At 38.9% G+C, this 144,179-nt stretch overlaps 1 protein-coding gene across 3 annotated transcripts; it reads left to right on the top strand.

Moving 5' to 3' along the window:
* Nucleotides 1-6,443: 6,443 nt before the first annotated feature.
* Nucleotides 6,444-99,638, top strand: LOC136871979 (2',5'-phosphodiesterase 12). Of its 3 annotated transcripts, none has more exons than XM_067145751.2 (9): nt 6,444-6,668; nt 6,770-7,537; nt 26,244-26,383; nt 37,844-38,009; nt 47,187-47,319; nt 67,982-68,137; nt 78,648-78,768; nt 82,506-82,657; nt 99,424-99,637. In XM_067145751.2, exons 2-9 carry the CDS (start codon nt 6,828-6,830, stop codon nt 99,538-99,540), a joined length of 1,695 nt encoding a protein of 564 aa, XP_067001852.2. In that variant the 5' UTR covers nt 6,444-6,668; nt 6,770-6,827; the 3' UTR covers nt 99,541-99,637. The 3 variants fall into 3 exon arrangements, with proteins under 3 accessions (XP_067001852.2, XP_067001854.2, XP_067001851.2); XM_067145753.2 differs by having other exon boundaries at nt 6,444-6,657; XM_067145750.2 differs by having other exon boundaries at nt 6,444-7,537; nt 99,424-99,638.
* Nucleotides 99,639-144,179: the final 44,541 nt, after the last annotated feature.

A 144,179-nucleotide genomic window follows, 5' to 3' on the forward strand; every position in this document is an offset into this window, starting at 1 on the left:
TTGTGTGGCTTTGTTTTGCAGACGTAGATTATACAGAACCAAAACACGTTCATTTATTTGTACAGGAACAAAAAATGAACAAAAAATACGCACACGTTTACGATTGACTGTCCCAAAGAGGTACAGTGGTCCAAAACCGAAAGTCACTGCACTTGAATGCAACAAACTGAAACTTACAGTTAACACTTTTCAGTAGTCTGTGTTCGCACCTCTGGATCGTAGCACAGCAGCACACCGGTGTGGTATGCTTCTGATAAGACTCCGGATTGCATCCTGGGGAACGGCTTCCCATCTTCAAATAATGCTCCTGTCAGTTCCTAGCGTGTGCGGGGTTGCCTGTAGGTGATTCTGGATACGCCTACCAAGTTGATTCCACAGATACTAGATAAAATTGCGGGCGGGGCTGCATGCGGGCCAGTCCATTACTCGAATTCCAACAGCTGCAAGGAAGTCCCTGGTGGCCCTAGCAGAATCTGCAGTGGCTCCATCATGCACTAATGTAAAATGTTGTCCAATATTGTCTGCGATCGGTAGTAGATGACTACGAGGTCACTTTTATGGTTCAAAGAAATTCCTCCCCAAACCATTACTAATCCGCCACTCTAAGCGACTGTTTCCTGCACGTTGCAAGGCAAATTTCGTTCTCCTTGACGTCGCCAGACACGAGTACGACCATCGGACCCAGAAAGCTGGAATCTGGGTTCATCGGCAAAGAATACTGGTGTACAGCGTCGGAGCTGCCAGTTGACATTCTGTTGTGCAAACTGCCGACGGCATCTTCGGTGATGAGGGGTAAACCGGACCACTTTAAGTGGTCTCCGAGAATTGAGCTGACCTTCCCCTAGTCTATTGCGAACTGTATGTGTACTGACAACAGTCCCATGTGCATTAATTAGCTCACCTCGTAGGTTCCTGGCTGTACTGCGCGATTTCGGAGGGCCAGTAAACGAAGAAATCGGTCCTCAGAAGGTGCTTACTTTTTCGTTTTCTTCCTGAATCAGGTCACCATTTGACATTGTGTAGCTCTTGATATCGCTGCCACAACCTGCAGATGACTGATTGAGGCACTCCGAGCCGCTCTGTCACGTAGCGCTGCGTTCGTCCTTCTTGCAAGAGAGTTACTGCACGCATTGCTTTTCTGATGATAAATGCCTTCCAATGTCCTGAGCTCTATCATGCCTGTGCTGCTTACCAATACGACAGTTCACACAGCAGTAACAGATTATGTCGTACGTCACGAACCACTCTTGTTTAGGGTGAGGTCACAACGATAACTGCTACAACTGGAGGGTTATGTACTTGGCTTCAATATTCCACCACATTAATGTCACTAAGGGATAAATAAAACAATCAAGCAGAGCACCATGGATGTGAAATAGCATATATGTACGCTAGTTCACAGCAAAGTTGTGATTTTTTTGTGAGCAGTGTATATAGGATCGGTCAATAGCAATACAGGCCATTTTGCATCCTGAATCTAAAATATCTGCTACTATATATCTTGCTGGAATCCTAAAAGCCGAGTTTCACTGGAATAAACTTTCCTAAACACGAACTGCCTTCTATTAAAACAAACATGTATAATATAATCAGAAATGATGCTTTCCTAAAGATTACATGCAACACGTCAAACTGACTGGCATGAAATTTTGGCTTTATGTTTCTCAACACAGGGGCTACTATATCACCTCTCTCAAATAAATACAGTAATCTAAAAGTACTTCAGATATGGTACTATATCTCGACCCATTGTCTTTAGTATATACTCTTGATATCTTATCTATCCCAGCTGCATTTCCAGCTTTCAACTTTTGCATCGTTTTATAAATGTCTTATCGAAGTAAATCTCAATATTTCGCCAGTATTAGTCGCCTTCTCTATCAGGACATTATATTTACATACAACTACCTTTACATATTGCTGACTGAATATTTCTGCCTTCTGGAAGCCCTCGCTCATACACTCGACTTGTCCATTATTGATTCCTGGAATGCTCTTCCTGGAACCTGTTTCTGCTTTATATTATCTATATATATCCTTCCATTGCTTCCCAAAATTCATACGGCTGTCAGTTACACTGACTGACAGAGCAAATGCAACACCAAGGAGGAGTGGTTCGAAAGGGATGAAAGTTGGGAAAAAAACAGAGATGGCACGGACGAATAATTGATGTTTATTTCAAACCGATATGCAGGTTACACAATGCGCACGGCATCGACTCAGTAGGATGTAGGACCACCGCGAGCGGCGATGCACGCAGAAACACGTCGAGGTACAGAGTCAATAAGAGTGCGGATGGTGTCCTGAGGGATGGTTCTCCATTCTCTGTCAACCATTTGCCACAGTTGGTCGTCCGTACGAGGCTGGGGCAGAGTTTGCAAACGGCGTCCAATGAGATCCCACACGTGTTCGATTGGTGAGAGATCCGGAGAGTACGCTGGCCACGGAAGCATCTGTACACCTCGTAGAGCCTGTTGGGAGATGCGAGCAGTGTGTGGGCGGGCATTATCCTGCTGAAACAGAGAATTGGGCAGCCCCTGAAGGTACGGGAGTGCCACCGGCCGCAGCACATGCTGCACGTAGCGGTGGGCATTTAACGTGCCTTGAATACGCACTAGAGGTGACGGGGAATCATACGCAATAGCGCCCCAAACCATGATGCCGCGTTGTCTAGCGGTAGGGCGCTCCACAGTTACTGCCGGATTTGACCTTTCTCCACGCCGACGCCACACTCGTCTGCGGTGACTATCACTGACAGAACAGAAGCGTGACTCATCGGAGAACACGACGTTCCGCCATTCCCTCATCCAAGTCGCTCTAGCCCGGCACCATGCCAGGCGTGCACGTCTATGCTGTGGAGTGAATGGTAGTCTTCTGAGCGGACGCCGGGAGTGCAGGCCTCCTTCAACCAATCGACGGGACGGGAAATTGTTCTGGTCGATATTGGAACAGCCAGGGTGTCTTGCACATGCTGAAGAATGGCGGTTGACGTGGCGTGCGGGGCTGCCACCGCTTGGCGGCGGATGCGCCGATCCTCGCGTGCTGACGTCACTCGGGCTGCGCCTGGACCCCTCGCACGTGCCACATGTCCCTGCGCCAACCATCTTCGCCACAGGCGCTGCACCGTGGACACATCCCTATGGGTATCGGCTGCGATTTGACGAAGCGACCAACCTGCCCTTCTCAGCCCGATCACCATACCCCTCGTAAAGTCGTCTGTCTGCTGGAAATGCCTCCGTTGACGGCGGCCTGGCATTCTTAGCTATACACGTGTCCTGTGGCACACGACAAAACGTTCTACAATGACTGTCGGCGGAGAAATCACGGTACGAAGTGGGCCATTCGCCAACGCCGTGTCCCATTTATCGTTCGCTACGTGCGCAGCACAGCGGCGCATTTCACATCATGAGCATACCTCAGTGACGTCAGTCTACCCTGCAATTGGCATAAAGTTCTGACCACTCCTTCTTGGTGTTGCATTTGCTCCGTCAGTCAGTGTATATTTGTCATCGTGTTATACTGAACCCATAATTCTACCATGATGAATATTGCAGCTAAATATTATAGCTACAAATACAACTACAAGCGTAACCATAACTCGTTATTGCAAGCATGTCACCCTCTGAGAGTGGGACGAGCACCAACAGAATTCACCGCGGGTAGCGAGGTATCCGTTCGTACAATGTCGGGATAGTTCGGCTGATTTCGAGTATTAAATAATTAACAATCTATAATAAACCTTCATAACGATAGATTTTGGCAATATCAGTAATCAAGGAATAAAGAATTGAAATGTGTAACAAATATTAAATGCTGATAGAATCCGCAGGGTGGAAATGAATGTAATTAAGCCTGGAGAAAAGTTGGTTTCTGTATCGGCATATTAACAGCGTGTGCCAAGGTCAAGCCCTTAAAAAGCCCGCGAAGTCGCCTACATTAAATTAATTAATTATGCCCGTTGCAAGTATGGGAAAAATATGTAAACAACACCATTGTGAATTGGAATTTTGTTTGAATTTTTGGAGTGAATTTCAGGAAAATTTGTCCAACGGTTATGAAATTATAAATATAAATATTTAAATATAAATATATCCCCCATGGACATCGCACCCACTCTCTTTGAAAGTTCGGAAGGAAGAACCCCCGCCGCGCATCTCTAAGAAGAGGTTCTTTAATTTCTCCTCAAAATAACTTGTGATATGTATTAATTTAGTTGGTTCGAGTTAAAATATTTAGTGGAATTGACATAGAATTCCTGAACTTCTGTAGACGAAAACCGCGAAGGCAAAGATTTTTTCATTAAAGTACTGTGTGTTTCGCAGTCAGTGAAGCGAAACATAAGCGGGTCCAGATAAGCTTTGGGTCCCTATCAAGTAGCCATCTGGCGGTAGTTGAAAGCGAAGGGAGTTCTCACAGGCAGTTGATTTCCTCTGAGGAAACGGAGGAGGCTTATATACAGTGGTCGTCCAGAATATTCTCTAATCGTGTGATTTATATCACAAAGGGTCTAGAATCGGTGTAACAACAATTGTTATTAATGTATAAGAAGATAATATATTCTCCAGTCACGTGTGGTTCAATCTGAGACGAACTGGCTAAAATATAGCTGGGATCCCTAGGATGACATCATTAACCGGTCTGTCTAAATTGTATATAATGTAGTAGCTAGATTGCAATTTCTTGCCCCGGGTTGTTGCGTGTGCTGAATAAGTATTTTATAATGTTCAGGCGAAGTGTCTATTGTTCATGTCAGGCTGCGAAACTCTTAAATGCGTTTGACATTTTGTTAAGAAACGGTAAAATGCGAAGTTTAAATGTCGTATTAAAAATCAATGAAATATTGTTCAGGCTGATAAATGTTATAAATATGATAACGATAAAATAGTCGTGGTGTGCGGAATAAAGTCTAATAATAATAATAATAATAATAATAATAATAATAATAATAATAATAATAATAATAATAATAATAATAATAATAATAATAATAATAATAATAATAATTACGTCGGGATATTTTTTTTCTATGTTAAAATATGTATTCAACAGTAATGTCGAATGAGATTTGCTATTTTACGAAATCCAGTGAAGTCTGATAAAGTTAACATTTACTTTTGGGAAGCATAAATTTGTGACACCGTGTATTTGTGATACAGAAAATCACAGTATGCTATTTTTGTTCTTGAGGTCGGAAAGATGTAATGAAGTAAATTGAGAGATTCCTATAACGTTGTTTATCGTGGGATTACGTATAGGCCTACTTCATTTGCGTGGTTATATATTATTTTCGTAACTCATCAAAAGCTTAAGATGGGGAAGTGGGGATTATATTTGTTTGTGGTGGTGGTTTATTCTGCATAGCCGACTCCAGTGGAGGCCAAGGTGAAAGCACGGGATCTATCCGTGTATGCTGATGTCTAGTGAACTTCGTCTTGTGTTTCGTGTAATTTTTCACGCATTGGTTCGAGTATATATAACAAGATAAGTGATAGAATAAGCATACGTAGAGCCTATTATTGAAATAAAGTGGTGGTATGGAAATGTGAGGTTTGGCTGTAGCCAATTAGAAATATCTGATTCGATCAAGATGTTATTGGGCTCAATATGGAAGTAATAAACAAGATAGACTCACTTTTATCATGTGAATTTTGTGTGTGGGCATTTTGAGATGACAGGGGTAAAATGCTGTACATTTCTGGGTATACAGTAAGGACAATATCCAGAAGGATAAGCTGTGACACTAATTTACGTCTCCTGCAGAGTAATGAAACAGGTGCTCCCTATTTTGAAGAACTTCAGAGGTGGGTTAGTAGTGCCATCACATTGTGTTGTGTGTGTCTGCAGAACAGTTGTATACGAAGACTACCTGGATTGTAAAAATTATAAAGAATTTCTGTTCTCTCTATCCTGAGCTGCTTTAGGAAGAGATGACAATCAACAGTTCTGGTTTGAACGCCGTTATTGTGGGCGTGACAATAATGGTGCGATAGATTGTTTAATGTCTACATTTTCCGATGTCGTGTTAAATAAGTGCTGAAAGCAGATGAAGAACATGAGTTATGTCAGCAATGAGGATAAAAACACTAAGCGGAGGAAGCTATCAGCGCTCCACAATAATCGAGCTTGTGAATAGAGGCCTACTGTTCTTAAAGTGTTTTGTTTTTATTCATGTAAAATGTGTATTTCTAACTTCAGTGAATGCATTTACTGATGTGTGTGTTTCTTCGTACCATTTTTCGAAGAGTGTACGTTTATCATAATCATCGTGTTGGTCTGAATGTAGTGAATATCGGTGGTCATCATTCAAAATCGGATACGCCCCCTTTTTCTGAGACTCCGCTTGACAGATAGATACAGCGTTGCCAAGCGTACCATCCGACTTTAACTGTAGATGCCTCTGTTATTCTGTTTATGTCTCTTTGGTTTACGGTAGTTGGCGACACTGATCTTGAAGTTATCCCTGTCTGGTTGTTTGTCTGTGTTTTCAGTGCTGGGTGCTGTAAAATACTTCATTTTCAGACATGAACACTTGGAAATGTTATTACATTGGTGTGATTATGATAGATGGGGTTTAAATACTGTGGATTTCAGGATTTGAAAGTGATTTTTAATTATTTTTTTATTTGACCTCGTGTGTGCGTGTACTGTTGTGCTGTGGTACGTTTGAGGTTAGGTTGTGATAATATTCATTAAGTTATGCTTATACTGTCAGTCATTTCAAGTTATTAGTGAATGCAATCGTACAAATGAGGATTTTTCGATTTTTTAGGATTGGAATTTCTCGTCTTACAACTACCGGTCGGCATTTTCAGCAAACACGTTTAATCATGGAGAAAGCGTATGTACGACGATTGGAGGATTCTGTTGATTTCCACCTGTCATTTCATTTTCAACATGAAGTGTACGGAATTAACCGGCAGTTTAATTTTAACAGACAATTGTCAGAGAATGTAAAGGAACTCTTGAGTCGTATACAGACGAGCATTGACAAGTCTCTGACAAAATATAAGAAGAAATTAAAGAAACAGAAAAGTGAACAGACCTTAGATGATAGCTGTGAAATTCCAGTCATTTTGATGCGGGATGGCGAACCTGTTCCCGGAGATACTGAATGTCGAGATGTTCTCTTTGGTGAAGGTAGATTATGTCTACGTATTTTTACTACGGAATTTGTTGTTGTTCTTAACGCCCCATGGATAAACATGATTACTTTGCCTACAAGTATAATGGTTGGCTTTCCGGTGTCGCCTAATAGATTTGAAACAGTATTCACTTTAAAAGACTGCTCTCTTTTTACTTGGTATCGAGGAGATAATAAGAATGAAGATTCTTGGTTTGAAGTAGGCTCTGGCTTCTATTACACACCTACTGTGAATGATCTTGGTTATCACCTCAAGGTAACTTGTGTTCCTGGAAATAAAGATAAGAAGGGACTGCCAGCAGATGCCGTCTCCAAAAATAGCGTAGAAGCTGGTCCTGGACAGTGTCCCTTTGAATTAAGACATTTGTTTACTGCTGAAAGGATTCATTGGCCAAGGTATTGTATTACAGATTTTGCTAAAAATAAGTTTAAAGTTTATTGTGGTGTACTTACTATACACTAGAACCCCGTTTATCTGAAATAAAGGGGGCGGAGCCACTTTGGTTGATGCATTTTTTCGGATGACACATGGTAAATATTTTCTGAAGTTAGATGTCGAAATAAAAATGCATAAACTCTATTAAGCAAAGGTGCGTACTGTATATTAACATTAAAATATTTACATAATATCACTCATTGTATAAAATTAGTGATTTTCTTCTGAATTTTCTTGGTGCAGTGCTGTCGTGCAGCTATGTCGGGCCACCGTTTAATCAACCATACATCAGCTGGTGTAGTAGATTCATTGCTTTGTTCAATAAAGTGCAAAGCAATCTAAAATAATGAAACAATTTTTTGCCACTACTGAACTGAATACTGTATACAGTCATTTTATTACAGTATTGTAATTAAAGCGTGTGGTACTGTATTTTAATAAAAATTCAAAATCAATCTTACCTCCAATGCATTAAATCCATCATCTGCTGTAACTTCGTTCTCAGAACTGCTATTGTCTAGGGTAGAGTCGTCTTCGTAATCTTCATGACGAATAATACGGTAATAATAATAATAATAATAATAATCATCATTCCTGCTTGTTCAAGAAGAAATGTATCATGGAACGAACTAGAGGGTAAGAAACTGTTTTGTTTTATGCTACACGTGCATTCTGCCATAAGTCATAATATATAAATGGGGTTTGTCTAGTAGCTCTCAGCACATATAGCAAGACAAGTACTAATATCTATGGCTAAGAACGAGAGGGTAAAAACAAAATATTAAAATACAATTTTGCAAGAGTCGGGTTTCGGTTAAGCGAAGTTCGGTTTAACATTTTAACATGTTTAACATTTAATAAGCGGGGTTCTACTGTATTTGTTAATGTTATGGGCTAAATACCAATGATATTTCATGAATTTTAGGGAGGAGCCAGGCTGTGGGTTGAAATGGTGTTGACTTTCGTACTAGTGGTCTTACAAAATTGATTGACCTACTCTTATAATTGATTACAGTACATGCATGTCTGAAATGTTATTTTTTCTGTTTTGAGAATTCTTGCTGGATAAAAGTTGACACTGCACCACCCAAAGTTTGTAACATTATAAGGAAGTGAAAATAATGCAAATCATCTTACTTGGAATTCTTTTTAGAGGAGAGAGGTGTTCATTGCGATGTCTAAGAACTCACCATCCTGCCCCCAGAAGTACATTTACTTTTATAACCTAATAAAGAGCAGCATCCGCCATCCTCCATGGCTAAAGTATCTACTTGCATTTCTATAGGTGAACATGAACAGATTGTGACATTATTGCCATCAATGCTGATAACTGGAAACCCCGGCTGAGTAAAAGCACAAACAAAAAACACCCTGAAATTGGAAAGTAAGCCGTGACTTTCATGCAACTGCACTAAATCATTCACCTTCGCGTCATAATCACGTACAAAACCTCTTATATTAATTACACATCCACCGCAGGCAGCCATTTGATACATCATCAATCAAGAACAATCAACTACGAAGTGATATTTGTGGGGATGTGTCAAATCAAATGCATTGCACTCGCCCGCATACAATAAAATTTCATAAATAATCAATCAACAACAATAGACAACAAAGTGATATTTGTGGGGACGTGTCAAATTGAATGCACTGCACTCACTCACATAGAATGTTCTCCTATCTCTTATGCAAAATAAAATAGGTTCTTAAGTCTTTAGGCTTTTTCAATCGTGAAATTACCAGCATTTCACCCCAGTGTAGCATTGTGCTCATCAGTTGGAATGCTACACCTTTCCAAGACACTGGCACTAGTGCGTCATTGATACACCACTGCAAGCCTCCTATGTAGGACAATGCAGTGACGGTCCGCTAGGGGAAGCATGTATAAATGTATAAACTTGTATAAATGCCTGCCTTTGGTCTATATACAGTATATATATATATATATAAAATATAAAAAAGGCTCTTATTGCCCTACAAAATGCTAGAGACCTGAAAGCTGCTTTGCGGCCCTAACCTTGGGGCTTACACCCCGTCCCCCCCAGACCCCCTTTGCTTGGTCACAGTCCAATTGTTTTTTCACTAACCGGACCTAACCAACCCAAACCAATGGTTTTTACACTAGCTGGACCTAACCAATCCAGACCAGTTGCTTTCTCACTGACTTGAAATATAAATTAATTCAGCTTTTCCACACTGTTCAGTATAGAATGTGCTGCTTTACCTGTACAGAAAGAAAAAACCTAAAAGTCGCTTCACAGATTACAAAGAGGGCTTACGCTCCAGTCCCCCTTTCTTTGGTCACAGTCCAATATCACTAGTCTTAGTTCCCAAATGAACAAGTTGGCAGCATTGTTAGACCGCCTGAGCACATACTTGCGTCCTCAGTGAGAAGACTGCGAGAAGTAAACAAACGAGTCATTCTGCATGCAGCTGAATGTGGTGAGTATTGGGTAGCGTGGCGTCAACTATTGATCTCTTGCTGTATGCAACGTGTAATCTCCTCCACGTTTATTTGAATTTGTACTGTTTATGTGTATTGAATGTATTTTTTCATACAGGTGCTGATAAGTATTTATTTTACCTCTTTGTTTTTTAGTAGTATCCCTATGGTGCAGCTCTAGGATGAGGGAATGAGAGAGTAGAGATGGAGGCTTGGTGCATGGTGATGCTCCGTTGTTGTTTGTTCACAAGAGTGCCCATAGGAGCGTTGTTAGTTCACCAGAGTGCTGATAGGGAGCATCGTTAGGTGTTACCAACTGTTCAAGGTTCTTGATTCCAGCATTTGGCAGGGAAAAAGGGACACCTCGTAGGCGATCTTCTTTATTGGTTTGCGCACGTCGAAGATAGTCACAAAAAAACCATTTGTCTAACATGTCAGGGGTGTTCATCAGAAAGGATAGCTGCCTCTAGAATGTCAGCCTCCGGATTCCAAGAAAGCGGGTTCAAACCGGCAAAGGTAGTTGGATTTTTGAAGGGTGGCATTTGTTTACCCAACAATATTCATTAAAACTCTGTAGGCCTAGAGTAAAATGGAACGTCGAAATTGACGAACAGACAGCCAGATGGCATCAAATTAAAATGTCTGCACATGGTAGCTGAGGCCATACAATAATAATAATTGTTATTATTACAGGGTACCGATTGTCTGGTATAACAGGGAAATACAAATGCAGAAAATATACACAGAAATTACAGGGAAATTACTTGTCATATCAAAATTAAGCTTTCGATCTAGGTCTGGATCCGAACAGAATGATTGAACAAGACTGTTATGTAGACACTACGCGAGTCATACACAGTGAGTAGTACTTTGAGAAAGAGACAAATAGAGTGAGCTCACGTGGTAGTGAAGGAGAGTGAAACAGATAGACATATTTGCACTAATTGTTCACAGGTGGCAGTACAAAAGGCATGCGACTTATTTAGTATTGCATTAGTTCAAGTGTGGTGTTGCTTACAATTCACTGTTAATGATAATTGATAACATAATTCCAGGTCCTTAGTTTGATAGTAAAGTTAAATGTTCGTAACTCTCCCACATTAATTTGTAATTGCCTTGTTCTCATTAAACCAAAACTTGAATTATAATAATACACACCTCTAAAAATGATTTTCACCACTTGAAGTTTCAGGATTCTAGGTTGCTGATGACCCCAGGGAATGTATGGGATGCATATACACGCTTTATGTCAAGAATAACACAATTGATATACTGTAAAGAAAAACTGTCATGCGCAACACAAACACTATTCTTCGGCAACGTACATCCGCCTATCGAACATGGAAATCTGATTCTGCCTCTCAGTATGGTGTTGCTCCACCCCGTGCAGTGAAAGATATTTGGACCTGTCGTGGCACACTGTCCACAAGGCGCTTGAGGCTGTCCTGGTCAATCCTGTCTCACTCTTTGACAGCAGCCCTCTGGCCAGGTGAGAGGTGGATTCATTCGTTGTGCTGCCTCTTACAGCATATCCCAGGCACGTTCAGTGGGATTCATGTCCAGAGACACCGCAGGCCAGTCTATCCAATGGATGTAGGCCTCCCTGATGAAGAGGTTCACAAGATTGGAGCAGTTCAGGCGCGCTTTATCATCTTGCAGAATGAATTTATCGCCGAAATGTTGTCAGTATTATTGAACAACGGGCCCGAGAATTCTATTCTGGTATTGTGTATCAGCCATATTGCTCTCTATGACAAAGATTGGTGTCCGACATCTATTCATCATGATGGATCTGCCTCTCAGATGGGCATGTGGGATGGCGTACAGGACGTGCCTGGCGTTACCTTGCTTTCTCCAAACCCTCCAATGATTATCCAGTATTTGACACATTTGGTACTCATCCGTGAACAGAACCTGCTGCCATTCTTCCAGAGTCCAGTCCAAGTGCTCCCTTGCCCATCTGTACCTGGCACCACAGTTTTGGGGTGTACGTGTTCACCAAGGAACTCTTGGGTGTAGATGGTCCCTGTGGAGACTATTTCTGATTGTCTGCATAGACACAGCCCTACCTATTGCCTGCCATAAGGCATTATGCAGTTCTGTTAGAGTGTCTCTAGGGTTCCTGCGAGGCAGGATTCGCACGTAATGGTTTTCAGCTGCTGTTGTTGACCATGTACAACCATTGCAAGGAAGATCTTCAACATTTTGTATCACAATATAGCGGCTTTAACTTATGTCCTGACAACATAGCTATGGTGTACTCCAACCAGGCCAGTAATTGACCTCGCAGAGAGGTCTTGCTGACGCAGTGTCACTGTGCGCATAGAGTCAAGAGCAGTAATGACTCGTTGAGACATGTCTGTATACTACACAGGACCCAAAATAATGTGCTCTTGTCATGTTGGATCTACAGGTGACAGTAACAGCAGACTCTTCTGGACACCGAGCTCGATAGCTGCAGTCGCTTAAGTGCATCCAGTATCCAGTATTCGGGAGATAGTAGGTTCGAGCCCCACTGTCGGCAGCCCTGAAAATGGTTTTCCGTGGTTTCCCATTTTCACACCAGGCAAATGCTGGGGCTGTACCTTAATTAAGGCCACGGCCGCTTCCTTCCCACTCCTAGCCCTTTCCTGTCCCATCGTCGCCGTAAGACCTGTCTGTGTCGGTGCGACGTAAAACAAGTAATAATAAAAAAAATAACTCTTCTGGACTGTTTTGAGACTGCGTGTATTACCTCCACGTCTACTAACAGGTACCATTACACGTCATTCAGATGTCTGTCTGTCGTGCAGCAATTCTTAGAGTGAACATCCTTCACAGACATAAAAAATACAGGTGGAAGTTACCCATGTCATTTACACAACGTAGAAGTGCTAACTATTATGGACTGCCTATAATTATTACGGATTTTGCCTCCCTATTAAGGAGAAATTATTATGGAAAAGACAGCGAGTTGGTCATGCGGTTAGCAGCTGTGAACTTGCATATTGGGGATAGTGGATTCGAACCCCACTGTTGGCAGCCCTGAAGATGGTTTTTCATGGTTTCCCATTTTCACATGAGGCAAATGCTGGGGTTGTACCTTAATTAAGGCCATGGGCGCTTCCCACTCCTAGCCATAACTAAAATTCTGTTGTTTTACTTAGGATAGGCTTAACTACATTTCAGAATTGTAGCTTAACTATTCTTATTAGACTATCTTGCTTGCCTTCTCTGTTTGCAAATAATAATAATAATAATAATAATAATAATTTGTCCATAACTATATGTATTTAGTGTATTTGTACGTTTCTATACTTAGCCTCTTATTCATTCTTATTTATAATCAGTATAGGGCCTAACTGTAATGTAGTTATTATAACAGTTTATTTCCTGAATGCATTATGCTCATGAAATCTTTGCATAGTGTACATTATTTCCCATGTCTGATGTATAAGCCTATACCTACTTTCATTCATAGAATGAGCTATTTTACTTCTGTTGTTGTTTCCATATTATTTCACATTTCTTTGAAGATATAAAAAGTAACTGAGAGAGGCAGGTGTAAGGAATATAGGTGTGAGTTGAAACTAAGGAGGATGAGGAAAAAAATAGCGAGTTTGAGGGAGGTAATCAGACTTTTAATGGAGGACAGGTATAAAGATAGATCTCATTCAATGTACGGGATATGGCTGGTAGGCGAGAGGGAGGAGAAGGAAGGGTAGATGTTGTGGAAGACAGGTGGACTAATGTCTTAAGGTCAATGACAATGACGGTTAAGGGTTTTCCTCAGGGAGTAGGGCCAGCAGAGGTATTTGCGAGGAATCGGTATTTATTACTGTAGGTAGATCAGCAGAAAGAAGATGGAGATTTATTTATTTATTAATGTACCCATAACAGGGTATATCCCCAATTACAATGGATGGTACAAAATACATTCAATATATAAATGGTACCTATATATACAGAAGAATATATAACAATAAAAGAAAACCAACACTGCCAAGACTAAATTAAGAATAATTTCAATATATTTTCAATAAAACATATCAAATATCAAAATTAAAGGAGAACAGCGAATTAGCAGAGAAAAAGAGGAAAATAATCATAAGAATAGTAAAAACAGATGCATTGGCAAAAAAATAGTGGAATTATATACGTCATATTTCAGTGCTGAATTAATTTCCTTCAATAAATTATTCATTTTGATGTAAATATTGTTTTAAAATTTTTGAAAATAAAGGAAGTGATAAAGCCAAATCTATTATCTGATGTCCAAAGATATTCTGTCATATACTCCACACATATTTACAACTGGTGAGTTTTTATGATACGAGGTGCTTGAGAAGGGGCAGTAAAATGTTTGTCTCAAACATAGAAGTTGATTCTTTTAAGAAACTATTGGTTATCTAATATTTCATTAACTGTCTTGTAAAGAAATATCTGTTGAGTTGATGTTCGTGTACTGAGCTGCATTAAACCAAAGTCATGTAGTAGAGTTCTCTAAGAAATTCTATAATGATAAGATGTTCAGTTATATTTCTTAAAATACAAATACATTTGAACCTGACTTATACGTATATCAAGGAGAAGAGAAAAAACTACTTGTAACTCAGAATTACTTAGAAATTAGACTTACACAATACATCACATATTTACTGAAAAACTAATGGAATAGACCTACATGTGCAAATCCTTGCAGATAATAAATACATTAAGACAGAAAATGTTACTTTGAACTTGGTCCAGCCTTAAAGAAATCAGATAGTTTGGCTTGTTTCACTTTTCTTGCAGTAAGAGTATAAACCTCATTTTGCAATCTTTTCGCACTGATGTAACACCTACACATATCAATTGCACTTAACACTTTACTCAGTTCAGGTGTTTCAAGATTCAAGTCGTTACCTCCATATCCATCACTGTCACTATCGCTTGTAGCTGGTCCATCACCACTGCATTGTTGGCATACATCAGCAATAATTTCTTCCAGTAGTTCACATACACCCAGATTATCATCAAAATGCACAAAAGTATCGAATTCTACTCCCTCCGATAACCATCATTAGAGGCGGACTCTTCTAGTAAGACACCAGCTTTGCGGAAGCAGTTGCTGATTGTGGAGGACGACACCTGCTTCCAGGCAGCCGAAATAAAGTCCATGGCCTGTAGCAAATTAATGGAGAGAGTTTCATTTCCTGCATCACTCAGTGTTATTAAATGTTGAACCAGCATTTTTCTATAATGCACTTTGAAATATGCAATGATGCTCAAATCAAGCAGTTGTAGAACACTGGTACAGTTCGGAGGGAAAAATTCCACTTGGACATTCTCCAGAACGATTTGAGGTGGATGTGCTGCACATCGATCCATAAGAAGAAGGATCTTCTTCTGTTTCGTTTTCATTTTAATGTCCAGTTTTTCCAACCACTGTTCCATTAGAAGCATAACCATCCAAGAATTTCTGTTGGATTCACATTCCGTAGATTTTGTTTTTGCACCCTTAAAACACCCCGGATTCTTCGATTTTTCCTGTCACAAGTGGAGGAAGTTTGTCAGATATATCTGCATTGGTAGCGGGAAGCACTGTTACACGAATTTTACTATTCTTCCCTCCATGGCATGAGTCACCTTTTTCAGGAAGGAGATTGTAGAATAGGCCAGTCTCATCACAATTGTAGATGTTTGGAGGCTGATCATTGGCTCATCGCTTACGATACCCGGCAGAACCTCTTCTTTTCAGTGTTTCACTATCACGTCATCCAAAGCTTTTAAGTCACCGCAAATTGTTCTCCCTGTGATTCCATGACGATCTTTAAATCCTTGCAACCATCCTGATGAAGCCTTGAAATCAGCAGTGATACTCATCATTTTAGCTAAATCTATTGCCTTTGCCTCCAGCATGTAGCCACTAATTGGTAGAGCTGCAGCCCGCTTTTGCTGGAACCATGTGAAAAGTGCTTTCTCCAAATCTACGTACCTTCCTTCTTGCTGACGGCTGCGCTTTGCTAATTTTGAACCCAGTTTTAAGAAATCCAAAATTCTGTTTCTTTTACTGATGACTGTATATGGCGTGGTATAAGCATTCCCTAAGTCCGAAGCAATTTAATTTTTTGTTTTGTGTGGATTGGCGTCCACTTCTCGTACAAATTTTACTTTCTCATCTAGCGTATAACTTTTCCTTTTTCTGTTCTCAACGGCTAATCAAAAGCAACTGAAGGAGAAAACTACTGTTCAACAGTAAACACCAGATACCGGCACCGTGGACATTTTACTTCTCCGTTGTTCCCACGAAAGAAATTCTCTTATTCAAACAAATTTACTGTAATTTCTTTTGTTTCTGCACTGAAACTGCCCACTTTGCTTGTAAAGTATCTTAATCTTTGGAGGCTTTGTGAAGGTCAAAAACGACGAAGGTAGAGGAGGAGCGAGATAGAGAGTGAAGGGGATTAGCTCGGTTGGCCTTTGTTAAGCCGCCAGTAAGTAAGGGTCAACAATGTCACTCGGCGAAACTCTTTGTGTTCTGTTTCAGCACCGAAACCCAACTGCTCTACTTCTCTACTTGAACGTCGAGAAATCTCAGTAGCTGTTGCCACGCAGAAAATTCTCAAGCTGAAGACACCATCCTACCTTTATAATGCATTTAAACCTATGGAGTCGGTTCATAACAGAGATAATAGGTTTACAAAAACCACCCTTCAAATTCCCCTTCATCGTACCACTAGATTTAACAAATCCTTTGTTTGCACTGCATCACGTATCTTTAACGTCTTTAATCTTCCCCGTTTCGCAAATAACACTAACTGTACACAACTAAAGCAGTTCTTAACATCTATCTTTCTGGAGGAGTACGCAAGAGGCTGAGATCAGGCATTCTTGTGTCGAACAATCAGAAATATGTATATTTCGAAGAAAATTGTTTCTCTGCCTTAGGTTTATATTCTTTAAATCCATGTAGTCCAAAATAACAGAAGGGCTTAAGGACTTAATTTCTTACTTATTATATATTGTATGTCTTAACCTTACTGGATTTGGTATCTGTATTTTCATTTTTTTTTATTTTCATGTTTAGTTTAATACTTTAATATTATACAAATGTAGTTACTGTGATCATAAATCTGTATTGTATTATAAGAAGACGCTACATAAAGGGGCTTTTCAGTCTCAGTGGCATGTAAATCATGATCAATAAATTCAATTCAATTCCCCCTACGCTGACAAAGAGGAAACTTCGTAAATACAGTAGTTTCTTTTAAAAACGCATGTGGTCATTACAGTTACACAAAACTCAGTTATATTTCACTGACACTTAATACATATAACAGCAAATTACGTATAAACGGATTACGTATAAATAAGGTTTAATTAACATGCTTTTAAATTATATTTTGCCGGGACCTAAAGGAAATTATGTACAAATACAAATTACGCAGAACAGAGTTACGTATAAAGCAGGTTCAACTGTATTGCAAAGTGTTACAGAGCAGGGGCAGGGCAAGAGGAAAGGGAAAGGTAGAACAGAGGATAGAAAGAGGGAGGTGGAACAGGGTAGTGAGAGGGAGAAAAGGGAGGAGGAAGTGAGTTCTGCTGGTGTCAGGGAAGTTAAGGGAGAACAGGAGTGGAGGGGGTGTAATGAGGGTGGTGTTGAGGCTCTGGTTATGGGTGACTCAGTTACTCAGTTATCAGGCATGTGGGGAAAGTATGTGGATGAAGGGGAACCAGGGTAGAACGTTATCCAGGAATTAAGTTAAGGCCGATGTTGAGGAAAATAGAAGGGAGGGAGGAGGGTGGGGGGGTAATTTTCCACATTGGTATCAATAACATAAGGCAAGGAGGAATAGATAATAACATAGTTTGGGATCTGGTTATGGCAACATGGAAGAAGTTTAAGGAAGCAGAGATTATTATTAAAGGGATACTGTGTAGGAGGGATACTGAATGCAGGGTGATTAGGGGTTTAAATGAGTCTATGGAATGGGTATGTGGAAGATTGGAGGTGCGATTTGTAGATCCTAATGGGTGGGTAGCAGATAGGGATCAATGCTCAGATGGCCTTCACTAAAACTGCAATGGTTTAGAAGAGTTGTAGGGAGGTACAATCAGGGAAACTGGGTGGACCAGGGAGCGGTGATGACAGTATAGGAAGTATGAATTCAAGTAAGGCTGACAAAATTGTTAGTGTTAAACTGTAGAAGTATTGTAAATGAAGGAATGGAATTAAGTAATTTGATAGATTATATTTATCAGGCACTAGCTGATGTACCCGTGCTTCGCTACGGGATTCTCAGAAAGACTAACTTTGTGGTTTTCCTAACTGAAATCAACATAGGTCATTACAAAAACGTTAGTATGAATGTAGCGATTAAAAGCAATGCTATCATATCAAATACTCGATCAAATGGAAAGCCGCACGTTTTATCACTTTTAACGAACAGTGCTGCTGTTAGATTGCGGTGCCAATCTAATAGTCCAAAGTTCCAGAGCTGGGATGACCAGGTCGCAGATTGCCATGAACACTCATCTGCCAATATTCCGCTAAATATGCACACTGTTCATTCCAGTCAGTGCCTCAGAGTAGGGATTGAATAGCCCGAATGCTATGATGATCCAGTGTGTTACGTACCAGTAGTATCAGAAAATTTATAAACCAGGGGAATGGCATGCTAAAGAAGAACGTTATCTAACTCCCCAGTTACTTCCCATCAATATTCAGGCAGGCTGTTACACTCTGTACGACTGGGCGAGTTGACCGTGTGGTTAACGGTGCGCAGCTGTGAGCTTGCATCCGAGAGATAGTGGATTCGAACCCCATTGTCGGAACCCCCTACACCAGTCAAATGCTGGGCCTGTACCTTAATTAAGGCCTAAGGCACTCCTAGCCCTTTCCTATCCCAACGTCGCTATGTCGGTGCGACGTAAATCAAATAAAAAGTACTCTGTACGCAGCAGTAATCCTATCTACCGGAGATGATGGGCAACAGAAGACACAAAGCACATCACGACAAACAATGGTCAATGTAATGTTGTTGTTGATCAATGTTATGAGCTTTCTATATTGTAGGCCTACACATTTAGTTTTCTTTCGACTCTGTGATTTGTAAAATATTTTATACCGTAAACTGTAATTTCTTATTCTCCGACTTTACACACTGATTTTCATAAAATACTGTTTACCCATTTTCTCGTTACTCGGCGCTGATATGGACTTACTGTAGTAACAAAAATCCAAATTCATGAATATCTTTGTGATCATAGCCAGTACGGTAACAATGTATACGACATGAATAATAGGAAATTTAATACTGTATAACCTTAGTTATGTAGCATTCATCTATTACACCTCTAATAAGAAATATTTGAGAATTACATTTTAGGCCTTCCCCTAAACTACCATTTCACTCAGCGTGAATAAAATAATTTACAGCCTAGACTATAGCGACTTATTTCCTGACTTTTCATATCGATTTTCATCAAGATAGGACTACTAATAACAACAATATTTGAGAATTAAATTTTAGGCCTTCCCCTAAACTACCATTTTTCTCAGCGTGAATTCAATTATTGACAGCCTAGATTGTAGCAATTTATTCCCCAACTTTGCATACCCATTTTCTTTAAAATACGACCACTAATAACATGAATAGTTGAGAATTGAATTTTAGGCCTTCCCCTAAACTACCATTTCACTCAGCGTGAGTAAAATGTTTTATAGCCTAGATTGTAGAGGCTCATCCCCCGACTTCACATACCGATTTTCATTAGACCACTAATAACATAAATAGTTGAGAATTCAATTTTAGGCCTTCCCCTAAACTACCATTTCACTCAGCGTGAGTAAAATGATTTATAGCCTAGATTGTAGAGGCTTATCCCCTGACTTCACATACTGATTTTCATTAAATTCTCTTCAACCGTTTTCTCGTGATGCGTGTACATACATACAGGCAAACAGACAGACAGAAATTACGGAAAAGTAAAAAGTGCATTTTCTTGTTACTATGGACATGACCGATACAGAAATACCATTATTTTCAAATTCTGAGCAATGTACAGACAAAACTCTTATTTTATATATATAGATTGTAATAGGAATTGAATCATGGCTGAGAAGTGATATGTAGCGTATTTTTCAAGTAAGTACCATTTTGAAATTCCGCCGCTGCAACGCTGCATTCGGTGTCCCGCACATGCACACTGTGTACCTAGATCTGTTGACGAGTCACAGAAGCCATTGCAGCAACAATTGATTGTGTATACATTTGTTTGTGCGTATTGAGGATCCCGCCGACTGTGAAATACGCGCTGTTATTTGTTTTCTTTGTGCTAAAGGCATGTAAACAGTTGAAATTCGTCAGATTTGTGAAGTGTATAGACAAGACATTATGGGTAACAGCTTTCAAAGATGGCCAAAAGAATGTTCATGGAGAGGAACGGAGTAGGCAACCCTCAGTAATCACTAATGAGTTGGTGCAGAAAGTCAACAACTAAGTGAGAGCGAACAGACGCTTCATGATTTCTGCGTTATCAGAGGAGTTCCCTCTAGTTTCAAGGAGTGTTAACTACGACATTGTTACCAAAAAAACAAAAAAAAAAAAACCCTCATGGCACAACATCCCGAAAGGGCCATGGCCCACCAAGCAACTGCTGCTCAGCCCAAAGGCCTGCAGATTATGAGGTCTCATGTGGTCAGCACGACGAATCCTCTCAAGCGTTATTCTTGGCTTCCTAGACCGGGGCCGCCATCTCACCGTCAGATGGCTCCTCAATTGTAATGACATTGTTAGAGAACGTTTAAATTGTCGACAATTGTGCTTCCGATGGGTACCAAAAATGTTGACCAAGGCGCATAAAACCGAATATTTAGGCAGCCCCTTGACTTTTCTTGAGCGTTACTGAGGGTGATGATTTTTTTAAGCCAAATTGTCACAGGCGATGAAACATGGGTGGCCTACGTTACACGAAAAGTAAGACAATCCAGTTGAATGGCGGCTTTCAAAAGCCCAAGAAAATGAATAAGCAGATGATTTCAGCCTGGAAAATCATGTGTACCTTGTTTTGAACAGGGTGATCATGCTTGTTGTTTAAAGGGGGCTAACATCTAGGTCATCAGTACCTAATGGTACGAAATGAGACAAAATGTAATGACAATTTAAAGGTCCAAAATTCATCCACTGACCAGAATTCAAAATGTGATGATGAAAATGAATGGGTGAATATGAATTTTAAATAATCAGCGGATCCAACTCAATACCGAAAGTTAAAAATAATTCCAAAATCAATCCACTGACTAGAATTCAAAAAGACGACGATAAAGAATGATTACGGACTTAAACCAATCAGTGGATCCAACCCACAATGCGATGGGGTTGTTGTTTGTTAATTTTTTTGTCTTGTGGTGACACAGTAAATTCCGAAACATATTGTGAAACCTTATAAAAACTGCGTCATGCAATTCAAAACAAAAGGCATGGCATGCTGAGTAGAATGATCGTTTTGCTGCATGACGTCAGACCACATGCGGCCCATCGATTTCAAGATCTCATTGCATCATTTGGCTGGGAACGATTTCATCATCCTCCATACAGCACCGATCTAGCGTCCAGTGACTACCCTGTGTTTCTGCACCTGAAGATGCATCGTGGAGGTAAGTGTGTTGCAGTGGCTGTCAAGTCAGGCGGCAACCTTCTATGATGATGGAACACAAAAGCTTGTTGTTCGATGTGATAAGTGCCTTAATGTTGCTGGCAGTTATGTGGAAAAGTAGGTAAAAGTGTGGTCTTTCATGTAAAAATAAAATTTTGTACGAAAAGTTTACTTATTTTGTTGACATATCAAAATGGTACTTACTTGAAAGTACGCCTTGTATATTGGATGCAGAAATTTTCTCATGGAAGTGGAGTGTTTATCGTAGAGACAGGTTAGGAACGATAGGAGGGGAGTGTTTATACCGCTGAAAGAAGATTCTCTGATGCTGTTGCAGAATTATTTGTTAAGATAATCAGCTATGCGGGGAAAGATGGAGAAAGGAACTTTATTTTAGTAGATGATCTGAACCTGCCAAATGTTAACTGGGAAGAGAATGCGAATGACTGAAAGCATAACCGACAAATAGTGAATAAGTTATTACGGGAAGGACAGCTGAATCAGAAAGTGATGGAACCAACTGGAGGGAAAAATATTCTAGAAGTTGTGCTGATAAAACCAGATGATCCCTATAGGGAAACTGAATTGATATATGGTAGGGAAAGAGCAAAATTTCTAGCCCTCACTGATTGGGGAGCTCCTAGGCGACCCGGAGGGAATGGCCAGCCTTTTAGTCTATGGTTCTCTTTGCCTTCGCAAAGGTGCAGTGAGAAAATTCTGTCTCTAAGCGAGCACGGAATATTCTACTAGATGGGGGCTCTGTTTCTTGTCAGCCATTGCCTCACACTGTTGACATCCACACCTGTTCTCTTAGGATCTGTTGGTGACGCAAAGTTTTCTAGTATATGTAACTACATTGAATTTTGGAGCAGCTGGCACCATGTTAATAAAATGCACCCATTGGTAGTGAGTGTTCAGCAGACGTTCAATCAATCATTTATCACTAATCTGCATTTAGGACTTTCACCTAGGTGGCAGATTCCTTATGTATTGTTTACCTAATCTTTTCCTTAACAGTTTCAAAGAACTTGGAAATTTGTCGAACATCCTCCTTGGTAAATTATTCCAATCCCTAATTCCTCCTACAAATAAATATTTGCCCCAAGTCCTCTTGAATTCCAACTTTATCTTATCTTTTCTACTTTTAAAAATTTCATTTAAGCTCATCTTGTCTACTAATATCATTGCACACCATCTCTGTGTTGACAACTCAGTACACATCGCTTAGTCTAGCAACTTATCTCCCTACTCGTAAGTCCTCCCAGCCCAAACATACCAGCTCTGCCATAACCCGCTTCAGTATTTCTTGGAAGGGATTAGTAAGTCTGATTGGGGAGCTCCCAGGCGACCCGGAGGGAATTGCCAGCCTTTTAGTCTATTGTTCTCTTTGCCTTCGCAAAGGTGCAGTGAGAAAGTTCTGTCTCTAAGCGAGCACGGAATATTCTACTACCCACCATCAGGATACAAAAGAGGCTAGCCACAAAGAGCAAGTCAGTGTTGGAGTTTGATAACTGGACTGCGGCGGCAGTGCTGACTGCCGTCAGTGTCACGCCAATGTCAGAGTATCGTCATATGGAGTGGGAGTACTATGAGTGTACTGACTGGAGTACTTTCTGTGTACTGGTGTGTAGTGAGTGACTGGAGCTTGACGGCAGTAGTACTGGTTGTCTTCTGTCCCGCCGGAGTCAGAATACCATCACGAACACAGAAGAGTACTGCCTTGGGAGTACTGTGTGTGTAATACCAAGGACTGTGAACCATCATGTGAAACAGCTGAGGAGAGTAGAATTGGAGCAGTGTTAACTGTTGTTACTGTGAGGAGTATTGTAACACTGACTGGTACTGTTGAGTTGTTGATGTTTTGTGACTGCTGTTCAGTTATCACTGTTGCTTAGTTCACCGTGTTTGGACTTGAGAGTGGTGGACTTTTTCTGGAGTTGATCAAAGGAACAGTCATTAGCTGATGAAAGGAACAGTCATTGTATGTTGTGGGGGTCAGCAGCACTGTGTTCAAACCTGTCTGTGGAACTGTTGTGTGTGAAGGAGCGGAGCTTGTGAGTGAAAATGAAAGGTAGGCTGTCAGTACGGATTATATCCTGTTCAGGTAAAGACTACACAGCTGGAGCCCTGCTGTGAGAAACTTGTAAATAGACAGCAGTTAGTGGGTGTGTATGTGATTTTTTGGGGGGGCCATCATAGAATGAAATTAGAGCAATAAAACAGTGTTTTATCTGTAACAATATCAATTAAATGTAATTTGTTATGCTATTTTAGTGTGTGATAGATCAGAATGGACAAATACCTTCAACAGGAAGTAGGGAAAAAATCCAATACATCTCAGTTATCAGTATCTATATAAAGTTGTAGGAGGTCCATTGTCTGTAATTTCGTTTGTTTTGCCAATTTTTCAGATCTTTATCCGTTTTAGGTCAACTCAGGACTGAATCGGTGGTTTCTGTTTTTCGTGTCTGTTTGTCTGTTCCACCATCACGGCGAAACGGCTGGATAGATCTCGACCAAACATCATATTTAGAGCATACTCATCCCGGGGAAGGTTTTGATATGCATAGCATTTTAAAATCTTTGAATAGATAGGGGTTTTATAGGAAAACTAGAATGTTTTTCCTCCATTTTCTCTTATACTATTGATTTTCTGTAAATTCCGTGGACTGTATGTGAGATGTCTCATGTTCATAATTTACTTTACTCTTCAAATGACGGAGAAAATTACTATTGCCATTTTCGTTATCATTACTGTAAATTCGTAGCTTTTCCTTGGGTAGATAGCAAGAACGATGTCAATCGGCCATTCTGCGGGATATTGGTGGAATATTGTTGGAGGTTATAACCATCCTCGAATAGCTTAAGTAATAACACCATTAGTCATCTTCTTATCTGTTTACCTAAGAATCCCTGCGCCTAAATTTATCCTCTGTTACCGCTTTCTTATATCCATAACTCATACCATCATCATTTATTGAGGGGCATTTCATTTTCCAATACATCCACTTGGTATTTACATATTTGTCCTATCCGGCTGTCCTCAGTTATAATACTATTTTCTATTAATTTCAACTTTCTTAACTGTATTATTTTCTTCCTTATGTACTCTGTATGTATGCAAGTGCTAATCCCAAAACTGTACATTCTTTTCTTGAGGAAATATTCCAAGCTGTGCAAATGTATAACTTTTGGCCCCGGAAAATGTCAAAATATCGAAAATGCAATTTTAATGACGGTGCAGATCTTCGTTTTGGGATAATTGATGACTAAACGATAAGTCGTATTACAAAACAGATAGCATAATCGCTGTCCTATTTGGAGAGATCAACTACTTTGGTCGTATGACTTATTGTCCTGTCTCGATTGTTGATACATTACATAGCGCTGCATTTCTCGGTTATAGTCAAATCTTTCGAACTCGACTGTGACTTGTATTATGGTAAAGGGCCTGTCTTTATAATGAAAACTCTCCATATCTATTGTGAATGGCAGTTTCCAGGTGAGCCTGCCATTACAGTAGAAACTCCTGAACTCGATTGTAATTGACAGTAGGAAATGTGGCCTGCCATTATCCTCAAAACTTCACCAATATCTACCTTACATCGGAAACAATTTATTCTGTCCTCCCTGTTTTGTTTCTAGGATAGCGCTGAGAGGCATGCAATTTAATATAATCTTATCCACTGCCTTTACAGCACAGTGTAGAATATCATAGCGAAGCACGTGTACATTTGCTAGTCAAGAATATATAAGGAATATCAGAGGTGGAGTTACATTTTTTTATGCTAGTATATGTTTACCAGTTGGACCTTTTACGAGAAAAGGGTACTGTTTACATCAAGGAATCTAAAAGAGACCAAGAAAAAGAGATTTATTAAATGCTATATCTGGAGTATGGCCTTGTGTGGCTCGAAAACATATATAATTGGTGCATGCAATAGCAGACATCTTGAGCATTTAAGATGTGGTGCTGGAGGAGAATAGAAACTATTTTATGAGCAGCAAAGTTCACAAACAAAGAAATTCTTAGAAGAAAAGATGAAGAAAAAAAATTCCTCATCTAACCATTAAGAAGAGAAGAAAACAATTAATTGGCTATCACAACATGTACAATAGTTTTATAGATAATAATGGAGAGAATGATGTGGGGCAAGAGAGGAAGGTGAAGACCTAGACTACAAAACTGTACAGTGTAGACAGATCAGAAAAGATGTAAGAGAAGGCTCATAAAGAAATGAAGAGACTAACAGAGCAAAGAGGAGTGGGGGAGAATTGCTACCAACCAACACATACATATTTATGAAATCATTGCGTTTCACTACCTTGGAACAACACTTTGACTTCTAGTACTGTTTGATTAAGAAAGTATAGCTGTAAAGAGGTATTTCCTTTAGTGTACACCATAGGGGAGTTTGGCTGGCAACGGGGGCTTTCTGCACTAGCCCCATTCTTTCTCTCTCTTTTTCTCTCTCTCTGCATTCTTAAGCATTTGCCTTAGAAGTGATTTTAATCTTTTTTGTATGATTTTTTTTTTTCCATTTTGTAGAATACGTTAGCCTAATACTGGTGTATATGTTTAAGTCCATTTTCTGTTTCAGTTTTCGTGTAATATCCTACAATATTTTAGCTGACCTGTATGCAGACTCGGATGTAGCACGCACCCAACTCTTTCCGTACTGTCCTCCATATGCTCTTGACATGGATTACAGGAAACAGCTAATTCTAAAGGAGATTTTAGGTATGTACAAAATAAATTATAACAACAGATTGGTATGGAATGTTTGAAATTGTAATATTAATCATTTCTTAATTCTACTTTTTAAATTTTAAAGTCGATAGGAATGGAATGGAAGAGGGGGGGGGGGGTATTCATTCTGGTAAGAGAAGAATTTGTTAGCTACAAAAAAGTTAAAGAACATGAAATTCTAGGTGTAAGGCTCATCTCTAAAGATAATAGGCAACTTCATGTTTTTGGAGTGTACAGACCTGGAAAGGGTGGCACATAATTTAATCTGGGAAGGACAGCTGAATAAGAAAGTGATGAAACCAACTAGAGGAAAGGATATTTTGGACATGGTGCTGGTAAAGAGAAACTGAAATCATAGATGGTATTAGTGATCACTAATCTGTTATTGCCATAGTTAAAAATACATGTGATAAAAAGGAGGGTCGTAAAAGTAGGACTATTAGGCAGTACCATATGGCTGATAAGACAGGCATGAGGGATTTTTTAGAAAAGTAATTGTGATCCTTCTTTTACAAGGGGAGGCTTCCTCTGCTGATCACCTCCCAGTTGCGAGCCAGGATTTCACATACGGCAGAGGGTCAAATTCGGAAAGAGGAGGTCCAGTTAAATTGATGAACATTAAATCAGGCGCATGATCCACCAAAAGAGCATTTCTTAACAGGATTACAATGTCGTTCATGAGGCTAAACGAGTGTTCACACTCAGCTGTTGATATAGCAATAGTGTCTGAAGCACAAAGCAGTGGCAGTAGATCATGAGGCTTCCTTTCAATATTTCTATATTCCTCGTACTCCCTGAAATCTTTTATAATTTTCCTGTTATCTGAGATTCTAAATTGTTTGCAGAGATGAACTATACTTACTTCCCCACACATTATATATAGCTTCTCGGGCCATTCAGATGGACTTGAAACTGTTAGATGACAAAGGAGATCATTATAATTACTACAATTTTGCAAATCTTGATCCTTTTCACTGTAAGAAAACTGAGTAGTTAACAATCTTGATTTTAAATTGGCAGTAAGACTTCTGTAAAACTGTCCTGCATGAATAATTTATATTTTATTAGATCTTGACAGAGGCACAGATTTGAATTCACTTAATGTAGTCATACTGTTAGCTACTTTGGTGTAATGGGGAGGATTTTGCTGCAATGACTGAAATACTCTTAACAGTTATTTTTATTGGTTTATTTGCTGTTGGCATTGTCATTTTCCTCTTTTGAAGAACACATGAAAGATCAGCTAATTCTATCAATGCATCCAACATTATTCCTAAATTTTCTACAAACTCTGCACTTCTTAAATATTTCCGGAAATCAGAATATTTGTCTCTTTCTTTCTGATCTCTTGTAAGATAATTCTCAGCCCTGTCAAAATGGGAATATAAACTCTCAAAGATTTTCCATACAGCTTGTAGAGTTCTTTTAGTTAATCAAACCCACCGAATTGTGAAAATTTGACCAATATGCAACATTCGTTGCCCCAAAGCTTTTGCACAGTTGTTTAGTTTTCTTTGATTCTTAGGGAATTGATTGTATAAAGCATACAGTTTTTCTACAGATTTCTGAAAGTGAACTCCACTATGCTGGTTGCAAACCCGGGGCCTCATCTGACAAGTGATGAGGAAGGAATAGCAGGAGGTGGATAAACCTCGTTAAAAAACCAGGGTCCATCTGGTTCCGGATGGTAGCACCCTGTTATAGGGCCCCTACCTAGGGTTACAGGTGAAGAGGACCAGCAGCTTGAAGGGTGGATGAGGATATGTCCCAACAGCTGGAAAGGTAGAGGAGTCTCTCTTCCTGGTGGTGGAAGCAGTGCTGTCAGTATCAGCACAGTGCAGGACTAAAAGGTGTCGACTGGACTGTCGCTGAAAATTTACTGGCATGGTCAGGAAGACTTGAATGGCAGTAAAACTGCGATGTGGAAGGAAACGGAAAACTACCACATTATTTTTCCTAGTATAGCAACCATGGATAGTACGAATTGTAGCTTAGATGCTACTGATCATGGTACTCAGACACCAAGATCCGGCAGGGAAGTAACTGAGGTATCCCAGGTCGTCAGCAAGCGAAAACCTCGGAAGTTTGGAGAAGGGATTAAAATAGGGATATGGAATACAAGAACAATGCTAAAAACGGGAAGACTAGAAGAACTCAAACTAATTATGGATGAAAACAAAATAGACATCCTGGGATTATGTGAAACTAGATGGCCTGGCAAAGGTGATTTCCACAGTGAACCATTCAGAATTGTGTACAGTGGAAGTGGTGGACAATATGGAGTAGCTGTAATATTAGGAAAGAAGTGGGTAAACAATGTGCTAAACACACATCATGTCAATGATAGAATAATGATGGTAAAAATAGCTGCCAAACCAACAGATATCCCTTTCAGACCTGAAAGAAAACTGGCGGTGTGAATTTTTGTTTGTACGTCAAAAACTGACTAAAATGCTCTTAAATACATATATTTTTAGTTTATTCTACAAAATAAAAATTAATATCTGAAAAAAAAAAAGCACCCGCACAATTGTGCGTGTCAGGACTTACTTCACTACTTACAAAAAAGAAAAATTACCTTAATGCATGTGAATATACATATGTACATGATCAAATGTTCTATTTTCCAGTGGGGAATAATTTAAAACAATTAAATCTTCGTTCAAACACAAGTAAACGTTACATTTTCTACATTGAGGAGGAGTTTTGACATTACTGCCCTTTTGGCAGCAGCAGCCTGTTGTCAGACCTGAATGAAATCTGGAGGTGTCAAAACTTCAAAAACTTACTAAAATGCTCTCAAATACATGTTTTTACAGTTTATTTTATAAAATAAGAACTATCGGCTGAAAAACAGAACCCACACAATTGTGCGTGTCAGGACTTCATTCACTACTTGCAAAAAATAAAAAAAATAAAAAAAATTCATCTCAGTACATGTGAATATGCACATGTACATGATCAAATGTTCTATTTTACAGTGTGGAACGATTTTAAACAGTTAAAATCTTATACATTACATTTCTCATGTAGATTACGAGTTTTTCTTTCTCTGTCCTTTTTGTGACAGCACCCAGCACTCCTGCATGCATTGGCTGTAAGGAAACCTAGCGCACACATATTTGCGTATCAACATTCAAAACCTCATGGTATTACGTACGATGGTGAAAGTTCACAATTTACTTTTGCTACACAATCTACACACTTCATAGATTATATTCTGATATTCAGTAAAGCTTCTAGATTAATATGAATGCAATAAATAAATACTTACTTTAGGCATTACTGCTTCCCGCCATATTGCTAATGAACTGTATTTTTAAACTACTCTTCCTTCCCCCTGGTGGTCAAGTACTAAATAAAAACAGCTGAAGTACATGCTATGTGTCCTGCACAAGCACTGCAGTCCGGTCTAGCACCAAGAAAACGTCAAATAAGCTCAGATGTAAATAAAATACGAACCCGCACAATTGTGCGTACACGGTCTGAAAGGGATATAGTAATAATAATACAGATATACTTCCCTACTACTGGACATGATGACGATGAAGTTGAGGAAATGTATAATAAAATAGAAGATATAATTAAACTGAACAATGACAAAAATAATATAATCATAATGGAAGACTTCAGTGCTGTGGTTAGCAGCAATATTACTAGAAAAGTTGCTGGCAGGTTTGGTCTAGGACAAACAAATGATAGAGAACATATGATGGACTTCTGTGACGAACAGGACATGATCATAATGAACACTGTATTTGACATGCCTAATAGAAGACGTTACACATGGAAGGATTTTGGAGATAATAACAGATACCAAATTGACTACATTCTAGTTACAAGAAGGTACAGAAATCAGGTAACGTCATGCCATAGCTACCCTGGTTAGACATCGACAGTGACCATATCCCAGTATTAGCAAAACGTTGAATTAGGCTGAAGAAGTTAAGGAAACCAAGAAGCAAGAAATGGAATCTAGAAAAGTTAAATGATCCATTAACACAAGTAGCATTCAAAGAAAAAACAGATAAGATCATGTACAACAACAACGACAACAACGAAACAGATTGGGATGATGTCAAAGCTTCACTTACAACGGCAGCAGATGAAGTGCTAGCAAAAAAGACACTTGAATCCAGGAAGAACTGGATGACTGAAGAAATACTAAATCTCATTCAGGAAAGAAATAAAGAACACTGGAATACTACTCCAGAAGGTATGATAAACCATAAGAAACAAAAAAAAACCTAGTTATACAGAAGTGCCGAGAGGCGAAGGAAAGATGGATGGATGACATTTGTAATAGCATAGAATATGATATGAAAATCAGAAATGCTGACAGACCATACAATCAAGTAAAAAGATTGCAATTCAAGGATAAAATGAAATCTCAGTATTAAAAAAAAAAAAAAGGAAAGAAGGAAATCTGTTAATAGAAGATACGGAGGTATTGAAGAGATGGAAAGAGTATCTGGAGGATCTATATAATGGAGAAGAAATTAACAATCTAGGTGAGTACAGCATAAAACAAGAACAGGTTTCACAAGATGAACTAGGTCCTCCCATAATGAGAAGTGAATTCAAAACAGCACTGCAACAACTGAAAAAGAAAAAGGCTCTTAGACCAGACAAACTGCCTGCTGAACAGTGAAAAAACTGGAAAAAGATCTGAAGGATGAACTCTTCAAAATCACCAAGTACTGCTATAAAAACGGAGATATGCCAGAGGATTTTGTAGAAAGCAAAGCAGTACTTCTGCACAGAAAAGGAGAGTCAACAGAATGTTACAATTACAGAATACTAAGCCTTGTTTCACATGCAGCAAATATATTCACATGCATATTAAAAACAGAATCAGAATGAAAATTGCGCAGAATCTAGATCAGGGTCTCTCAAACGCCCAAAATCTCACGCGTGCAGACAGCGGCACAGAGTTCCTGTGCACAGTGCATCGGTCCTGCTCGGCTCGGACCAACGCTTCATCTCTGGGCTACTCGGCTAAGCTTGGCTCAACTTGGCTCGGATTTGGAGCGTTATGGAGCAAATGAGGAAGAGGGGGACAGACGTGGGGAAAGAGAGAGACAGCGCTATTACTCCAAACCAAGGAGTGGGGGTCTGCACTCTCGTCAACCAAGCGCAGTCGTCTTTTGCACCGTGCATAGTGCATGCACCCTGAGAGGCCCTGATCTAGATGATGATCAGTTCGGGTTCAGGAAAAGAGTAGGAACGTGAGAAGCTATTATAGCACTTAAAACCATCTTGGAGAGAAGACTAGAGCTTAACAGAAATACATATATATCTTTTAGACCTGGAAAAAGCTTTTGACAATGTTCAGTGGAAAAGACTGTTCAGAATTATGAAGGATATTCATTTGGACTGGAAAGACAGAAAAGCAACGCTAAACCTCTACATCAATCAAAGAATAAACATTGAAAGTAATGAAACAGTATGCAAGGTGAGGATCAGGAAAGGAGTAAGACGGGTGTTCCTTATCACCATTTCTATTTAATCTGTACATTGAAGAGGCCATGAAAATTTTTACATCAAAAACACCTGGCATTAAAATAATTGGAACAGTTGTACACTGTATTAGGTTTGCCGACGACATTGCCTTTCTGGCTGACAATGAAAAGAACATGCAGATCATGCTCAACAAATTAACATCCATCTTAAAAGATTTCAAACTTAACATTAATGTAAATAAAACTAATGTTATAGTTGTAAGCAAATCTAAAATTAAGCCAGACGCACATCTCAGAATTGGAAATATTTTAATAAAACAGGTGTACAAGGTCTGCTACTTAGGATCAGTTATTACCGATAACAACAGATGCACTGTGGAAATAAAAAGAATTTCCCTGTGTAAGAAAGCCTGAGGAGAAGAAGCAGCTCTTAATTAATAAATCCTTCGATACTGAACAAAAGAAATTGTTTATCAAAACATTAATTTGGAATGTGCTGCTATATGGCTGTGAAGGATGGTCTCTCTTGAAGGAGGACGTGAAACGACAAGAGGCAGTGAAAATGTGGCTATGGAGGACGATGACAAGAATTAGTTAGATTGAGAAGAAAACTAATGAAGCAGTGCTTAGAGAAATAAACAGCCAGAGACATTTAGTAACAATGATAAAAAGAAGAAAAGCTTGTTTTTGGTCACATTCTCCAACATAATGACTACATAAAGAACTTGTTCGAAGGTAAGGTGATGGGAGAGAAAGGCAGAGGGAAACCACAGAAGCAGATCATTGAAGAGGTAGTTGAGATGATGGGATGCCAAGGTTATGGAGAGATGAAAAGGATTGTAGAGAGAAGAGATCAATGGTCGCAGCGACAAGGCAAAGCCTTTAGATAATGATGGTCGTGATGATCTGAAAGTAATGTATTGTATGGACTTCTCTGATGGAATCATTAACAGCTAGGTCTAGTCTATGGGTGCTGCAATGCCAGATTATGATAGAGGGAAATAAAATATAAATTTGTGCCTCTACACCACTGTTTCTACCTATCATTGTTGAGGCAGCATCACATGAAAACCATAAGACATTCTTTTAAATATTCTTCACTCATTCCAAAGAAGTTGAGTTTTTAAGAAGGGCAGTAGTAATACTAGAACCTATTCCACTCTAGTTCAATCAGATCTAAAAAATAGTTTGACAACTGTCAGTGTCCTCCATAAAAAATTTTAAACACACAACTCTAATGTCTGCTTTTTGCTTAGTGTGGTAGATTTATCTAATTATATACTTATTTTTCTGTTTTCTCTACAATAGGTTTCACGATCCTTTCATGCATACTTTTGCGATATGAGATGTGATATTAGTGCAAGAGAAATTTATGCGAAGGATTCTTTCCATATTGAACCAATTAAGTTATTGGAGATCTATACGGTCTCTGATGTTTTGCAATTTTTGTAAGCTGTTCTAAAAACACAAGTAGTATTTCAACTTCGTGTTGCATTTTTATAACTCCTTGTTCTAAGTATTGATTTTTGCTTAATTCTACTATTTCTGATGCAGATAAATGTGTGATTTACTTAATTTATATTTACGATTTTTTTCCTTAACCTCCATTGTTGAGCTTTTTTATCACTTCCATAGCAATTTAATTTTCCCTGCACCCATTCCTGCAAAATGTGAAGTCCCTGAGGTTTGTTAGGAATAAAATTTGCTTCTGAACATATCGTACATCGTAAGATACCTTTATTAATAGTTATCCATAGATTCCCGGCACTAAAATAATTCCACTGATCTGGGGTCCAACAAGGAGGCAAATAGTGTCATTGAATGAACCCATTGCACACTTTATTGCAGAGCTTTCAGAGGTACTTACTCCACTTTCTACTGCGGTGGGTCTTTTCACTGCACTTTCAGCACTAGCACTATCTGTATTAACATTTTTTGCAATATTACTTTCACCTTCACCAGTTTCAACACATTTTAACCACTTTATCGAACTCATTTTGCTTCTTATTTCATGACCACATACATTACATCTGATTCCTAACAAATTGCAGTACCTACTGCTATTGCATTGAGATTCTGTTCCAGATGTAATTCTAGATAACAAGTCTCGTTAACATAAAACATAGATTAAATTTTTTTTTCAATACTTTTTTTTTTTTTTTTGCTAGTGGCTTTACGTCGCACCGACACAGATAGGTCTTATGGCGACGATGGGAGAGGAAAGGCCTTGGAGTTGGAAGGAAGCAGCTGTGGCCTTAATTAAGGTACAGCACCAGGATTTGCCTGGTGTGAAAATGGGAAACCATCTTGAGGGCTGCCAACAATGGGATTCGAACCCACTATCTCCCGGATGCAACCTCACAGCCACGCGCCTCTAACCGCACGGCCAACTCACCCAGTGTGTTTCAATACTAAGCAGTAAGGTAGTGTATTGACTATTACTGATTAACATTTAACTGGTTTTGGTGCAAGCGGGCGACAGTGGTTAACGCCAGACGATACTTAACTCATTGTTGAAGCACATTCTTCGTTGTAGTCCTTTGTAACATACGATTTTACAAAATTACCTTTATTTTGCCGCTTGCATTACTGCTAACCTCACTTCGCTTTCTACTACGCTGCTAGCTTCATACTGCCTCGCCGTACAGCTGCTATTATCGCTGATTCTCGTCGTACTGTACGCTCCTCACTTCTCCAGCCTGGGGGTCTCTACATAACTATGATGTCAGCCGTCTGGAATAATCTTACGATACCTGTGTTCGTGAACGTCCTATACTCGCCCTATAAAAGTTCAGCCCTCTGCTTCTAAAAATCAGTTCAGTTCTGACAGCGGTGTAGTTCTGGAGGGCTGGTTCCTGCTTTTGGTGTATTTATGCACTGATTTAACATCTTTGCTACCTGGTCTCTTGTTCAATACAGCATGGATGAGCAAAGACTTGAAATTTATATTTTGGTGTGAGCATTAAGTTCTTACAAACCATTAGCCTTTTGAAAGTATGGCTTGTTATTTACATTCATTTTAGCAGCTCTGTCAGCCAGTCATCTACGAGTGTTTATTATGCTCTCTCGAAATTTATGTACTTTATGAACTTTCCCAAGAAGCATACTGATGACAGGTGGTTAACAAGTTTTTGCATTATTTTGTTTACCTAACTGTATGTGGACATGTTTGGAGGGAACTTTACCATTTTTCATAAGGAGGTTAGTGCAAGTAAATAAGGCATTATATTTTTGTTTATTGGATTCTGAAAGTGAAATCAGTGTGTGATAGTATGACAAAGAGCCGTTCTGATGTTACTGCTCTGCAGTTACACAACTAGTCTAGAGAAGTTGAATAATTTCTTTCAGAAAATAATTTTCATGATGTTCTTACAGAATGTAACAGAATATTGAATTGTGATGAGTTTGCATTCTTTTTGAATCCTAAGGTAACAAAGTATTGGCTATGAAGGGTGACAAAACTATTTATTCCACTGCTAATAGTAATGAGAAACAATGTTCTACAGTGTTATTCTCTGGTTATGCAGCTGATGAGATAGCACCTCCTTTGATTTTGTTTCCTTGTTAACGGTTGCCTGCAGAATTGTGCAGGAGTATCCCTGCAGATTGGGGTGTAGGTTGTTCAGAATCTGGGTGGATGGCCTGTGATACATTTTATAGTTATCCCTGGAAGAAACAACAGAATATTTCTTTTCCTATATCCTCACCTCAGCTGTTAACAAATACTTCACCACTAATAAGCCTAGAGTGAAACCTGATACTGTAACCGAAGTATCACAAAACTGTTCCTGTAAAATTTCATTGATAAAGATACTCTTGCTCTCTTTAAAGTTAACTATGAAACTTAAAACTGGCCTGGACCAATTCAAGATACTTCTCTTTTCCATGTATGGAAGAAAATGCAGGTCAAATCAAATGGTATGGATATGAACATGTCAGTTCATATCTTTAAATACATGTCAGTTCCTGTTCAACGGTTTCAACTCTTTGTGATGTGGAACTGCTTCACAAGACAGATGTTTCAGATAAATCAGCCCAGTTTCTTGCAGGCTCTAGTCTTATTCCACCCATCCCAAATCAAAGACTACCTGAGAACCTTCCAAGTACATCCTCTAGCTTTTTTCATCTATTCCCAATCTCGAGAAGGAAACTGTGTTCTGTTCTGGAAAAGCTCTCCATTCTACATCATCTATTGTACACTGTACACCAAAGACATCCAAAGAAAACATACCATCCCCTTTCAAAAGAACTCTTTTTTTAGCCTGAAGTGAAAGAGAAAATCGGACGCAAGAAATAGAAAATTCCATCCGTTGTCACATCACAGCAGTACCAAGAATATCATGGGAAGAAAAAATGAAAAGAGAGAGAGACTAGAAGAAATTGCTGAAAGGAGAAGAAAAAAGGAAATGAAAGAAAGGCAAAAGAAACAATCTAAACAAACTAAAATAGTTCAAAATACTGACTCAGATACTAGTTAATCTGATTCCAATCTTTCTTTTCATTCTAAATCTGTTAGTGATGAAGAAAGCTATGAAAATGAACATTTTAAAGAAAAGGGTTATGTCATAGTAGAATATGATAAGCATTACTGTCCTGGACAGGTATAGGAAGTCAGACATTCAAAAGATGGAATACTTGGTATTAGTGATGGCAAAGAGTGGACCCACAGGATGGCATTCGCTAGAGAAAAAGAAAACAGAGTTCTAAGAAATATAAATCCAACTTATGTTACAGTTCATTTACAATGAAAAAAGAGTTAAAAACATAAGTAGATTTTTTATTGTTATAAATAAATAAATAAATAAATAAATAAATAAATAAATAAATCCCTCATGAAATGGATGACGAGGTCTATTGACTCGGCGTAGAATGTGGGGTACTCGGAAGTTTTAGACTATGGTGGAGATCAGCCAGGTCCCCGCACTCCATAAGGATATGAACTATTGATCGGTGGTATTCAAAGTGTGGAACACGTATCGCTAGGGGTACGTGGGTTCATCTCAAGCGGTACGCAAATTTATCATAGCTCCTGTTTTCAGTGAGCAGTTCAGAAAAGAGTTGACCCAGCTCATTTTTAATACAATCTTGTTTTGATTTAGTGTTTTTGTCTACCACTACATAGAGTCCCCTTTCTGAACTATTAATTCTAAAATATGTTCATACCTCTCTTTAACTCTTCACAAACTTGTAAATGTTAGGATGTGGAAACTTGCATGACCCATCTCTACACAGGAATTTCTGCTTTAAGTCAACCCACTTGCTGCTCAGTTCGTGCTTCTGGACTGTATTCATAGATTTATTTTAATCTAAATTTTAATTTTAGTCTTATTATCCACTCTATTTTGTAAAATTATCCACTCGACTTTGTAAAATACGATTTCAATATAAATTGTCGTTTGACACGTTCAGATTGTAGTCTTAAGGCAATGCCTAATCGTGCATTCAGGAGGTAGAGGGTTCAAACCCCACTGTGGGAGTCCTGGAGATGGTTTTCCATGGTTTTCCATTAGAATGTATTAAATAGGTGACATAATAAACTATTTAGCATCCTACATCCTAGCCCTTTCCATTCCCATCGTCGCCATAAGACCTATCTGTGTCGGTGCGACGTAAAGCAAATTTAAAAAAAACGTAATATTGAATATTATACATTGTAATAATTTTAATCTTTTTACCTATAGAAAATATGGCATTGTGGATCAGATCCTCTGATTATTTTAAATTCCTGTATATATGCTTATTCACTGGGTAAATTTTAATTTATCATCACCATTTCATCGTATCAGAGGTGGATGACTTGGATGTTAAGCCCCTTAAAATGACAAACATCATCATCAAGTCATGGAAGCTATTTGAAATAAAAGAATGGTTTCAAAATGACTACTGAAAACCATGATATCTCCATGAAGAAGCCATCTAAGAAGTGATTCTCACTTCCTGTGTAATGTGATGTAAATAAGGTTCAGTATTCTTGCATTCTTCTTTCCAGGCTATCATGGAGACATCATTTGCCTTCAAGAAGTTGACTCCAAGGTTTTCAACAGGTACCTTGAACCAGTCCTTACCTGTGAAGGTTTTACGGGAATATTTGAGAAGAAAGGAGGAGGCCAAGTTAGCGAAGGATTGGCATTCTTCTTTCATAATACTAAATTCAGGTAAATAATAAAAAACAGGGAGTTTCTAAAAATAATAGTTTTTGAACAAAGTAAATGAAATAAGAGAGCCGAGTCAAGCATTGCGACTGCCTCTGCCTAGCACAATATACAATGGATCGATGTCCTCTTCTTGCATTGAACCTCCTTAATGATAGAAGGAATGATTCATTGCTAAGTGAAGATACGAGTTCTAAGTGAACGGCCATGTAAATTGTGCACATATACAATGCAGTCCACACCTTCGAACCCTTCTTTAAAATCAGTGGTCCAACTAGATCAATTCCAGTAACTTCAAGTATTGCAGCTTTCTTGATACGATCTTGTGGTAGTGGAGTACTCTCTGATTCTGCGTGCTAGCTCTGTGTTGCTTGCACTGCATGCACTTGGAAATCACATTTCTAATGGCTCTTCTACTCTGAATGATCCAAAACATTTTTCTTTGCGATACAAGGAGAAATTGTATGCCAGCATGACAGTGAACTTTATGTTGTTGTTTGATCAGAGCATCAACTACATTATGATTCCTGGGTAATAACAAGGGGAATTGGAAATTTAAGACGTCCTTTCTCATTATGATCTTCATATGGACCAGTCCTTTCCTCTCTCAAATTACTTTCAGTCCGCTGACTGTGTCACCTTTTCGAGGAAGTAACTCCTGTTGTACACACTTTTAATTCTGCTTCTCTTAATTCTGAAAATGTTAGTAGGCTATTTTGCCTCTCTCTACTAATTTGAACGTTGTTGTAGTACCTTAATATCCACTCTTTGAGAATAGATGAAATCTATTTTTAGATCAGTGCCCATCATTGTTATAGGTAGAGACCTGCACGGATATACAAAATAATATCCACATCCGCTCCGCATCTGCACTTCCTTCATCCGCACCCGCATCTGCAAGTGGTTATCCGCAGGTATAAATATTTACCTACAGTATATTACAACCTAGGTATTGAAACGGATAGATCTGTTAATGTAATACAATAGACCTGACATCTGGCCCCCAGAACCCCTAGTCACAGATTTATGAGGGATATTCTCTTGTGACAACTACCAACGTATTAACCTTTGTTCCTTCCTTCCACTAATTACAGGCAAGAGCCTAGTTAGGCTGAGGTCAGATTTACGCTTTTATGGTCTCAAGGCTCTTTATATATCACCATTCTCCCATACCAATGTCAAGAGCAACCTAACCACAAGCAAAAGTAAGAGTATACCTGAGTGAAAATCAACAAACATCATTATTTAGAAATTATCAGCAAAATTATCCACACTGCCATACAGTTTGAATCTGCCAAGATACTCTGATATCTGCATCTGTGCAGGGCTCTAGTTATAGGCTCATCTGTGTTTTTCTTTTTTTCTGAAACGGTGACATTAGCATCATGTTTTGCTTCATCATTGCAATAAAGAGGCCACTCCTTTTCAGGACTTCTCGGCCAGAAGGGTCCCTTGCACCAGTTGGAATTTGCCGATTATGATGGATAGCACCCTCTTCATAATAAGTCTGCAGGATTATAAATTCCAGGTATATGCCTCCAGTGTTGTGGGTCAGTCAGCTGTCTTATTTCCTTCACTTGGTTGCCGACAAATATACGTCACGGTTCATTTCTTGTAATCCATGCAAGCACAGTTTTGGAATCACTCCAGAAGTAACTTTTCATATTTTCTAAAGAGAGGGATGTTCTGACTATGTTTACAATCTTTGTCTAAAGTGTCAGCTATATTAATCTATTTGTTCAGACTGCCATGAAAACCATGAAGAAGACAGGTACATAGTATGTTCCTCACGGCGTTGCCTCGGACACAGAGGTTACATAAATTATCCCCGATAAGTTGGAAACGGGTTGGTGACAGGAAGGGCATCCGGCTTTAAAACTAAATAGCCAAAACCATACAAATATGACAAGTTCTACAAGATTAGACTCGGAAACTGCTAGGGCGTGCCCCAGAAGCGACTCGCAAGGATTCCGCCAGCCCCTTGTGAGAAATGAGTGAAGGATGCCTGGTCATGGGCGGGCCTGGCTAAAGACGCAAGTTCAAGTGAGAATTGGAACACTGAATGTTGGATCTATGACAGGGAAGGGTAGAGAGGGTTTGGATCTAATGATGAGGAGAAGGATTGGAATTCTGTGTGTTCAAGAAACCAGGTGGAAGGGTAATAAGGCAAGAGTGCTTGGCTGTGGTTTTAAATTGCTGTACTGTGGAGCAAACAGTGCAGGTAGAAATGGTGTTGGAGTTATCTTTTCAAATAACTTTGTAACCTGCCTGGTCAGTGTGAATAGAAGAAATGATAGAATAATGAGTGAGAAGCTGTGCCTTGGGGAGTTCACAATTATAACTGCTTATGCTCCACAAGTTGGTTGTGAAGAAGAAGAAAAGGATGATTTCTGGAGAGACCTGGAAGAAGAACTTTCCAACATACCAGCAAATGAAAAAGTATTCTTAGGTGGAGATCTGAATGGTCACGTTGGAACCAGTATGGAAGGAGAAACATTGAGAAGAGTGCATGGAGGTTGGGGATATGATATAAGAAATGAAGAGGGTGAGAGTGATAAATTTTGCCTTGGCTTCAGATCTGGCGATTTGTAACACCTTCTTCCAGAAAAGCGAGAGGCATCTATGGACATACAAAAGTGCAGGACGGGAAAGCCAAATAGATTTCTCTTGTGTAGAAAAATGCATCTGAAAGAGGTAAAAAACTGCAAAGTCATACTAGGGGAAGACGTGGCTCCACAACACAGAGTGTTAGTGCTTGAATATGTTTGCACAGGGATGAAGAAAAGAGCAGTAAGGAAAATGACTCCAAGAATCAAATGGTGGAGGTTAAATGATCCAATTTTTGGAAGTGAATTCAAGGAAAAGGTGATCCAAGAAGCACAGTTACTAGAAGGTGTTCAGAAATGGTGGACAGTAAACGCTGAAGCTATCAGGAAAGTTGGTATGGAAGTTCTGGGTATGACATCTGGGGAAAGGCGCTCCACTTGATAAAGAAACATGATGGTGGAATGATGAGGTCCAGAATGCAATCAAGATTTAAAAACAAGCCAAGAAAGCCTGGGAAGAATCTGGAATGGCCGAAGATAGAGAACACTACAGACAAGCAAATAAAGCTGCAAAAAAGAGTTGTTGGAAGATCAAAGGCAATGGCATGGAATGAAGTCTATGAAAATTTCAAGATCAAAGAGGTCGAGGCTAAGCTCTTCAGAATTGCTAAGGCACAGACTAGAGCATTAAAAAAACTAACACACATCAGGCAAATGAAAAATGAACAAGGAATGGTAATGCAAGATGAGAACCTAATTAAGAAGAGATGGGAGGAGTATTTTAAAAAGCTGCTTAGTGAGGAGAATGAACGGCTTGTGTTTGAAGATGGTATTCCAAATTATAATGTAACCACTGACATATGCAGGATAGAAGTTGTAACTACTATGAAGAAAATGAAAAGTGGAAAAGCAACGGGCCCCGATGAAATTCCTGTAAAGGTCTGAAAATGCCTGGGAGAAGACGGAATAGATACATTTTAAACCTATTCCAACAAATAGTCCAAAAGGAAATAATGCCCAATGAGTGGCAGAAGAGTACCATAATCCCCATTTTTAAAGAAAAGGGGGACATTCAGAATTGTGCAAATTACAGAGGAATAAAACTCATGTCGCGCACTATGAAAATCTGGGAAAAAGTCATTGAAAGTAGGCTTAGGCAGGAGAAAATAATAGGAAAACAGTTTGGATTTATGCCAGGGAAAGGAACCAGAGATGCCACTTTTTCTCTAAGGCAGCTCATGGAAAGACACAGAGGAAAGAAGAAAGAATTACATATCATGTTCATTGATCTAGAGAAGGCTTACGATCATGTGCCCCGCCAAGAAGTATGGAGATGCATGAGATCCGAGGGAGTACCAGAGATGTAAGTTAGAAACAGTGTAGGGCTAACAGAAACCATTCCAGTTGAAGTTGGTCTCCATCAAGGATCTGCGCTGAGTCCTTATATCTTTGATCTGATAATGGATGTTCTCTCTGAAAGTCTTAGAGAACCAGCTCCTTGGTGCGTGCTATTTGCAGATGACATCGTACTGTACTATGCAACACTAATAGAGAATAACTTGAGCACCGGAGAAAAGCACTGGAGGATAGGGGTCTTAAAATCAGCCGGAATAAGACAGAATACTTGTGCCTCGGTGGAAAGAGAAATTATAGTGTGAAAATGGATGGAAATCAACTCCACGCAAGTAATAGTTTCAAGTACCTTGGATCAACTGTATCTGATGATGGCAATCTAGATCTGGAAATTACACACCGAATTCAGGCTGCCTGTTTAAATTGGAAAAGGCTGTCTGGTGTCCTCTGTGACAGGAGACTAAGTAAAGGGGAGAGTCTACAAAAGTGCGGTGAGACCTGCCATGATATACGGTGCAGAAACTTGGCCAATAGTACAATCATAAAATAAATGGCTGAATGTAACCGAAATGAAAATGCTGCGATGTATGTGTGGTGTTACTAGGAAAGACCACATCAAGAACAGCTTCATACGAGGCAGTGTTAAGGTTATTCAAGCATCACAGAAAGTTCAAGAAAGGCGGTTGCTCTGGTATGGTCACATTAAGCGTAGGGATGAGAACTATGTAGCAAGAAGAGTGCTTGACTTGGAGGTGAAGGGCAGGAGGGAGAGAGGCAGGCCTAGATAAGGCTGGATGGACTGCGTGCGGGAAGACTTCACAGAAAAGCAGTTAACTGAAAACACCATTTGGGACCGAGGGAAATGGAAAAGACTTGTCAAAAACGCTGACCCCGCATGAGCGGGAGAAGAAGAAGAAGGGATGATCTGATTAATGAAGCAAGATGACTTCCTATAGGCAACTTAACCTAGTCGAGGAATAGTGACACTTCAGGCTTTGAATCTCTATTTCTTCTAAATGGCCAATTTCATGGTAACACTGGTTGAACTCCTTTAAAATTACATCAGGTGTAGGGGAGTCCCATCATGACTTAAAACTTTTTTTATACTTTATTTCTCTGAAGCTTCTATTTTCCATGACTCCTGTAAATTTGAATGAGAGGAGCGCAGGGGCGAGAAATCCAATTACGTCATAAATTTTTTGTATCACTGAGTGTAGAATTCTCTTGGTAAGTATATCTTGGGAGAATGGAAAGTGAGAAACAATATAAGCCCCCCATTGTGCCCATGCCCAACCTCTTGTTCCACTTCATGGCCAAAATCTTTGTGACACATCCATTGTTATTAATATCTTCATTGTTGCCCTTGATCTTTGAAAGCTGAAAATTTATTGTTGGAGATTCTCAACTTCTCAGCTTCATCTTGGCTTCAGCTAGAATCTGTGTGCTTTCAGAAGGAAACATAATATATTCTTTGACAGAAGCAACTGATTTTGCACAGTTATCTACTTACATAGATTTCATCAGTTTCCATGCTATCAGTACATAGTGATCATTAACAGTTAAAAGATGATTATTCAATACAGCACCCAGTATAAACGGACTGCACGTGGCTTCAAAGATAACTTTTGAATGGCTATAAATCTTCAATTTCATAGTTCTAAAATCTTGTCGCAATAAAAATTGGAGATAATCATGATCTTCAAATCGTACCTCAGTCATTTGGAATGCTTTTCTTATATCTGCAATAACACCCAGCTCTTTCTCTCGAAAACTTTAAAGAATTTCAGGGATAATTTTAACATAATTAGGACCTGTTATTAAACAGTATTTTAGTGAAATCCCTTCGTCTGTTGTACATGAAGCATCGAAAACAGGTTGAAATATCTATTTTTCCACCAGTCTGTGAATCTCTATTTCTTCTAAGTGGCCAATTTCATGGTAATACTGGTTGAACTCCTTCGAAATTACATAAGGTAGAGGGGAGTCCCAGTTTGACTTAAATCTCTTTTTACTTAATTTCTCTGAAGCTTCTATTTTCCATGACTCGTGCAGTCAGACTTTCAGGTTTGATTACAGGTTGGAGTGGAAGATGACGACAAGATTTCTTAACCTCTTCCTGTGGTACTTCTTCAATAAAACCTTCTGCTGTCCAGTCTTCAAATATTTTGCATTAGTTTGAGAAAAGACCTGTCTTTCCAAATTTCTGCAAAGTCGATTGAAGTCGTTTTTATGCTGTTTGCTTATTGGACAGGATTTCTGAATGTCCCTCCTTCCAAGGAAGACCAACTACATAACATCCTTCTTTTTTCTGAGTTAAAGTATTAAGTAGATATTGCTTTGCTTCTCGATCTTGTTCTTCAGCTGACTTGATTTCTACCGGCTCCTAAATACCAATTGTTTCAAGATTCCTCAAGTCTGTGATTGAGCCATCGCTGTTAGCCATCATGATTGCTGTATTTACCATTCACTTCAGAAGAGTTGTCAGTTAGTTCTCCACCCGAAGTCCATCCTAGCTTTGTTTTTAACACTGAATACGCCACACATACCCAGCCCCTGAGCCATTGGAATTAATCAGTTAAGGTTTAAATCCTTGACCTGGCCAGGAATTGAAGCCATTCTTAAGCCAAACAATGTTTCCAGTTAGAATTTTAGCATAGACATCTATTCCAATATGGAGCTGAATTTCTGGACAATTATTACCATATCACTGATCCATATTTTCTTCATTCTAAGTTCATGAAGCAAGGTAGAGCATGCTGAAACTCATGGGATTGACTGCGGAATACATGATTGGTCCCTGACTTCAATCTCACAAGCAACATTACCACCTAGTTTCTGGAGGTTGATTGTGTACTTCTTATGATTTATTTCAGAGGTCTTCCTTCCACAAAACAGAACATAGGAAACCAATTATCCAGCACATGATTTCAATCCAAGTGCTTTAGCTGTTTTCTTTTAAGAGGTAGGATCATTGAGAGCCACAGTCCAAGAAAGCTGTAACTGTTTTTAGTCTGCCGTTTCCATGGACACTAACCATCAGTGTTTGTAATATTACTTGACGGACTGATGTATGACAAGCCATATTAAAAGTTGTGTGAAGCTGTCTGGCTTCCTCTTCTTTCTACGATTCATTATTACCTTGCTGCAAAAGTTCAGGACACACAACCGTGGCATGTTTCTTGCAACAAACCAAGCACCGAATGTTTGATTTAGTTCTGTGACACACCGAGCTCGATAGCTGCAGTCGCTTAAGTGCGGCCAGTTTCCAGTATTCGGGAGATAGTAGGTTCGAACCCCATTGTCGGCAGCCCTGAAAATGGTTTTTCGTGGTTTCCCATTTTCACACCAGGCAAATGCTGGGGCTGTACCTTAATTAAGGCCACGGCCGTTTCCTTCCCAATCCTAGCCCTTTCCTGTCCCATCGTCGCCGTAAGACCTATCTGTGTCGGTGCGACGTAAAACAACTAGCAAAAAAAAAAAAAGTTCTGTGACAAATGATTTGGTTGCAAGCAAATAAAACAGTTCTTTTCTCAACTGTCATGTTTGTTGTTTTGAAACTATTCTCACTGTCATGGATCTTTCCCCAAAAGGTACATAAGTGTTCTGAAGTATTGCTAAGTCGTGCCACTGTAGGTGTACTCTTTGTATCTTTAATGTGCTTCTGTGCTCTCTAAACTTGACTGCTAACGGGATTTGCTGCTCATTTCGGACTTTAGTTTTAATAATAATAATAATGGCGTATGGCCTCCGGAGAGGCCTGGTGCAAGTCTTTTTCTCATAGACGGCCTATTAGGCGACTTGCATGTCTGTAAAGGATGATTTTTAATGCTGAATATGCCACACATACCCAGCTCCTGAGCCATTGGAATTAATCAATTAAGGTTAAAATCCTTGACCTGGCCAGGAATCGAAGCCGGGACCCTCTGAAGAACCGAAGGCAGGTATGCTGATCATACAGCCACCGATTCGGACAGACTTAAGCCTTGACAAACTCCATTAAACAATCAAGTCGAGATATCCCAGGTTCCATTTCACTTACACTGTATTTTGAAAATTGATTCCTTTGCCATGCCCATAACATGTCTTTTGGCAGACTCGACCCAACCAAGGGAAATAACCATCTACTTGGATCTGTGCTGGTTAAGTTTAAGGTACTGAGTGACCATAAATGCAATTCTAATTTAATTGATAAAGTTGAAAGGGGATGTTTTATCATTTTGAGTAGCATTTGAAATTACTAGTTTCAATAGTTCTCTTGCATAGACTTTCATCAGAAGATCATCCCTACCAATTCTTTTAATGCTTCAATGACTTTTAGATAATTTTCTGCTATTTGAGGGTAACTGGTTCTATGCCAGGTTTCTTTGCCTTGTAATAAATACTGAAACTTGTCACTATTATGTATAAAGTATCGTCTTCACGTATCTTCGGAACTGAGACCAAAAACCGAACTATTTCTTAAGATCTCCATCAAATTTCTTAGCTCAATTTTGGGTAACTTAAAGGACCTTTGTTTGCTGTTATAATTATCTCCTTCATTTCTGAACATCTCGCTAAGTGATGAGCTAATCTTTCCAGTGAACAAAAGATACATTGTTTACTTCTACCTTAACAACCTCATATTCGTCACTGTATTTCTCAATACTTTCTCTTTCAGCTAAATTAACATTATCCTCCACATCATTTTCTAATAAATGATCCATTATTTTCACGTCAATTTTGTGAAGTTCCTCCATTAAACTTTCCAAGCGGTTAAAATTTTATTTCAACAAGTCATGATTCTGTAAGGTAATTTCCGTTCCAAGAAACTCCTTAATACATAGAAAATTCTTTGTTACACATTGTCTAATAGGTGTCTTACCTTTCTTTAGCTGTTCTTTGTTGGTTCCTTTTCTTCTTGGGTAGGAATAATTATTCAAGTATACTCATGCACCACAATATAAAATCCTTGCTCGCCTTAGGCAGGAATGTTTACAATAATTTATACAAGTCTCCCATCATGTCGGGGGTCACCAGTTGTTACAAAACATTTATCTGACTCCATATTTTACATTAAAAAATACTTTGTTTTCCCTTATGCAAACTATATTATTGTCCACCTTCAACAATTTTAGCAAAAACAAGAGCAACGACATTATTATACAATGATAGTTTTCTTACTGCTAAGAGCTCTGAAGAAACAGTCCACAGAGATAACAAATTTAAAGAGTTCAAGATTCATAAAAACAAAGGAGTATTTACAACAAATATTGTTGGATTATTTGTGTTATGTTTGTTTCAGATTGTTGGATTGCCATAGCATATGCTTAGCTGAAGAACTGAAGGAACGTCCTACCTTCGCTGAACTTTGGGGGAAAATAAAAACAAATGAACCATTTGTTACTCGATTTCTTGCTAGGAAAACTTCAGTATATGTAAGTTTCTTCCCCTTTGACAATCATCAAGTCAGTAATTGAGAAGAGCCTTTTCAATACCAGATATTGTAGTATCCTTAAAAAAAAAACTAAAAAAAAACAAAACATTTTCCAACTATTTTATATTAGTACATGTTTCATCGCTTGTTCGAGACATCTTCAGCTTGTAGAAGAGACGTATTCCAAAATACATAGCAGATATATAGTAAATAAACACTCTAAAGTCATTTAATAAGTTTGAAACACTGGGTATATATGGTACTAGCAAGATACCCGTGCTTCGCTACGGTATTATACTGAAATTTATAATTGAATGCTTATTGTTTTATATATAATCCGCCGAAATTCGCAATCTGACTGGTTATCTGAGAGAATCCGCCAAAATTCGTGATCTGACTCGTTTTTTAATATATTACGGCAAGTTTCCTCCCATTTTTCAATCTTTCTTTCCAGCATTCAATCTCCTACTTCCCGGGCTAGGTCCAGGTATTCCACCCGGTCAGTTGGGTCCCTAAATCTTTGCCATCTTTTCCTATAAGAATTTTTAATATGGATCAAATCCTGGAGGAGATCCGGCGTGGTGTACTCTTGGGTGCCTTGGTGGTACTGAACCCGCGGCTGGACTGTATTCTTAGTCATTACCCGTCCAGGACCCGTTTCCAGCGCGGTCTGCACATTTGACGACGGTCCAGAACATTATCATCATCATCATCATCATCATTATTATTATTATTATTATTATTATTATTATTATTATTATTATTATAATAGATGTTCTGGACCCCATAGCAAGATGTAAGACCGCTACTTGGCGGTAAATTACATCTGCTGTCACTGTCATTGTTAACAATGTGACCAGCACCATTGTCGCGCGTAGCCAAGTGTGTGGGATTTCTGGTGATACGAATGACATATTCCGTGCATTGTTGACCTTATTATAGAGGTGAACAATTGGACGGTCAATCTCATTCCTATCGTTTATTTCAAAGGTGTTTAAATTTTTATTTATATGCCAGGAGAATGTACTGTAATCTAAGAACGTTCTCCGAAGAAAAAGATGGCTCTTGAAAACGAACCCAGGAAAGATAAAAAACGATCGGTTTATGATCAGAATAAGTACATCGGAAATCTACAGCCTGTTTCCAGTCATTCGACAGGGTCAGGAATGGAATGAATAAAGCCCCCATCTGGCGGCGGCAATAGGAATTGTGCCGGCTGCCGAAGCCTGTCTCACTCCTCCGGGGCAATGGATAATGAATGACAAATGAAATGAAATGAAATGATATTGGACAGTGTTGCTGGAATGAATGATGACAGGGAAAACCGGAGTATCCGGAGAAAACCCTGTCCCGCCTCCGTTTTGTCAAGTACTAATGTCTCATGGAGTGATCGGGATTTGAACCACATAACCCAGCTGTGAGAGGCAGGTGCGCTGCCACCTGAGCAACGGAGGCTCCTTATAATTACATTATGAACAGTAAAATCAACTATTCTCACCTCCTTTTACACCCCACCACCGTTAAGTTTATTTAACTCCCCCCCCCACAAGAAATTAAAAGAAGGCATGTTTCTTTATGTTTAAAGGAGATTCCAAACACCTATGTTCATGTCTATTACCTTCAGCATTGGGATATAAGTATCCCCATAAAAATAATTCACTTTATTTCACTCCTTTTCACACTCCTTTTCCGGCAAAAAACTTGTTTCTTTAATAGTAAAGGATTTTGTAAATACCAATTATCACGACTCTAACTTCCTCAGTTTTTGATGTGTGTGACCTCATGAAAGGAATTCAACTCCTTTTCAATCCCGCCCCCCAAGATGATTCCCCCCCAGAAAAAACGTGTTTTTCTTTGTTTCTAAAGGAGATCCAAGTACCAATTTTCACATCTGTAGCAACTTCAGTTTTTATTAGACGTAAGTATTCTCATACAATTAAGTCAATAAATTTTTCAATTCTTTCACCTCCCCCCCCCCCTTCCCCCCTCATTGGATTTTTCGAGAATACGTGTTTCTTTACTTTAAAGCAGAATCCAAATATCAAATTTCACGTCTGTAACATCTTCATTCTTGAGATATCAGTAGCTTAATTAAAATAATTCAACACCATTTTCAGTCACTTTACCCCCCCCCCCCCCCCTCCCTCCAGGCAAGTGGTATTTCGGAAAACTAAAAATACATGTTTCTTGACTTTTAATAGAGATAAAAAGTACCATTTTTCATTTTAAGTAACATGTTAAGTTTTGGAGATATACTGTAGATATTCTCATTTTAAAATTTCACTTCGTTTTTAGTTCCCCTTAAATGGAGTTTCCAGAAACAAATCACCTATGTTTCTTTACATTTACAGGAGATTCCAAATACCACTTTTTACGTCTGTAACATTTTAAGTTTCTCAGGTATTTTGTAGATATAGTCTTTCAAAAATTTCACCCCAATTTGTCACTCCTGTTTAACCGCCATTAATTGAATTTTCCAAAAACCAAAAAATACATGTTACTTTATTTTTAAAGGAGATCCCATGTACAAATGTTCAGTTCTGTAATATCTTCAGTTTCTGAGATATATGTATCCTCATTAATGGCATTCAATCCATTATTCACCCTTTTACACCCCTCCTATTGGGATTTTCCGTAAACAAAAAAATACAGGTTTCTTTATTTTTAAAGGAGGTTTTAAATACCAATTTCTACATCTGTAAACTTTTCAAGTTTTAAGATGTAGGTACACTCATTTTAAAAATTCACCCCCCTTTTCACCCCCCAATATGGATTTTCCAAAAACGAAAAAATACCTGTTTCTTTATTTTTAAAGTAGATCCCAAAAACCAATTTTCAGGTCTGTAATATCTTCAGGTTCTGAAATAAAAGTAGCCTCATTTAAGGCATTCAACCCATTTTTCACCCTTTTCCACCCTTATTACAGTATAAGGATTTTCCGAAAACAAAAATGTACGTGTATCTTTATTTCTGAGGGAGATTCTAAATACCAATTTTTACATCTATAATCTTTAAAAGTTTTGAGATATAGATACACTCATTTTAAAAATTCACCCCCTCTTCAACCCCCATTAATTGGATTTTCCAAGAACAAAAAAATACGTGTTTCTTTATTTTTAAAGGAGATCCCAAACACCAATTTTCAGGTCTGTAATATCTTAAGTTTCTGAGATATAAGTGTCCTCTTGAAAGGCATTCAACCAGTTTTTCCCCCGTTTTCACCCCCTCCTAATGGGATTTTCCGAAAACCAAAAAATACCCGTTTCTTTATTTTTAATGAAGATTCTAAATACCAATTTTTACATCTGTAAACTTTCAAAGTTTTGAGATATAGATACACTCATTTTAAAAATTCACCCCCCTTTTCACCCTCCCATTAATTGGATTTTCCAAAAATATAAAAATACGTGTTTCTTTATTTTTAAAAGAGATCAAAAGTACAAATTTTCAGGTCTGTAATGTGTTCAGTTTCTGAGATATAAGTACCGGTATCCTGATTAAAGGCAATCAACCCTTTTTCACCCCTCCTATTGGTATTTTCTGAAAACAAAAAAATACGTGTTTCCTTAATTTTAAAGACGATTCTAAATACTGTGCCCTACTGGACCCTAAAGTTCCGGCCAGGCGAAAGCCGGTCTCGAACCCAGAGTACAGTAGTGAAAGAACTCTCACAGACATGAGCTGGTGCACATAGTCTTACCTGAACATAATCCTCTTCACTCAGCCGGATAAGCGTTCTTCTCAGGGAAAACATGGGTATAACGGGGCAACAAAAGATAAATACGAGGATATGTGACAAATCAGGTAAGATTCGGCTAAATTAAAATAAAATAAAATATCTAACAGAAAACATCGCTGCATTCAAAGTTTAACAAATAGGGATTTATTACACAAAATTGAACTATTTACAAATGAAAGAGCTTTTCAATATGATAGGGTAAAATAACGCTGAGCCGATGACAACCAGTTCACTGCCTTCACGAACCGCTGTTCTGTAACAAGCATGTTACAATAGTGTAAGTAACGAACTCTAGGAGAACGGATATCTGCTGAAATACACATAACTGAATGACTCCCATAAAATTTACTATGCCTCGTATCGTCGAACCCCGGTGCAAACAAAAATCACCACAAAATGTACTATGACCTGACTCGGTCACGAACCCTAGTCCCATGACGAGTAAGGCGTCAAAGATACCTATGCAAACCATATAAAAAGGACACAATCAACATATACACGGGTGTCAGTATCAAACGGGCCAGTGTTAAAATTTTACGTAAAACAAATAGGACATAAAAAAGATCTCTTCCTGCTTTCAAACATCACTGTCCTCCTCCCCTTCGCACACTTGACAAGCTGCAGACGACAAAAACCAATTCTCACGCCTGTGACGTCAAGCTCAACGACCTTCACCCTCACCACTTCACTCGCGGCAGTCCCCCTAATTTATGAGCTCATCTGGGGCGGCAGGCTAAAAATCTCGCCTTTCAAAAGAAACACCTCACGTAATCTGCTGCTAAAAGCCCTCTTTTAAATACACCTGGGCTATCTGCCCTCGTCTCAATATCACCAGCAGTATCGCAAATCTTACTTTCGCCTCTCATGGGCTCAACCTTGGTGCTACAAAAACACTAATCATTAAGCGATAATCACATGGCCATACTAGGCATCTCCAATACATACTCTCAACTGCGCTGGGCTCTCTCATATCAATCGCAAATCTTACTCCTGCCTCTCATGGGCTCATATCTCTCAAATATTCAGACTCGCTCGCTCTATTAGTGAATCTGGGTGAATTACTGGTTACGTCTTGGTCACAGCTATACACATCTACGTCTGCAGAAACAAATGCCTAAATGCGATACAATAAAAAGTACCTGTCTGTAAGACTAACCTCCTATGACCAAAAGGAGTTCGATCAGACCCATAAAAACCACACGTACGTTAAAATAATACAATCGAAATGAAATACACACGCTAACAAGGAATCTACAAAAATCATCTACCTTAAAGTACGGGGTTCGAGCTTGAGGCCTAGCTCTAAATTACAAGGAAAATTTTCCTACCATAACTAATCTGTTGACTGACGGCCCCCATATTCCTATCTAAATTTAAATGACATGCTTGAAACAGAATTGGAAAGCTCTGACCTTATGTTATCGATGACATTACGGAGCGGCCCTCCCTGTGGACCACTGAATCTACCACATCATGATAGACTGCGGCGCTGGCATCAGATACTGTTGACCACTTGGAGACATTCTTTCTTGTGTGGCGTCTTCGTACAGCTCCCTCTGTAGTTGGAAGGTGTCCCCTTCGACGTCGCGCTGATCAGGTGCTCCCAACGTTCCTGGATCGATGCCCGTTGTCGTGTTGGCTTCAGCTCCTGGTTGTGGCTTCCTTGCAATGGTGATGTCAAACACTCGTTCTGACTTGATGCTGGGGTAACTGAAAATAAATTCATATATTACAGACTGTCCAAACTCGATGCCTGTTTCCCCTACTATCGTGTCTCACACGTCACATTAACCAAGTCTCGTTCAGAGTTTTAAACCTGGTACACAGTTTCTTCACTACTTTAGGTCATTGTTACTTCATCCCTTCACTCGGACCACATGTCGTCTCTAAATTCCTATCCTGAGCCAATCTTAATTCTAGCAGTTCGTCAGTCATAACTTGACCTCACAGAAATATGAAGCTACTAGTTCATTAGTCTCTTATAAGCAGTACCTCATCTCCCCATAGCATATTCTCACAGGTAAAATCTTAAATTCAGCTGAATATTCAAGTAGATTACTTACTTCCTCGCAGATATAGCAGTACCAGTAGTCTGTGCAGCTCGAAGACAAAGCGTTGTTCTCAGTACCAACACGCAGTATGACGACTCGTTCAAGCGGCCTTCTGGTCCAAGAATGAGCCTGATATGCCAGGCGGCCTTATTTTATAATCCCGAATAGCGTCATCACGCCGCTTGATCGCGTGCAATCTGCGCACGCCCGCGAAGTTTTTTCCCGCACTCAGTACATCATGAGCTCTAATTAACGAATGCATTAATGAATGCAGCCCTAATGCATATCCAAATAAAGCAGAAATTATACAGGTTGCAATTCTTGTCTCAAATCCAATGCAACTCTTCCGTAACCAAAGATATTAATTCAATTCTTTCTTCCCTCCTAATATAAGTTTTGCCGGGATCTGGGAAGCGTCCCCAATCTTCATCAAGAGGCTTGGCTTGGGACATAACTCCTTTTAATGAGTTTCTGGAGATTTCTCATAATGACGCTCGCGCTCACTTCACACAAGAACGCTTCTTCTGGACTCCTTTATGACATATAGTAAGACACTGGCTTCGTGGGTGGCCTTGTGTGATACTAATATCCAATACTAAAATTAATACAATTGTCCCAATGAACAGGATGGTTCAATACTAATTTTTACATCTGTAAACTATTAAAGTTTTGAGATATAGATACTATCATTTTAAAATTTCACCCCTCTTTACACCCCCTTAGCGATGGAATATCCAAAAATCCTCTCTTAGCGAGCACCTATATCTTAATATGAATGTATCCCCAAAATTTCATTTCATAATGTCCAGTAGTTTTGGCTCGGCAATGATGAATCAGTCAGTCAGTCAGTCAGGACAAGTTATTTTATATATATAGATAACACTATGACCTTCCTCGTTATATTTTTTAATGCACAGTTCTTGCATAGTAAATCTTATGCTAATGGTATTTCAGTTTATAAAAGATGATGTAATATGATGACCAGGGGTCGAAAAATACCGGGCGCCCAGTCGCCATGGCGCCTGAAAACGTTGACCTGGCGCCTGAATTATCAAATTCGGTTTGAAATTTTTTTTTGAAATCCGGAGTTTCCTTACATGTACGTTACAAAGTAACAAGTCGTGTGGTGTTTCACGTTTTTTTCTGTAGCTCATATATTCTAATATGTGCAATAAACATTTTCAGTGCTTTTGGCAGAGTCTTGAATTCTGTAATTGCTCTTCGTACCTTGGAACTGGATGTTTCAGTTCTGCGTGGGAGCTACCTAGCAGTCATGGGAGACATCGTTGTAACCCGTCAGATAAGTATCCTTTCATGTGGACGTACCGTAACACATCGAGTTCCATTACAGATTATAAGCTGTCGGTAGCCGAGTACAAAGATCAGACCAGAGTTGTGGAGAAATGCAGAGAACTACTACGTTAAATAATTCCACAAACACTACATTAGCGCCTTCCTTCCCATGACTAGCCGTTCCTAAACTATTGCCGCCAAAGCAGTGCTGATAAATTCCCGTGGAATTCATTCTTTGCCTTTAGAACATACGAAATGACGTGTTTATCAATTTCTTGTATTTTCACCGAACAATATTTATGCTTTTAATTTAAATACAGCATCTTGGTATTGAACAGTTTGCACTCTAGAAATACGGTTAGAAATACGGTTGTTTTTATTCCTGAGCGTTTATGGAAAATTGGCAACGTAGCATCAGACATCGAAGCCCGCGAACTCGGAAGCCCTTTAACACTGGTGTATTTTATGTTCCTGTGTTATAATTGAGAAACCGGCAAAATGAAAGGAACAAAGCCACACAAATTGACTGATGCGAGTAAAGAACAGTGTACTCTTTCAGATTTCTTCGTAAGTAGGCCCCGTAAATGTAACACAAAGTGATACAGAAGCGAGCGAATGTGAGAAAACACTCGATGGAAGTGCCGACTGTAGTGTTCAGGACGACAATAACCAGCGTGAAATTTATGGTGTTCAAGACAATGATAGGGCACACATTAAAAATACGTCAAAATTTCAGCACTTTTAGCGAAGTGCGTAAAGAATATTAATGTTAATATGTTACAGCATATGAATGCATTGTTCATGGCATCTTATCATATTGCAAAAAAAAGCAGACCCTACACTGATTTTGAAGGTTTGGTTACATTGTTACGCAAGTCGAATGTTACCGATTCAGAGAAGTATGTGAATGATACACAGTGCAGAGAATCGTAGCTTGAATTACTACCGTGCCTGTGCTATGAAGAAGGAATTGCGAAGAGTACCTTATGCAGTAACTTTCGTAGTATTGCCGACAAACATTCTAAAGTTTTATCCGGATTTTCAGGACCATTTAAACTGGAAACGTTTAAAACATACGAAAAATCCTATCCTCACTCGAAGTGTCAGGAGGCTGAAAAAATGGCGTAACAGCCCGAAAGGGCCTTGGCCTACCAAACGACCGCTGCTCAGCCCGGAGGCCTGCAGATTATGAGGTGCCGTGCGGTCAGCACGACGAATCCTCTCGGCCGTTATCCTTGGTTTTCTTTCCCGGGACCGCCATCTCACCGTCAGATAGCTCCTTAATTGTAATCATGTAGGCTGAGTGGACCTCAAATTAGCCCTCAGATTCAGGTAAAAATCACTAACCTGGCCAGGAATATAACCCAGGGCCTTCGGGTAAGAGGCAGGCACGCTACCACTACACCGCGGGGCTGGCAGGAGGCTGAAAGTTTCATAAAAAATCCCGAATGTGCACTTTTAGTGAGGTGCCTAAAGAAAATGAATGCTAATATGTTACAGCATATGAATGCATTGTTCATGGCGTCTTATCGTACTGCAAAAAAGAAAACAGACCCTACACTGACTTTGAAGGTTTGTTTGCATAGTTAAGCAAGTTGAATGTTACTGATTCAGAGAAGTATGTGAATGATATACAATGCAGAGAATTTATTTCATACATTTCCTCAGATCTTCGTGAAGATTTTATATGTGGCATTAAGGAGAGTTCATGTCAGTATCTTACTCGATGGATCAACAGATAAATCTGATGATGAGGAGCTGATACTTTACATTCTTTTCTTTATATAAGGTGACTTTCTATTGTGTCATTGGAGAATGCAACAAGCGATAGCTATATGGAGGCTCTAGAAACAGAATTGCTTCAGTTAGGGCTTGGAGAACTCTTCACGGTACAAAACTAATAGGTATAGGGACTGATGGAGCACCAAGTGTGATTGGTGTCCGTAATGGTATGGTTACAAAAATATTTGAAAAAAAAATTGAGAACCTGGTAAAACGTTCACTGTGTTACGCATCAACTCCAACTCATTGTTCTTCACTCACTGAAAAATGTGAAACTTAAAAATCATTGATGAAATTGATTCTATACTCAGGAAACGATATATGTTTTATCGACATTCGCCAAAACGACTTCGTAAAGTGAAGGAAATTTCGGAGTTGATAGAATGTGTAATATCTAAATTGGAGTATACTTACACCAAGTTAGATGGGTAGCACGCAAATTAAATGCTTCGCATGCAGTTGTCAAACACTGGGAATGCCTAGTGGTGCATTTAGAGAATATTTCTGAAAGGAAAGGTGAAGACGGAATCACGGCTAAAGGTCGTCTAAAGAAGATCAAGGACTTTAAATTTGTCATCATAATTTACTTCTTGTATGACTTCTGAGTATATTCAAAATACGTTCACTTGTATTTCTGAGGCATGTTTTGATTTTAAGTCAGATAAGAGTGCATGCAAATAATGCAATTAATTCATTGCAACAACTTCACAACACCAAGGGCCCAATGGCAGAAAAGTTCTTTCTGCTATAACACTTCCAGGAGTTTATAGTGGAATCAGTTATCGGGTGTCTCGAATAAGAATTTCACGAGCAACAAGGAACATATTTTGGCAAGTGGGATTAACTTTCTGAAAGACACATTTCTTCAAAATGAGGACATTCAAAGTGCCACTGGTGTTATTAACACATATTTCTGGCAATCAGGAAAGCAACTGGAAAATTATGGCAATAATGAAATACAACTTCCTGCCATTCATTTTTCAAAACACCTTGAAATGGAGAACAACGTAGAAGACATACTGAGCGAGTGGTACGAGTTCAAAGTAGTCGGGAAAGGTCTTGCACTGAATGATCTACTTGAAAAATTGCGGACTGTGAAAGGGCGATTTCCGATTTTAAGAAAGCTCCTTTCACACAGGTAAATGCTGGGGCTGTTCCTTAATTAAGGCCCACAGCCGCTTCCTTCCCATTCTTGGGCCTTTCCTATCCCATCGTCGCCATAAGACCTACCTGTGTTGGTGCGACGTGAAACAAGTAACAAATAGCTTAGTATATAGTGGCAACAACTCCTGTGTCGACTCATCATGTGAGCGAGGGTTCAGCACGATGAATATGATTAAACACAAACTGCGAACCAAACTTGCCGAGAAAAACTTATGTGATCTCATGATAATATCTTTGAATGGACCATCTTTAAAGAACTTTGATGCAACAAAATGTATTGATCGTTGGTGTTTTGGTGGGAAATCAAATAGGCACGTGTAGTGTAATTTTAAAAGATGCTGACCTTGAAGGTGACTGGTGATTATTTGGGTTAGTATCTCTTTAAATATAAATTTCTATTCTTATATGAACTGAGACTATACTACCTAAGGTCACATTTCAAAAACAATACGTAGCTTTATCCTAGTCTAACCTGTGGTTCCTGATAAAAAGAGGCTGGCTACTGAATTATTTCTATTTTCTTCTACCCCTGGTGATATTTAAAATTTGTTGAATTAAAATCTCTTCTTGGAAGTTGTTTGTTTGTACTTAATATTAGTGTCTTGTTGATATTTGTATGGGTTTGTTGCTGTTGTTATTTTCATCCTAGCAGGAGCAACTCTTCTCGATATCGCTTGACTGCTATACGGATATATAGTTCACCAGTTGAACTTGAAGAATTTATTTCAAATATTTATTGAGGAGTTTCCTTGCTGGTCCCTTTAGAATGGTGAGCACATAACAGTATTACATTCATATTGCCATGAACAAAGAAAACAGCCACAAAAAATCCAACAACAAGACACTAATATTATGTACAAACAAACAACTTCCAAGAAGAGATATTTACTTAAGATATTTTAAATATCATATTACACTGAGTGGCCAAAAGTCACAGGAAGGGGTGTCCCATTAGAAAATGTGTGCCATGTATGACCCCTGAGCATTGCGGTTAGCTGCAGCATAGCTGAGCAGTCTGTCACAGACACCAGTGTCATGAAGGTGGCAACATGTCGCGAGTTAATCGACTTTGAACGCGAGATGATGAATGGTGCACGGGTCATAGCTTTGCGGAGATTACACACGAATTCCGGTTTCTGAGGTCAACAGTGTTGAGGGTGGATCTTTAATATTGCAGAGAGAATATTACCACCCGCGTAAACCGCCACGTGGGAAGACCCCAGCTGATTAACAAACGGACATCATGTCGCCTCTGCAGAACCATACTGGGCGCTCGACAGGCTACTGTGAGTCAAATCACTGCCCAGTTGTACATTGGGAGTCAGGAACCTGTTTCTACCAGGACTGTAAGGAGGCAGCTGCACCACATACGTTTCACCAGCCGATGACCAATTCGTAGGGACGTGAAAAATTAGCATCTATTTGTTTCAAAATTAGCATCTATTTGTTTCAAAATTAACATCTATTTACAAAGTTAAAATAATCGCATGGTATTATTAATTTTAACGATTCCTAGTTTATTAAGTGCAATTATTGTCCTTGGTTCACACACAAGATAAATTCATTGTTCAAACAAAAGCATTGTCAGTTCTTCGGCATTGCTTTTTTTTCAAATTGCACCATCTGTCTGTAACCACTGTGTTGTAATGAGACAACATGCGTTTCCTATCTACATTGTTCATTGGGGTCCACAACAGCTCAAGACAGTATTTAGCAAATATGCTGAACTCTATCTGAACTGCAGTTAATGCAAGCATGACGTCACATTTTTCATTGTCTTTCATCTGGGTTTGAATTGCATGTTTCAGAGAACAGTAACCAGACCAGATATCGTTTCATGAGAGATCTGTTACTCCAAACAATTTCTCAAGCTCATCTAATTTATCAGTGTTATTCAAGATCATATTTTTTGGATACAAAGCTTGAGAAATTGACACAAAATGCTTATGGTTGGGGTCTGTAGCTTTCAATGTGGCTAGCTTGCACTGTGAAGAATGAGCAGCTTTGAAAAATGTGTCTCTACATTCAGCCTGCTGTAGAGGAGTGAGCTTAATCATAGCATCATTACTTGCAGCAGAAAAATTCCCCTCACAAATCTAAGGTAAAACTGGTGTCAAGGTTATGCAGTTTGGGGTGAAGGAGATGAGAGGTAGTTCAGTAAGGAAGTCAACTAATCCGCATGATTTGTGACAAAAACCATGTGGGAGTGAAGCCTATTCACTTCTCGTTCACTCAGATCAGTCAGGTACTTAATACCACAGTTGTTGATGTCTTTCATGTCATACATCGTGAAAAATGTAACATCAGTAAAGTAAGCACTCAAATAGAAGACAGCCTGAAACCAGCTATTCCATCGGGTTATGGCAGATGCAGGAAAAAGCTTTGCTTCCTTTGAAGCACCATACTTTGGTGTTAAGAATTGTAAATTATATTTTTGCTTTCTTGTGTTCAAAAATGCAGACTTTACCATCGCAACCACATGATTTAAATGTGTCATCACTGCGACCCAACTATTGCCAACCAAGCTGATCTTACGTGCCCAGCACTGTACATGCATTAAATGATCCCCTATGACCACACTTAATGCTTCATAACACCGGGTCATGAACTGGGCACTGTCACTAACAAACACTTTAACTGCATCATATGGTACACTATAACTGCACTGAGGTTCTAAAACACCACAAGAGCAGTTTGTAGCATTTCCTGCATCAAGATAGTTCACAGAAACAACGTGCAGCTCTCTTTTCGATCTGGCTGGGGCGTGGAATATGATGATAAAAACACAACGGCCCATTCTATTTGTAGTTTCATCACAGAGTATGTTGATGATCTTCCCCACTAGAGCCTCTGCTGTTCTTTTCTGGTGGTCAGATGCAACTGCTAGAAAGGAAGAAAGACCTAAAATTATAACAAGATAATTTAATATTACTGGATAAATTGGGTACGGGTAAGATAGTTCGATATGGAAATCACACGCAAATTCGGTATCCTTCAATTTTGCGTGTGGTTTCGATGTCGTAATACCTAAACCATACCCGATCAATGAAATCGAAACTTACCGGGTAAATATACTTCACGTAGAGTTCTCACACATGGCAGCTCTTCATTTGAAAACTCAGTAATCCAGGCTCTTAGCTCTTTGCTTTCCAGCTTTACCAGAGGTATATTTGCTTTGGCAAATACTTCAACTGTGCGTTTCGAGAAGTTATCTCTGGAAATTTTTCGTCGTTTACAACTATCTAACTGTGTAAGCACAGAAGATTGCTTTCTCTGAGACGTACCAGCAGCAGGGGTTGAACTTTCGTTATCGCGTCACTTATCCTCGTGTTTTTCAGATTTAACATGTTTCACAATGCTATCTTTTTTTTTCCCCACCCAACTCGGCAGTTACAATAGTTGCAAAACACTGTCGCTGAATCTGTGGCATATAAACCATCCTTTGCATATTGCTGAGCCCTTCCGTGTGCAGTTGTCGTGCACCCCATAACCTAAACTATCGCTCGACTTTCTACCCTTCACTAGTTTCAGTTTTGAACAACAGGAAAACAACGCTGCGTCTATCTTGTTATTTCCGTGGCACTTGATTTACATTTCGATAGTAATCGATACAGATCTTATTCCCCTTGCTATTCCCATTGTAAATATTGATTAAAGTCAGCAAGCAGCAATCGATCGGCTACGTTTCTTCATCGATCAGAACGGTTGAAAGATTTATGCAACATATTTTGAGTATTTCTAACGATTTTGCCAAAATATATTGTTTTCACCAGTAAAATAGCACATTTTCATAGAATTTGCACCAAAATCTCATATTCGTACTAATTTTGCAGTTTGGGCTACAATTTGCATTTTGTCGCACCTCTTTCGTATGCGTAAAAATGATTTTATTCCACATTAGAATTACTGTAGGGTAGAATTCAGTACAAGATTCAAAATTTCGCATTTATCGCAAATGCGATTTTTTTCAGGTCCCTACCTATTCGTATCCCTTTGCTGACACCTCAACACAGAGCTCAACGATGTGCATGGGCCTGCGAACATCGGTAATGGACCATGGAACAGTGGCAGTTTGTGGTATGGTCCGATGAATCCCGGTTCTAGTTATATCGAACTGATGGGCATGCGAAAGTGTGGTGTATGCGCCGTGAGCCTACGGATCCTGCATGTTAATAAGGTTGTGTCCAGGCGGGAGGTGACTCGGTTCTGATCTGGGTGGCGTTCTCATGGTTGCAATTAGGCTTCATTGTCCAGCTGCATGGAACGCTGACAGGTGCACGTTATGTGGATATTCTTTCAGACTATCTGCATCCCTTTCTGGCCCTAGAGTAACCTGATGGAGATGCCATGTTTCAGCAGGACAATGCGCCATATCACCGCTCTGTGCTGGCACGCAGGTAGTTGGAGGAGCACTCCAGTGAAGTTACGACCATGGATTGGCCCTCCAGATCTCCTGATCTTAATCCAATCGAGCATTTATGGGATGCTGTCGATGCTGGTGTATGCTCCATGAACGCCGCTCCAACTACACAAGACCAATTGAAGGGCTGAGAACCATAGTGGGCCAAATCCACCAACCGTTGAAATTGAGTTAATGCCATCTAGCGGTTCATTTCTGACTTAGGTATTATCTCTCCAGCTGGGCTATTTCCACGTCTTCCCATTTGTGTGCTACAGGGTTACAAAATATCAACCAAATTGAACTAGCCACTGGAGGTAGTGCCATAGTGGGACAAATCCACATGACCAATCCCTCGCTTACTCCGAGTCACGTGATATGCGTAGTATCATGGCAGACATCGGCCACGAGGAAAATAGAAGCAGTGATAAAAATTCAAAGAAAAGAAAGAGAAATAATGCATTTTGGATTAAAAATCAGCAGAAGAAGAAGAGAAACTGTGGTGAAGCATACGTCAGTGTTAGTGGTAGGCCTGTAGCCGCAAAGTGTTACGAAAAAAAAAGATTGTAAATGTGTGTTGCGATGTTACAAGCGTTGAGGGTGTACCTGAACTTAATCTTAAGGGATTCATTAGATTGGAAACGAAAACACCTAATTTTGAGCCACTGAACCTTGGACACTCTATCGCCGTGATATCAAGAAACTTGAGTGCTTCCACCAACAGAAAATGAGATTCATCTTTAATAGTAAGTGGGAGGGCTATGTGACCAACACGGCAGTTCTCGACAAAGCGCAGCTAAATAGCATTGAAGCACCAATCATAGCTCATCAACTGAGATGGTTAGGCCATGTTCACCACATGGGTGTTACCAGGCTTCCCCGCCAAATTCTTTATGGCGAATTTTGCTCTGGCAGTAGACCTCATGGAGCCCCTCTTAAGCGTTTTAAGGACCAGCTGAAACACATTATGAAGACAACTGGTATAGATATACAGACATGGGAAGAATGTATTGTGGACCGCTCACTGTGGCGGAACACTACATCCACCGCTGTCAACTTGTTTGAAAGAGAATGCCGCAGACATCAAGAGGCCAAGTGACAAGCAAGAAAACTCCGTCAATTACAACCCCACCCTCCTCCATCCATTCAGTGTGATTTGTGTGGGCGTATTTTTTCTGCCAGGATTGGTCTGTTTAGTCATCGTTAACACATTCATAAACTGAGTTGAACTGGTCAATGTATGCAGGAAGAAGTTATATATACTCGGATCGAGTTACAACCGACGAGTGTTCCGTATATCTTGAGACAAAACTACGCCCAATCTGGCCAACATATGAAAAATTGCACTGTGTGCATGTTAATCTATATATTCCAGAACCCTGATATCCATCTTTATTTGCATTAACCGTCTTATAATTGAAAAATATATTTCTGTTAGTGTTATGTGTCTTGAATGCTATTTGTAAATCTCGTTTTTTCAAAGGATTTGTAATTTGTTGAATCGCAGGATTAGTGTAGATGAGAAAGTAGCATATTTTGATTTTTTAGTTTTCCCTGGAGTAAGATTAGTGGCCAGTTTAAGTTTTACTTTGTTAATGATTCGATTAATTGTTTCTCTTTTGTAACCATTAATCAGTGCTAATTCTTTTTAAAATCTGAGTTCTTTCTTTAAGTTAACTGGTGATAAAGGTATTTTGAAGGCTCTATTGACTAGGCTGAAAAAGGATGCCTGTTTATGGGATTTCTGATGAAGGGAATCGTTTTTTATTGTAATTGGTGTGTGTGTGTATGTCGCTTTTCTATATATCTGAAAGTCAAATCCAAAGTCTGTACATGTTATGTTTATATCCAGGAAGTTCAATGAACCGTTGTTTTCATCCTCCTCGAAATTTTTTAATGCAACTGTCTACCTTTTATAAAGGAAAAAATGAAATGCATCCTCCTAATATCTTGTAACTGTCTACCCTGTTCAAAAATTCTAAAATTTTTGTACTGTTTTTTTTTCATTGGTGTATTATTACAAATGTATCATTTACGTACCTCAACCAAAGTCTATATTTGGTTTAATTTTAAATCCTTCCATGTTATCCATATAAATATCGGCCAATATCCCTGAGCTGAGGTCCCCCATAGCCAAGCTTAATTGGTGATAGATTTTGTTATTGAATGAGAAGTAGTTGTTCATCAATACAAATTTAAGTAATTTAATACATTCGTCCTCTTCTATTTTACTTAAAATACTATCTTTGGATAAGTTGGACTCAATTATTTTGACTGTTTCGTTGATAGATATGTTAGAGTACATGTTAGTGATATCAAAGGATATTATTTTATGATGGGGTTGCAGGTTGAATTTTTAAAATGTTTTGCAGAATTCTATCGAGTTTTTGACTGAAGAATGTATTTTTAGAAACTGGTGTATAAATTCTGATGTACCAGAAGTGGCGCTGTTCATGCTATTTGATTGGTCGAATGGGGATATTGTTTTTATGTATTTTGGGAAGAGCTTTTGCCTTTGATATTTTTGGGTTCATGTTTATCAGTTTCTGTTGATCTTGTTCTTTGAATAGAAAATTAGAATTTTAAGGATAGATTTTAAACTTCTTTGAATTCTGGGGATTGGATCTTTGTTCACAACTGTGTAGGAGTTATCCGAGAAAAACTCTTCAGTTTTTTTAATGTAGTCGTCATTATTTACAAGTACTATTGTTTCGCTTTTATTTGCCTTGGCGACAATTAAATTAACTTTTATTTTGTATTAAATCCTTTATTTGCTTAGATAGGGCGTGATTGGAATTGGTTTTCATTTCTTTTATTAAATTTGGGATTTTCTTTTTTTATTTCAAATTTAACATCATTCTGTGTTTCTATCGGCAGTTTCCCTATATTAAATTCTGTTTCTGCTATTGTATTTATTAGGTCTTCTCTTTTGTATGGGTTGGACCAATTGAACTTTGCTCCTTTGTTCAATATATTCATTTCTTGTTCAGAAAATTTAGTGTTTGATAAATGAATTGTGTTGGGGTTGTTAAATATCGGTGAAATTAGTTCTTTTTCTTGTTTGATTACGAGCTTATTTGACATATTATTTGTTTCTTTTAATTGTTCTAACTTGTTTACTAGCGTATTCTTTTTCTAAGATGTTGACAAGTTTCTCGTTAGTGTGCCGCTCGATGGAATTCCATTCTAATGTGGTTGTTAAGTGAGCAACATTTACGTGTACCTTACACAGTTGCAAGTTTAATAAGAATTTTTTTCTATATAATTCTTTTTATTTCATTTTTTAGCCGTATCTTATTGATTTTGTTTTGGGTGTCATATGACCTTGGACCTAATATATTACTTCTTTGGGTTGACCTCAAATTTTGGTATTAGACTGATTTTTGGCATTCTTTTAAAAACCATAAATCTTTGATAATTTTACTGACTTTGACCTTGAGATTTGTATATTTATTTATTTTACTTTTTGCCTGGTGGCTAACATATTGCATAAGACCAATTTCATGTCCAAGTCATAGTAATGTGCCAATTAAATTGTAAGATTTGGCTAAAAAATTTTGGTGTTTCTAACACTGTTAGTGTTAAGTGATTTATTAAAGTATAAATGTTTTTTGCTATTAGCTTTACGTCGCACCGACACAGATAGGTCTTATGGCGACAATGGGACAGGAAAGGGCTAGGAGTGGGAAGGAAGCGGCCGTGGCCTTAATTAAGGTACAGCCCCGGCATTTGCCTGGTGTGAAAATGGGAAACCACGGAAAACCATCTTCAGGGCTGCTGACAGTGGGGTTCGAACCCACTATCTCCCGAATACCGGATACTGGCCGCACTTAAGCAACTGCAGCTATCAAGCTCGGTGGCATAAATATTCATAGGAAGATTAATGAATTAAAAGATGGATCATTGAAAGTTTGTAGTCTGTTGTATGCGTCGTACTTGTAGTCTTCACCAATCCCCAACTGGTTTGAGTTGGCCAATTTTTACTGGTCTGTTTGTTATTAAAGCATGGTTAAAAGGGACACGAATATTTGTTACTTAGTTGTTATTACGAAAATATGTTCTCTTTCATTTCAAATTTTCTTTATGGAACTGCAGTTGACGGGTATTGAACTTACTACTAATAGTTACAAATTCTTGTTTTTATATCCACTTTATTCAATACATAAAAATATTTATTGTCTCTAAAGGGACATTTACTACAATACAAACATTAAATGGGACATGTTTCACTCGTTGTATCGAGCATCTTTAGCTATTTTGTACGATTATCTCAAGGTTGAGTCTATAATAAACCTTATATTACAATTATTTGTTCATTAAAATGTTATTACACAATAAAATATTGTTACTATATAAAAAGTAAACAGGAAGAAATAACAACTCAAATGAGTCAATAATAGACTAGACGTTAATCACAGGGAGTTAATGTCCAAGTCATAGTAATGTGCCAATTAAATTGTAAGATTTGGCTAAAAATTCCCATTTTTTTCTAACACTGCTAGTGTTAAGTAAAGTATAAATGTTCATATGAAGATTAATGAATTAGAAGATTAAACTTGCAATATATTCTCGTTAGATGAGAATTACACCATTATTAAAAGAAGGATCATTGGAGGTTTGTAGTCTGTTGTATGCGTCATACTTGTAGTCTTCACCAATCCCCAACTGGTTTGAGTTGGCCAATTTATACTGGTATGTTTGTTATTGAAGCGTGGTTAAAAGGGACATGAATATTTGTTACTTAGTTGTTATTACGAAAGTATGTTCTCTTTCATTTCAAATTTTCTCTACGGCACCGCAGTTGACAGTTATTACTAATAGACTCCGACATCGTCTTCGAATGTCGACGAGAGAACTCGCTAGTGGACATAGTGAGGAAAGGATACCGAAGATAATCGATTGCATGCAACATAATCGCTGGGGTGCATAAATATCGGTAACGGAAAAAATTGCGCACGTTTAAACGCCTGAAAAGCCATACATCTAATTTTTTATCTGATTTTTTTATATGCTCTATTGGTGGAAAAATATCTAATTCCCTCCATGGAAATTTAGAATTTCCATTCAGTGATAGGGTTCTCGCTGTGACCGAAGGATAATACACAGTTTAATATAGGAATTTTGAAGGGACAGCACAACATTGTCAGTATAACAGGTTTCTCGTTATATGCCGTATTTAAAGATAGAAATGTTATAAAATCCGTACTCGCTATATCGGACTTCTACTGTATGAGGGACATGGGGCTAGACAGTTTTATATTATAGATTGGCCTGGTCCACACTCTCTGTATAATAATGGTGTTTGGCCTCCGGAGAGACCTGGTGCAGGTCTTTTCAGTTGACGCCGTATATGCGGCCTGCGTGTCTATGAGGATGAGGCCATACCTAAGATGAATTCTAAGGCTAAGATGGTACAAACATCCAGCCCCTGTACCAGAGGAATTAACTAATGGAAGTTAAAATCCCCAATCTGCCCGGGAATCGAACCGAGGATCCCTTGGGCCGAAGGCCAGCATGCTAACCATTTAGCCATGGCGCCGGACACACACTCTGTGAGAACTTGTGCTGTGGGAAGATAACCTGGGCTAGGGGTTCCTCTCTCTTCAATAAGTAAGAGTGCATAGCAATACCTTCCAGAAAGCATGAAATGAAGTCTTCCCATCACCACTCCTTCTCCCACAGAGACATTAGAATAAGCTTGGCTGAGGGCGTATATCACTAACTTGTATCTTGGAGGGGAATTAGGACAATGTGACTGCTGTTGCTGCCTTATCAGTATGTTAGTTTTCCTATGCAGGATTAGAAACCCACATGAATGTAATCTCTTGGAGCCAGATTGCCACATGACATCAGCACTGCTTTTCACCAAAGCGGCAGCAGTTTGATTCCATATGGGATTTTTCAAAAGTGGTTTGGATTTTGCATAAAACTGAAAGTGATGATCACAGTATCTACAGTTGCGTAAAACTATATGCGGACGCTGATTGTGTTAGGTTTGGGAGGCCATGGGGCCTCTCATTTTTTCAAGTTTCTTGACCATTTCTTCAGTAGATACTTACTTTATTCATTGGGACAGACTTCTTCCTTTTTCTTCTGTGTTTAATTTTTTTTAAATTCATCAATCTGTTCTGTTTCCTATACTGTCACTTTCTCCATATTTTATCATTTTGTGACACTAAACTCCATAGCTTTGAAACGTTGTAGATGAGAAAAAGTATAATATGTCTTCTTTTAGGTTGTGGTACTGGAGTGCATCAATGAACCTGAAAAATTGTTAGTGGTTGGCAACACGCACCTTTACTTTCATCCAGATGCTGACCACATTCGACTGTTTCAAGCGGCGATGGCCATTCTCTATGTCCAAGAAATAGTTTCAGCTCTTTCAGTACAAGTAAGTAAAGGTTCTTATTTAGTGTATTTAATTTAATAAAGTTAATAGAAGATTTAAACTTCTGTCTTAAAGAGGTCAGTGCTAAAAATTATCTTCAGAGGTGATGATGGTATGCAACATATATGATCTTGGGAGGACTTGGTAGTAAAGAGATGAACTGCTTGACTAACCTTTTGAATTACAAGTCAGCTGATGTTGATCATTGTTCGGTATAGCCACTCAGAGACAAGAATAATTTAGAAACTGGCTCGCATGTTTCTAAACAGGTATTCAATCATGAATCAAGGTCAGCCATATATGTATTCATGAATTGATAAGTATACAAGCAGCTTACATCATGTACAGCAGCTAAATCACACCCAACTAGAAAGATTAGTCATTCGGAAGAAGTTGTCAAACAGAAGGATCTGAAACAAAAATTAAAATTGTAGACGCAAACTTTGGTTTTAGTGACATTATTAACACATTGCGGACCGGATGCTCATCACACTGCTTAACCCCTGTGCCCGGCCATTTTCTGTGCAACTTATTGCTACAGCGCATGCACATAAACAAATGAGTCTAGCTTCACTAACCTTGTACTGATTATGGTGAATTTTACTGGAGACCTGTGGTAAGAGTCCTAGTAATGTTTCCTGGTGTAGTAGGCTGTGTAGCAATGACCTCTGTGAAGGGGCGCACAAAAACTTTTGCAAGTGGACCTTGTTTCACTTCGTTTGCTGTTGCTGGAACACCCTCTGCACCTTCTGGTTGGATCTTGTTTCATTTCTGTAGCTGGAATTTCGACTAGAACATCACTGGGGCAATTCGAATATTTATCCTTGTATAATTCATTAACTCGTCTGCGTCTAAGCTCGTGTTCAGTCTAGGAAGTGCCATCTTACCCACCTCATGGCTCCTTGAACGATGTAAACATGAGGTTGGAAAACTTAGCAAATGAATCATAAAACAGATGAAGAATATAAAGAAGAGCTAGCATGGAATAAACATAAGCTTCAACACCGAGATTCTAGTAACCTTGACCACCAGCTAGTTTCAGAAGTTTTGACAGATGTCACCGAACGTACGAGCCTCATGAAGATGTGTTAGCTTGTCTCCCGTCCGCAATGTGTTAATATTTTAAGGAAGAGATGCTTAGTTCATGAAAATGTTTTATTTTTGTGTAATTTTAAAGATTTTTGACAAGTCTTGTATTGTAAGTATAACTTATTTTATGATCTTTGTTTTTATGTAATTGAAAATATTTTATTTAGTTGACAAGTCTTTTATTTTAATTATAACTTATTTAGAGTAAGGTAATTTTAAATCAATGAATTTGAATCAATCATTAATGATCTGCATTTTGGGCTGTCGCCAAGGTGGCAGATAATTGTTTACCTAGCTTTTTCTTAAACATTTCCAAAGAACTTGGAAGTGTTTTATGTAGATGACATTTCTTTCATTTCAATCTTGACTCAATTAGGGTATACTGTGAGAAAGTTAAGATATCAAGCCTGAAAATTATTTGGTGAAATATTTGGTTGCTGATGAAGAGAACAAGAAAGGTTCTCGAAACATGTACAGCATTTTATTGATATAGATTAAATAACTTTTTACAGTATTAATTTGGCAGAAAACGACGACTTTTATTGAGGTATTCCTGTGTTCAGCCCGATGTGTGCTGAGCAAGAAAACGTTTTCACTTTGCCCTTAGCTTAGAAGTAAATTTTAAAGCATTTTCTGGCTGGCTTAGGCAGTTTAAGAAACATTTCAGAATTCGAGAAATTACAATTCACAGAGAACATCTTAGTACAAACATGGATGCTGCTGAGAAGTTCGCTAATGTATTTTAATCGTTCATTGAAAAAGGACAGACCGAGCTCGATAGCTGCAGTCTCTTAAGTGCGGCCAGTATCCAGTATTCAGGAGATAGTAGTTTCGAACCCCACTATCGGCAGCCCTGAAAATGGTTTTCTGTGGTTTTCCATTTTCACACCAGGCAAATGCTGGGGCTGTACCTTAATTAAGGCCATGGCCGCTTCCTTCCCACTCCTAGCCTTCCCACTCCTAGCCATTTCCAGTCCCATCGTCGCCTTAAGAACTATCTGTGTCGGTGCGACGTAAAGCCACTAGCAAAAAAAAAGAAAGAAAAAGAACAGCTTGACCTGTTGTAAATTTATTATGCAGATCAGAAGGACTGTATTGTAAATGTTTACCATCACAAACACTCGGGATGCAACGAGCAGCAAGCCTCAGGTTGTAAAATGTCAAAGGAAACAATAACAATTATGGTCTGTGCTAAAGCAAGTAGTGATAAATTAAAATTATTAGCAGCAGGGAAATCTAAAAGAAAAACTTGTTGCTTTAAAAGAGAAAATATCCATTTGCAGTATTGTTATTGAGAGGCAGCGTGGATGGACACACAGACTGGTTTCACAGTCATTTTGTGGAACAAGTGACGACCTTCTATTTAAGCACTCGCTGCCAATCAATGCAGTGCTCTTAGTAGACAATATGCCCTCTCACCCACATGAAAGTGAATTTAAAGAAGGCAATATTTTTGTCGAATTTTTTCCCCTTAATGTTACTTATGTTTTGCAACCTATGGACCAAAGCATTACTGCTGCTTTAAAGGGAAACTACAGATCAACATTTTTATTTTCTTCTTGGATTAGTCTTTGAGGAAACAATGACAGCTGGATTAGTAGATTTCCATTTCAGAAGCCAAGAAGCAAAACCATTGGATGAAAATTATGAAAAACGTAGTTACGAGAAGAAAAGGCCCGAAATTTAGGGGATAACTTTGATGACTAAAGGTGGCTTGCACCAACGAAGAGTAAGCTCTTTTTCTGTAGCAGCTCTGAAGATGGTTTTCCGTAGTTTCCCGTTTTCACACCAGGCAAATGCCGGGGGTGTACCTTAATTAAGGCAGCGGCTGCTTCCTTCCTGCTCCTAGCCCTTTCCTGCCCCATCATCACCATAAGACGCGCGCGCGCGCGCGCGTGTGCGTGTGTGTGTGTGTGTGTGTGTGTGTGTGTGTGTGTGTGTGTGTGTGAGAGATATAAAGCAACTTGTAAACAAAACAAAATTCAGGATCCTCATGGTCACTCACGATTTGTGAACTGATGTCATCTTGGAATGTATATATAATCAAAACATAGCGACTTCCATACGAGAGTAAATTACTTCCTAAATATTTTAGTCATTTCAGGTACTATTACTACAAAAATTACATGTTGAAGAGCACCTGCTTGTAGTACATTACTAAAGACGTAAATAAAGCACAAATGTAAGTTAGAATTTACTCTCACGACGTGCATGTAGTAAGCCAGGTGTAGATCTGTTGATTAAAATAGAATACTGTGTAGTTAACGAGAGGCAGACATTTTAATGGTTTCATGTATTGCTTAGATTACTTTCAGGCTTAGATTACTATCGGGATCTCAATGAAGAAAACAACAGGCAAATGTAGTAGTGCTAATAGTGCATGAAAGGTGAGGTTCATGTGATACTTACACAGAGAAAGAGACTAAGGTATGTTTCAGTTGTACGAAAGAATCCTTTACTTTCTTCAAAATTCAACTTGCCAATCATTTACAACAAAATTCAGATAGGAATTCAGCTGTATGTCCCAATTTACACTTGTGTGCCGTGCAAGTGTTTTTTGTACTGTAACATTTCAGTTTCTTGTGAGCAATCTTATTAAATATCACACTTACACATCAAGGTTTTCCGGTAATAAGAATGGGAAAGGCTAACCTTGGGATGTAACTGGAGTGGCCTTTATTAAGATATAACCTCAGCATTTGACTGAAGTAAAATGGGAAACAACAGAAATCCGTCCTCATGCCTGCCAACAGTGGGATTTGAACTTATCTCCTGAATACAAGCTCAGAGCTACGCAACCTGAACAGGTTGTGTCATTCATCACATTGATGGAGCACTATTGATGTTAAGAGAAAGGTGCACAAATATTTCTGCAATAATGATGAATATTCGGAAAATAAGGGTTCTTCTCATTCGCAGATTTTCCATTCATTGTGAGTGCAGTTGACTGCATATATACAGTAGAAGTCCGCTATAGCGAGTACGGCATATAACGAGAACTCCGATATAGCGACGACTTTTTTCTCTCCCTTCAAAATTCCTATATTAAACTGTGTATTGTCCTTCGGTTACAGCGAGAGCCATATCACTGACGCATCCGTTATTATAAGCGATTAAGCGCCTGCGATTTTTTCCGTAAGTGATATTTATGCACCCCAGCGATGATATTGCATATGATTGATTACCTTCGGCATAGTTTCCTCGCTATGTGCACTAGAGAGTTCTCTCGTCGACATTCGAAGGCGATGTCGTAGTCGAATAGAAATACCCGTCGACTGCTGTTCCGTAAAGAAAATTTGAACTGAAAGTGAACATATTTTCGTAATAAATGCGTACCGGTAAATAAACGGTTGTTAACTCGTTAAAAATTAAGGCGGGCTAAACGATCGCTTAATTTTGAGGCTTAATACTCAATTAAGTAGGAAGGGATACACCTCGAGGTATGGCAGAGTGCTTAATTTGGATTTCTCGAGGTTAGTTTATATTTTCTCGCATCTGGTTAAATTACGGAATGGCTATTATGAAAATGTATATCGAGAAGGTTATCATTTCTCTACTGGCGCTTGAAGTGTGTTTTCATCATACGTATAGTACGGTTAAGTTAAGATAGGTGACGCTGTTTGAATAAGAAAACTGAAACGTTTGCATCAAAATGTAATCGATCTTCTTCGGTACCGTACGGTATAGTTTTCTCACTTTGTGCATTTGCGAGTTCTCTCGTCGACATTCAAAGGCAATGTTGGAGTTGATTAGTACCTAATACCCGTCGACTGCTGTTCTCTAAAGAAAATTTGAAATGAAAGAGGATAATAGGTTTCGTAATAAATGCGTAAATAACGTGGCCGATAGCAGTTGTTAACTTGTTAAAAATTAAGGCTGAATTAAACGATATCTTAATTTTAATGTTATATATGGAAATTAAGTAAGAATGTGATACACCTCAAGACATGGCAGAGTACATCACTGATTTCAGAGGATATTTCATACTTCAAAGTAATAAACTTCATTGTTAGGTTCCGTATTGAGTTAAGACTATGCTTAAAGTAAATACAAAATTTTAATATTCCACCTTCTCAATACTAAAAAATCATTTGATGTTTTACAAAAACATTACAATGATATTAATAGGTGCTAGTTTCGGTCCACTGTGGACCATCATCAGCCTAGCCAAATTACAACAGTAAAAGACAGAGTGATAAAATAAAGTAAAATAATGTGGAGAGATGAGAGAGGATCTAGAAGGATGGGATGGTGGTAGAATGACAGACAAAAGTGAAAAACCGTATATGCGAATTATGATAAAAGTAACGGAAGTGTTCACATTGACAAGTAAAATCTTTGTGAAGTCACGTAAAAACTCTTGATGAGATAGTCTTTGGTTGACAGTTACTCCTGTGTTGCACAATTAAAACTCACATCTAGAACTTTCTAGAAGCATATATTTAGTTATATATTTTAATTGTGCAACACAGGAGTAACTGTCAACCAAAGACTATCTCATCAAGAGTTTTTACGTGACTTCACAAAGATTTTACTTGTCAATGTGAACACTTCTGTTACTTTTATCATAATTCGCATATACGGTTTTTCACTTTTGTCTGTCATTCCACAACCATCCCATCCTTCTAGATCCTCTCTCATCTCTCCACATTATTTTACTTTATTTTATCACTATGTCTTTTACTGTTGTAATTTGGCTAGGCTGATGATGGTCCACAGTGGACCGAAACTAGTACCTATTAATATCATTGTAATGTTTTTGTAAAACATCAAATGATTTTTTAGTATTGAGAAGGTGGAATATTAAAATTTTGTATTTACTTTAAGCATAGGATATTTCATATCTTCTCGCGTCTACTTAAATTTCGGAAAGGCTATTTAAATGTAAATTTTTCGCGAGGAGGTTATCATTTCTCTACGTGCGTTTGAAATATGTTTTCATGATACATATACGGTTAGGTTAGGTGACGCCGTTTGAAGAAGAGAACTGAAGTGTTTGCCACAGAAACCTCTGGAGTGATACCATATTTCTCAGAATCCAAGACTTTTTTTCTTAGAATCTCATGCGAAAACTCAAGGGTTGTCTTGCATTCGCGGCCTAACAGTAAGTTAATGGATACCACTGGCAACTACCGTGGTAACCACGCTACTTCTTTTCACACGCGCACAAAACTCGTTGACAAATGACCACCTCATTACTATAGCCTACATCGCGGGTGAAGTTACACACAGGATCGCAGGAAATAGTGAAGAGAGTATGGCGTTCTATTAGCGTTTACAAAAACGTTTCTCAAATCTGCAGAATGACATCAAAACATGCGAGCCTTCGAATTCTTAGAAAGGCCATGGATACTCAGTGGCAGAGTTATAACGCGTCTATTGTACTTGACGCTTAGCAAAATTAAGTCTTATAGACAGCAGAAATATTTTCGGCATAGGCCTAACTAAAGCCAATATTTGGCGTTAGTGTGAAGACAAATAGCGGAATGGCCGTACCGTGGCGCAATAAACTCGTTCGTTGACTTTCGACGTCCGCGATTAGGCCTACACATCGCTAGCCACTGAAGGTGGCCGAACCTGGCAAGCGAGACGTGTGTGTAGCGGTAGCCGATTACATCTGACGCTGAGTAAAAGTAACAGTTTCATAGACAGCAAGAATAATTTCCTGGTGGATCGTCATAATGTACAGACGCATGGAATAGGTACTGCCGGCAAAATTTCAACGGGTTCTCTTCGGTATTATGATGCCAATTTTAAGTTAATGGCCCTTAAACCCGCGGAAATAAAGAATAATTGTGCAGCCGCAAAAAAGGAAAAGAAAAAAGGCATGACGAAAGTCAATGTTCGGCGTCTAAAAATGCGCAGGCCTACTGTACAATAAAGGCATTCATATGGTTTTACAAAGTACTTTTTGAGCCTGATTTAAATTTTTTGAAGGAAAAAGTGGGGTTCATCTTGGATTCGGAGAAATACGGTACTCTATTTTTTTCAGAATGAAATTAAACATACAGTTTCACGTAGTATCGGATTTCGAAAAATAACAAACAAGTAAGCCGTAGTGTGGATAACATCTGCGGAAATGCAAGTTTTGAACAAACTGATTGCCATTTCATACCGATTTTAAAATGCAGGGGGGGTTTTCCGACTTTTATACAAAAATCAGATATAACGACAGTCCGCTATAGTGAGTAAATTTTCCGACGTTATGAATTCTTGCTATAACGGACTTCTACTGTATATATTCCTATTTTGTGCCCTCCCAGTAATATTGGTGAACATTGTAAAAATCAGAAGTGTTCCTTCTCCATTAACAGGCAGATCATTTCCTATTAAGTTATAAATATTATAAGTTAAACATTATTTCTCCATAGACTGGTTGTACAAATGATGCATAAATTTGAGACAACAGTGCTGTTTTAGTGAACTTTGAAATGTTGGGACATTATGTCGATGACAATCTTTGAAACACCACCCGCGTACGTTGTCTGTTGACCATCGTTTTAAATCTTTCCTGGATTTTCTTGGCTTTCTGTGTTTTAGACTTTATTTTCAGGACTTTCCAGAGATTTTTTACTTATTCTTCTCTGCTATTACCATCCCTCAAAGCATTGAATTCATCTGTCACTATCTTCCAAGCATTTCTTTCCCTATCCAGCATCATCATGTCATGTTTTTTTTAAATAAGACGATGAGGGTTAGACTCAGTTTCTAACGATTTAAAGATAAGTGGTATAGAATTAAATGAGGCTACAGCACTAGTTGCAAATAGAGGATTGTGGCGACGTTTAGTAAATTCACAGAGGCTTACAGGCTGAACGCGGAAGGCATAACAGTCTATAATGATTATGTGTGTATGGATGTATGTTTATGACCTTTGCATGGATTTTCTTTCTCTCTACTGATATGTTTTTATCTTTTTTGAAAGCATTTTTCTCCCTTTTCCTATCGCACAGAGACATAACCTTATTCATTGCTTTAAACAAAACGTGCAAACATAGCAATACTCTGCAAGTAATGAATGCTACTTCTGTAGTAGTAACAAAGAAGATTAAATTGTATTTCAGCTCTTTGATGTTCCTCCTGAAGTAAAAAACTCTCATGGTAGTTTACGTCTGCGGTATGAACTTCTTTCTTAGATGCTACTTCTGGAGTAATATACAGTAGAAACTCAATGCATCGTTCCCAGGACTATCGTTTTCCTGTATTCATCATTCAATTTATTCAGTCCCAAAAATGTTCCATGTAAACTAATGGTTTTATTACATCGATTTTTTAAAATCGTTTGTATTTCGCTGAAATTGCAGGTTATCACCGTAATATCCACTTATAGCATTCATTTCCAATAAGGGTACTGACCTTAAAGGTTTTTAATTCTGGTGAAAAGAAATGGCATAAAATTCATGCTATTTACAGTATTTTAATCGTGTATATCTTGGGTGCAATATTTTGATGCCTCTATGCATAGTATGAGTTTTACATAAAGAAAAATGTCCAAAAACACTCTGTATTTTATTATTTTGCTTTACCCCTATCTTTTATGTTATCCACATTTATTGTTTTCCTGCATTGTTATAATTTTCCTCTTCCCCCTTGCAAAAACAATGCGTCGAGATTAGTATGCTTTGTCTTTGGCAGCCTTTGTCTGAAAGAAGTGGAAAATTAAAACTGCCTTCAAGAGTGTGTTATTCTTAACGTAAATAAATAAATAAATAAATGAATACTGGATTAAAGCCACTATATTTATTTAATGAAGCTGAGCTTTCAGCCAAATTGCATTGGCCTTCATCAGGGCATGTTAAGTTCTGCTTCCGACAGTGCGCAAAGAAATTTAAAGAAACGTGGAAGCCATGACCGTACTATCCACGGCCTACCCTACTAATCGGACTCAAGGATCGTCGTGCTGTGATTCACCGCCCTCTGTCGACGGTTTCGTGAGTACATCCCACTGTTCCATGGTGGTGTTATGCATGTATTTCTGCAGTACAGGTCTCCATGTATTTGATAACCTGAAGCCGTTTTCCATGTTGATGTTATTTGGGCGCAGCTCTATCTCTATGGCTTCACTTACCAGTCAAGCATAGAAGTCTTTTACAGACGCGACAACCTTCGCCTGGTCAAAGAGGATTTCATGGTCTGTACTGTAGAAATGTTCTACTATGGCAGACTGGCTTATAGCATTCTCCGTGTAGGATGAAAGAGCGACAATCTTTACCAACCTAATGTGTTCTTTCACTCTGGTGCTGACAAGCCTTTTCATCATCCCAATATATGAGCTACCACAACCACATGGAACTTCATACACGCCTGGTGTTTCAAGATGTGGTGTTTCTTTGAATGGTCGAAACAGGGATTTGAGCTTCCGGTCTCTGGTGAAAACTGGAATTATATTGTGCTTCCTAAGAATGCGCCCTATTCTGTCAGTTATACCTACCACATAAGGAAGGAATACTTTCTTCTTTTTACTGTAGTCCTGATAAGTACTATCCCTGTTGTTCTCCTTGATCTTCACAGCTCGTGCTATATCTCCTGACGTATAACCGTCTTTCTTCATGAATGTTGTCGGTTCTCTTAATGCACTTGAGCGGTTATTAGCGTCTGAAACGTTATTCACCCTAGTAAATAACATTCGAAGGAGAACTGCTTTTTGGCACGGGTGGTGATGTGAGGACTTACGAAGATCTCTTTCAGAATGTGTAGTTTTCTTATACATTGTACGGCCTAGTATACCATCATTCTTCTTGTATACTAGCACATCAAGAAAAGGTAATTTACCTTCATTTTCTACTTGCATTGTGAATTTGATCTTACTGTTAATGGAATTTAGGTGTTGCAAAAATTCATATAATGTTTCCCTTCCATGTGTCCAGACCGAAAATGTGTCGTCCACGTAACGATAGAAGCACTTAGATTTCAATGGCACTGTAGTTAATGCAGCAGACTGAAAGTGTTCCATAAAAATATTAGCAGCCACTGGTGACAGAGGTGAACCCATTGCTGCTCCTTCTGTCTGTTCATAATATAATCCTCTTTGTAGTAGAAGTAAGTAGATTTTAAACAAACTGCTGCCAGATTGGTCAAGTCCTCAGACAGATATTGTCTGATGTAAGCAAGCGTTTCTTCTACTGGTATATTAGTAAAAAGTGACGTAACATCAAAGCTTACCATGATGTCACCTTCGTCCACTCGTAGCTCACGTAACTTCTGCAAGAAGTGTTTTGAATCTTTAATGTGATGTTCTGTCTTCCCTGTTTCTGGCTGTAACAGTGATGAAATATAGTGGCCAATGCAATTTAGCTGAAAGCTCGGCTTCATTAAATAAATATAGTGGCTTTAATTCAGTATTCATTTATTTATTTATCTACGTTAATACTATGAGCCACGAAAACCTACGTTCATTACAGAGTGTTATTCTCTTTTATTTCAGCTTCCTGAGAAACAGATATCTACAATTATGTGCGGAGACTTTAATAGTACACCAGACTGTGGTGTTTACCAGCTTATGACTACCCAATTCATACCAACTGATTATCAAGATTGGAATAGCAGTACGTATGAATTTTTAAAAATTGTTTATAGCTTTTAAGGTTTCTTTGGATTGTCAAAACAAGTGTGTCAACCTTTTCACACTGGACAGGATTTTATCGAGGTAATTTTATGGAGCAGTGGCATCTGTTTTCCTTACTTCTGCATAGAACACAATGTAAATACTGTATACCGATTTATATTATGTACCATAGAAATATTACTACTTTTGTCTGTCTCCTTGTGGGATAGGATAATACAATAATGACTTCCCTTTTGTCTGTTCTACCACCACTCCTCTCCGATTACCTTCAGGTATTCATATACGTTTCATTAAAAAATCCATAATTTTACACCAAAACTTTTAAAAATTTGTTAGTAGTTAACAGGAAGGTAAAGGAAGACTGTTATCTTATAAGATTGCCCAATTTACAATTGAAGGGCCGTCCAAGAATTTTTTGTTAACAAAAACGGCACTTTTTTGAGACTACCTAGCAAGTACAAAAATGCATTTATTTTAATATTTCTTTCATCAAACTATTATCATTAGTGTTCTTGATGTCCCCTACTAAATGTATTAGTTTATCACGATTACACAAAGAATTATAACACATTCTTTCAAAAATGCAAAATTTCAAACTGACCCTCCCTCCAGAGTGCCGTATTTTCTCGCATAGTTAACGCCCTTGCATAATTTACGCTTCCCAATATTTTTGGGTCCAAAGTGGAGGAAAAGGTGTTAACGTATTTGACGCACCCACTTTTTCGAACATCCATCACGCAGCTCCGAATGCATTTCAAAATAAAGATGTCAGCTACTCAAGTAGCAGCTTGCCTATTGCAAAACTGGGTATTCCAAATACTGGGCAACATGCTGTTATCAGCCGGTAGGAAATACGACTGCACTAGTTCAGCGAGAGAATCAGCCCAGAAGTGACTGGTGACGCTCTATTCCGGTCTGGTACAAACCTATTTTACGAGTGTTTTGGGTACGGGACATGCATTTTCTGCGTCTCAAAATTGTTAGTTCACAGTGAGCAAGTATTTTAATAATACTGCATCATATAAACTCGCGGTGCTCAGTTACGCTGAAACATATGGGAACAGGGCAGCGGGCTGCAAGTATTCAGTGTCCGAATGCAGCGTGCGCTACCGCGGTAACGGTAGTGCACTTCAAGTGAAAGCGACCAACAAGTCTCGCAAAGCATTTCGCAGACCAAAACACGGCAAATTTCCACAAGTAGAGGAGGATCTGCTTAAATGTATGATTTCGTTATGGGATGTTTTTTTTTTTCACGAAATGCTGTATTTGAACCCTTTGAAGGTCACGGCGCAATATATTGCATGTTGCAGTAAGTGCCACTGTGGTTAAGGTGGGTGCAATATATTGCGTGTCAGAATTTGAAGTGATGTATCTTCGTAACTATATGTCTTTGGACAATGATTGAAAAACGGATAGCTCCCGACATCTGTTGGCTATTTTCTGAAGTCGTTAGGTTATTGTTATCACCATGGGGAGCGCTGGAATTGAACTGTTTTTAAGCGGATGTCTTCAGCTTTAGCGAGTCAGTTGCAAACGGTTGAAAATGGCTGAGCCAAGTTGAGCTGACTTGCTTACAAGCGACAATACAGTTCATGAAATTCTTATGAATGATGAAAGTGATTGTTCAGTATTTGAAGACAGTGATGAAGACGATGTAGGACGTATATCTGGAAATAATTCAACTGGTGAAGACTTAAATGAAAGTGAGGATGAGGTCTTACAGCCGCCACGTCCGAAGCGAACAAAGGTAAATAAAGGTAAATATAGCACCTTATCCCCCCAAACAAACCAGGAAGAAGACCACCTTCAAGAGTGTGCCATGTGTGTGCTCACACATCAAGAAGGGAGAAAAGGAACACAAAGACTATCCACCATTGTAAGGAGTGCAACAAAACTCTTTGCCCTGTATCTTGTTTTGAGGATTATCACACCAAAAAACATTACTAAAAATGATGTTTCACAGTTTTTGTGCATAAACTAGTTGTTTGATGTCTTGTTAACATACTGTGTTAAATTCATTCATTTCATTAAAATATAATGCCTCTTGAGGGTTGTTTTACAAAGATGTGCAGAAACCTAAATTTTAGGGTGTGCAGTGGGCTAAGAAACCTGACTCTGAAATGGTTAAAGGACAAGAAATAGCCGCTGCACATGGAATCAGTGTCTCGAATTTGAAGGTCAGCCGAGACTGGATGATTAATTTTATGAAGAGAAATGTACTCTCTCTTCTACGAAGGAAACATTATGTCAAAAATGCAGAATGATTCCAAACAAAGAGTAATTGATTTTCATCGCTTTGTAATTGAGAGGCGTAAAGTGAAGGAATATTGATCTCTCAAATAGGAACCGCAGTTCAGACGCCAATCTGTTTCCATATGCCACAAAGTCGAACAATCTATAAGAAAGAGACATCGAGTGCTATCGTACGTGCTACCGGAATTGAAAAACAATGGTGTACTGCAATGCTTGCTGTAAAAACTGATGGCAGGAAGCTTGCACCTTACGTTGTTCTTAAACAAGAAAACAATGCCTAAAGTAAAATTTCCGCGAAGGATCCACGTTCATATCCAAGAAAAACTGTGGATGGACATGTTACTCGAACAAGATTGGATATGAAAAGGTTTGGAGAAATCTAGCTGACCTCCTTTGATGTCTGGCCCTTCTCTTGTCAGACAGTTTACTTTTTTTAAATTTATTTATTTTTTGCCGGTATGTCATTATTATGACATTGCCTGAATTGTACTTTTATTAGTACATGTTTATTTCGCTTCAGGTCATATTGTCAGCTCGTAACGGGCAGAATATTCTCCAGTGTCGGTACTTCAAACCCATGTGACCAACTTACCTGATGTACCCTATTTGACTTTTCAGAAAAAATCTCACACAGAGTTTTACGCCAAATGACGATAACCGCAAATGTGTTGAACCAATTGTGTTTATATTATATTTGATATATCTTTTAAATGTAAATTAATTGTAAATAATTTTTAAATATCTGAGTTCATTGAATAATTTACGCATTGGTAGTTTTCGCCTGTATTTTTCGTCAAAAATTGCGTTAATTACGCGAGAAAATTAGGTAACTAGAACACTGTAGTTGTAGGCCGACATGCTAGCGCACTATGTAGTCCGGGTAGTCTGGGGCTCTGAAATTAAGTTCTGTATCAAATCCTCACCCAGGCCAGCTGTCGCTGGCATGTTATGCACGCTGCGTGGCTGGGAACACTAATTTAAATTCCTTATGGTGGTGGGAGTTACGAATGTACTGAAGAGTGACATAAATGTGCTATCTTTCTTTAGCATGTAGTTAATAGGGCATGAACTGGGACTTAGGATTAACGAAGTAATAACCAGCGAAATGTGCTAGAGTGGGACGTCTTAACCAGTTTCAACTGTACCTATTTCCACTTGTGGGACTGGCGCAATACTTGAAATTATGATTTTCCTGTATTTTGAACTAAGCAGTTTGAATTACATGTAGAAACCTACTGCTACCTCAGGATATTGTACTTCGAGTTCGACTTGATTTTGAATTAACCAAGTTCGAATTAACAAGGTTTTACTGTATTGCCACTGTTTTAAATAATCAAGGATGGATGCATTTCAAATTCTAGGAAAGAAAACTGTGGAGTTATAATCAACAAGAAAGTTTCCACTTATGCTTTGAACTGAGACATGAAACACATTAATATTTGAAATTATTTTTGATTGTTTTAGATGTTGGTGAAGCTGTGAAGGGTGTTAGTTTATCACATTCAATACCTCTTGAAAGTGCTTGTGGAACCCCTGAGTTTACAAACTTCACGGCAGGATTTGCTGGTTGTCTGGACTATATATTTTACCAGCGAAATACTCTTTCTGTGAAACAGGTAAACTTAAGATTTTTTTAAAAAATTCTTATCATCTAGAAATGCAGATACAGTAGCATACTGGTCATGTTTGGGATTTCTGTTGTGTAGTGTGAAAAATGTATGTATGACTGCTCTGTATGAAATAGTACTGCTTTAAACTACTTGTAAGATGGTACGCAACTGCTTAACACATGGGTGACGGGCCCCGAGAAATCTCGTAGTACGCTCGTCAGCGGTAGGTGACGGGCCCCGAGAAATCTCGGTTTTATTCACGACATTGTTTTCGGTCTTCCTGTGACATCTCTTGACCATATATTGAACTATTTCGAACTTGCACATTGAGTAGAATAAATCGTAGATGTATATCTGCCACTTTTCTTTTATTCACGGCCTCTTTTATTCTTTGATTTAGTTTTGAAACGTCAACTTTCTTTCTGCCGGTTCAGTCAATGACAAGATGGAGCGCCCGCGGAATACGGTGTTAGCTGACGACGATAAGAATTATATGCCGATGATCGTTGAAATGGATATAGTGATAATGAATTAGTGGAAACTGAATGCGAGAGTGATAGTGGAAGTGATATTCAAGCCTCTACACGCCGTAATTTACCTAGTGTGCTTATTTATTCAAGTGACTCTGACGACAACAACGATGTAAACATTAATGATGTGTTGTTGAATTAACACGCATTTGCTTGCTTATCTTAGATATGTTGAAGTACTACTAGGGGCATTGGTTGAGTACTCATACCAACTTTAAAGATAAAATCTTGACTGGTTTAATATTTACGTACATTTATATAATCAAGTGCACCCTAGTATGCTTAGTAGAAAGATGTCCGGTCCACAGGGTATGTGACAAGCTCAAGCATCCGGTCAGCAATGTGTTAAGTCTCAGTAATGCTTGGTTGCAGTCGTTGCTCTGTGTAAGCGTTTGGGTTTTTATATGAGTGTCAAAAGGGTACCTCTGTTAACATCTGGTGCTATCATGTGTAGAATATGTACCATATTTCGTCTTGTATTGGACCCCATTTCTTTCCCTATTTTTATAGCCACAAAAAGTAAAGGGGTGTCCAATATGTTTTTTAAATTTTTTTTTTACACTTTGTTTTACGTTGCACCAACACAAATAGGTCTTATGGCGACGATGGGATAGGGAAGGCCTAGGAGTGGGAAGGAAGCAACCATGGCCTTAATTAAGGTACAGCCCCAGCATTTGCCTGTGTGAAAATAGGAAAGAATGGAAAACCCTGTTCGGGGCTGCAGACAGTGGGGTTTGAACCCACTATCTCCTGGATACAAGCTCACAGCTGCGTGCCCTTAACCACACAGCCAACTCACCCGGTGTGTCCAATATGTGATACCTCCCATTTCATGTAGTGAACACGCTAAAGAGCTATAAACTGTACCTGTATTTATTCTGCACTATTTTTTAACAAAGTTATGAGTATATTCTGGGTTTTAATGGCTACCTTCATTGGTCTAAATTTTAGAAACAATCAATGGTGAACACAAGACATTTAGACCTAAATATACTGTAGACTAAATCTTATTTATCGTATTATGCAATATTAATACAAAAGACTGAATCTTGAAATGCTTATCAATTCCTTTTCGGTGTCTGTAGTATGGCCACGATAACTGTCGGGCACAAGCCAAGCAGGCTCTTCTTCTGCAGTAAAGCCCCCAGATGACGTTGCCGAATACACTTAACCCAGTCCTCAATTAGCTCACTGTCCATCCAGCCGGATTCTTTGGTTCAAACGAAAATATCAGGCAGCAAATTTCCTTTCTGTGTAATTCTTTCTTTGATGAAAGTTTTATTGTGTAGTATTGAATCAAAATCTCAAAAACCTATTTTTACTGCAGTTAAGTTCGTAAACTGTCAACCTTTACCAGCGAAATACTCTTTCTGTGACACATGTAATCTTAAAAAAGACTTTATTAAAAATTCTTATCTAGAAGTGCAGATACATTTAGGATACTGGTCATTTTTGGGATTTCTGTTGTGAAGTGTGATAAATGTATGCATGACTGTTTTGTATGAAATGGTACTGCTTTAAACTGCAGTACTTGTAAGATGGTATGGTATGCAACTGCTTAAGTCTCAGTAGTGCTTGGTTGCAGTCGTTGCTATGTGTAAGCATTTGGGTTTTGTATATGTCTGTCAAAATTCGCTCAGAGAGCATCATCAAAAACACGTTTCTTTTTTTAAACAATGTATTATGAGACCACGATACAAAGGCTTGAATATGACCCACACCTGAATTTAAGGAGCGGTATTTCTGTAAAAAAAAAAAAAAAGTGTGGGTGGTATTCAGGGTTACAGCAGTTATTTCAGTAAGCAATCAAAATGGAGCAACTAGGGGGGGGGGGGGGGGGCGACCCTTTCTCTCCCCACTTTGTGGAGGAAAAAATAAAACTTTTTTCCATTTTAGCTGCCGAAAACTAGGAATTATGAAAAAAAAAAAATTTATACAAACACTGTCATCTTATCACCTAATTCTTTCCTTTAATTTCCTTTAACCCTTTCGCTTTCAAGCTCTCAGCTGATGGATGTGTGAAAACTATCAACCATATATACTCCACTATGCGAACAATTTTTTAAAAATTGCATGTAATGCACACCAATAAAGATATCAATATGAAAGTATGTAAACTTATAGAGTATATATCACTTATTATCACTATATGTAAGTCATATCCCTAAACTAGAAAGGGAGATAGTAGGTTCGAATCCCACTATCGGCAGCCCTGAAGATGGTTTTCCGTGGTTTCCCATTTTCACACCAGGCAAATGCTGGGGCTGTACCTTAATTAAGGCCACGGCCGCTTCCTTCCAACTCCTAGGCCTTTCCTATCCCATCGTCGCCATAAGACCTATCTGTGTCAGTGCGACGTAAAGCCCCTAGCAAAAAAAATAAATAAATAAAATAAAGTAGAAAGGTTCAATTTTAAAAAATAACTAATGCGTAAACAAAGTTACAAGTTTCAGATTTTGATAGTTTTGAAGTAATTCTGAAAAATGGAGTGCAGAGCAAAAATTTGTGATTGGAGTTAGTAGAAAGATCATATTATTATTTACTAGCATGGTAAATATCAAGATTCTATGTGCATTAGTTCCAAGGATAGATTAAATTGTGTAAAGTGATGTATCAATGCAAAAGTCAGCCATTTTGTATAAAATACACATTTCTTACTGGAGGTGCTGGATTATTATCATCGTCACCTACACTTTCTGCTTCTGACAAAGAAACATCATCACTTGTTAAGAAATTCAGTGAAATCGTCAGCTAAATGAACGATCTTCACCATGTTGAACGCGATAAATAACTAGGCCTAACCTAAGTGAACTATATCCGACCAGGCTATATCTAACATTTCGCTTACAATATGCACCTAATTACCTAAGAAAACTATTTAATTAATGAACTAGGAAGTAAACTAAATATAATGCATATGATACTGCTTAATTTCGCTATATAATCAGTGTGTTGTGTTTGAGTCATCAGTCCATAGACTGGTTTGATGCAGCTCTCCATGCCACTCTATCCTGTGCTAATCTTTTCATTTCTATGTAACTATTGCATCCTACATCTGCTCTAATCTGCTTGTCATATTCATACCTTGGTCTACCCCTACCGTTCTTACCACCTACACTTCCTTCAAAAACCAACTGAACAAGTCCTGGGTGTCTTAAGATGTGTCCTATCATTCTATCTCTTCTTTTCGTCAAATTTAGCCAAATCGATCTCCTCTCACCAATTCGATTCAGTATCTCTTCATTCGTGATTCGATCTATCCATCTCACCTTCAGCATTCTTCTGTAACACCACATTTCAAAAGCTTCTATTTTCTTTCTTTCTGAGCTAGTTATCGTCCATGTTTCACTTCCATACAATGCCACGCTCCACACAAAAGTCTTCAAAAACATCTTTCTAATTCCGATATCAATGTTTGAAGTGAGCAAATTTCTTTTCTTAAGAAAGCTCTTCCTTGCTTGTGCTAGTCTGCATTTTATGTCCTCCTTACTTCTGCCATCGTTAGTTATTTTACTACCCAAGTAACAATATTCATCTACTTCCTTTAAGACTTCATTTCCTAATCTAATATTTCCTACATCACATGCCTTCGTTCGACTGCACTCCATTACTTTTGTTTTGGACTTATTTATTTTCATCTTGTATTCCTTACCCAAGACTTCATCCATACCATTCAGCAACTTCTTGAGATCTCCTGCAGTCTCAGATAAAATAACAATATCATCGGCAAATCTCAAGGTTTTGATTTCCTCTCCTTGGACTGTGATTCCCTTTCCAAATTTCTCTTTGATTTCCTTTACTGCCTGTTCTATGTAAACATTGAAAAGGAGAGGGGACAAACTGCAGCCTTGCCTCACTCCTTTCTGGATTGCTGCTTCTTTTTCAAAGCCCTCGATTCTTATCACTGCAGACTGATTTTTATACAGATTGTAGATAATTCTTCGTTCTCGGTATCTGATCCCTATCATCTTCAGAATCATAAATAGCTTGGTCCAATCAACATTATCGAATGCCTTTTCTAGATCTACGAATGCCATGTACGTGGGCTTGTCCTTCTTCATTCGATCCTCTAAGATCAGACGTAAAGTCAGTATTGCTTCACGTGTGCCTACATTTCTTCTGAATCCAAATTGATCTTCTCCCAACTCAGCTTCAACTTGTTTTTCCATTCTTCTATAAATAATACGTGTTAAAATTTTGCAGGCATGAGATACTAAACTAATGGTGCGGTAGTTTTCACACCTGTCAGCACCGGCTTTCTTGGGAATAGGTATAACAACATTCTTCCGAAAATCGGATGGTACTTCTCCTGTCTCATACATCTTGCACACTAAATGAAATAACCTTGCCATGCTGATTTCTCCTAAGGCAGTCAGTAATTCAGAGGGAATGTCATCAATTCCAGGTGCCTTGTTCCTATTGAGGTCACTCACAGCTCTGTCAAACTCTGACCTCAAAATTGGGTCTCCCATTTCATCAGCATCAACAGCCTCTTCATGTTCCAGAACCAAATTATTTACATCTTTACCTTGATACAACTGTTGGATATGCTCCTGCCATCTTTCTGCTTTGTCTTCTTTCCCTAGAAGTGGCTTTCCATCTGAGCTCTTAATATTCATACACCTAGATTTCCTTTCTCCAAAGGTTTCCTTGATTTTCCTGTATGCAGCATCTACCTTACCCAGGACCATACAGCCTTCGACATCCTTGCACTTCTCCTGCAGCCATTCTTCCTTAGCTACCTTGCACTTTCTATCCACTTGATTCCTTAATCGCCTGTATTCTTTTCTGCCCTCTTCATTTCTAGCATTCTTGTATTTTCGTCGTTCATCAATCAGGTCTAGTATCTCCTGAGTTATCCACTGATTCTTAGTTGATCTTTTCTTCCTTCCTAACACTTCTTCAGCAGCCCTACTGACTTCATTTTTCATGACCCTCCACTCTTCCTCTATAGTGTTTCAGCCTTTTCATTTAGTCCTTGTGCAACATGTTCCTTGAAACAATCCCTCACACTGTTTTCTTTCAACTTGTCTAGATCCCATCTTTTTGCATTCTTTCCTTTCTTCAATTTCTTCAACTTCAGATGGCATTTCATGACCAACAAGTTGTGGTCAGAGTCCACGTCTGCTCCTGGGAAAGTTTTGCAATCCAACACCTGGTTTCTGAATCTCTGCCTAATCATAATGAAGTCTATTTGATACCTTCCAGTGTCTCCAGGTCTCGTCCACGTATACAGCCGTCTTTTGTGGTGTTTGAACCAAGTATTGGTGAGGACTAAATTATGATCAGTGCAGAATTCAACCAGCCGACTTCCTCTTTCGTTCCTTTGTCCCAATCCAAATTCTCCTACTGTGCTACCTGCTACCTTCTCTTCCTTGGCCTACCACTGCATTCCAGTCTCCCATCACAATTAGATTCTCGTCACCTTTTACATATTGTATTAAATCTTCTATCTCCTCATATATTCTTTCGATTTCTTCATCATCCGCTGAACTAGTAGGCATATAGACCTGCACTATTGTGGTGGGCATTGGTTTGGTGTCTATCTTGACGACAATAATTCTTTCACTATGCTGGTCGTAGTAGCTTACCCGCTGCCCTATTTTCTTATTCATTATTAAACCAACTCCTGCATTTCCCCTGTTTGATTTTGTGTTGATAATTCGGTAGTCGCCTGACCAAAAATCTTGTTCTTCCTGCCAACGTACTTCACTTATATCAACTACATCTAACTTTAGCCTATCCATCTCCCTTTTCAGGTTCTCTAACCTACCACAACGATTCAAACTTCTAACATTCCACGCTCCGACTCGCAGAATGTCAGTATCCATCTTCCTGATGATCGCCCCCTCTCGTGTAGTCCCCACCCGGAGATCCGAATGGGGGACTAGTTTACCTCCGGAATATTTTACCCGGGAGGAAGCCATCATCAGTACATCATTCATACAGACTCAGGAGTTAGTTACGGCTGTAGTTTCCCGTTGCTTTCAGCCGTGTAGCAGTATCAACACAGCTAGGCCATGTTGAGTATTATTACAAGGCCGTATCCGTCAATCATCTAGACTGCCGCCCTTGCAACTATCGAAAGGCTGCTACCCCCCTTTCGATGAACCATTCGTTAGTCTGGTCTCTCAACAGATACCCATCCGATATGGTTGCACCTGCGGCTCGGCTATCTGCATCATTGGGACACGCAAGCCTCCCCACCACGGCAAGGTCACATGGTTAACAAAAACAGAGGTAAATACTCGCATGTTTGCCGCCAACCATGACATAAACAAGACACTGAACTCCAGTGAGCACATGTTTTAAACTCTAATAAATACGGATAGTCGGTAGTTCCCGCGGAGTATAACGTGAGTTAAAACTGTGCTCTTCTTATTCCATGCAAAACTGCTGCTATCTGGCGTGTAAATAATGAAATAATAGAGGGGAATCGTGTAATGTGGAATACCATGTAATATAAATAAATATGGTTTGAAACTTCAAATAATTAGCCAGGATTCTCTATATTTTTTAACTATAAGAAGTGCAAACAGAACAACAAGTGGTTCTCAAGAGGCTAGGAGTAACACTAAACAATTACACAGCAGAAAGAAAAATATACCAAGCCATTTGGAACATACAAGAACATTTTAAATCCAATATCACATTAGAAAGTGTTTCATCAACAAGTTTGTTCATGAACAATATTATCCTATTGACAATATAAAATTAATGCCAATACATTTGTATAAATGTTACTCCAGCAATGAGAACAAGTCAAATATCCATAACATAGACAATTATCAACTGCAGAAAATTGTCAATATAGTTTACGAAGTTTTAACGATAATCATACAAGCAACATGAATCAATACAATTAGCCAGATCTCAAAAGTTTTTTATTTTTTAAACAATTTAAAAGATGTTCACCAGATGAGTTTCGTCAATAAAATGTTAGATTTAGACAGATTTTGGACAAAAAGTTTTAACTTAAAGACATAATTTTATTGTTATATGACTTGTAAAATATTATAGGATTTGTCAATTAGTTTTACAGGAATAATCTTAATCCAAAAGAATTGTTTCATGATCTTATGCAACCTTAAGTGAATAATAGTTGGCTGATGATGCTCACGAAAAAGGAGCGAAACATGTACCATATAAACATCTTAATAAATATGTAAGTTTGTACTACGTTTTTATTGTATTGAATAGGTGGGTAATTAACAAAATTATAAGAATTTGTATCACAAGTAGATCTTCAATACTGACAAAGAAGATGAAATTTATAACCTGCAATATTCCATATTACACGATTCCCCTGTAATAATAAAGGCAGGTAACGATGGATCGTTACCATGACAGTTTTCGCAGGACCTGTGAGTAACAATAGATCGTTACCTTGAGTGCCAAAGGGTTAAATATTAAAAGAAGTTACCTAGCAGAAATATGCAAACATGTCATTTGACATAGCTAACAGGTATTTACTTTAAAGTGTATAATTTGCATTATTAATGCCATATATAATAAAAATAATCAGATTATTTAGTTGTCATGTTCACTTTAAAATGTTAACTAAATAATCTAGCAGATCAGATTATTTTATTATATATGGTAATTGATAGGTGGAAATTATGCAATTTAAAGTAAATATCATAGTCAATATGGAATTGAAAAAAGAAGAAAATTTCACTACTTGAATTGCAACTAACCAATTTGTTCTGTGCCACAGCTAGTAGTGGAGACTCGTGCAGCAGTGTGTTGAAATGTGATTAGTATCTGATGACACAAAAAAAAAACCGTACTTGCGCACTAAATGAGTTTTGTATATGGATGAGTCCATGTGCTGCATTTTGACTCAGAGGGAAGGAATGTTCGCTTCACTAGTTGCCACCAAAGTGTTTACATCGGCTCCTGGTGACTACGTTAAGGTGACGAGGCTTCATTTCACTACCAATAGCTCAGTGGTAGTTACCCTCTTTACTACCTTATTTTGCTTACTTTCCCCTCCAAGCTTGGGGCTTCGTGCAGGTTTGTGCTATCAGGTAGTAATGGCACTTCTAGCTCATGCTGTGAAGAAGGGAAGCTTGGGATATATTTTTGCCTAGGTCATGGACAATGAGGTATGATTCACCTGTTTGCCACGCGCATTCGTCAGAACTATGTAAATCAGTTTTATTTAGCTAGGATTTGAATTTTTTTTTTAAAAACTAGTAAATTAACAAGCAGTTTTAGGCTGTTTATCCAAAAATACATTTAGGGCAGAAGTGATTTTTGAAATTTTTTCTTAAAGTTTAATAGAGCTACCCAAGACTCACAATTTGAAACCTTTCCAGGCCCTTTAGACCTTCAACTTCCTGCAGAGTTGAGGAAATTGCTTAATTTTATGTTTTTCGTAGTGTGGGGACCCCCGTTTTCAACGTTTTTTGAAATTTTGTTGTCTAACCCCCACTATATCTCCGACTGCCAGTAATTTTTGTTGTCTATAAATGTTTGTGCCCCCCCCCCAACTTCAAATTCCCAATCACCACTACTGATCATATGTTCTGATATGTGACACAAAGCACTAGGTAATCACTTTCACATGAAAGAAAGTGCAGGAAAAGTGCCAAGCAGTACTTGTCATGTAGTGAGCATCATGCGTGGTGGAGTAATGAGTACTGCTCACTCAGTACACGCATGTATTGTACTGCGATCTAGTAGTTACAATCAAAGCCGTTTGTGTCTCAACTTATTTCTTCATGGCTAAATGGTTAGCATGCTGCCTTTTGGTCCAGGTGTTCCCGGGTTTGATTCCTGATCATTCTCTCATTGGTAGAGCTATCCAAGACACAATTTGAAACCTTTCTGGGCCCTTTAGTCCTTCAACTTCCTGCAGAGTTGAGGAAGTCTCTCTCTCTCTCAATTCTTTCTTGTGGACTTGTAGTGTGGTGTTTTTGTAGACCATATTTATAAACTTTATATTCTTTTTCAAGACTGAAGAAGGCCCAATAGGACCAAAACATCATCATCGTCGTCATCAGCCAATTTTATCATTACATGTTGCGGCCTCTTTAAGTCATGAACTCAGGTAAGTCTTTGGCAGAACTCTCCAGGTGGGATGGTCTCGAGCAGTTCTGTAGCACGAGCTATTCTCTTGATGTCTTTGTCCCATCTGTCTGGTAATCTTCCTCTAGGCCTTTGATGATCTCTTGGACTCCATTCTGACACTAGCTTCGTCCATCTGTCATCCTCCCTTCGAGCAATATGTCCAGCCCATTGCCATTTTGAATGTGGCTATTCTCTCAAGAATGTCATTAACTTTAGTGACTGATCTGTTGTCATCTGCTCTCTTCTTAACTTTCCTTGTAAAACCCAGCATTGACCTTTCCATGCTTCTCTGCGCTGTCCTAAGTTTCCCTTTTGTAAATTCGTTCAGTGTCCAGGTCTCACAGTCAGCCCAGGTAGAATGCACTGATCATAAACTATTTTCTTCAGATTTACTGGCATGTTTGATCTGAAGACAGTTGAGTTTCTTCCATACACCTACCATCCTAGCTTAATGCATCGAAAAATTTCTGGTCTTATATCACCTTTCATATTCATCAACTGGCCCAGATAGATATATTCATTGACCTTCTCTATCGGCGTATTGTTGATGTTCACATTTCCTGCTGTGACCCACTTCCTTCCTCCTCCAACAAGTAGGACCAAAACATGTATCTTTAATTGTGTTTTTAATTAACATTTGTGGATTGACCAATGAGGACTACTGAAATTTCATATTTTATTTGATCTGTGTTCAGTTGCCACATAAACCACTTAACAACCCAACAGCACTTTCCCTTTGACCATCCATTACCGAGTATAACTAATGTACCCAACCTATGTCTGTACATTCATGTGTAAACATATTTTTTGTTTCAGTCCATCATTATTGCACTTTTTTTCTACGCAAAAAAATACTTAATTGAACCTCTACATTCCTGTACTCTATTAGAGACACTCGCACGAGCCTCATCAGGACGGCATAAGTTAGTTAGGATAGTGATGATTATTGATTTTAGTTAGGATAGGTATCACAAAAAAAAAAGGCATTATTATTAGCTGGACTTATTGACGCAAGTAAAATTAAACTTCTCCTAATGTAAACATTATATGAAAATAACAAACGGTACCCAAAACAATGAAAGTAAACAAAGAGTATGATCAGGTAGGTGATATATGCAAATAGAACAGGTTAAAAACAAGATCTCGAAAATAATTATTAATTTCAAGGTTCAGGTATATTAATGAATAAATGTAAACATGTGTTCGTAATTTCGAATAGCTCTTGGAAAATGATTAATTAACTCAAGATCACTGCATTATGTTGAAATAGGTCTAAATTAATTGAATTACTTCAGCCGTCTTAGTGTCATTAACTCATTATCAATGATTTCAAATATCTAAAATTAAGATCACGCTTTGGTTTCGTCTTAGTTAGGTAGGATCACTTAAATCAATAAACAGAATCCAACCCAGAATATCTCCATCCTTTCATTATAAAATAAATGTAAACAACCTTACCTGTAAACTTAATTCAAACCTCAAGATCATGTTGAAATATGAGTAACTTTAACCTAAAACAAAGTTATGGTTGTTACATGAATGGTACAAATTATAAAAATAGATAATGTAAACTGAACAGCGACGGATTGAAAACCTCAAACTGAACAGCGACGGATTGAAAACCTCAATGCAGAGATTCAGAAACTGGGTCGCCCAATAGGATTCCAAATCCGATTTTTCACCACAGATGCGACACATATTCATCTGAACACATTAGCTAGCTGCGGCACACACTAAGACCTGCGACTCTCTGGAATAGCCCCACAACAAGAAGAACCTGTTAAGACCCTGAGTGTAGAGTGCTCCCAGTGCTAATCGATGGGGCCAACACGCCATAGGGTGCATTTTAACGCCCAACAGTGAGGCAAGAACGGTGCAATACCTCCTTTGATGTTGTGTATTATTTGTTACTGTTTTACCCGTTTTCATTAATCAGAGTTAGCAAGTTGATATTACTTATGAAACGTAATTTCCTAGCTGTTCTTGTGAGTACAGTAATATATGTAGATACCAGTTATATTAGTTATTTTGTTATGTCATTGTATCCTATTTACTGAAGAGAAAATATACCCTGATGTATACTTGGCGGCACCCATCAGACCATAGTACACATCCTTATTGAATGCAGGGCTCCAACGAATCTCCGCCATAATCCAAAACTTCCAATTACTGTATCCCTCATTCTACAAGATGATGAGCAGTCTGCAGGCCTCATCTTCTATTTTATGAGGGGTGGTTGCCTGTTTTATCGTTTTTAACGGGATTTTTCTAATTTTTTTCTTTTACTGTAAATGAGTTTCACTTGTAGTGACTCCTTTAAGCTGAGATACATCTTGACTTCTTTAACACTTTGAAGACGATGTCACCCCATGTGGGGTGACGGACCCTTATACAAAATATAGTATGTCACCCCTCATGGGGTGACACGGCAGTGTGTCCAGGCCTTTCAACTTTAGGCTGTCGCACGAAACTAGCGCTACCATTCGCTGTTGTATTGCATTGCTTGTTCACGTAAGGTGTTCATAGAGTGCAGCGCAGTGCCCATTCCTTTCTCAGCACGCTGGGCATTGCGCAACAAACAGTGGAATTTCTCTGACATTTGTCACCCCATATGGGGTGACATACGCAACCATCAGAATTCAATTATTAATGGCAAGGAAAATGATGTGGATTGGAGTCTATTATTGCTTTATTCTTACATACTGGTTGAGATTTAGCACTCAGATGAAATTGTAAACCGGGGCTACGTGTGAATAAAAAAAATGTTTCTGCAAACCTGGGAATATTCCCCAGTAATTGTCACTGGCTGATGATTTGGTTGAATCATTGCCCGATGCAGCACCGGAATCCTTGCTAGTGTCCTCACTACACAAACTACTGTTGAATTCTGACTCGGAAAAGGTGGCATCACATTGCAAATCCTAAATGTCAACATCTCTTGATTCAACACTCGAACCCTTTTCAGGTTGTTCTTCTATCTCTCTATCAGTAATCATGGCTTACTCAAGACAGAAACACATAACATGAATTAATTTCTTGTCATAAAACTGTAAATTACAAGGAACTCGTTGAAAGGCGCGTAAATCAACAGCTCACAGTACAGAGCACAGTGTTCCACAACAACAAAGGTAAAAAGGCCGTCACCCCTGCAGGGGTGACATGCGCTTTCTCTGTTGCATAGTCAACCTAATAACCATATGTCACCCCAATGGGGGGACACAAAAATAGTAACTTTGAACATAAAATATGTCTTTGATTATCATCTACGAATGAAATTACGAACATCCGTAGCCCACAACAACCTGAAAAATGTATACGGCATTTCAGCAGTTTACCGCGGAAAAAGCAAATGTACACGTCGACGCTAAAGTGTTAACCTTTTGACTGACTTTTTAATCTACTAGTTTTACATCTAATTATCTATGGTACTTTTAATGAACATATTTGTAAGTAAATGCCTTATTGAGTTTTATCACATTTTATTCATAATTGATTGTTTTAAACATGTGTAAATGCTCAACTTAGTTGATGTTTAAATTTTAAATAATCATCTTGTATTATGCCATTCGGGGATGATGACTTTATACATAATCAATAGCTTCTCTGCAAGTACTCGCGTATTGAAATACTATAGGATCCTTAGAAAGACCTGTAATACGCCTCTGTGGCTGAGGCCACCGCGCGCCGGCTTCTCACCGCTGGGTTCCGTTGTTCAAACCCAGGTCACTCCATGTGAGATTTGTGCTGGACAAAGCAGAGGCTGGGCAGGTTTTTCTCCAGGTACTCTGGTTTTTCCTGTCATCTTTCATTCCAGCAACACTCTCCAATATAATTTCATTTCATCTTTCAGTCATTAATCATTCCCCCAGAGGAGTGCAACAGGCTTTGGCAGCCGGCACAATTTCTATCCTCACCGCTAGATGGGGGGCTTCATTCATTCCATTCCTGACCCAGTCAAATTACTGGAAACAGGCTGTGGATTTTCAGAAAGATCTGCAATATAATGTGAAGACTTTGAGATCTTCCTCGTGATTTCAAAATATCGGATAAACACACCACCGCTAGCACCTCTTTCTTCCATGTGTTTGTTGTTAATTTTGTAACAACAGATGAAAAACTAACCTTTTCTCTACAAGTGGTTGAATTATATCCCTCTTTCAGAGAGGCATACAATTACAGCATTTGTAATATTTATCCAAAACCTGGATGATGCTGAAGAGCCATGAAGGTAGAGTGTGCCTTTGAGATGAAATACCTTTGGATGATAGTAAAGAAGGCCTGGAGACAGAGTGTGAAATATTACCGTCCGAGAAGAATTCAAAGTGGAATCAATAGTGTTTACGATCTAAAAGCAAGCTCTGAGATGGTATGCACACTTTCCAAGAACGAATGAAGGAAGGAATGAAGGAAGGAAGGAAGGAAGGAAGCCTAATTAGGTATTTGATCATAATCACCATCATCATCATTTCCCCTTATCTTGGTCCTGCCAGCTCGGGGTATTTATGGCACTTCTCCATTTTCCTCTTTCCTTCTTCCTCTTCCACGATCTTGTCCCAGTCTAAATTTTGTCTTCTTATGCCGCTCTTCACTGATTCAATCTACCTTGTTCTAGGTCTTCCTCTTGCTCTCTTGCCCTCGCTCTTTCCTCCAGCGTCTGTCTTGGAATTCTGTTCTCCTCCATCCTCTTTACATGTCAAAACCACCTTAGTTTGTTCTTTTCAACTCTCTCATTTAGCTTTCCTGTCCCAACTTCCTTCCTCACATCTTCATTTCTCATTTTGTCTTTCCTTGTCTTTTCTATCATACTTCTTAGGAATTTCATCTCACTGGCTTGAATTCTACTCTGTTGCCTGCTAGTCAAAGTCCAAGTCTCAGCTGCATATGTCAGTGTGGGTACCATAGTACATTCTGTAAATTATCTCTTTACTTTTCCTTGCTAGTTCTTTGCTCCAAACAAGTTTTCTTACACTTTGGTAGAATGCATCACTCTGCTGTACCCTCCTGCTGATCTCCATGTTCACCCTAGCATTTTGCATTAATTCACTTCCTAGGTATTTAAAGCTGTCCACAATTTCCAGACTCTGACTTCCATTATTCACAGTGCCCTTTCCTTGCCTTTCCCCTCTTGACATCACCATAGTCTTGCTTTTCTCTGTACTGATTTTCATGCCATACTTCTCAATTTTCTTGTCCAGTACATCTGATTGTTGTTGCACTTCTTTGCTGTTCTTTCCCCAGATCACATCATCTGCAAATAGCAGTATCTTTATCTCCATAGGCTTCCTTTTTTTTTTTTTTTTTTTTTTTTTTTCATTACGATTTTGTTCATGACCATAATAAACAAAAGAGGTGACAGCACACTCCCCTGTCTTAGTCCAGTCTTATTCCTAAACCGTTGTGTCTTTCCAACTGGGGTCAGTACTCTTCTAACAGAGTTGTTGTACATTGCTTGCACCATTTCTAATATTTCTCTTCCGAGTCTCTTTTTAACCATGGTTAAGCCCAAAGATACATGAGGGAAAGAACATCTCGGGAAGGAATGGATCCGCCAGGCTGAGTGGCTCAGACGATTGAGGCGCTGATCTTCTGACCCCAATTTGTCAGGTTTGATCCTGGCTCAGTCCAGTGGTATTTGAAGGGGCTAAAATATGTCGGCCTCATGTCAGTAGATTTACTAGCACATAAAAGAACTCCTGCGGGACTAAATTCCGGTACCTTGGCGTCTCCTTAAACCGTAAAAGTAGTTGGTGGGATAAAGCCTATAACTATTATTATTATTATTATTAAGGTCTGAAATCCAGTAAACGATGTCTTCTCATGTCGATGGTTCAATCAGTGCTCTTGTATGGCTCTGAAATCTGGGCTGAATCCTTGAGATTTGCTTGGTATCGGAGAAGGATAGCTGCTGTACCACAGAGAGAAGCTTTATGTATTGCATGTGCATACCGCATGGTTTCTGAACCTGCAGTCCTCACGGTGGCAGCAATATCCCCAGTAGATCTACTTGCATTGAAGCGACAAGAAATCTGGCGTACCCAAGGAGAGCTGTGAAAAAAAGTGCAAAGAAGCATGCCTTCAGTCAACAGATGAGGTGATGGCAACTCAGATGGGAAAGTGACCCTCGGGGAAAAGGACCAAGCGACTGATACCACACTTGGATATCTGCGTTGAAAGGGTTCATGGTGAAGTCAACTATTACCTCACAAAGCTTCTAACATTACATGGATATTTTGGAAATTCCTGCATAGAGTGTGAGGAGCGAGTGATGCAGCATGCATATACTGTGATGACATTAATGATGTACTTCACACCTCCTTTGTGTGCGGCCATTGGATGATAAAGAAAAGATATGTGGAAACTGAATTGGGAGAACTGACACCAGATAATATTATTTCTGTGATGCTATGAAACCAGGAATTCTGGAATCGTGTGGCAGTGTATGTGGAGGATGCCCTTTGTCAGAAGAAGAGGGATTTGGAAGCGTACGAATACCTGTAAAGGAGAAATAAAGAAGGAAGAAGTCTGAAAGACTAAGTAAGCACGGCATCATCCTGAAGTAATGCGAGAGCGGTTCCAGGGTGATGATACACATCGTGGAAAATGGGTATGTGGTTTTTAGTGGGTAAATAATAAATAACTTGCGTCCTCGTCTCGAGGTGGTGCAGCTCTTTTCAAGCACACCCCAAGTATAGGTGACCTGCATGTACCATTTCAACCACATACCAGCCCTCCTGCCATTCTTAAATTTCTGGCAGTACTGGGAATCGAACCCGGGCCCCCAAGGACAGCAGCTAAAAACGCTAACCGTTATGCTACGGAAGATAGAATCCCACGCACTTGTAGAGTGTGGACCATTCACAAGTGTCTTTTGAAGATTTTCCACAGTCCCCCGTAAAAAAATTATTATTATTATTATTATTATTATTATTATTATTATTATTATTATTATTATTATTATTATTATTATTATTATTATTATTATTATTATTATTATTGAAGAAGAAATGGATCCATTTCATCAGAGAGGTGATAAGAGAGGAAGGTAAAGATTCTGCAGCAAGTCAGGTAGCTTCCTGGGGATAGAAAGGCATGTAGAAAAGGGCTGGCCGACCCAACACCAAGAAATAAACTTTATATTAATTCATGTTTTTTCTGAACTTGTTTCAGGTTGTTCCTCTACCAACTGAAGAGGAATTGAGACTACATGTAGCTTTACCTAATGTGGTCTTTCCTTCTGATCATGTGGCATTGGTAGCTGACATCACATGGAGAACTTCTATGTAATGAAGTGGTTCTTATTTAGAAATCTTGTATATTACACTGTACAGATTTGCATAAATGGTGTTGAATTATTAGAGGTGTTAGAAAGTGTTTTTATTTTTGTAATGATTCCTTGATTTAAAATCCAAAAGGTGGTGTTTTGTGTTTTTATTATTTTTCGTCAAAAATTTAGAAGTTTGGAAAGCGATCAGGTTTGTACAATTAGTGCATATAAAAACTTATAACATTAATAAAACAAAGTACGCAGGTGGTTTGAAAAGTTCTCAGAATGTACTAGAATTAAGTATCTTACCTCAGTGGAACTGCTTTTATTTTTCAACATAGTCTCCCTGTAGACTAATGCATTTGGTCCAGCGATGTTCCAATGCCTTGATCCCATCTCGAAAATGAGATTCCTCCAGGCCTGCAAAATACCTCTCCAATTCGGCTGTCAGTTCTCCCCTTGTAGAAAATCTCCACAAACCAAGGAAAATTTTCAGCTTGGGGAATAGATGAAAGTCTGATGGTGCCAAATCAGGTGAATAAGGTGGATGTGGCAACAATTCATACCCAAGTTCATGAAGTTTTGCCATGGCAGTAACACTTGTGTGCCGCGGAGCGTTGTCCTGATGAAAGATGACCTTTTTCTTTGCCAAGCCAGGCCTTGTGATATAGATGTTGATTCCCATAGTGAATCTGAAATATTTGTTCCGAATGGTAGGTGTGCTAGGTACCAACTGATGAGCCCAGCCTAGCACACGAGGGCGAAACGCTGGCAACCAGGAATGAGTTAGCTGGAAAATTTATAATGTCCAATAACGGACCATTTATATTGTTATTAAACCAGGCCTCGTTTCGCGTATCTTTTCCTGTAGTTGGTCTAGGAGGTTTGCATAGTATTGCCCCGTAATTGTTTGGCTAGTAGGAAGATAATCTATCAGCAGAATGCCTTTTGCAACCCAGAGAACTGAGGCCATGACCTTTCCGGCCGAACGCACTGCCTTTGCTTTCTTTGGTGGTGGTGAATCAGTATGTTTCCACGGCTTTGACTGCTGTTTTGTCTCTGGGGTATAGTAGTGGACCCAAGTTTCATTTGTAGTCACAAACCGGTGCAAAAAATCTTGTTGGTTGCACTGAAAACGGGCCAGACTTTGTTCGGACATTTCCAATCTGGTGTGTTTATTGTCCAATGTCAAGAGCCACGGCACCCATCTTGCGGATAATGTTTTCGTACCCAATTCTTCGGTTAAAAATAATATACCCGTTGAGAAGACATCCCTACAGCTTCAGCAATCTCCCGCACTTTCAGTTGACGATCCTCCATGACCATTTTATGCACTTTTTCGATAAATTCTGGGGTCGTTACACTTTTTGACCGTCCACTACGCGGATCATCATCCAAGCTCTCCCGACCAAATTTAAACTCACTGGTCCACTGGGCAACAGTTGAAAATGAAGGAGCAGAGTCCCCCAGTGTGTTCTGAAAGTCGGCATGAATTTCCTTTGCTTTCGTACCTTTCTTTACAAAGTATTTAATCACTGCTCGAATCTCAGTTTTTTCCATTGTCACAAATCACTACGCGGGAACAACAACAAAGAGTCGTCACTACCACACTCCTGCAGCTAGAGCACTGACGTGCCACGTGTTCACTCACAAAGGATGTGTCATTATTGCACAGGAACCTCGTTGCTCTAGCGGTGATTCCGAGAACTTTTCAAACCGTCCTCGTAAAAAGTTAGCAGGTAAACCATTAAACGTGCATATGGAAGAATGAGACAACACTTATATAGAACTCGTATTTTAATTTTACATTCACCTCCATTATTTCCTGCAGCATCTCGAAACACATTTTAAATGAATGCAAGTTACTTTTTTCAGTTATCCGAATACTACAGAGAAACACTTAAAGTAGATCATGGTCAGTGTCTCAGCATTTGCAGCTGTCAATCGTTGCCTCATATCACTTACTATGAGACTATATTTTGAAAATGGCCTTTCAGAATCCACATTTGAACATGGATACCATACACATTTTAATGCAACAGTTGCATAGTCTCAGTGAGCAAGCCTTAATCGCATGAGGATCTCTGGAACATTCACATAATCTTCTTGATGCAGTTGGTTCTTGTTGGCAGTCAGGTAAATGCTGTGAGCCTCTAAAAACTGTTGAGACTCCATCCTCTTAAAAAATGGGGCATTATGCTTAAACTGGAGCAGTTGTGTAGGAGATACGTTCTTAGGTGCATGGCGAGAATCAAACAATGACCCAATGGATTGTACTTTCTTCCTGACTGGATCCGTATTCCTTAAAGTCCTGACTTTTACTAGAGCTGACTGGGCAACACTTGTAAGCTTGAATTTAACCATTATCTGCATCTTTTGAGGAAGCTGTTCCAGGTTCTGGAGTATTGGTTGAATACTCCACTATCGCCTAATAGCTTGAGTTTTATCTCAAGATCATCTAGCTTCCCTCTTAAGAAATTAAGCAGGTCCATAAAAGAGGCATCAACAACAGAAACGTACACTGCTTGTAATTTTATAATTTATATTGTTGTAGTTGATTCTTTTTGGAAAAATTTGACCGCAGAATTTGAATCTTCCCGTGTGTTGAAAAATGCTACCAGATCTTCCACATGTCTGACCATATATATTGCAGCCTTAAACAAGGAATTTCATCTTGTAGACACATGCATTGAAAAAGCTAGGATTTCATCCACTTGTTGTGTGTCTTCATATTTCTCTCTCAGAAATGCAGTGTAGTTGCCTTTTTTAAATACGTGAAAAAAGAAAAAAAAGCTTTGTACTGTAGACGTGTTAAATTCGTCCAGCTCGTTTTCATATATGCAGCGGACAAGGTTGACTTTTTTGAGCCCAGCGCTGGATATGACCTACTTCTTCAATCAGTCCTAGAAGAGAAGTTACACATTTTGTCATGCAGCGTGCAGAGTCCATATCTACTGCTATTACACACTCCCATTTAATTTCATAGGAATTCAAAGTGTCTAATATAGCATTGGCACAATTTGCACTATTGGCAGAATCCAGAACAACAGAGGCAGTGGGTGTTCATTTCAGTTGATGGTAATGATGGATGAAGTAGGATGTTAAAAACACTCCTACCATTCTTCTCAGTTCTTTCATCACATAGCAGAAATACATCTTTGTATTTTTTTTTTTGCTCTTCCTTAATTTTCTCCCTCCTCCTTTCACTGATCATGGGGGTGTATTTCTGACGGATCTGATTTGCTGATGGTAAATCTTCACTTCCGCGAACATACTTATCAAGCCAAGTACGGATAGCAGGATTGTCTTTTTTTTTCTGCTGGAATGTTAGCATTCATGAACACAGTAGGAGTGTCCAAAATAAACTCTTCCTTCGAATCCTTCACGCGACTAGCATTTGATAATGTTTCTTTCAATGTGACCACTCTAGGAACACCAGGTTACTTCATTATGCAAAGTTTCTCGGTGTTTTGAATGCTTCTCCGAATTGCAGTGTTTGTCTAAAGCATCTTTCCTGGGATAATCTAACCGACAATCACAAAAAATGCAAATAAGAATGCTACAAGAAATTATAAATCCTCCATTCTTAAATCTTTAAGTCTGTCCACAGCAGAAACTGCTACCTTCAGTATTTTTAAACCCAATTTTTTGATGCCCAGTAACAAACACTGTTATCACACGGTTGACTTGTAGTGACACGCCAGTATAAAGTTGTAACCACATGCAAAATTTATTTCTGAATTGCTTTCATAATATTTGAATTACATTGCACCTCATCTTTGCTTACTGCTAAGTTCACGATGAAAACGTGGTCGCCAACTGATTCACGCAAATAACGCTCCAGCTTCGATGATAATGCACAATTTGTGCACTTTTTATTAAATTATGGTATATAGAATTCTTTAGCATGAATTATACTCACTACTGATGTAACAGGTGACAAACATAGTTCCTAATTTAAAAAACAGTCATGAAACTATTTTGAGGTATTTGGCCAAACGATTCATGCCACGAGATAACAGTTGTTCACCACCGGCCACACCACTACCATCCACGATAACGAGACTATCAACAATATATCGTAGTATTGATTACCCCTCGAGAAACGATACAATCTACCATTCTCGAATTTACACCAAACAATTCAAATATCGGCTTGTGGACACGAATGTTCGGAGTGGTGTGGAAAAATATTTATAAAAATGTTTTTATTTTACAGATTGTGGTATTTGTGGTGTTATTCATAGAATTTGCGTTATTTTGCAATTTAAATTCACTCCTGGACAACAAGAAATATGTAAATACACAAGAACCTTGTTTATCTGGCCCTCATTAATCCGGATCTCTGGTTTAACTGGATCAAAAATAATAAAAATTAGTTTTTACTTCTACAGTATTTCTTTTAGGGGGTTGACTCTTCTTGAATTTATTTTCTGCCAAGGATAGTTAAGGACAGGAATTGGAAGTAATTCGTCTATGGTCTATCAAAGGTACCGCCCCAGCATTTGCCTGGAATTGAGAATGGGAAACCGTGGAAAACCATTCTCAGGACGGCCAGGGTGGGATTTGAACCCACACTCTTCTGAGTGCAACACACTATTACGTGCTACGCCGTTCGTTAAACATTGTTTATTGCAGGTAACTAAACTCATCATTTAATCCATATTGAAAGTCTGTTTAATTACAACAAACAATGTTTTATTATAAACCACCTTTTCAATACATCAAAATGTTATTACGTTTAGAGTTTCCTCATTAATATGAAGTTATATGTGGGACATGTTTCACTCCTTTATAGAGCATCATCAGCCAATCTAGAATCTCAAAGGTTGGGTTTATTCTCATAACTAATGACTTGAAAACTATTTGTACATTTTACAATCTTAAACTTATTTTATTGAAATATCATAGAAGGCAGAATCATTGGTAGCGTGCCTTATTAACAAGGACTTAATAATGGAAAAGTTGATAAAAATACATTCATTTAAAATTATGGTAGAATAAGTTTGCTCTCAAATATTTACAATTACTATGTCTAAAATCTTGAACGTCAGAAGTTAGCAATCTTAATAGTCTTTTAACTCAAAATAAAATCTCCACTAATAATAAAAAAATGATAATCTGACATGACCAACTAGCGAATAAGTTTGCACAGGTTCTGGAAACCAATTATCTCATATTCCATTCAATATGGAAAGTACAGTATGTAACCAGATTTTATAATGTGTCATACAAACACAAACGAGTCAGTAGATCTTTTAACAAGTGTTCAGGAATACAGTTTTAGGCTTGGACATTCAAAATCAAAGCTGGAGACGTGGACAGAATGGTTAGTTAAACTACACACGCTCTAATAATAACAACATCAACGTCTTGTGATTCAATCTTAAGAGCTAATAATTAAGTTATAGTAATTTGAAACTTGAAAATGAGATCGGGCTAAAAGTTTATGTTGTCCTTTGAGGATAAGAGTCTATAAAATTCTAAGATCTCGTCATCTTGATAATTGAAACATGTGACCGGATAAACGTTAGTCTTCACGAACTTTCTGGCTCTCTATGGACAAACATCGGCTTTAAAACTGTGTAAAATAGAAAAGAAATTGCCATCAAATCATAACAAACTCTTAATATGCTATAGGCCTAACTTTGCTTAACAAATATAAATAATTACAGATCTATAATAATTGATAATTGCTTAAAAATTTATGAATTTAATGTAGAGTGGGTTTCTCATTACTCTGAAATTAGAAGAAACTATACTTAGCATTGGCATAATTGCCTTTTTTTTTTTAATTTTTTTTTTTAAAGCAAATTCTTACAGAAGATGTTCACTGATGTGTTGAATTTTGTATTCATTTTTATTCAGAGGAAGAGAAATATCTACTGCAGCATGAAGTGTTGCTTCAGTACTGTTGGCACTTCCACTTTGTATTTCTTCAGAATCATGACTCACTGCATAAGAACGAAAGGGTGTTTGTTAGTCTCATACTGATTTCTGTTGTTCTCATTCATGGTCGAGATAGCTCCAAGAAAATGATTTTCAGAACAGACTGATCATGATAATTTTAAGTGCAGTTAGGTTTTTTAAGCAGGTTTGTGAAAATCAAGGTGGTAAGGTGTTGTATCCAAACTGAAATAGATTTCTCACCACTGCAAAATAGCATTACTTAATATCATCAGTTTGTCACATATGCTGCAATTGAGGAGCATTTTTTCAAAACTTGACATTTGCAGCAAACATTATTTTTTAGGAAATGTGTTTTTTTAATTTTCACTTAGAAGCATATGCATGAAACATTTCAAATTTTCGTCGATATTAGTTCCAATAGAGACAAACACGTTACCTGAATAGAACTTGTAGAAACTTAAGGTGGATGAGGTAAGATTAGAAGATAATTTTCTCAAATTTTTCCAAAAGTCGATATATGCAAATATTCTGGTAAAATGGGACTTTACATTAATACTCTAAATTAATGATATACTTTTGTTTATGGAATTATTTACTTATTTTTATTTTTTGTAATTTTGTGAATAATATTTTTTGAATATTTATTGATTTTTGAGCTCTGTTGTCATACATTTTATAACATAGGCTACTTGGTATTGTAAGATTACATAATATTATTAGATTCTAATTTCAAGCAATGTATCATAAAACAAAATAAGGTATTAACCTATATTATCAATCCTATTGTAATGAATGAACACATTAATATCACACAGGTTAAATTTAAGTTAATTCTTACAAAATAAAATCTACTCAATTAACATTTAAGAACTCATCAAAACACATAGCCATGAGAAGGCTGTTATGTGTCTTCTAACACGACCCTGTAGAAATCCACAGCATCATTCAGTATTTCAAAAAACTTCAACAGACCTTGAACATCCTTTTACTTTTCTTTGCTCACCATATTTTTCTTTGATAAAAGAGAGGATTTTAGCAATGCTTCATGGCTGGATTTCATTTTCAGAACTTCAACTTGCACTGGGTATGCGAAGTAGGTATCCTGTACTAATACAGAGACTCTCTTATGTCTCTTATTATATGTGATAACACGTTGACTATTCATTTTAAATGGCAACCTAGTTCGTATAACCTTCTGTGCACTCTCTTTTAGATCTTTGATTTCCCAATCCCTGCTCAGAATTTTAAGGGTGCCATGCTTCTCTAAGATATCATAGTATTGTTTGGGAAACAGTATGTTTTCCTGTCTTCTGTAAGATTTCTCAATTCTACCGAACACTCTGTCTGGAGCCATGTAGCTGTGTCCCCAAATAGGGAAGAAATGTGGAATATTATTGAATAACGTGCTTTTTTCCAAGAAAGCAGTAAGTGTGGCCAGGATGACACTGTTTTTGTTTTGACTGCTACAAGAGTCTGAGAATAAATGTATCGTGGTAGGGTGGAATTGGGTGAAATCGTGGTATTGTGCAGTTTCTTTTCTAGATTAAAAAGAAAGTCCAATAAAGCCAAAGCAACTTGGTTGCAGCCTCTTGAGGATTCTGTTTCTAGCTAAGTATAGAAAAATATGTCTTCCTTTCTCTGCTCCTTTGAGTGAATCCTGATGCAGAGATTGTATAACCACACTTGTCTAGCATAGAAAACCTCACTTACTGGTAACTTCAGAATTGGTTGATTGGTTGATTCTGTTGCATGTCAAAACATATCTTTATGACACCTGGGTTATCTTCTTTCATTATTTGATAAAATCGCTTTGCACGAAGTTTATGCAATCTATAACTTCTCTTCATTTCATTCTTCTTCTCTAGGCATGTTTCTGTCGTTATTTTCATCAGACTAATTTTACACTTTTACATGTATCAGTGTGAGGAGTTTTGAATGACAGATTGAAACACCTATAGAATATATACTTGTATTTTGACAGCGAGCACAGTTTCAATCCAGAACTTATCCTTTCTTCACAGAATGTCTTCCACCGTTATGTCCTTGTGTTCCTTGCCTGTTCTGTCACCACCTCGATTTTCCTTAGGTAACTTCCCAGTATGATGAAACCTACTAGCCAGATAAGATAATCTGTCCTTTGACATGCCAGAAATTCCTTGAAAAGTTTCAGCACAGACAGGAAGTATTTCACCAGTTTTCTTCCTAATGCTGTACTTCACAGAAACAGCTTTCTTCTTTCTAGCACTTTCATTGTTCACTACCCTGCACTGAGGTGTGGAAATGTGCATATACTTCAATAGAAACTTGTCTTGATCGATCTTGTTTAAAGAAGTCACATGATGATGGAATTCTGTGATATTTTCATAGCAGAGTTTAGCAGCTTTGCATTGTTTCATCCTTTTAGTTTCTGTACCTGTGGGCAAGTCTTTGAGTCCATGAATGCATTTAATATTAGGTTCGCTTTTAGTTCTAGCCAGCTTTCCAGGTACTCTCTTCTTGTATCTAGACTTTCTTACACCGACACATTCCTGAACTGGCACACCTATTTCAGAATGTTCAGATTCATTATTCATACTGTTGTAAAGTGAAATAGTTCCTCAGACATAAACTTGCTTAAAACTTCTCGAGTGAGTTTCATTTTGTCGACGTCAGTGAGGGCTAATCGCAGGAACATATGGCATGCAGTTCCAAGAATACATCCTTTCAATAAAGGAGTCCGGCGTTCCATTGTTCCACAGAATAACACTTCCAATTATCCATGAGAATGCCATGTGATTAATAGTTAAGCACATTTATCAAGTTTTGCTTTAACTTTCCGAGAGCATATATAGACTTTTGCAAAAACCTAGTGATTTCAACCACTTCTATACATGGCAAATATCGACTTATACAAAGGATGATTGCACAGGATGGTGAGCAAGGTCAAACTGATAACGTTAGCATGCATAACTCAATTTCGAAATTTTTGCATTTGTCAGGTTTTGAAAAAACGCTCCTCAATTATCATTTACAGTGCTTTGGTTGTAGAAGTATCAGCCACTGGGATTTTTCCAACGTTGCCCAGGGTATGCCGATTTTTTATCGCAATTTTCAGGGAGCCGCCTTGTAACTGTTCCCTCTCGTCATAACACTTGAGGAGATGAAAGTTATTATTATAGAAACAATTAACATTCCATGGTTCCCCATTTCTCTATGTAATGTTTGGGCGCCATGGTTACAGTTTTAAATAAAACTGTAAACCAAAATTTATATTTACTAGCATAGAGACTTATACTTAGATCACAGGGGTAGGATTTTAAATAATTAACCATTAAGTATCGCTTAAGAAAGAAAATTAACGCAATATAAAATACAAATGAATTTATTATACAAAAAAAATGAGATGAATCGGAAAAGTTTCCTGAAAGCGTGGAGGAATTTAGAATTTAATTTACTGAATTTACTTCTTGCTTGCTTTATCTAATTGAAGCTCACCAATTGCAGCTTCCGTTGAAGTCATCTGGTTTCCGTGGTTAATCGTTCTCTTCTTCTCGATGTTTAATTTGCTCCATGGACATCCTTCCTTCCTTCTCTGATATGGTACGGGCTATCTGGACTAACACTCCCTACTTGCCTAGTCTTTAAATTAGACATTGGCCCTATACTTGTAAAAACTGATCAGCTTTGATCGTAAGAGGAGAAAATTCAGAGATATGATTTTTTCCATATTGGTAGAAATCTCAATCCAACTGAGCTATACTATTTATACGGTACAGACTCGTACCAAATTCCGTAGACTTGAACTAAACATAGTTCTTCGTCCACAATATTTACTGAATATCACACAAGCCATAAGCTTGTTTCGTTTCTTGTAGATCCGATAACATTACCGCAGCTGAGTACTGTATCGAAGCGATAACACATTGTACAAAAATAACTATGTCGCGGAGCGACCACACACTGTTTCAAATATCAAATCACGTCGTTCAAAGTAGATGTTCACAGTAGAATTACTAGTGATGGAGTATCCCTAAGTATCTCGCTGTAAGGTTGTCAGCAGAAGTTGTACTTAGTTAGCTCTTAAGGTCGTTAGATCCCGTTCTCGTGTTGAGAATCAGTATATATCCGGGCTCACCCCCACTCTTGGTAACAGTTCAATCTCAAAACTCATATACAACGAATTATCTGATTCGATAGATCAAAGCATCAACTCCCCTTCTCTTCCTCCTCGACAAGTCCAGAAGGCGTGGCGAAGATATTGCTGACTAGCTTGCAAGCCTCGCGCACGGGTCGCTGTTTACTAGCCTTGGTCATAAAATAAACCCATGACTAACGCAAAATCCCAAGCTTCAAGAATAACCCTCCGTATACACAAACATGAGATGAAATGAAAACAACTATGTCTCAACATATTGACCGTATTTACAACATAATGAATTCCTATCCTACATAATATAATAATTTAAATAATAAAACGATGTTATCATATATACAATATGATTCCAAAAAGCCTTGATTACAAATGATTGACGTTGAATAAATATGTTATTACAAATAATTGCCGATGGCGGATAAACTTGATATCAAATGATATCGCATAAAATATTATATTAAATTAGTATGGCTGGAGAAGCCTGGACGGTTACATACGCCCTCCTGTTATTTACAGATATAACATATATAACACACTACAACAAAATGGCTGATATATACGTCATTACATCTGACAAACGTTTAATAAAAACATACATAATCAAATCTAGTATCTCACTGTAGAGTGTCTGTTTCAATGATACCAGATAATATTCGTAATAATTCCTGCCAATTTTCTTCCGAAAGTTTGTCAGCAACACTCATAATATTTACAACATAACAACAGGTAAATAACTCTATCTTTGCACTTCACCATCAAATTGTTCGGCAGTTCCAGGTTATATTATATATACACCACACACACACGTAATCACACGTGGCTTACCTCTCATAGATGGCCGCAATCAATTTCTTGTTTTCATTGCAAAAAATATTACTACTTAGAAAACTATTGCATTAATTTCCTTCCGCAGTTTCAAAACAAAAATCCCAAGTTACTCATGGCTTCTACAATGGTGTCAGGTCTAGGTTCACAACCTATACATGAATTCACGTTTTCCAACTCAAGTACATTTAATGTTGTAAAACAACATCGGGGAGACATTACACTTAATTCGCAGAAATATATCGTCTCAGAGAGCGAATATTATAAGTGCCCAACATGACACGATTACCATCTTTCAATCTGTATGCACAAGGACCAACCCGACAATGAATCTGGAATGGACCCTAATACAACAAAAATAATTTCTTCGTCGCCTTCTCTTCACTGGACGAGAGCATGGGAACACGTAACAGAACAGAATCTCCTACCTGAAATTCGTCTAACACTTGACGTTTCTGCTGTCTGCTACGCTTCTCAGCCGCTTTAATCAAATTCTCTCTCGCCAATCTGACATATATCTGAGAGTCCCGCTGAGGTTCCTGTGTAATACCTAGTACTTTTGTCAGCTCATTCCTTGGATTGCTGCCAAAATGAACCTCTAATGGGGTGAATTTCGTACTATCATGCTGAACCATGTTAATCCATTTCTCCAGTTTAAGAGTGAAACCTGCCTGTTCTAACTTGGTAAATACCCTGTCGAGATGTTCTAAATGCTCTTCAAGACTGCAAGACGAAATTACTAAATCATCAATATAAATAGTGGCATAGTGGTCGGCTTCGTTCCCCAGAGCAATATTCAAAGCACGAATTAAAGCAGAAGAACTAGTACGAGTACCATATGGGACACGACAGAATTGATACAGATTACTCTTGTGACTGAAAGCTGTTAAAGGTCTATCTTCCTTTCTTAACGGAATCTGCCAGAAACTACTACGTAAATCTACAGTAGAAAACCACACTTTCCCTTGAAAATCCTGTATCAGCTCCTCTACAGTTAACGATTTTAATTGATCAGCAGCAATACGTCTGTTCATCTCCCTCCCATCAATACACAAACGGACGGAACCGTCGTTCTTAGGCACAACCAATAAAGGATTGACACACTGACTACTCGAAACTTCAATAATACCATCCTCTAACATAGCTTCAATTTGATTGTCTACCGCTTTAGCATATTTATGTGGTATCGGATATCTCGGTCCAGCGAATATACTTTTATCCAGCACTGAAAATGAGTGTTCATACACATGTGTTTTGCCAGGTTTCGATGAAAATACTTCCTTGTGTTCTCTCAACACATACAACAATCGGTCCCTCTGACCTCCTTCCAAATTGCTACTATCTACCGCTTCTCTCAAAGCATCATCGTCGTTCTCCTCTAACCACACTTCACACAACTTAAAATCCGCTCTCTCTCCTTCATCTTTTGAAACCTCATTAACACACCACATGTTACAAACCTCCACTTTCGTCTGAACTTCGGCATCCCACGTGACTTTAACATCCTCATTATCCCACCTTAAATATACTATCGCCTCATTGTAATCTAGCCGAGCTGAGTATAAACTTAGCCAGTCAGATCCCAAGATAACATCAAATATAAGATTCGGAATAACAAGACAGATCTGAATTTTCGACTTCCCGTTAATACAAATAGGTATGGCAACTTGTTTACATATTTGCTTGGATCGTTTACCTACAGCAGTGACGATGTATGTGGATTTCACAGGCATTTCTTCAATCTCAATGTTCTCCTTCTTTCTGTCCTCATACCACTTCAAACTTACACATGATCTTTGACTGCCTGAATCCAATAAAGCCTGATACTGCGCCCTCCATATAACGATCGTAACAACGGGGTTTTCACTTTTACTACCAACATCGAATTGATCCACTTCCACCTCCCGTAATAACTCATCTCTAACATCGAGATCATAACTCATGTGCGCCATTACACAATTTCTCGCAACATGTTCTGAAGACTGATAATCTGATCTCTCATTACCGTCTACTATCAGTTTAAATTACTTTGTCTCCTTGTATCCTGATTTCGGCTTGTACCTTCCTCTACATTGCGTTCCCGCTGAACATTCCTATTTTGCTGGTGTGACTGATTACCTACAGGTTGTCTCGGTTGAAACTGACCACGGTGATTGTGTTCTTGTCTTCTGGATGGTGTTTGATAGTTTGTGTGATCTCGTGTACTATTACTATTTCCTAACGCATCGAAACTTGCTAGCAATCTTTCCATTCCCTGAATAGACTCTATCTGTTGCATACAGCTAGCTTCGCGGATTTTGTTGGGAAAATGCCTGAGTAATAACTTAACAATATCTCTCTCCGCTGACATCCCATCTACGTTTTTACAAATCATAACGTGGGCTAGAAAATACTCGGTCATAGAAACTCCCTCGTGTGGCCTAAATTTCCCAAAGACAATGCGTTCTCTTTCCCTGCTTTCTATAGCTTCACTCCAAAATTTTTCCGTGAAATATTTCTGGAATTCCACCTTACTGGTCATGCTGCTCTTATACACCGCAAACCATGATTTCGTTTCCCCAATAAAAGCTTTACGAATTATTTTTAACGCTTCTTCCCATTCAATGTTTCCTTCTTCGATTCGCTTTTCAAATCGTTTCTTAACAGTGTTTAAAAAATCTAAAGGGTTTGTCTGCCTCCCATTAAATTTAGGTAGTTCAAATTCATATATGAAATTAGTACCATGGCACTGACTTCCTATATTACCTTGCTTTTCTCTGATTTCTTTACGTATTTGTGCCTCCGACCTAGCAATACGTTCATTAACTCTTTTCACGTCTTTCGCAATGTGTTGTTGTCTTTCCTTGTTGGCTTTAATTTCAACCGCATATTCTTCTGCTTTCTTAAACTTTTCATTACATATTTTAGCATTAATCTCTACCTTACCACACAGATCATCGTATTGTTGTTGTACTTCTTCTCTAACTTTACTAACTTCTCCTACTTGTTCCTGCATTTTACAATTAATTGCTGTGATCTGCTGGTCTACTTCGCTCCTATGTTCAGTTAACTTACTTTCTACCTCTTTCTCATGTTGGCTACGTCTCATCTCCTGTTCCGCTAACTGATTCTCAAAAAGTTTCTGTTGCTCTAGTGCTTCATCTAATCTATGATCTAAAGCATCCATCCTAGCATTCACTTCCCTGCTAATTTCCGTTTTCGTCTGTTCTATCTCCTTTCTATTTTCTTTAATCTCTGTCTGTGTTTTCTCTACTTCTTTGCTAATTTCGGTTTTCGTTCTCTCTACTTCCTTCTTGATTTCATTCGTTTGCTCAAATATCCCTTGCATCATCACAAACAGTTGTTCAATATTCTGATCACTATTCGTATTATCTTTCTCGCCCTCCATCCTAGCTACATCAGATTCTTTACTATTTTCCATGTTCCCACCACTCTCTACCGTTTTATCTACTTCAATACTTTCATCTACAACATTCCTAGAATTTAGTGTCTCGCCTCCCTTTACTAAGTTTCCGCTACGTAATTTCATGTCCTTTTCACCTTGTGCAGCCATGATTCCCCCAAAATCACACATACAAATTATATGGACACTCACTTAACCCCCACAAACACAGATTCCACTTTTACTGCTTTCTTTCCACGAATACTTAATGGTTTTCGAGCTCCACGTTGGTGCGACAAATGTAACTGTTCCCTCTCGTCATAACACTTGAGGAGATGAAAGTTATTATCTTGGGACACATGAATATTAAATCAACTATTTGTGGCTTGCCACGCAAATAGAAACAATTAACATTCCATGGTTCCCCATTTCTCTATGTAATGTTTGGGCGCCATGGTTACAGTTTTAAATAAAACTGTAAACCAAAATTTATATTTACTAGCATAGAGACTTATACTTAGATCACAGGGGTAGGATTTTAAATAATTAACCATTAAGTATCGCTTAAGAAAGAAAATTAACGCAATATAAAATACAAATGAATTTATTATACAAAAAAAATGAGATGAATTGGAAAAGTTTCCTGAAAGCGTGGAGGAATTTAGAATTTAATTTACTGAATTTACTTATTGCTTGCTTTATCTAATTGAAGCTCACCAATTGCAGCTTCCGTTGAAGTCATCTGGTTTCCGTGGTTAATCGTTCTCTTCTTCTCGATGTTGAATTTGCTCCATGGACATCCTTCCTTCCTTCTCTGATATGGTACCGGCTATCTGGACTAACACTCCCTACTTGCCTAGTCTAATTAGACATTGGCCCTATACTTGTAAAAACTGATCAGCTTTGATCGTAAGAGGAGAAAATTCAGAGATGATTTTTTCCATATTAGTAGAAATCTCAATCCAACTCAGCTATACTATTTATACGGTACAGACTTGTACCAAATTCCGTAGACTTGAACTAAACATAGTTCTTCGTCCACAATATTTACTGAATATCACACAAGCCATAAGCTTGTTTCGTTTCTCGTAGATCCGATAACATTACCGCAGCTGAGTACTGTATCGAAGCGATAACACATTGTACAAAAATAACTATGTCGCGGAGCGACCACACACTGTTTCAAATATCAAATCACGTCGTTTAAAGTAGATGTTCACAGTAGAATTACTAGTGATGGAGTATCCCTAAGTATCTCGCTGTAAGGTTGTCAGCAGAAGTTGTACTTAGTTAGCTCTTAAGGTCGTTAGATCCCGTTCTCGTGTTGAGAATCAGTATATATCCGGGCTCACCCCCACTCTTGGTAACAGTTCAATCTCAAAACTCATATACAACGAATTATCTGATTCGATAGATCGAAGCATCAACTCCCCTTCTCTTCCTCCTCGACAAGTCCAGAAGGCGTGGCGAAGATATTGCTGACTAGCTTGCAAGCCTCGCGCACGGGTCGCTGTTTACTAGCCTTGGTCATAAAATAAACCCATGACTAACGCAAAAACCCAAGCTTCAAGAATAACCCTCCGTATACACAAACATGAGATGAAATGAAAACAACTATGTCTCAACATATTGACCGTATTTACAACATAATGAATTCCTATCCTACATAATATAATAATTTAAATAATAAAACGATGTTATCATATATACAATATGATTCCAAAAAGCCTTGATTACAGATGATTGACGTTGAATAAATATGTTATTACAAATAATTGCCGATGGCGGATAAACTTGATATCAAATTATATCGCGTAAAATGTTATTATATTAAATTAGTATGGCTGGAGAAGCCTGGACGGTTACAACCTTCTGCGTACCCCAACAAGGGACTATGGTTTTACTAAATTTGTTGAATGCATTCTTCAAAATCGATGTTTCTACATCTCTCTTCAAAATAAGAATATTCGTTGGAGAACTCAAACAAATGGATTGCCCCAATGAAGTGTTCTTGTATCATTGCTCTGTGACATCTACACTAATGACCAACCAATTCCTGCCGAAGTTAAGCAGTTCTATCTACACTGATGACACAGCAGTGGCAGCACAGGGGAACACATTTGAAGAGGTTGAAGAAAAGCTGGGAAAATCTCTCAAGGAAATTGCTACATACTTCTTCTTAAGCTGTCGTCTCCAAACGGAGGTAGACGATCCACACGGCCAGCTCCGATCTTGATGTTGCAGCCATGCCATGTGGATTTATTGGAATATCTCTCAGGATCTTTAATGCAGTGGTTTCCCGTTGCCTTCTGCATCCTAATGCCGTTGACCAAACTGGTTCCTCCGCCTTTGGGAAAAATTTCTTGTCCCCAGGACAATAGAGTGCCCTTACCCATACCCGCTCATCCACTCTCAAAGAGACTGTTGGCACTTGGTATAGGAGATCTCCTTATACCGGGAGATAATCGGTCCCTTCATTCGTTAGCCGCCTGCCTATAAAACATTTTTATATGCAGTCGTTGCCCCCTCTCTACCGCGGGGAGGTGAATGTCAGGATTTCACCAGCATTGAAACAAGGACCAAATGACATTTCCTTGTTTCTCTGGTTCTTTAGAGAGGTGCTACATACTACAAGAACAATAATTTGAGATCCAACCCCAGCAAAACTCAAGTTTGTGCCTTCCATCTACATAACAAAGAAGCCAGTAGAAAACTGCGCATGGAATGAAGAGGAGTAGTCCTTGAATACTGTTATACACCAAAGTACCTTGGTGTGAAAATGGACAGAACATTATCTTTCAAACAACACTGTCAGAATACCAAAAAAAGAGGTGTGTGCTAGGAATAATATTATTATAACCCTCATGTCCTATGCACGTCTGCCCTGGCTCTCTGCCCATCAGCTGCAGAATATCCATCACTGGAGAAACTCTGTCCGTGTTAAGCAAGTAGATATTGCTGTGAACAAGACTGGTCACATAATTACAGGGTGTCTGAGACCAACTACAACAGAAAATATCTATCCTATTGCAGGAATTGCCCCTCCTCACGTAAGAAGGGAAGTAGCAGCAGATGATGAACGCCGGAAGCAATCAACTTATCCACGTCACCCCCTTTATGGCCATCAAATGCAGCCCGTTAGACTCAGGTCAAGGAAGAGTTTTTTTTAAGACAACCATACCACTTGTTGATATGCCAGAAAAACAAAGGCATGAACTGTGGCAACAGCAAGTACGTAATCCATCCCCGAGTTCAAAGGAAGAAGAACCTTCTCCAGGTTTTCGCCTTTCATATTCTGTCTGGAAGACACTTAAATCGAAACTTGGACTGGAATGCTCGCATAGACTTAATTTCAAGTAAGCTATCAGAAGTAGTGATCACTGTGAAGGACACAGAGATGCCACATACTCGTGTAAGATAGCGTTATCAGCACCTGAGTTTGAAAGGGGCCTCATTGTGGGTGTCCATTTGGCCAGCAGGTCGAATCGTGCAGATTTGTTTTGCATTCGGATGTGATGAACTGCATGGGAACGTGAGGGCAGGCATTCTTGTCATCAAGGTTCTGGTCGACCATGTCTGCCCACTACAATGGAGGATCCCTATATTGTGCACCAAGCATATCATAATCCCTTCACATCTGCTCCTGCCATCCGAGAATAAGTTGTGGACTCCCTACAACATTCTGTGTCATCCCGCACCATTGATCGGAGACTAGCAGCAGTGGACAAGAGAATTATTTTCTCATGCATAGGCTGCCGTTAATACCACAACACAAGCAGCTGCATTTGGAGTGGTGCCGTGACTGGAAAGCATTGACTCCTGGTGAATGGCATTGCATTGTGTTAGCGATGAATCGCGGTTCTGCAGTACCCCGGATAACCTTCGTCTGCGAGTATGGTGGTGACCTGAGGAGAGGTCTCGTTCTTCCAATGGTTTGTAGAGGTACAGCAGTATTGCTCTTGGCGTCATGGTGTGGGGAGCCATCGAATGTGACTTCAGGTCATGGCTGGTAGTGATTGAGGGAACTTGATGGCACAACAGTACGTCACGAACATCCTGCGCCCTTATGTGTTACCTCTCATGCGACAGTATCGTAGTGCCAATTTTTACAGGACAGTGCTCATCCACACACGGTATGTGTCTCTATGAACTGTCTGCATGATGTTGAAGTACTCCTGTGGCCAGCAAGATCACCAGATCTGTCCCCGATAGAACATGTGGGAACAGCTCGGACATCAACTCTGTCCCAGTGCCAGTATCCAGGATATACAATGGCTTGCCAACCAAATCAGCGCATGCATCCAGGCCAGACGGGGTGCAACGTCATATTGCTTAGTGGACTCTGCCAAGTTCTTAGTATATCTGACTCGATTTTGTAATCACTGAAATAACCTTACACACCCTCTCAACACATGAAGTTTCAGTTTGTTTCCTTCTCCCCTGCTGGGTGCTTAATTTTTATGTTTATTTTTTTGTCAGGCAATGAATGTCGTATATTAAATATTATATATACGATTTCTGACTACTTTACATAATGTCTCTAATTCTAAAATTTAAAATGTATATTACAGCTTAAGTTTTAGGTTTCTTAGAGACAATATACATAGTGTGTTTAGAGTATTTCAAGAACTTTTTTAAATATAATTTTTAAATTCTATATATATAAAATAAGAGTTTTGTCTGTACATTGCTCAGAATTTGAAAAGAATGGTATTTCTGTATCGGTCATATCCACAGTAACCAGGAAATGCACTTTTTACTTTTCTGTAATTTCTGTCTGTCTGTCTGTCTGTCTGTCTGTCTGTCTGTCTGTCTGTCTGTATGTATGTATGTATGTATGTATGTATGTATGTATGTATGTATGTATGTACATGCATCAGTTGAAAACTGCCAAAGAGAATTTAATGAAAATTGGTATGAAAAGTCGAGGAATACGTCGCTGCAATCTAGCCTATGAATAATTGTATTCACTCTGAGGGAAATTGTAGTTTAAGGGAAAGCCTAAAATTTAATTTTTAAATATTTACGCTATTAGTGGCCCTATTTCATTGAAAATTGGTATGCAAAGTCGGAGAATGAACCACTACAACTTAAGCTATAAATAATTCTATTTACGCTGAGTGAAATGGTACTTTAGGGGAGGGCCTAAATGTAATTTTCAAATATTTATATTATTAGTTGTCGTATCGATAAATACTACATAAACAGACTTATAGAGAATTAAATTTCAGACCATTTATGTCTTATGCATTTTTACCGTACCGGCTATGATAACACAGATATTCATGAATTTGCATTTTTGTTGCTAAGTCCATATCAACGTCGAGCCACGAGAAAATGGGTTAACAGAATTTAACGAAAATCGCTATATGGAGTCGGGGAATAAGAAACTACAGTCTAAGCTATAAACAATTTTATTCATCATGGATGAAATTGTAGTGTAGGGGAAGGTGCCTAAAATGTAATTTTTAAATACCAATGTTATTGGTTCTATCGAAGAGTACTATATGAAAATGTTATAGAGAATACAATTTCCGATCATTTATCTTTTATTCAGTTTTACCGTACCGACTATGATAAGAGTGATATTTCAGAGTCGGAAGAAAACGAAACGTGAAGGCCTATAATATCGAAAGTACATACCATTGATCAACAATAACATTACATTGACGATTGTTTGTTGCGATGTTCTTTATCTCTTATGCTGCCTCTCAACTCCGATAGATGGGATTACTGCTACGTACCGAGTATAACAGCCTAACTGAATATTGGCGGGAAATAGCCGGGGAGTTAGAAAACTTACTTCTTTAGCATGCCATTCCTCTGGTTCATATATTTTCTGATACAGCTGGTACGTAACACACTGGATCATCATAGTATTTCAGCTATTCGACCCCTACTCTGACGCGCTGTTTTGAATGAGCAGTGTGCATACTTAAGGCAGAGCCTCACGTGGTGGTGGTGGTGGTGGTGGTAGTAGTAGTAGTAGTAGTAGTAGTGGTAGTAGTAGTAGTAGTATGACCTGGTCTAGAATAAAAATTTAGGCCTTTTCCAAATTATAGCACCACATTATTCACTAAATAACTCAAAATTCAACTCTGAAAAGAGCCGTTTCTTAAGAAAAGCTTCTTTCTCTTCACTTCTATTACATTTTACATTCAATTTATTCCAAACTAGCAGTGAAGAGGGGGTTTCTCTTCTGGCTTGGAGGAAAAATTTGCCTTCATTTCAGATAGATTTTTCCGCCGCCAGTGTAGTGAATTGATATTTTCCGACTCATCGGGTACTCCTAGGAAACAGAATAGTAATTGAGCATAGTTTTTACCCTGGGAGTCTCCACTATTCGACCCTCTCCCCACCGAAGAAAGCCGAAGAGGGTTCATGGATCACGGCTGTCTGCGGTTTGGTTATTTCAGGTCTGTAACATTGGACTGTTAGATACGCAGCGTAGTCCTCTTCTTTAAAAGTGAGAAAATGTGTGGTGTTTCATTTGAACGAGTATTTCGTAATATGAAAGCATTGCTTTTAATCGCGCCTTTGTATGTTCATTTCAGTTGGGAAAACCACTAAGACAGTCTTTCTGAGGATGTAAAAAAGGCATTATAATGAAAACATCCCAACTTGATTGTGACTGACGGTATGAAAATGGGTCTACCATTACTGTGAAAATTCCCTCAGTTTTCATATGAGAAAAGATGTTTGGTGACCTCCCGTCGCGTTTTGAGGGTAACGTTAAGAGCTATACAATTTAAGACAATCTTGCTCACAACGTGTACACTACCTAACCTAGAATTCTGTATACAATGTAGAATTCCGTAGCGAAGCACGGGTACACCAGCTAGTTATATATAAGATTGGCAATTCTTGTATTTTTATTCATAACATATTTGATGATATGTTGCTATTATATAATTGAATGAAGTCCGTAGATTATTCGGTGAACTTTTGGATTGCTGATAAAGAGAATGAATGTGGTTCTCGAAACATGTACGACGGATCTCAATTAATACTGTAGATTATTTTTATTAGTATTGTCAAGGATGACTCATAACATTACCAGTGATTTTTCAGTGCTGTGATTATTAGATAAGTCAATACGGTCCAAAATAAACCATAATGGTTAAAATAATAAACATGACAGCTCACCATGCAGAGAACAGTTCACTTCTGCTGCAGTTTCTTTCCCATTGACTCATTTAACATCTCCCTCAAAGAAGTGGCATTGTGAACATCATCTGGACCCCCTGCGGGTGGGGGACGCACATGTAGAATACACCCGCAGTATCCCCTGCCTGTCGTAAGAGGCGACTAAAAGGGGCGACCAAGGGATGATTGAATTAGGACCATGAAACTACTTTTGATTCGTACCATCATGCGGGGAACACCATGGGTTGCCTGTACTTGCGAGTAGTACCACTACATGAGGTGCGAAATAGGTTTGTGATTAGTAGCAGCAAGAGGGGGTTCTTCTGTGGGTTTCCAGTACCCGTGCGTCGTACCCATGTGAGCAACACCGCGGGTCTGGGCGTTGCCTGTGAGTTGTACCACTATATGAGCGACACCGTGGGTCTGTGTTGCCTGTGATTAGTACCCACTATGTGAGGAACACCACGGGATAGTGCGAGTCCCTGTGGTTAGTACACCTAGGTGAGGAAACGCATCGGTTTGCGTTGGCTATGAGTGGCGCCATTGTGTGATAAACACCATAGGTTTGCGTTACCTATACGAAGTACAATACTTGTGAGTAGTACCATCTTGTGTGGAACACCGTGGGCGCTACTTTTGATTAGTACCCCACCATCACAAATACCATGGTTCTACTTTACTCGCGACAAGTACCATTCTGTGGGGCCTTAGACATGGATTTTGCACCCCTTTAGACATCAAGCATCATTGTGCTTTATAAGTGGTCCCTTGGTCAGTAATACTATTATTCACGATCTTTTTTTTTGTCTGATCCACTGTTTTTGTTTGGTTTTTGTATTTTTTTTGTAGGGTTCATGTCCATCCATTCATTCTTCATGACATTTTTTTTTTGGTCAGTGGATGAATTTGAATTTTTTGTTATTTCATTTCGTACCATTAGGGGCCGATGACCTCGATGTTAGGCCCCTTTAAACAACAAGCATCATCATCATCGTCATCAATAACAACATCATCATCTGGAGCTTCATTAACGGGTAGGCTACAGTCTTTGAACCGGCTGTAAGAAGACTCCTGATGATATTCGAAGTAGTGCAAGTCGCACATCAGCATCTTTTCTGGGCAGTAAATCAACCACTTTTCCTAAAGGCCAATTCAATCCTTTGTCCTTATCATTGCCAGTAAGAACTACATCACTGTCTGAATTTTAGATGTTTGAATTTCTTCAGCACGTGCTTTAAGCTGCCCTAGACATCTGTTTTGAAACCAGTTCCTCAAACCTTCTCTTATTTTGCTCTGTTGCATAGTTTTTAGTTGAAATTACAGTGGAACCTTGATTATTAGGTTTGTGAATCCCAAGGAGTCTTTCATTTTCATGCCCTTCATGGCCCTTGTCATTCTTTGACCGAGATCTTCATTTTTCAAAGTGTCGGATCCCTTCTTTTCTTCCCCTCTGATTTGTGTTAACAGAGGATGGTTGCTCAGTTGTATTTCTTCTTAAAGCAATAATCACCAACACCATCGTTCTAGTCATTGTGCAAGAAAGAGTTAGATATACAAAATATGCTTGCACTATCGGACCTGGTATTTACCATATAAAGTTGTTATCTTGTTCATATGATATAGACGCACAGGCCTATACTGTGTACTAAATTTAAAATGAAAATAGGGCTACTCCATTTCAAGTTAAAACTATTGTCTGAATTTAGCCTATCAGGTGAACATTTGTGTTGGCCCGATTAAAATGTTCAATAATTGAAATCCATGCGTCATCCATCAACTTTAGCCCCTTGTTATACAAAATGTTTAATTTTGGTATGGGCGTATCTACTTGTTTCACTTAATATGATAATGAAGGAAACGGACTCCTGAGAAGAGCTCCTATCAAATTCATAATGTAAAAGGCATAGGAATTGCACTGCTGTGACAAGGAGGCTCTGTTACTCACTCCACTTCCAATACACAGGCTCTCCAGGCAAGGGTGCATGTGTGTCAACACTTTCTCGCCAGGCCATAACCGCCAGTATGCAGATCTGCGGTGACAGTCACTCAAGTGCGAACTGTGGAAACTGTTTCGGAGGGAAGTTGTTACTGAAGTTTTCTCCGCTGTTTAACGATGCCGTATAAATATTGACTACAAATTATTATTTTCTTTTTCATGAATCTAAGGAGTGACATGTGACCATGTCACTACCTCTAGAGCCATCCCTGATTAGAAGGTGTTTAAATAGGCCAGCCTCCTTTTGTTAGATTTACCGGCACATAAGAGTTCCTTCGAGATAAAATTCCGGCACCTCCACCTCTCCAAAACCCTTATAAGTGGCGAATGAGACGTAAAACCAATAGCATTATTATTAATAGGTATTATTTTTATTAGTACGATGCTAATCACAGAATTGCATTTGTTCTTCATATCGTATAAGTTTTAGTTAATATGCCATATATAGACTAATAATCGTCCGTACAATTCGGCTTGGGGCGTTGATTTTTATATTTTTCTTTTTGCTAGTGGTTTAATGTCGCACGAACACATCGAAGGTATTCGGCGACGTAAGGATGGGAAAGGGCTAGGATTGGGAAGGTAGTGGCCGTGGTCTTTATTAGGTACAGGCCCATCATTTATTAGGTACAGGCCCAGCATTTACCTAGTGTGAAAATGGGAGACCATGGAAAACCCTTTTAATGGCTGCCGACGGTTAGATTCGAACCCACCCTCTCCCGAATGCAAGCTTACAACTACGCGACCCTAACCGCGCGGCCAACTCACTCGGTGATTCGGCTTGAACAGGGCATTGAACAAGTGGAGATTGTCAGTTAAATTATTATTATTAATGTCCAGCTCCATGGCTGAATGGTTAGCATGCTGGCCTTTGGTCCAAGGGGTCTGGGGTTCGATTCCCGGCAGGGTTGGGGATTTTAACCTTAATTGGTTAATTCCGATGGCTCGGGGGCTGGGTAATCCTTGGTAGGGCCCCATCCTCACAGACGGGCAGGTCGCCTGTATGGTGTCAAATCGAAAGACCTGCACCAGGCCTCTTCGGAGGCCACACGCCATTGATTATTATTCATGAAAATATTTTAAATCACTTCTAACCTAGATGATGAGGTTTGTGAGGTCTACGAAGTGAGATTATCACTGGCTTCTCACCAAGGCGGCTATTACTTGAACCTTAATCAATGTTGTGGTGGTGGTGATTAGGGAGTTCAACTCGCCAAGAAAGGGCCACGAAGTGGCGTGAAAATGAAATACACCCTAGGCCTCGCAAACTTAATATCGTCGGGGTCGAAAAAGAACAACAGTTGACCAAGAGAGGTCGGATGGGAAAGATGAAGGCGAATAGATTGACACAAATACGTGGAAGCAACAGCAGACTCAGCTGCAGGACCCGTGGTTGCAACCCATGTTCCGAAGATCAGATCTCCTGGCCCCCCTTTTAGTCACCACTTACGATGCAGGAGATACCATGGATGTATTCTACTGCCCCCACCCTTAGGGAGGTGTAAAAATGAAAGTTATCAAAGATGAGCCAGAAATATGACAATGGAAGGTAACAGCGGAGAGAGTTATTTCCAACCGTTCGAATTGAAGAGTGAACTGTGAAGTATCTTATGAAGCCGTGGTTCCCAAACTTCCCTTGAAATCCTTTTTGATGGACAATCGTAATATATTTGCATAATTTAGGCTATTCATTTTTGTATGACAAAACATGATTGCTATATTACCTTAATGTTTATAATGTACCCCTTGATAACATTATTTTACATAATATAAAACCCTTCTCATAGAAACAAAATTAATGAAAATACGTTTAATTATCTTGAAACAGTCAATATGAAGGTTAAGCCAGACATCAGCCTGTCGGTTACACAAGGTTTGGCTCAATGGTAGACAACTGTTTTGGTGTGTCGTAAATCTGACTGCGCTCCTGTGGTTATTGCTTACGTTTTCTCCGAAAACCGTACAAGTAGAAAGTCGGACGTAGAGCAAATACAATTATTAATAGTGTTTACTTTTTTCTCGAGCGCCTTGAACTTCAAACCTAAATTAATATGGTATTTTAGAATTTGTGTGTGTTGTTATCTCCACTGCATGTTGAAGTTACAAGCTCTTCACTATCCCGTATCTAGCGAACCCAATTTTAAACATCGAACCGTATAGTCTATACACTAACTTGAAAAATAACGAACACCGAAAGACACAATCATTTAACCACAGTATACGACAAGACAACTTACCACGACACAATGCACATAAAAACTGACAAATTATTTTCTTTTATTGCGGAGGTTCAGAGCGTCTCTTCTCTGTGCCTGTGACCAGGGAATGGTACTAGCACATATTGTCTGAGATGATATGTATAAACATGCTGCAAAGAGTGTCTATTCAAAAGGTGCTATGTCCTCCTTGAGAAAGTTATGGGAAAGTACAAGAAACGTAGAAGAAAGACACATGGAAACGTACTCATGGTCGGATTTGTAGGTACAACTTTTAAGGTATTAACATCTTTCTGGTCTGGATTGCCCATAGCAGTCGGTAGTATTCGACTACTGTAATGCATGCGGACGAAATACTGAACTTTTTTTAAAAAGTGGAAATATTACTTTTTCAACAGATACTCTTCATATGTTAAATCAGCAATCTTCGTGGACCAACTTCGTCGTTCCCATTGACATCCAGGGGTCCACGAACCAAATGTTAGAATCACTGATACCTATTATAAAGAAAAACAATGAATTGAAAAATATATTTTTTATCCATAAAGGTGTACCTCTCCGTTTTGAAACCTTACTTTCCTTTTAATGCATTTTATGACCCATTCTTTTTAGCAACAGACTATACTGTAGTCAGAACTCTTCTGCTTCCCTCCTCGGTTGCAATGAGGTACTGTAGCTAGGTCATGAAGAGTAAAACATCCTGTGTCTTCTAGAAGTAGTCTGCTACCATCGCTAATGATGTGTTACCATGTGTCCGGTTGGCTGCGAAATGGCTCGGCTAATTATAGATGTTTTGATGGCGATGGCTATAAGTCAAGTGCAGGTGGTAACTGGCCGATATTATTGTTTAAAGTTGCGTAACAGTTTATTCACGGAGTTTACGAGCCGCTCGTGTGCGGTGTTAAGCGGAACATCACATTCTCGTACGGTAAACTGTCTGTGTCACTTATGTACCGCACTGAAGTTTATCCACCCAGTGACGTATGTAATCCGTATAAATAGTATTATAGAGGTTCCGCTGTCTCTACGTTAGTCTGTTTGCAAAATATTTTAGATATATCCGCGTTAGGCAAACTCGAGTCCATTTCGGTGGTTCTGAATTTTCGAATCAGTTTGTCTTTTCCACCATCACGGGGAAACGGCTACAGATATAGCAGGTTTCGATATGTATATAATTTAAAACTCATTGATGGAACTGGGGATTTTCAGAAAGATAAGGACATTTTATTGCTTACTTTTATACTACTGATTTTCTGCAAAACTTGTTGAGTCTACACCTACAATAGTAGACTATTTGTGAAACTATGTTAATTTTAAACTTTTCTCCTATCCTCTTTTTTTTATTTTCTCTTGGAATATCAGAGATTATTAATATTTTCTGAACGGAGTTTGTCTTGCTGTGGATGACTGACTCCCTTGCAGCTCGGCGGTGAGTCCGCCGTTTGGCATGGTAACACCTCAGCCAGCTTGCAGTCGGTCACGTAACGCCTTATTCGTCGTCATTTGTGTAAGCTTGTGGTTGTTCATTGCGTAACGGACGAGAGAAGCATCAAGCCGCCGTTCTGCGGAATACTTGGAGAATAGCTACAGTCGTATTCGAATAATGCTAACAGTACTAACATACCGAAGGTGCATCGCAGCTCGCGGTCGATGCCTCGATGTCCCCTCCTGGTAACACAAACGAACAGTTTTAAATGGAACAGTTCATGTCAAAGATGCTCGCTTCCATTCACCATCGCGATTTACCAGGAGGTCTAGCGCGATGACAAGAAAGTTTGTGTTCCCATCGCTGTTGAACGGGAGGCATCGATGTAGCTTGCTCCTGATTGGCTTGTCCGGATTGAGATCACGTGATATATTCCAGGTGTTCACAGAGTCCGCGTATTTATTCGTAGCTGTTATTATCGTCTTGCTATCTACTGTTGCGTCACGGCTGATTATTATGAAAGACGAACTAATAGATGTGATATTTAATACTCCAGCAATATGGGACAAATGTAATAAACTGCACCACAACAGACATGTTTTTTTGTGGGGAATGGAAGAAAACGGCAGCAAAATTCGGAGCAACAGGTAAGTTTTATTATTAACACTGTTCTGCTAACTTAGTAAGCCTATATTACACGTAGAGAAGTTAACAGAATGTCTATATTTGCTATTATTATGGCACATTCAACTGACAGTAGTTAATAAACGTAGGAAATGAGTACAATAATAGGGTAAATACAACAGTTTTGATAAATTCATTTAATTATCACAATCACCATTTTAGTTAATGTTCGGATTAGTGACAAAATAGTCCGTGAATATTTTCCTAATTAATTTTGCTCGATGTGTTGAGGAGTTATGTGCTCTAGTTCGCTGTAAATTGCATCCGGCTGGGACGGCAGGAACATTCAACAAATGACTCTTTATCAATAATTGTATTGTGCAGAACACAAATGGCTTTAATCACACTGTCAACAATGGTTTCTCTTGTTTCGATGACTCCCGCCAGTATTTGCCATTTGACAAACAGTATACCAAAGGCACATTCCACCGTCTTTCTCCCCTGCGATAATCGCTTAATTTATTGAACGTATCCTGTGCCTTGTCCAGTGCTTTTCCGGAATAAGGTTTCATGAGATTTTGTTTCAGTGGATAGGCTTCATCCCCAATAAGGACATAAGAAACCTTCTGATCTGAGTTTGGTAGGTTTCTCTCTTCTGGAATTCCCAACTTATTTCTTTCCAATAATTTAGAGAGCGTTGAAACTCGGAATACACCTCCATCATTCTGCTTCCCGTATCCTCCAACATCGATGGAAGTGAACCTATAGTGATCATCAACTAGCCCTTGAAGAACTATTGAAAATAACTTCTTATAGTTTTAAAACATGGAACCTGAGTGGGATGGACACTTTATTCGAACATGCTTACCATCTAATGCTCCGATGCAATTTGGAAAATCCCAAAGGTTTTCATACTGTTCAGCCGTTCTTATGAAATCTGATGTTGTAGAGCTCTTCATATGAATAGGTTGGAATGTTTCCCATAGTACCTCACATACTTGCTTTACAACGTTCCCAACTGTGGAAGCTCCCATCCGAAATGAGAAAGCCAAGTTCTTGAAACTGCATCCAGTTGCCAGATATCTACACAAATTAAAATATTATGTACCCGTATATTTTTTCTTGTCAAATATAGAGTCGAATTATTTAAATAATTACATTCAACATCATTGTTATTCCAAACCAAGTTTACGAATATGCTGACTCTCGCCGTGAAATAGTTATTTCGTTAGTATCTATTTTCAGCTTTGTTATTGTTGCAGAGACAGAGGTAAGAAACTGCTGGAAGAATCTTCGACAAGAATTCAGAAAGCAACTAAAAAACCTGAGATTCGCTCTGGAGATGCCGCGTCCGATGAAAGTCGGTGGCCCTATTTTAAAAAATTGCTCTTCCTTCTGGATCAGTTCACCCCTCGTGGAACGTCTGGTAATTTGACAGCGAGACATGAAGAGTTATCACCTTCTTCAGTTGAGAACACCGCTAACAACGATTCAGAAAAATCCAGCCAAAGTGACGATGATACATCTTCTACACCTGATTTGCACCATGCAATTCAAGGCCAAGAACAAACACAGCAAACAACCCCGGCATCGTCTTCCTGTACAGCTACATCCTTAACGTCTGAATATCCTACGAGAACAGGCTACAAAAGGCGATTAACACCTCAAGCCGAGATTGGTAAACAACTCCTAGATATGGAGAAAGAGAGGCTTGTATTGAAGAAAAACAGAATATGTTACGACCCCAATGACGAGGATGTAGGATTTTTCAATTTTCTTCTACCTCACTTGAAGAACTTATAACCAAGAGACAAATTTATATTTAGGATGAAAGTACAACAAACCCTATTTGAACTTGCATTTCCTCAGCAACAGCCTGCTCGACAAGAAATATTCTTCACCCATTTCCAGTGACTGTCAACCTGGACAATCTCATTCCCACGAACCTCTGCATAATTGGACCGGGTACACCGGCTCTGAATAGACTTGACCTATAACGCACAACATGAGTTGTCTATCATTCACAATTCACATTTCCGAAGACTTTTTCCTACAATTGCTACAATATATTAATGCATTGCTTCAAAAATTAACAATAGTTGTTGCAGTATTAATTCAGTTGTTGATTATAAGTTTCATGGATTTCACGGAACAATGAAAAGATAATTATTATATCTCAAAAGAATAAATTAAGAAAATAAATTTACAAACTGCAGAATTATATCTTGTTTACATTTCAAGCACGGATCTTACCTTATCGTCACAACCAATCTTTCTTCCACTAGAATTGGATTTGTGTGGTAGTTATTGTACTTCACAGTATCAATTTTTGATTCCACATTGTTGTATATATATTGGAACGTCTCAAGGGACATTCTCATGTATGAATGGAATCTGTCCGGGTGGTGTTTCAGTTCTTCAAATAAGTTGTGATATTCCCCCAGCTCCTGCATTCTTTGATTTATAGGTTGAGCATTCGACTGGCGAGCTGACTGATTTGAAAGTAGCCACCATCGTGAGCTTATGCACAATGAATCACTATCTCCACTGTCACTTGAATACATACTCAATACTTGTAAAACCTCAGCAATAGAGGGTAAATTATCATTAACTTGAACGCGGAGATCTAAACATTACGTCCACTCACAGTAATCGCATCTCAGAACACTGAAAGTTAAACCTCCCCGGTATGTTCACCCTCCATCGACCGCGAGCTGCGATGCATCTTCGGTATGTTCGTACCCTAAAAGCGTAATTGTTACTACAGTATTTGAACAGTACTGTGGAATGTAGTCCATCATTTCAAATTTGAATTTATGGTCCCTGCTATAAATATTACTGCTTTTCTCCTCTATTTTCCTTCTCTGCTTTAATTTCTTGGTTGCCCCTTGACTGCTGTGCCTCTTTAGGCTTAAATGATAATACCATCAGTCATATTCCTATCTGAATATTTTACGAGTCCCGCGGCTAAATTTCTCATTTTTGCGCATCTCCTAAATCTGCACGAGATACCATAATTTAGGGACCTACATTTCATTTTTCCTATACAGCTTGCTGGACTAATAAATAATTTCACCCACGTGTTATTTACATACAACCTGTGACAATAAAGTTCGGTGAATAAAGTCAGAACGGTTGATCCGGAAACACTGGCGACGCGCAACGCTGCACCTGCATAGCAGCAGGTTTTGACCACCTGCTTCCAAAGTTGTTCACTTGAGCATCGTGTGTGTGCCGTGTAAGACCTGTTTGACACAGTGCATGTTTAGTGCGTTAGTTCTGAACTGCGAACAGGAACATGAACGACCAAAATATCAATGTACAGTTTTGTTTTAAGCTTGGCAAGACACCGAAAGAAACGCATACGATGCTGGTACGTGTTTATGAATATCAAGCACTGTCCTTGAAGTGTGTGTACAAGTGGTTCGCCCGTTTTCGAGGAGGCCGGGAAAGTGTTTCTGACAACCCCCGTAGCGGAAGACCGGCGACCGCCGTCGGTGACGAAAACATTGAGAAGGTGAGGACATTAATCACGAACGATCGGCGATTAACTGTGCAGATGATAGCGGATGAACTGTGCGATAAATCGTTACTCATAAGTTAGGGAAGAGGAAAACGTGTTCTCGTCTTGACTGACGATCAGGAGGCGCGTTTAGAGTCTTCACAAGATTTTGTCGAAACGGCGGATGCGACACCAAATTTCTTGAACTGTATCGTAAGAGGGTGAAACCTGATATCTCAGGTACGACCCTGAAACAAAACGACAAAGAATGGAATGGCGTTTTCCAGGATCCATTCGTCAGAAAAAGATCAGAGCCGAAAAGTCACACATCAAAACGATGCCGATCACCTTTTTTGATTATCAAAGCATTATCCACAAGGAATTTCTACCTGAGGGAACGACGTTTTGAACACCATCCCAAACGAAGCCTTCTTGCAAAGTTTCCAGGACACGTATCGCCGATCTCAGCAGTGCATAGTTATGGGAGGGGACTATTTCGAAGGACAGTAAGGACACTGTCGTGCATTGTTCATCTGTGTTGATAGTACAGGACTATTCGCCGAACTTTATTGTCACAGGTTGTATTATTTATTTGGCATATGATGTATAGGCCCTACATGACAACCTCTTACAAACTAGTTATACAGCTAATTTGAAACATAACAACAACAACAACAACAACATTGAAAGAGGAGTACACATTAATCAATGTAAAACAACCCATATAGAAATGTGTTTGCATAGTGAGTATGAGCACTGCACGCTGAACATGATGAATAATATCCAGTCCATTTATCCACTCCACTGCCTCAGGTGTTGAGTTGAGGTCTTCTAGGTTGCCTAACGAAGCTCGAAGTGTGCATTCTTGTACTACAGAGTGTATCAGAAATATAGCGACAAAAATCATCAGGGATGATCTTCGTGTTATGTTAAGAACGATGGGCCCTGGATATGGATTGGCGTTCTCTGCGTGAATTGAATCTGGGCTCACGCTTACAGATAGTCTCAGGCAGTTTGGATAATCTCATTTTAAAACTTTTAACGATGATGGTGCATTCAGATTGACGGAGGAAATGTTTCTTTTCGAGAAAATGAGGTTACTTCAGGGCGCATGACTCAAACTGACGAACTTGCCATGTTTGCTATGCCAGAGAGCCAGCCGCTGCGTGTTGGTGTGCGTCAGATGAGGGAAGGGAAGGTAAGTGGGAAGTAGGAGACAGAGGTAATGCTCGGTGTGAATGCACAAATTTCTCGTTCGTTTCACATAGTCGCTTCCCAGCCTCAGCAGACAGTGTGTAGTTTGTTCTGCACAAATCAACTACTATGCGAACCTCGTAAAAAGAGAAGATCAACTGTACCAAGAATACAGGCAGCTTTCCAGGTCGTTCGCGACACACCTCACATCCTGAACAGAGTCAAAAGGTCACTCCTATACCGTTGTGAACTGTTGAACATCTACTGTAATCAAATAATTGAGCGTATTGTTTTCTTCGTTCAGTATTTCATTCCATTTACTGTGTTGTGAGTGACACACAATCGTGGGACAACAGCGTTCCATCTTAAATGCATGTTTCATAAAACTAACTAATAATATTAGAACTCATAAAAGTAATTATTAGTTAACCAAATCCTGTTTCATAAAAATGTACACATGACTAATAAAATGTATTCACTCATAATATTAGTTCATTAGTCAGCCGATCCAATTGGAGGTTAGAACTGGTTTGTTGCGTATGTTCTTGGTTTTTGTTTGTTCCCAGCCATGAACTAGTGCTTGACTACACCAAATTATTCATCCATATGTTCGATAGGCTCACTTGATATTTTCGTTCTTCTGACTTCGATACATAGGACAATGGGTAAAAGAATTGAAAGCAATGTGGGAGAAGAAATTTTCTTTGCAGAAAGTTGTTGGGTTAAAGAGTCAACTGTTTGTAGCCTATTGTACACTCTATAACCCTCCTCGTTCTTTTCTTTTTATGTGCTCTTAAAAATCTGTGTTGAGATGGACGAGCACTTTTGAAATACCATGTATATGACTCATATGAGAAACACAATGATACAGTGCACCACTACCTAAGAAGGGAGTGCAATCTGAAGCTATTGTTTTGAATTTAGTTCTTCATTCCTTGCAGTGGGACTTTATAAGGTATTACCCATCCTGTCAAGCATATATTCAAATGTTCTGTAATCTAACCTAAATCTCATTGTATTCATATGTTTGTTCCACACCAGAACAGGCTTTTCTTGGCCTAAAATTTATGGTGCGGTGAATATACACTTGCTTCTTATCACTATTTGAGTCAGAGTCAACCATTTCACTGATAGCTGCCTCTGTGGATCAGTGGTAGAGTGTCGGCCTCCGGGGATCCCGAGATAGCGAGTTCAAACCCGGTAGTGGTAGACGGAGTTTTGAAGAGCGGAAAAAGTTCATTTGACATTCCATGCCGTACGATGTCGGCATGTAAAAAATCTCTGGTGACACATTTGATATTTACCCGACAAAATTAATTAAATCTCAGCCATAGACGCCCAAGAGAGTTTCGGTTTACTCGGTCTGCCATCTAGTAGGCCTAGAGTAAAATAATAATAGATATGTATTTCACACAATGTGTATGAATAAAGTTACAAGTTATTTAGTACAGAATTCAGTCAATGTTATCCTCCTTCTTTTGCACTCTTTCGCGTGGTAACGATGACATTTGTTTCCACATAGTGTGCATATGCAGCTTTCGTCCGGATCATGGAAAGATTTCCTATGGCATAGTTTATAATGGAATCCATGGATTGCGAATCGTGTTCTGGTGTGTCTCAATTCGTGCTCTGGCTTTTTCCACTCGGATGTCGTCATTGCATCTATTAGATAAAAGTTTCCCCAGATGCCAGCCTTCTTCGCTCGTACTTCTCAGAGTACGCTCTGATATGGGCGTGTAGATGATAAGCAAATTTTTGTTCTTATCTCCTTGATGTAAAAAGGTTTTCTCATGAGCTCATAAGTTAATCTTTGACAGTGCAGTCTTTGCTATGCATAAGGTTTTCTTGAGTAGGTGGCTTTGATTTTTTCTAAGGTCAATAAGTCTTTTTTGCTCAGGTGCTCCCATATGACGTGTATTGCGTATGCAATGATAGGTGTAGTCTTGATATGAAGTAAGTCTAGTGCTGTCGTTATGGAAAGTTGTCGTAAGACTATGTTTGTAAGTACGTGAGATATTATAAGTAGAATTTTGTAAACGATGTAAATTTATTAAGGATGAGCTGTGTGTTTAATAGAAAAAATTGTTAGTGTAAATTGTATAATATTGTATTCTAGGAAAATGTTCTTCTTCTCTTGGTAATTAAAATTTAGTGCTTGACAATAATGTATTTTAATGTACCATTTGCCACCGAGGTAGACACCTCATTTGCAAATAAAGAGATTTTGATTTGATTTGACTTTAATCTCATTCATCGCCACGATCGTCTCAGTTGTCCTGTCATTGATGTGAAATGCAAAGCTTGTGCCAGTCGTTTGTAATGTCAACCGCAGGTATTTGAATGTGTTTACTCTGGTTAGCGCTTCGTTCTTGTACACGATCACGGTTAACGATGGAATTCTTCCGCCTTTTCTGAATGTCATGTGTACTGTCTTCTTTGGGTTCAGTGTCATGTTGTTGGTGTATTCCCGGCTGACGAGCTTATCGAAAGCTTCTTGCAATTTTTGTTGTGATTGCGACACCAACGCCATGTCGTCTGCATAAATGTATGTATAGACCTCTGCTGTTGCTGTCATAGAAACTACGTCCGCCGTTGCAATAATGAACATAAACGGGCTTAGCGGGTCTCCTGAAGGATCCCTACTGTCTGTTGTATTGCTCGTGATCTGGAGAGGTTATCGTCTATATGCAGGTAATTCCTTCACAGTAGGCTGTCTGCCATTTTACATAAGTAGTCTCTCGACCTATGATTGATACTAGCTTGTCAGTCAGTGTGGCTCGATCGATCGAGTCGAATGCCTTGGTGTAGTCTATGAACACTTTTGATGTCTTCCATTAGGCATTGTATGGCATGCACTGTGGATCGTCCTTTCCGGAAGCCAAATTGTTCTTCCGGTATCACAGGGTCTATTATGGCTGTTAGCCTCTTCTTCAGTAGGGACGTAAAATTTTTCCAGGAGCAGACGTAGACTCTGACCACAACTTGTTGATCATGAAATGCCATCTGAAGTTGAAGAAATTGAAGAAAGGAAAGAATGCAAGGAGGTGGGATCTAGACTAGTTGAAAGAAAAGAGTGTGAGGGACTGTTTCCAGAACATGTTGCACAAGGACTAAACGAAAAGCCATTTTTCTGAATAAATATCCGACTACTATATATATTGTTCATTTCATGATACGAAGAAAAGCTCTACCGCCAGACGTAGGCCTATCGTCTGAACAGTCTCCATGAGGAAATGTAGTTCCCTGAAGAAGTGCCCGTTTTCTAATCTCATTTTTGATATTTATTAATTATTCTTCTTCATCATCTTCTTAATCCGTTTACCCTCTAGGGTTGGTTTTTCCTCCGACTCAGGGAGGGATCCCACCTCTACTGCCTCTGCTGTACGCACACAAGAACCATTCTCATTTTGACATATTGACGCACTTCTCTGAATGTTTTGTTTGACTTCATGAAGTATTGTGTTTGATGTACGAACTGAATTAGGCCACGCTTTACACACGTGTGTTTTCATTCTCTGCAGCTAGAATAATTTCAGGCAACATTTTAGCTCGTATTTCGGCGGCTTGTTTCGTGACATTGTTGTATGGTGAGGAAGAATATCGACTACGTTTATTCGTGCATAATATGTACTAAATTTAATAAGTTCTTGACATAGATCTTGGAATTCTGTTCTCAAAACAATCGTGAGGGGACGAAGATCGGCTGCACACATTTTGACGCACTTCTGTGAATGTTTTGTTTCACTTCATGTAGTATTGTGTTTGATAAACGAAATGTATTAGACCACAATTTACACACGTGTGTTTTCATGTGTGAGGTAGTGCGAGTATCAGTTAGTATCAATTTGATTTATTCGTGACTTACATTTGTAGTAAAGTTAGGGCTTACAGCCCTCTCTTACATTTTACCACCTTCAATAATAATGCTGGATTGGAGAACAAATAACGACAATAAAAATAAAAATGACAATAGAAGTAAGACATAGTAATCCTAGGGGGAAAACTAAATAGTAGGGACAGATACACAATGCTGTTGATACAAAATACACTGCTGTGCAAAACCTAAGGACGAAAGTAACTTTTGCATGTTGTGTCACTGCCGAGTAACATAGCTCGATGAAACTTCAATCATACACAGGAAAAACTGCTACAGTATAGTACGGAATATGCGACGAGACGAATAGAAATGGCACTTTTATACAGAGACAATAAATTACACGTAAGTCACTGCGATTCATGATGGTCCCCTGGACATCGCAAAAGAAGGGACATGATCCTTGAAAGGGTCTGTGATCACCACGAACCTCGATGCATGCTCTCTAACATATTCCCATGCTGGCCACAGGACTGGTAATGAGGTCTTGTGGTAGGGCGTCCCATTTCTCCACCAGAGCGGTTGACAGCTGCTGGATGGTCGTTGGTGCATGTGGACGTGCTGCAATACGTCTGCTCAACATGTCCCACACGTGCTCTCTGGGAATTAAGTCAGGGGAACGGGAAGGCCAGTCCACTCGCTGGATATCCTCTCGTTTCAAGAGCTCCTCCACCTGCGCTGTTTGATGCGGTCGTGCATTGTCATCCATAAAAATGAAGTCATGGCCGAATGCACTCCTGAAAAGACTCACAATAATGTTGACCGGTGAGTGTACCCCGTTCAAAGATTTGGAGGTCGGCACACCCATGCAACCTTATGCCTCCCCACACCATAACACTTTGACCGCCAAAATGATATTCGACAATGTTCCTGTGTGCATTACGTGATCCCACTTCTCACCAGATGAGGGTACGTCTAGAATTACTATTAAGACTGAATCTGCTCTCATCTGAGAAGAGTACGCAACCTCACCACTCGTCGGTCCAGACCTGATGCTCTGGGCGCCATCGCAAACAGTGCCGCCGATGTGTGGGTGTCAACGGAACACAATGTAATGGTCGTCGGGCAAACAGATCACCCCCATGCAGTCGCCGTGTCACTGTGGAGCGTGAGATTGGGTGCCTTGCAGTCTTGCTAACTGTGGTTGCAATTGCACCCGCTGTGTGACGTAATTCCTTCTTGACTGTTGCAGAATGTAGCGCCCCAGGGACTCTCAACTTGGAAAGGTGGGTTGGGGACCACGGGGCCCTTAGCTGAGTCCTGGCATTTCTTCCACTTACGTGTGCCAGGCTCCTCACTTTCATCTATCATGTCCGACCTCCCTTGATCAACTCTTGTTCTTTTCCGACCCCGACGGTATTAGAGCATTCGAGGCCTAGGGAGTCTTTCATTTTCACGCCCTTCGTGGCCCTTCCTTTTCTTCGTCCGTTACTTCATTTTTCGAAGTGACGGATCGTTTCTTTTATCTCTTTGTCTACCCCCTGTGGGCGGGGGATGCAGACGAAGAATATACCCAAGGTATCCCCTGCCTCTCGTAAGAGGACACTAAAAGGGGTGACCAAGGGATGATTGAATAAGAACCATGAAACTACTTGTGATTAGTACCATCACGCGGGGAACATCATAGGTCGCCTTTACTTGCGAGTAGTACCACTCTGTTACGTACTCAATAGTTTTGTGATTAGTAGCAGCAGAGAGTGGTTCACTGTGGGTTTTCGGTACCTGTGATTAGTACCACTAAAGGCGAAACACCACGGTCTTACGTTGCCCGTGATTAGTACTATTATGTGAAAAACACCACGGGTCTGGGCGTTGCCTGTTATCAGTAACACAATATGAGCGACGCCGTGGGTCTTCGTTGCGTATGTTTAGTACCCACTATGTGAGGAAAACCACGGGAATGCCGGTGCCCGTGATTAGTACACCTAGGTGAGGAACACTATGGGTTTGCGTTGCCTATGAGTGGCGACATTATATGAGAAACACCAGAGGTCTTCGTTACCTGTACGGCGTACAATACTTGTGAGTAGTACCATAATGTTTCGAACACCGTGAGTTTACGCTACCTTTGATTAGTACCGCAACTTGAGAAATACTATGGTTCTACTTTACTAGCGATAAGTGCCATTATGCGGGACCGTTGGCGTGGATATTGACCCCTTTAGACAAGCATCATCGATTCAGGATTGGGCTTTGGAAGCAGTTCCTTGGTCAGTAATATTGTTTCTGAGAATGTGAGGCATTGCGGGTCAGATCCACTGATTGGTTTAAATTCATATTCATCAAGCCATTCTTCATCGTCACGTTTTGAATTCGGGTCAGTGGATGAATTTTGTACTTTTAAATTGTAGGCGCATTTCGTCTCATTTCGTACCATAGGGGCCGATGACCTACCTGTTAGGCCGCTGTAAACAACAAGCATCATCATCAGCAGAATTTACCGGTCACCTGCTGCTGAGATGAATTTATAATAATATTCTTATAATTGATAGTAGTAAATGTAACTACGAAATTACAGTCATGTTGTTTTACATATTAATAACCAAACAAAATTATGAAATTATAAATAATTAAGATCAGGTTACACATTAATAAGGCAATAAGGGTAAATATGGGAATAATAATAATAATAATAATAATAATAATAATAATAATAATAATAATAATAATAATAAATAATAATAATAATAATAATAATAATAATAATAATAATAATAATAATAATAATAATAATAATTTTTGCTAGGCTATTTGCTTTACGTCGCACTGACACAGACGGGTCTTATGGCGATGATGGGACAGGAAAGGGCTAGGAGTGAGAAGGAAGCGGCCGTGGCCTTAATTAAGGTACAGCCCCGGCATTTACCTGGTGTAAAAGTGGGAAACCACGGAAAACCATCTTCAGGGCTGCCAACAGTGGGGTTCGAACCCACTGTGCCAGGGTTCAAGTTGAGACCAGTTTTTAATCGATATCGTTGTGTATATCAGCATGATATTAAAATGGGCCGTCATCCTAATAAAGCTAGCAGCGGTAGTGCCAGCAGTGGTGCCAACGAAATCGAACAGGCGGTGAGAAAGGTACTGGACGAGGCCGTGCTCTCCGAACGCTTCGTGGAAAGTATTGTAAGTGCAGTGGCAAGACAGGTGACGGAAGTTGTGGTGAAAGAACTTGAGCGTAGTCTCCAGTTCAATGCTGAATTGGTGAATGACCTAAACAAAAAACTCTAGTGGCGCGAAAGAGAAATAAAACATCTCAAAGAAGAAGTTGAGGCGAAGTGCGACTCCCTGGAACAGTACCAAAGGAGGTGAAGTTTACGTCTGTTTGGTATTGATGAAAGTGAGGGTGAGAACACAGGCGACATTGTTGTAAGCCTGTGCAATAAACTGGACGCCAAGGTAACCAAAACTGACATTGACAGGAGCCACAGAGTAGGACCGAAGGTGCCAGGAAAACCTCGACCCATCATTGTGAAGTTCACGTCCTTCCGCTCCAGGCAAGAGGTTTTCACACGGAAGCGCCAACTGAAAGGAACACCTACCACGATACGAGAAGACTTGACTGCAACTCGTCTAGCAATTCTGAAAGCAGCCATCACTGTTCATGGACTAAGGAACACTTGGACTGATCACGGGGATATCATAATTAAGTGGGCAGATGGTACAAGGCGTCGTATCAACCGCATGTGTGATATTCCTAGATTGTAATCTGCAAACATCACAACATCAGTACAGAACTACATTCGCTTTTAATGTGAGTACCGAAATATTGTCTTCCCTTGCTTTCATAGTAGGAATTCACTACAGTTAAGTTTCACTTTCTCTTTCTCCTCTCTCTCTCTCTCTCTCTCTCTCTCTCTCTCTCTCTCTCTCTCTCTCTCTCCTCTTCCTCCCTCCCATTCATCAATCTCCCATAACACACTTCCTATCACATCTTTTACTATGTCAGGTATCTGTTTTCCAAGTATAACATCGCTAGTTAGAACCCTCTAATATAAAATTAGATTCATTTGTGTGATTTACCTTATATAATCTGTTTGTAGTGTGTTCTGTCATTGTTATTAGCTTTGCATTGTCTTTTATTTCTCCAGTGATCAGTATTGCTTGAACTGTATTTAACCGTAGTCCTCTCGTTAGTACTGTTTTAGTTTTAATTTTCTGTTCCGAAGTCGGCATACCTTTTAACACAACAAGTGCATGCTTCTGACGACAGCAGGTCTAAGCGCATTCCTTTAATTCCATCCCCTTGCTCCCCTCTTCCGTTAACCGCTCCCTTCACTCACATAGGTGCTACAGCAAACCCAGGTCCTATTTCAGCCGCTACTATCTTGAAGGAAACCGTGGACCAATTTCCAAGAGCTCTTAATGTTTGTCACTGTAATGTGCAGTCTTTGCTCTCCCAAACACGCATGGATGAAATGCATAACCTGTTTTCTACGTGCCTGTTCCGTGCAATTCTTATGTCTGAAACGTGGCTGAGCAGCAAATGCCCCAGTTCAGCTGTTGACATAGACGGGTACTTCCTTCTACGAAATGACCGCGAGGGGAAAGGCGGTGGGGGGGGGGGGCTGCTTATGTTGCCAGAGACCTCAACCCTCAAGTAATTAGCCATTCACCTTCACAGTATGAACGTAAACCAGAGTTTTTGTTTATAGAGATAACACTGTCTAGAACGAAATGCTTGCTAGAAGTAGTTTACAAGCCTCCGAAAGTAGGGTATTTGACCGACCTTGAGACTGAAATACTAAACCTTCTGCCAGACTATGAAAACGTTATTGTAATGGGCGACTTCAACACAAATTTGTTAGACAGTACCGCAGCTTCAACTTGACAGTTTCGTAACATTTTCGAAGCATGTAACATGACAATTTTACCTCTCGGACCAACCCACAACACTAATAGCAGTCACACCCTTCTCGATCTAATAATAACAAACAATTAAGCGAAAGTCCTGCAACATGGACAGACATCAGCCCCGGGGCTATCTGGACATGACATAATCTACCTGTCCTACCAATTACAAACTCCGAAACCAAGGTCGAAAATATTATCATTCAGGGACCTCAGACGAATTGACGCAGATAAATTAGAAGAAGATGCTCTTTCCGTGCCGTGGATGGAGATAAATCGCGCCAATAATCTACAGGAAATGGTCTCAACATTTAATAACCTAGTAACGCAACTCTACGATCGGCACGCCCCAGTGCGTACGGGAAAAGGTTCCAGAGCTCCTAAGCCGTGGATAGATGACGAAATTCGCCACTTAATGGCTAAAGGAGACGCTGCTCATAGACGATACAAGCACTACCCAACGGAAGTGAACCACCAGACTTATAAAACACTGCGTAATAAAACGACCTCTAAAATTCGAAGCGCTAGACTACGTTACGCCCATAACTTGATTAGACCTGACGTACGCCCTGCGACGATGTGGAAATCTATGAAATATTTTGGTATCAATAACCAGAAATCTAACGATGAACTAAATGTTAACGCAAATGAATTAAACGACCATTTCATCTCGCCAACGGGAATTAATCCGGTCGTAAAGGAAAAACTATTAATACATATGATAATACGCCATCTCCACAAAGAGATCAATTTTATTTCAGTCACGTCACACCGCAAGAAGTGATTGACTCAATAAAACGCATCAAGACCAGGGCTAGGGGCGTAGATAACATAGGCCATGAAATGCTCATGAAAATTCTCCACCACATCATTTATCCATTGGTGAATATTTTTAATTACTCACTGCAACAGGGTACTTAACCGGAAATATGGAAAATGGCCATAGTTCGCCCGCTTCCGAAAATAAGACTGGCGAAGGACGTCGGTGACTATCGGCCGATTAGCATCTTATGCATATTATCAAAAGCTTTAGAATTCATAGTTCACAAGCAAATTACCTACTATCTTATTCAACATAATCTTCTTGATATCCACCAGTCCGGCTTTAGACCGAGACACAGCACCTGCAGTGCATTAACACATGTGACTGATGACATAAGGCAAGCTATGGACAACAAACAACTGACAGTTCTAGCGTTATTGGACTTTAGTAAAGCTTTCGACACTGTTGACAGGGACATACTTATATCCAAATTAAATAGTTTAAATTTCTCCGCGAGTGCACTCCAGTGGATCAGATCCTATCTCACCGTCGCCAGCAGTGTGTACTTAATAACAACAATGAATATTCAAATTGGCGTACGGTCGACGTAGGAATACAACAAGGATCTGTACTGGGCCCCCTATTTTTCTCTTTGTATATAAATGGCATATCTTCCGGATTAAAACACTGTAAATACCACTTATACGCTGATGACCTACAGATATATATACACAGCAAACCCGAAAACCTACACTCAGAAACACGTCACCTGAATGAAGACTTGATGACCATAGATACATGGGCCAGAAATCACGGATTAAAATTAAACCCATCAAAATCCCAGGCAATAATTATCGGTTACCCTAAATTACTTCGCAAGCTCGATCGAACAGCGTTACCACAGTTGTCCATAAGTGGTACTCCCATACAGTATAGCCAAAATGTAAGAAATCTTGGCATAATATTTGACGAACATCTGTCCTGGTCTGCCCAAACTATATCTGTGTGTAGGAAAATATACGGAACGCTACGCTGTCTCAGTAAATTCAAATTCACTTTCCCTTTTAAACTAAAGAAAATTCTTGTTGAATCACTCGCATTACCTCATTTTGATTATTGCGACATCGTTTACAACAACCTAGGAGTAGACTGGGGAAGGAAATTACAGTGCGCTCAGAATGCCTGTGTAAGATTTATCTGTGGACTTCGTTACGCTGACCATGTCACACCGTCTTACACGCGGCTCGGGTGGCTTCGCCTGCAAGAACGACGCACACTTCATACTCTTTGCTTCTTGCATACTATTCTTAAAAGTTCTCAACCAGCCTATCTCCGTGATCGAATGAAGCTCCTCTCCACAGACCATAACAAAAATACCCGATCCTGCAGCACCATGTGTTTATCCCTTCCTGTACACAGAACAGCAATCTACACGAAATCATTCACCGTTACCGCAGCCCGATAATGGAATCTCTTACCAGTGGACGTCAGAAGCATGTCCAGCAGCTTAGCTTTTTAAACATGCCTGTGTCGAAATACTAGGTAAACATGCATGAATCATCAAATTATGACCTGAAAACACCTACTCCTACCGCCTCTTCATCATCATTTCCCTCTTCCTTTCACAGATATTCTTCTTCTTCCTCTTCTTCTACTTCTTACTAATCCTTCTCTTTACCTCTTAACTGAAGGCGATATTTCGGTGTACTGTAGAAATGTATATATTTTCTAAACTTTTTCTTAAGTAGTTTTTATAGTACTCATTATTTATAATGATATTCTTAGTACTCATTATTCATAATTATATTCTTAGTGCTCATTATTCATAGTTATATTCTTAGTACTCATTATTCATAATTATATTCTTAGTACTCATTATTCATAATTATATTCTGCACTTTACGTACGATTGATATTATATAGATGATATGATGTTTTTTTAAAGTGTGGTTACTTTTGTTAATGGTATTACTGTTACTATAGGCTCCGTGCGTACAGCACTGTGCTGCTGCGGGTGGATACTACGAGAACTACTTAGAGTCATCTTCATTAACAGCTTGCCATAAGAAGCTGGAATGTGTGTGACGTTTACATGCATTTATTCAATTATTTTACAGTGCTGTCTTCAGAATGATAATTTTTTAATGTCACAAGGTTCCGACAGAATGATGTGCTTGTTCTTGGCTGCATTAATAGATACAGTAATACAGAGATTTCATTCACGACCTCACGAAATGAATTTGAAAAGACGGTGGATCTTAGCAGCAAATCGCAGGAAGTGATTCCGGATTTGTACATTTGCAGTATTTAATACTGAATCCTTTGGTCCATATTGAGGGATACCTACCTTTCTTACCTATCAGCAAAGTTCATGAGATCTGTCTCTTGGGTCGTATCCGGTTCTTCGTCACTTGCTGAGGTAAAGGTAGGGTTCAGTAATTCTAATCTATCTACTGGAATGAAAGGTCTATTTAAAAGATTCCTATTTATTCAGGAAAATTCTGAAGCAATCTGATATGTCAACGGTGTCATAGTCAATTGTGTCCACTGGACACCACAATCATTTTTACATAAAGGTCAGAACACTGGTGTGAGACTTTAACGTAACTGCCTGACGGGCATTCATACTAGAAACCATTGTCTCAATTATTAATCATTTAAGAAAGGAAAGTCTGGAAATCCTTAAATTCGGCTTCCATGTGAGACCACATGTACCATCATAGTGATTCGTTATGGTCCAGCCTTCGTAACACGAACTCTGGACTCTGGGTATAATTAAGGCAGTCCAATTGGTGTGTGCCACACAGTGGTTCTACGGCAT

The sequence above is a fragment of the Anabrus simplex genome, chromosome 4, assembly GCF_040414725.1.
Source record: "Anabrus simplex isolate iqAnaSimp1 chromosome 4, ASM4041472v1, whole genome shotgun sequence".
Classification (NCBI taxonomy): domain Eukaryota; kingdom Metazoa; phylum Arthropoda; class Insecta; order Orthoptera; family Tettigoniidae; genus Anabrus; species Anabrus simplex.

Bases quoted from the DNA above. Each gene is read 5' to 3' on its own strand.
- LOC136871979 (XM_067145750.2), top strand. From the start codon at position 6,747: ATGAGGATTTTTCGATTTTTTAGGATTGGAATTTCTCGTCTTACAACT. The intron at 7,538-26,243 runs GTATTGTATTAC...TTTCTGTTTCAG, and splicing joins GAAAGGATTCATTGGCCAAG to TTTTCGTGTAATATCCTACA. The intron at 47,320-67,981 runs GTAAGTTTCTTC...GTCTTCTTTTAG, and splicing joins CTAGGAAAACTTCAGTATAT to GTTGTGGTACTGGAGTGCAT.